Source organism: Pavona decussata, unplaced genomic scaffold (assembly GCF_977016875.1).
Source record: "Pavona decussata unplaced genomic scaffold, jaPavDecu1.1 SCAFFOLD_602, whole genome shotgun sequence".
In the NCBI taxonomy this organism is placed as follows: Eukaryota; Metazoa; Cnidaria; class Anthozoa; order Scleractinia; family Agariciidae; genus Pavona; species Pavona decussata.
Genome location: NW_028145860.1, coordinates 3,476,064 through 3,615,036, shown reverse-complemented (window position 1 = coordinate 3,615,036; position 138,973 = coordinate 3,476,064). Strand labels below are relative to the sequence as shown.

Below are 138,973 nucleotides of genomic sequence, written 5' to 3'. Positions count from 1 at the left end.
GACTGGCATGAAACTAAACTGAGGAGATATATATGAGAACTATTGATTATTTCATGATTTTGTGTAGTTATCCTTTTCTGTACGTAAGACATACCTTGTCAGTCATAAGTGATTTGTTCATCCACAAAGTAAAAAAAGGTACTGTGGAATTTTCCTGGGAAATTTCTTGGTGTTTGCATTGGATTTTTTTGGCTACTTGAGAGCTATCTTGCGAAAATTCACTTTGAGCCTTTCATAGTTGTTTGTGAGACAGTAAAATTGATCCTTTGCACAGCTCATAGCAAGTGTTAACTAATTCAAGGATGACTGGCAGTACTTGTTATATATGTTTATCATATCTCTCAGTTAGTACGCGTGGTGTGATTGGTTAGTTTTGTGGGCCGTTTTTCACTATACAACCCACTAAGTTTGAAAGTTTAGACATCCTATTACAAATCCTATTTATGCCTTTGTGGTACACTACATGAAAGTAACCAAACGTCTCTATTCTGCTCTGTACTGTGTGATTGGTTTCATTGTTTAAGTGTCACAGAGTACATCAGTAGTGCTATTAAACGACACTGCCATTAAATGTTGTTTTCTTGTTGTTGCTTTGTAGCTTGGTCCCTGGTTAGCTGTGGAAATCCCTGATTTAATAGACAAGGGATTGATTGAATACAAAGAAAAAGCTGCAAGTAAATAGTTGATCAATGAATGTAGTGGGAAAACCCAATAAACACTCAAAAGAGTTTGGAGAAAATTTTGTGATCAGTATCAAATTTCTCCTTGTAATGTGAATGCTTATTCAACCCCTGAGGTCATGAGAATTAAGGATATGATCACCCAAGGTGAATTTTCGGATACTTTAATAACTTCTCCCTAGTAGCTTTGTAAGAAAAATATGGAAGAAGATAGGAGAATTTGTTGATATTAGGGGTTAAAGGGTTTATGCATTTCATAGAAAGTAGGAGCTTAAAAGGTTGGTCAATATGACCATGAGTTTTTGTAGATTTAACCATTATTGCATCACAATTACACAAACAGAAAAAACAGCATTGAAGTCAACATTTAATTTGCGTACAACTGACCATGGGGAAGGGAATATAGTTTCGTTTACTTTTTGTTTTTTCATAACTAGCCTTCATTTCGCTTCCAAAAACTTTGATTTTACCTAAGGCATGTTTTGAGAATTTTAGTTTTTATTTCAGTCTGCAAGCATGCTTTACCACTAAACGAACGAAAAACGTAGAAAAGGAAGGAGAAACTTCCTCTTCTCGCCTCCCTACCCACCCCACCCCCTGCAATCCCTAGAAGAGCTTGCGGGGTATACTTAGGATCAGTAGCAAGGAAAGGCCGCACCGTGGGAGGGAGGGAAGGGGCTTCTTACTTCATACATTAGTTTGAGTTGTCATCTTCTGAAAAGCGAACGTGCTCAATTACAAAGGCTTGCCTTATAATTGATGTTTAGGCGTATTCTTTTTGTGGGGAATATTTCTCTGGAACGTAATGTGCGGTATTATTATGTTTTTAAAATTGTGTGACGTGAATAAGATGCACGTACTCACTGATTTAAATACTTATATTAGGGTACATTTCCGTTTGCCTGAGGAAACAATCTCTACACTTCAGACAATTGACTCTCAGTTTCTGTGACATTGTCATAAAAACTTCATTAAATCGGTTTATACAACGTGCTATTATGCCGGAACAAAATAAACTGAAACGTGACGATAAAGAGACCTCTAGACCAAAAGACGTGCGGAGATGGATTTTTTTATCTCTATTTTTTAGTCTGATTCAAGACCGGATAATGGCGGAAAGCATTTAATCCTTTTCATTCTTAAAAAATTGTATTTTGCAGGACAACCGAAACAAATATCACTTGAAGGAAAGCACCGCTCAGTAGCTTTCATTTGAATGTTCACACTTTAGGATTTCATCCACAGACTCAAAAGTTAGAATCACCTTGTACAGCATGATAAACAGCACCGCAGGAAAGTACTGCTCAGTAGCTTTCATTTGAATGGTCACACTTTAGGATTTAATCCACAGACTCAAAAGTTAGAATCACCTTGTACAGCATGATAAACAGTACCATAGGAAAGTTCTGCTCAGTAGCTTTCATTTGAATTGTCAGACTTTAGGATTGCAACCACAGGCTCAAAAGTTAGAATCACATTGTACAGCATAATGAGCAGTACCACAGGAAAGTTCTGCCTAGTAGCTTTCATTTGAATGGTTACACTTTGCGATCTACATGAAGACTCAAAAGACTAATTTTCATTTGATAAAAATCGCTGAAAATTTTTATTTTTTTATTTTTTATTTTTAGTATTATTATTTCCAAGGATTGATGTTCCTTTTGTCCGCGCGTTTTTTCGATACCTTACATATCTTCGAGGAAAAACATCAGTTTTCATCTTTGCGGAAGAGCTTTTGCGATTTGATTTTAAATTTTTTCTCTGACTTCCTTGAACATCAGCGCAAGCAATTTGCGCAATCTTTGCAAAGAAAAAAAAAACAGAATACAACAAATTAATTTTGAGGTCCCTTGTACTAATCCTGGTTGAATGTTATCGTCAGATTTAATGCAAATATTGAGTTGAAATATGTCATGTCCACTACATTTGCCCGTTTAGCTTATCTTTCCATTTTGCCCGAAATGAAGGACCAAGCGAATACACCTGTTTATCAGCTGATTTGCTTTCATGTAGCTTAGCGTTCAAAATTTCTTAATCCCCACCCGCCGTCTTTTAATGTCTGCTATCTTAAAGTGTTTTTAAGTATGAAATTTTCTCCCTTTGTCAACCCGAGACCCTTCATTTTAAAATTTGGTGTTTGTTTTTTGAAGAGCAGTTCTCAATGTTGGCAGTTAGAGTTCTTTTCCTTTCGAGTGAATACCTAGATTTAAAAAATTATTTTCCCCTTACGAAAAGCAAGTATCATTCTGGAGTACATTGATAATCATTTGAAGGGAATTAAATGATTTTATCCAAAAATGAAAGTTTTTCAAAGTACTCGCATGTTATTAAATAAATTCATTAGTAACATGTCATTATCGAAGTAATTTAAATTTCCAAATCCGCTTTTCTTGTTCAACTAAGACGAAATTTGCTTACAAAAACTAATTTTCACACTTTTCTTTGAGCTTTCATATCCTCTCATTTAAATGATGGAAATGTAAAACCCCGTGATAGGAGGAAAATAATTTTTTCGGGAAATTGCAGTATTAAGTTCCACCTCAAAATCTATATTTGATATCGTTGTTTGAATTTTTTCACGAAAAAAGAAATAATGTGAATGGCTTTGAAAATCAAAATATCTTCAAAAATCCCCTTCATTTAATGAAGTACCTTCATTTTTTTCTAACTAAAATGCAATAGTGATGTTTTCGAGTGCGTCCGACACTTTTCTCAGGAAACTCAGCCCTTGCGTGCAATTATAAAGACGAGAGAGGTGAATATATCAATTTTCCGATAATCTTCCTATTTCCTCCTCAAGCTTGTGAATGCTTTTTGTGTTACTCTGCATTGTACTGGCAGGTGAAAGGCATGAGTTTGACAGTTGACATTTTGCTATATGCCATTTACGATGAAAGATATTCCCTTGAATGAAATCAGACACGTTACTGAAATGGTTGTCAAACGCTTTTTTCTCGCAGAGAAAACAATGTTCGGTTGCGAGATTTTCTTCAGTATATGGAACAGCGTGGAAAAACGGTGATTTGCTAGTTTCACCGGAGGGTTATGTTAGCTTTGATCAAATTTGATGAAAATTGGATTTAAGAAGCATTTAAATTTCAAAGTCACCACTTACGACCGTTCCGCGAGCGTGGAAATCGTTAACGAGAAGGAAGCAAGCGTGTTCACGAGGAGAGTTGATCCGAGATTTGTACGCCTTCTCTGACAAATATAACAGATCTACGGACACCTCGCTACAGCTGAAAGTTCACACGAAACGCTCAACTGCAAGAACAGACTCAGTCAACTCACCTCTTCGCCATTAAACTCCTGGGCGAAGAACAAAGCCGAAAAACAATTACTCGACAGGAATGTAGTTAGTTTACAAAGGAACCGCTGCAGCTTTTATTAATTTATTACTCAGAATTGAAAAGATTTTCCCTGTTCTTGACAAAATTACTTTTGAGTGTTAGAAGGTGTCTGTTTATTTATTTGCGGCAAACAAATAGAAAACTACATATAACCTTGCCAGAGTCATCGTTGTGGCCAACGGCGGTGAGAAAGCTTTCATTTTATCGGTTAAAAATCGGTTCCTTTGCACAAAAGAAACTACAAGATCCTTTGAGAAGTAGCGCGCTTGTCGCTCGTTCTTTGCGGTGTTTGTTTATACAGCTGAAGACTTATAGATAGAATCAACATCAAGCTTTGTTCATCCCAACTTAAACGCTGTAAAGAACATTTTTCGCCGAGATCTTCAAAAGCGACCGGTATAATTAAACTGGTCGTCAAGGAATAGAATATTGCCTTGAAAATTGCTTGAAGATTCCACACAAGCAACGAAACAGGAAACAAAATGCAAGCAGCAAACCATTCAGATCTCTCCTTTGCTCCAACATCGCGGTCGATCGGAACCGAAGCAGACCCGAATCTATCCGAAGATGTCGCGATCTCGGCAATCCCGTTGGCGTTTTTGATCGTGTTTACAATCTTTGGTAACGTGCTGGTTTGTGCTGCGTTTTACCTTTGCCGAGATCTTCGGACTGTAACGAACTACTTCGTGGTCTCACTTGCTGTGGCCGACTTGTTAGTCGGGTTTGTGTGTATGCCCTTTTGGTTTACGTACATCATCAAACAACGGCCAAATCATCAACAAGATTTCGAGTTGTACACTCTGTGGATTTGCCTTGACATTGTGAGCGGAACGTCCTCGATAATGAATCTGGTTGCAATCAGCGTTGATCGCTTCTATGCTATAACGTCTCCTTTTAATTACCACATAAAACTGACCAAGAAGCGTGCGCTTTTGTGCATTGTTTTGGTCTGGTTGTACTCCATCGCGGTGGCGAGCTTGCGGATTTTAAGGCGTGGAAATTGGTACGCATATTTCGTAGCTGGTGCCAGCTTTTTCCTGCCTTTGCCAATTCTTGTTTATTCTTATGCAAGAATTTTTCGCGTTGCTCACAAACAAGGATTAAAAATGGGAGGAGGTAGTCGTGGTCACGTGGTGCACGAGATATCGGAAGTTGAAAATGATCAGAAAAACGGCGAAGCTGGAGAAACGGACGTTTTTGTGAACGCCAAACCAAGAGTCTCTTATAGCGTGGCTTCCCGGAACTCTTACAATTCGGCACCTCGGAATTCCTCAAACGCAAGCCGTGGGTTCATCTTTCATAAAGTGCGCCCGCGATTGAACAGTCAAAGTTCCGTGCGCCAGATGCGTCGTGTACTGCACACTGATTTGAAGGCTGCTAAGACGCTTGCTATTGTGATGGGTGCTTTTATCGCTTGTTGGTCTCCGTATATCATAACTATGATCATTTCAAATTCATGTGGTTTCAGCTGCATAACCCTGCAAGTTGCTACAGCTATGAAGTGGTTGCATTACTCCAATTCAGCGGTAAACCCAATTATTTACACGCTCCTCAATCGGCACTTCCGAGCGGCGTTCCGAAGGATTCTCTGTCGTTACGTGTCGGGCCGAAGATTCTCGTACGTTGGTCGGTTGTTGTCGCTCAGCACTCCTCGAAGTAGCAGCCGTAGCAGCGGAGGAAACACTGTGGGTGACTTGAGCAAAGCTCATTCAAAAACTGAGATGGAAATTCTTGTTTGTACTGAAATCGTTACTGTAGTGTAGCGCGTTAGAGACTCATTGATTATGCGCTTACTCTGATCTTCCTTTTACTAAACTCTGTAATAGAATCAATAATTTCGTGCTTCATGCTCTAACCAATCAGATCAAACATCCTGTTTTTAAGCCAATCAATCGTGATTTGAAGTGCATGCCTTTTCCCGTGCTTGCCACCGGATGATTTGTTTTCCCGCTCTTAGCACCGGTTGATATATTTCCCGCGCTTGGCACCAGTTGCATTTTTTCCCGCCCTTGGCTCCGAGCTCTTTTACTTCGCCTTGAGTTTTGATTGGTCCATTGCATTGCAGGCCAGATATTATTACGACAATATTTCGAAAACCTCTCTAAGTGGAGGAGTGATTAAGATCAAATTTCTTCTTACAAAATGCACATACTATCAAGGACATAATTCATGATAATTTTTAATTGACAGTCATATACTAGGTGATGCTGCCCTGGCCGTCAATGTGGAATTATTTGCTATCCAGAAGATAAAATTTTGTACACTAATTCACTTTGCTAGTTTCAAAGTTATGCATACAACATTGTAAACAAAACGTTTGCTGATGATTCGAGGAGTTATCCACATTTTGGATAGAGTCATCCGCGCCGTTCGAACAACTAGGGCGAGGTGGAGAAGCAAATTCTAAATTCTTTAGATTATTGCTAAAGTAACGCATGGTTAATAAGAAAAATCAAGATTTGAACGCTTAAACAACTTTTATTGTACTGGATAAAGTGTCTTATTTGATTGCACTGCAACGTCATACAAGCTTAGATGTAGTTTAGAGGGTTAGTTTCTAAAGAGACTGTGGTGCTTCGTCTTTGGGGGAGTGAGAACGAATATATGATTTAGGTTGGGTTCGATTGACCGTATTCCGGAATAATAATAAGCGGAATAGCTGTTAAATTTCTCTTTTTAAGAAATCTAGGAGGCCAATTCTGCAAATTATCGCTGACACATGAGAACTTAAGAGCGGTCTCGTACTCCAGTAACTCCTAAAACCTTTTGTGAAGGATTTCTTGTCATCGTTGTATGTATTCCTATTCCCGCGGAATAGGGTCAATCGACCGTACCTTAAATCATCAGAGTTGATGAAGGTAATAGACCCTTTTCCAAAATGGCGGCCGAGAATTCAAATAAGTTAAATTAAAAACGCATACCAGCACTAGAAAGAGCACTTTTACTTTAGTAACCCTGCAAAGTTTCAGCATATTAGTTGTTATGTCAGCTGAGAAAATGTAAGTTGAAAAATGAAAAATTTACAGACGTTTGTTTGACTGGGGGTATGACGTATACCCCCAGTCATACAAACGTCTGTAAATTTGTCAAATTTCATCTTACATTTCCTAAGCTGATATAACACCTAATATGCTGAAACTTTGCAAGGTTACTAAAGTAAAGGTAACACCAATCACGTGTAACACCAATCTCGTCCAGTTGAAGATCATATCTGATGGTTGGTTTTTCCTTTCTTAATTATTTAAGTCCACGTTCTTGAATGTGAACCCCACTCTCTATAACTCTGCTCTTGTACATCCCACCATGTTAAACATAAACCTGCTTTATTACAATAATGCTTTACAATCTTTCACTGTGGTATATCACAAGTTCCCACTATTTTGAGCGTTTTATCATGACCTGGAATGCGGGATTCAACTTCAGTACAGTTAAGTGTTGAGTGCAAAGCTCAAGTGAGCATCAATATGGCAGGTTTCTCACAACGCGGGCAACAATTAGACTGTAGGTTACTGGTGAATGAAGGAAAGATTAGGCCATCTGAATGCTAGCAGATGTGCGTTCACTGATTACATAGAACGTGAGAGCGAATTAGTCTCAGACTAATGCCCCAGTCACACCAAGGCCTAAACACGTTTAAAAGCTGTTTAGTTAAACACAGTTGAAAATTCATAAAAACTGCTTTTCGGATTTTTGTCGACTACAGACTTGGCACAAATGAAAGCGTAAGTTAAAGTTTACTTGAATCCTATGTCAAAGCCAATGGATCAGCTTTCTGTTACCAATTTTCATTTTGTTAAACATGGTTTAATTGAACATGTTTTGTTGGTGTGAATGGAGCTTTAGATTCACACTTTTTAGGTATAGACAGACAGGAGACATCTTTTTTCCCACAAGCTGGACGGCATACCGAACCAAAGCCAGTGAGGAAAAAGAAACATAAACTTGCTTGCAATGTCGCCTCCGACATGATACCGACCTCGAAAATTTCAGTTTTCAAAACGAGCTTTTTAGAGATTTGTTAAGTCGATCGGGTTCACCGAAGTCGAAGGTTGCCTCGTTGTTATGTTATGCGCATGCGTTATTCCCCTATTTACCACTCTCCTAAGCACATCCTTAAACGCGGCCCTAAAGTTTCTGTTCAGACAGCTGTAGATAAGCGGGTTTAGCGCCGAGTTACCGTAGTGTAACCACTTAATCATGGCCAAAACTTTGTTGTGCAACTTGCACGTATTACAGTACACAAACAATAATGTGGTCACAAAGAATGGGCACCAACAAACCACAAACGCACCGATCACAATGCTTAATGTGCGAGCGGCTTTAACGTCGCGTTTAAAGTTCTCGGTGACGCTCCTACGAGATATCGATTGGTGCGACTGTACACGACGAATACTTCGGGCGTGCGCCAAGGCGACATGGAATATCCGAGAGTAGGCGAGCATCATGATCAATAGAGGAACGAAGAACGAAGCCAGGGAGACAAACAGCGCGTAGCTTGGCCATTTGAGCGGGTTTATGGCCGCGATAATTACAGAATAAATCCAGATGAAAGCAATCCCGAACGCGATTCGGTTCCGCGTGACTATGATTGGATAGCGGAGTGGATGATTGACAGCCAGGAAGCGGTCAAGGCTGATGAACGCGAGGTTCATAATTGAAGCTGTGCCACAGATAATATCAAAACAAAGCCATGCCTTGTAAATGGTTGGGAACTGCACCGGGTTAGGTTTACCTGTAAGGTTGACCGACAGCCATATTGGCATTGAGACAAGACCAACTAGAATGTCAGTCACCGCAAGGCTGATTATAAAGGCGCTAGTAAAGTTCTGAAGGCGTTTAGAAATAACACAGGCCAGACATACCAGAGTGTTTCCGAATACTGCGATGATGATTGTAATGACGAGGAAGACGTTTGATGCTATGAAAGAAAGATTGTGTTGGCTACCGGACATTTCGTGGGAGGTGTTTGTGTGGTTCATTTTATGCTCAAGACTTGTTGTTGTTGTTGTTGTTGTTGTGGCTGGGGGTTGTTGTTACTGCTATTCAGTTGACGATTAGCAATGCCTGTCCAACAGAAAAGTTGCTTCAAGCAGTCTAGCGTGTAGAAAGCCTGCCAGTGACCCTGTAATAGGAAAATAAATATCAGAAGAATTAATACTTACACCAGGAGCAGGACTTACGCTTTTCCGGTATTGTTCGGACAAAGACAAGTGACGTAGCTACGAAAAGGAGCCCGAGTGCCGTGAAAGGAGTGGATTACGGACAAGTTTTCGGCCCGCCCCGTTTCCAGGGTCCCTCTTCTTGGGGACGGGAAGTAGAAAGACCCTGGGAATGAGGTGATTTCGGTCCTACCGGCTCGTTTTGACGGGACCGTCACTCAAACGTTTCCCATACACAGATACAAAATCTGGCCGTCGTAGGCCGGGATTGATAAGGGGAATTATGGAGAAGGTGAGGTTTCCACAATAGCGTCATTTAGATTCGCCACAAGCGAACCTCGATCACGCGGTCCAGGAAGCGAGGTTGGTCACAAGTCGACTTTTAGAGGCTGGCCTACCAAAGTTGTTGCAGACGATCCTACAAAGAAACCAACCTGTGAGAAGATGATCAAGGCCGGGTGGGACTCCCTTTTGTAATAAGCTCAATTGCCATTCCGGCGCTTTTACTTTCCAGAGTCTAACCTTAGAATCGCGTTCATCATCTAATGTGGTTCTACCTTTTGTATCTGTGGATAAAATCTTAGAGTGTGACCATTCAAATGAAGGCACTCGGTTTCATTTGAATGGTCACACTTTATGATTCTATCCACAGACTCAAAACAGAGAACCACATCAGACGATGAACGCGATTCAAAGGTTCGACTCTGGAAAGTAAATGCGCCGGAATATGAAGCGCAGACCAAATAAGTCGCAAGATATCACAAATTTGGAAATATACACTTGTGAGACGCAATTTGAGATAAACTCATTTCGATTCCAGCATTGAGCAATGTCGCCAAACAAAAGACAACAATTGTGAGAGGAACTTGTGTCTACTGGTCAGCCAAACGATGCTGGACAAGCGCTAACTTACGCACGATTTTAGCGTGATCACAGCTCAGTAAACGCAAGCCATTGGAAATAAGCGTAGTTCCTTGCGAACCTCAACCGGTCATTTACAACTTGTGACTACGTTTTGGCAAAATCATTGATCGTAAGAAAAAGCTGTGGCTTCTGCATTCTAGGACACAAAAAACACATCTGAAATCTTCCGTTATTACCTGGCAATCGCTGGCATTAACGAAAGAGGCCAAAGAACCTTCCCTTAATACGAAAACGAACTTACGTTTGATTCGCGCAAAGGCTTCCCCGAAGGAATACAAACTGAAACAATCTTTCTGAAGATGGCGATTAGTTGCGCAACGTTTCCAAGGTGCCTTGAAATGTTTCGGTAAATCTCTTGCAGCTATTGCACCGCACCAACCCCGTTCCTTCAAGCCAACGGACTAACTTAACACTTAGTAGCTAATGTTTTTGACACACTGAAGTTAGCTTGTACGTGCGGTGACTGAATTGGCCCAACCCAGCTCTCGTTTAAAACTGATTTTTCTGACCGAAATCCGATCCTGGGAATGCAAATATCCCACACATCTGTTAAAAAACGTTTTAACTACAAAGTGCAGTAAAGTAGTTTAATTTGCCGTTATCGCGGCACCTCCGTGGATTAAATCAAACAATTTGTAGGCGATGCTTTGTGGTTTTTATTTTTGAAGAAGTGATAAGATCCTCCCCTGACCTTGCTCGAGGTTTTAGTGCACTTTTACATATAAAAAAAGCCAAACCTTTCACGTACTCCACTGATCCATTTGTGTTCTAGATTAACTAAATACTCTCTTCGAAAAAATTAATGTTAAACCGATTGGAACTCGTATAAATTCACATCTACCATTCAACCTAACAATAAATTAATTCTCTTTTTTTTTTTTCTGATCCATTCAAGTAACGAATATGCCTTTAAAATGTTTGAAATGTTTAATTTGGATTCATCCACAAACACAGACATAACACTATTTTACTGATGCCGGTTCCAAGGATTGATAACAGAATTATCGGTTCTGAAAGACGTTTTTCCGCACACAATTTTCCTCGTATGATTCAGTGATATGTGTACTTCTATTAAAATGAAAGGGAAAATCCATTTCCGGGCGTTAAAATTTGGGGGCAAAAATAAACATCAAGGTGAAAACTTGATTGAACTTTCAAAGAACCGGATAAGACACGAATGTCAATACGCAGCTTCATTTACAATGACGCTGAGAAATGAAAAAGGTTATGGTAATGTTAAACCGTTGCTTCCTGTCTAAGGCAAAATAATTCACCCCTAAATTTCATTTGAAAAGGCAATTGCAGAAAGTACTTAAAATATTCCCACAGAAAAGTTTGGGGACAGCAGAGCTAAGTGTCGCCCTAAGCATTTTTTTGTGTGTGTGTGAGGCTGGGGCCCGTTTCTCGAAAGACCCGGTAACTTACCAATTATCGGGCCCGGTAAGTTTCCGGGACTTTCATGAAAAGGGGCCCTGGACGGCAAATCTGGAAGCCTCGGGTATATTCAAGGCGAACCAAAATTTTTATCTCCCTACTTCATACCTAAAACATAAAATATATCCTTTACGTTTGTAATCCAAAACGGCAAAAATCCATACTTATTTCAGTTCAGTAACTTGACACAAAATGTATATATGATATTGTCGACCAACACAGTCAAAAATCGATATCCTAGGAGACTCCTTGGATGTTAGTGGACATGACTGTATAGCGTATGAAGGGTCTAAAGGAACTTCCCTTGGTGTCCCCGCCCAATCCTCCTCCCTCCCCCCTCCCCCCCCCCCCTCCCCGTCCCCAGCGCTAGACTCGACTCGGGGATCAATTCAGTGTATTGATGTTGTAAGAAATTGTTGTTTAAATAGAGTTTTTGTTTTCTCAAACATGTTCAAATTGACTTTTTATTGTCAGTTTGCGTCACTGATGACCAATATTTGTTTGTATTTCATTCGATCGTTGTTTTAATTGAGTTACACGAAGGAGAATGAGAGACTTGGAAGTAACATTTGCTCTTCGAAACTAAAGTAATTTTTTGGAAAAGACGGCAAACCTCGAGTTTGCCTGCCATTAAGTTCTCCATCTGGGGTCTAACGTTAGACGTATTTGGGTTTATATATTGCTCGCACCCTCGCGCGAGACTGACCCAATTGGAGAACTTGCTTGTGGCTAACCTCACGTTTGCAGTGTCGGTGTTTCAGACTGAAGTGCTATTCATTTTCATCGTTTGTGTTTCTTTGTTATTCCTATCTTTTTTCGCCCCATTATGGCGCCATCAAAAGATAAAAAGAAAATCATGTTTACAGAATTTCGCAGGTTTCCTATAAATGATCGATCTAAGTAATCATAGAGTTTGACTTCTAGTTGTGGTTACGTACGTAGGTTTTTACTGAAAACCTCGCAATCATCAGGGAAAAGTAAACTCAAAAGGTATTAAATTTTCCGAACCAAGAGCCCATGATGACCCAAACCTGTCATTATTGTTTAATGCACTCGACATAAACATTTCAATCGAGAATTAAAACTCGATCAGTAAACTTTACTTGACAAGTAGCGTGTCAAGGTGATGTCATGATCAAAGCTGACCTAGGAAAACTCTTCCCAGAGGTGATGCTACACCAGACAATTTTTAACGACAGTTTTTAACCCCAACATAGCGCACAGGTAACTTTGAACGAAACATTTTGTTGCGGCAAAGTGTTGAGTGGTTTTGAAGACAGGTTAAAAACTTGCATTGTATTGCCGCAACACAAGTGCTTCGTTAAAAGTTGATCTCGCGCCGTTATACGATAACAACTTTTAAGGCAACATTTGAGTTAAAAATCATCCCATGTAAAGCTTACATCATTTGCCTCTGGATGACTTAAACTCTCTCGACAGGGATTAAATTTCGAGCTTTCAAAATTCTCGCCCCCCTCTTTTCACGATTCTAAGGGACAACATTTTCCTTCAACTCTCAGAGAAACAGTTTTGCGGTACAAGTTGCAAATTTGCAGAAAGAAGAAGCGACCATGCTGCGATTTCTACGTTAGCCTACGAATGGTCCCTTCATGACTTAGTAAGCTAGTAAAACGAAAATTTCCTGCTACAGGACACGCACGTAGGAGACAGTTTCTGCGCATGCTCAGGTAATCTCCTTGCTTTACCATCGCTAGCCCTGAGAAAAATCACGAGAAACCGTCGTAGTCTATTTTTACATGGAAACATAAAATTTGCTGCACACGTAGTTTCGGCCTTTGCAGCACAAAATAATAATTTGCTGGGCGATAAATTGGAGGAAAAGTTGCTTGGAAAATTTTCGTCACTTTTTTTTTCAGTAGTGAAAATCACAAAATGAAAACTACAACAATAATTGTCAATGACCTACCCAGATACCACTCGTAATGGTACTGAAAAGGTGAGCTCGACCATCGCAATTCCGTTATGAGATAAACTTGTATCAGCGAGAAAGGAGCTTGGAGGCGAGTGCAGCACGGTGTGCAAGGTGTCATGGGAAGGAATTTGGGCTGCTGTCTTCCCATCGAACTCTGCCCACCTACTGTATTCTTAGTATTTAGTCTCTCCTCAACTAAGAATGGAGTAACAAACGACACATCGACTTGGGGAACAGTTACCGTCGTCACATTCTCGTCCCCAGTGCCTCCTGTCCCTAAGAGGACGATATCGTCTAATTCCAGTAAACAAGGTTTAACTCTTTCTTACGATGCACTACGCTCAAAAGTTTGTTACGATATTTACAACTTCCTGCAACTGGTTCATTTTTTCTTCACGATATTTGCTAATTCCAACAATATGTTCAGTTCAACTGTTTTCACGATTAACTTTAGCGATAGGTTAACCTGTTTCTCACGATATTTAGTAATTTAAGCAATATCTACTAATTCCAGCAATAAGTTCAACTGTTTCTTACAATTTTTACTAATTATAGCAATAGCCTTAACTCTTTCTTACGATAGTTACCTATTCCAGTAGTAAGTTCAACTCTTTATATTCTTACAATATTTACTAATTCTAGAAAGAGATTTAACTATTTAACTATTTCTTACGATATTTACTAAAAGCAATCGTTTGATTTAAACGTTATTTATTCCAGCAATAGGTCAAATCGTTTCTTAAGATAATTACTAATTCCAGCAATCGATTCAACTGTAACTTTTCACAAAAGATTCTAGCAGTACTCTAATTTAACTTCTAGGAAAAAAGATAAGATAAATCGGCAGCCCTTTTGTAAATCATTCGTCACAAAATCAGCTCATTTAATCGGTAACTTTTTTTAGGATTTCCGTTGTTAAAAGTTAAAGGGTTTGGGGAAAAATTAATAAATAATCAGGTCTTGTTTTGAAGTTTTATTTTTGGAGTTTGGGTATCAGTAATGGTTTGTTGTTGTATGAACAAACACTTTTGATCCATCAACATTACAATGCTACCTCTCACCTAATTTTTTGTTATGATTCATCGTTTTTCATGCTGAAAATAATACCGTAGCAGACAAAAGGGAAACCATGATCCTTGACCATTCAGACTGTCTAATAAATCATATTTTCCATAACATTCAGATTTATTAAGTGGTCAACATCGTATTTGCCTGAATTACAGCTGCTCCTTGTTGACAAACTTTGGCCAATGTTATTTTTCAAAGGAAATTTTGCGGTGCTGCTTCGTCGGGGAAAACAAAAGACAGAATCGTTGTTCTTCTATCTTCTCGAACCACTAATGTTGCAGGTTGGTGCAAATTACCTTTATTCACATTTTAAACGCTTAAAGGCCGGTGCTTTATCTGTCAGATGAATAGAAAATCACAAAGTCAAGGTAAATCGGTACAATTAAAAATTCACCGCGCGCGAGACACAAGAAACCTGCGGGTAAATATTGGAGGAGTTGCGTTCCCTTTTGCAAGGCAGGTGGTACCAGTTTACAAGCTAGCGGTGGGGAATTATTTATTTGATTTCCTTTCAGTTTCAAAAAGCTTTGCTCGTTAAAGAAACTAATTTTTGACACATCGTAATTTTGCAATTTTGATTGCGTCGTGAGCATTTTACAACGTATAAAATATATAAGGTTTTTCGGTTTAGTTTACCACGGATTTTCAAAACATCTCCTTGACAGGAAAATCAGCAAACATCTACACATAATACTACTGAAAAATGTCCAACCTTTTTTTATTTTTGAAGGCAACGTAATCTTGAATTTTTGTTGCAAAAAATTATTCAAGACCAAAGGTCCCTAGCTAAAACTAATAACATGCTTTGCGTCACGGAAATATTTTCATTATGTGGCAAGAATTATTTTACTATCTTTATACCACAATCTCTCCTGTCGTGAATTTTCGTCGAGAATTAATGGAATATTCAAGACAAGGGGAAGAGCGTGGTGCATATTTAAACAAAACTGCAGATATGGACGATTCTTTCGAAATTAAGGAAGTTTCCATCGTCTGAGTAGAGGTAGCAGAAAAATTATATTTGCCGTTTTAAAGGAAACTTAAGACTCGGTCAGCTAAACCTGAGCCTCTGGGATATGCGATCACATATTTTTTTGTAAACAACGTTTTGTTTTCCTAAGGTTTTTTCTACCAATCTGTAAATAATTCATTGATTTTAGCTCTTGATTTTTATGCTTCAGAGGTAGGTAGGCCCCAAGGGACGAAAACCCTTGATTAGGCCGTTGCTGTGGTTACGATGACGTTATCGTGACACGACAATGCATTTGAATGGCGAAAGGCTTGCTTCACAGCCTTCAACGGCTATGAGGGCGACAGGATTTAAAAACGGACGATAAAGCATGGAAAAAAAGAGAAAAACTAACATAACCTAATGCAGACGTGGCTAAAAGGTATTTGCTTCACAGTTGACTGACATTTCTTAACTCGGGTTGCGGCAAGGTGGTGGAAAAACAATCTAGGATTGCTTTTCTCTCCACTTGCAATCTCATAAAATTATATTCAAATGAAGCATTGTCTTCGCTTCACCTTTGACAAATGAAAATTGTACGTTCAAATGTTCATTTATTCAGATCGTCAATTACAATCATAGGGGGGAATTTCAATTAGTTCTGTTGTTGGCTGTTTTTTAGTTTTCCTTGCAGCTTTCACAAGCTCTGGAGCGGTGGCTTGAATGAAATTCCGCGGGGAGGAAAGACACTTTTTACTTCACTTGCGCTGCTCGAAATTTTGCTTGGTAATTTCGCGAAAAAAAACATTGTAGATTGCTTTTCTGTGAGATTAATATCTCTATAGGAAGTTGAAGAACATTGTGTTTCCGTAAACAACTCAAACATATGCAGTTGTTTGGATTTAAATCCTCGTCTTTTGCACGTCAACTGAAACTCTGCCGAATGTAAGACTTTTTTCAATGCTTCTGGACAATTTCGTATGTAGTAATGTGGTCATGTTTATTGAATGCATGGTAATTTTATCCCAGCAGTTTAATTTTTGAGGGAAGGTAAAGATCAAATTCGTTGAAAATGGAAAGAGGAAATAGACGAAATAGAAATAAATTTGCGCTTTAAAACTTACTAAGTTTTTATGATCTTGATCAATTTGGCGCAGTGGAGATACTTAAGCCTTACCTTGAAGTTGTATTTTTGATGTTTTGCTTTCTATGGGCTAAACTACTTTTAAGTATAATTCGTCCTTAATATTTTATGACTTAAAAGGAATCATGTGTAGCTAACACATGTATGTTTGTCTATTCCGCAGTCTTCAGACGCCGAAAATGAACTGGCGTAAAGGACGGAAGACGTTTACAGCGAGCCCTCCGCTACGAAAATGTGTGATATTGTGTCGTCGCATGTTGGTAATATCTTTGTTCGTCGGTTGCGGTTTAATGTTTAAAGCAGCGATAGCCGGTTTGAAATGGAGCGAAGGCGGTAAGAATCTCAGCTCTTTTTACAAAGATCTCACATTAGTCGTATGTTTGTCTATCTGGTTTTTTATCGATCTTATATGGTTTGCATTTATGAATGCCTTGAAAACTACGTAAGCAGTAATAACTTAGGAACAGATCCATAAATTCTAATTCTTCTGATATCTCCAGCCAGTTTTCATAAAATATTAAGCTTTGAGGTAAGCAATGCCTTTTTGGAAAATAAAATTTCGCGCCCTTACAAACTCGATTTTTTTATAAAGTGTGAAGAAACGAATTTGTTTTTCTGTCAAATCTTCAATTTAGTTGGTCGTAAACAGTATTAATGTTTTAAAAATTGTAGACTCAAACCGGAACATAACATAGCCAATTCAAAACCAGTAAGTAAAAATAATCACAACATCAGGTTGATAAATGCATAATTTTATAAAACATTTTATCCAGCCAAAGTAAATTTGCTACAAAAACATTGCCTTAGCACCAGTAAGAAAGGTCTTCAATCTCGATTCTGTTGCGTTTTCGTTAGCAAAAATTACTAAATCGACGAAACAATCGATGGAATAGCGAAAAGCTTTCAAAGCAAATGACAAGTAGTGTGTTTTGAGTGGCAATTAGCAGAATTACAGAGGTAAACTACGTCGCCACACTTGTCAGAACGGTTTCCCTACAAAGTAGCCCATGATTAAAGCGCTGGTCGCTCTCGCATTTAATACGAAAATATTTTCCTTGCGTCGTGTCTAAAGGTAAAAGCAGCAATTTCCATGTCTGGGTCTTTCGTGCCAAATTTATGAAAAAAGTGTATAGTTTATTGAGACTGTAAATTAACCGGAATGACAAGCGCCTTGTGAGTAACATATATTGGAAAAAGTCTTAAGGTTTGCACATGTTAATGAAAGATAAACTCACAGTTTTCTCCTCAAGAAACACAAGATTATATATTGCTTTATTCTTACATATAACAGATTTTCCTTTAAATGTCTATAATTTTTATAAACTTATGCCGCCAACTGTCTTTTTTTAGTTTACAATTAAAATTCGAGGTGCACCCACACTAATTCCCCAAAGGAATTGAAATTTTGGCGTTGAAGTTCGATTTTCAACCAGTAATATACGTACAAAGAACGTGCAGCTTACTAAAAGCTAGAATTAATCTTCATGTACTTTGAAAAATAAACTAGCGACAGGGGCGGTTTTTTTTACCTGCACAAAACATTAAACTCATCGCGCTACAATCTAATCCCATTATTGTTCAAATCTTTTTTTTTTTTTCCAGAGAGACAAATGATCATTTTTTGGTTCAGTTCATGTTTAAAAACAGTTGGTGGCGAGGTGTAAAGTATTGCCTTTCAAACGATTTGAGCTTTTGTTGACAACCTGCAAATTGTGTTTTTGGCAGGATATTGGAGCTCCGAAGTGAGCACGGGAACAAAACGTATTTTGATCGTGAAAACAAAACGTTTCTCGTCTCGTGAGTAATTTTGTCCCCAGAGAAATAAACATATTCAGAATAAGGTTTTAAACGAAAGCAATTAAAGTAACCATACAATGAAACAATGAAGAAAAGAGTCTGACAGATATTGCTTCATTGGTGCACTCTGACAGCACAATAGCACAAACTTTAATTTAGTATTGTAGGCTTTCTAAATTCACCGTCACTTAAAATATAATGAAAGCATTATGTTTGGAGACAGGACGATTAAATTGACGACAAGAAAACAAATTAATTACATATTCCACAAAACAATCAAGCTTAACCCCATGAACATTTGATGGCAAGTAAACAATTTTTATGACACCGTTAACAATGAAGCCCTCTAAGATTAAGTTCCTCTAACGCTTGGTTTATGACTACCTTTATTAAATTTCTCTCCGAGAATTATTGTCACCCCTTGACTTGTTAGAAATGTATTGACAATTATCAGAAGTAGAAATAATTCATATAAAAAAGGAATGAATGACACATTTACTTGTTTGTGGTGCTAAATCGCAAAGTGGTCCTTTATTACCACAAGCACAAGAAAATGAGAGTGAACGAGTGAAACGTAAATTATTCAAGCGAACTATAATTAATTTAAGTTTTAGACTTCCTTCCTTAGAGCAGAAAATGTCTTTGCAAGAAAATGTTTACCCCAATAACTGACGGAAAATGGGCATAGCAGGACTTCAAGATAAGTCATTATTGATGCCGGTTCAAATTGCAAATCATTTCTGATGAGAAACGAAGTTTACAGATTCAATTCAGAATATCAGATTCAAAGATTGGAGTGTAGTTACTGAAGTTACGTGCGGCATCAAAAAGTTTCACAATTTTATCATGAAATCCGCGAATACCTCAGTAATGAGAGCAGGGTATTCTACACAGCGATCCTCTAGGGCTAAAGGGAGAGGGGGTTTAAAAACAACCTCCTTCATCTTCTTGCTAGATTTTGACGTTTTCTAATTTGCGTTAGGGAGAATGAAAATGTCTGAACAAACATGACTCATCTGACCTCATCGCCGTAGTGTGGTAGGTGCTTAAAACTAAAAACAATGTTTTCTGGTAATTCCAACCAGTTTCACAAACTTTTGTAGGAGATAAATCGTGATTGCATTTCACTGTTTTACCGACAGACGAGTTTTTCAATCCCGTTTAGCGTTGGAGGACTAACCTAAAGAACATCAATGATCATCAACTGAAAATCAGTCAGTCTTGAATTGATAGGCAAACAAACTTATTAGTTAAGCTAGCCTCACTCAATTAACCGACTTTCTTATTAAACAACGGCAAACAGTCATATATCTCAACCAAATATTTGTTGGTAACTGTTTAGTTCAAGTGACTCTCAAGTTTGGGCAAGAAACAAAAGTCCGTAAGCAGCTTCAGCTTTTTATATAAACCGCTTTGCACATACAAACTTAACAACTGAATTTTTACGTATTTTTGTCTCATAGAGTCTGCTTTTCATTCAAGACACCTGCTATCTGTGGAGTGGGAACAGTGCAACTTTGAGATTCGCCACGAGAGGAACTATTCAAATCGAGAATCGTGGTCGACCCCGACAGGGGCATATGGCTGGCTGGCGTTGTATATATTTTGCATCCTTGTTATTTTTGTAGGTAAGTATAAATTAGTTAGAAAACAATCGCCTCTTATCGCTCCCGTCGATACTGGCGTTCGCGAGGGAATTAACGCCCGTTGCGTGGAAGTGATGAGAGACGGCTGTATTCACAGGCTTTTGCAAAAGGAGCCCGCAAGGTGTTGATTAAAGATACTGAAGCCTTGTTTGCAGCAACAATTTGGTCGATCAAGCAGTCGAGCCTTTGTTTGCTTTTACCGCACAATAATACCTCATCAAATACTCTCTTATAAAACAGTCTCTCATCTGCACTTCAAAATGCAAAGGACTGCACCTTTTGGCCACTCCATGACAGAACCACTCAGTCCACTGCGAGAACTGTCTTTTGGCCAATATAAAAGGTTGAGAAAATCTCGTGCATTGCGTTTCCCTACCTAAAAAGCGTCGTTAATCCGGCTGCTTCGTCGAAATTTTTAGCCTGTCTATGGTAGTACCGTATGACATGAAATTTTGTGGTTATAATTTCTTTGTTTTTTCTTTTCCATTCTTTTCACAAATCGCAAAAATTAGTTCCGCAAAGATCTACTCCATCGCTACATTTTTCAAAACCACTATTTTATATAAAGCGCGTTTTCGAATGACAATTTAAGTATCTCTCTCCTTTTAACAAGGCCGTTCAGCTCAAAGGAACACACGAACCACAACAGTGCAAAAATAAGGTTGCATGGTTTCTGTGAGTTTACAGTTTACCCGTGGGTCAGGCTTTTGAATAATATAGAATATTAGAATAACAGAAATAAATCATTCTGCTATTTTCGTTTCAAATTTAAATATGATAGTTTTTCCCTTTTTAGTTCCCTGTCGAAGAGGAAAGCCTCTCCAAATCGCAAAATTTTGTAGCTCCAGCAAAATACAAATAAAGCCATCAAATCGCGAAAATATACCAGTAAAAACTTCACACTATTCGTTAACTTTTTAATTTTAATTTTTTCTTTCATTTTTTTTTTTTCTATAGCGCTTGCCATTATTTGCGACGACTTTTTTGTACCATCATTAGAAGCTATTTCTGAGAAACTTGATCTCTCGGAGGATGTTGCCGGCGCAACCTTCATGGCGGCAGGTTCTTCAGCTCCAGAATTATTTACTTCTGTCGCGGGAGTTAGCGTCCAAAGCGATGTTGGAATCGGAACAATAGTAGGGTAAGATGATACGTATAAGCATTCTGTTTGGCTCACTAGCGATGCAAATTTTGCTAAGATGGACCATTTACGAATTAAGTTTTCGAAAATCAATGTGCAACATAAATGGAAAAAGTGGTTATAACACTTTCCTTACCAATGTTGACGGTTACGTAATAATTTTCTTAAGGGTCAATGAAACTTTTATTAAACTTGTCCGTTTTGGAAATTTTGGTTTCAATGACTTATTGCTTGATCTGTGAACCTCATCTTCGGATCCTTTTTGTAAAATTTCGAACAAACTGAAAGAAGAAAAAAGAAATCGAGCAAAATTTCTCCAATACAGTCTGACCAAGCTAGTTCAATAACGTCTACTCATTGATATAGTGGTTTTTTAATGAGGGGCCCCAAAGATCATCGTTGTTTTTTAACTTGTTGCGAAACAAAGCCTAAACTAAGATGTTTTGTAACAACGACCAATCGGTGAACTGGAAACATCATTTGGCATCCTTTGTGCTGGTTAAAAAATGCCAGTTTCTGCGAAACATAGCTTAATTTAGGCTGCTCTTTCACTTCTACAGGAGCGCAGTATTTAACCTTCTTGTAATTATTGCTCTTACTGCGGCTTTGGCTGGAAAGGTATGTTGTGTTTATTGGTTCGCTTCTTCGACGTTGTTCACTGTCAAATGAAAGTAAAAAGAAATGACTCATCGGACTAAAACAAATATTTATATTCCCATGTCAGACAATTGCCATGAAATAGCTTAATGGTCTGTTTATTTGCATCATCTCCTGAAGCATGTTTTGCTAACGAAAAGTTTAGCCGGGGTTAAGACTAAAGTTCAGTGTAAAAATCTTTCACTCTTCCGTAAGCGTAAAACGCCTGCTGTCAGTAGATTTCCCTTTACCTTTTGTATACAACTCGATCGAAAGATTATAAAAATTGGACTCAAGACTATCCAAACTCGGCGTCGTATGTGGTTGAGTTTGTTGTTGGCTCTAAACAAGGAAGACTGTGAGAGGCATAAGTACTGTTGATTGACTTTATAAAGGGGCTTTGGCACTTCTGTTCAACCTTGACAGGGAAAAGATGAATTATGTTTTCAGCACGATTTAGCTATACTACTATGTTGTCCATCAGGACCCAGTTGTTCAAAGCCCGATTAAGCTAATTTTGGATTAATGCAAACTTTGACTCGAATTTAATTGCTAATCAATAAAGATCCTTTCGAAAGAATTTTGGCCCTCAGTTTTTACTTCGACTTTTCTTTACCTTTAGCTCGAAATTAACTAGGTCAACCTTTAAAACCATTTTTAACGAGCGAGATGAAAACCTCGATTAACTTCTAATCGTGGATTAGCGTTAATCGGCTTTCGAAAAACCCGAGTCCGAACTATTGTTTGCAGAGCAAACTTACAGTCTTTATAGAGAATAATTATTGGAGACTGACCAGGTCAACTGATGTGTGGCATCCTTCCTTAGGTGCTTCAGCTAGACTGGAGGCCCCTGATGAGAGATTCTTTTTGCTACGCCCTGTCAATAGGAGTTTTTTCGTGGTTTGCCTGGGATGGCAAGTTCGAGCTTTACGAGTCCTGTATTCTGTTAGCTCTGTACTTTCTTTACATACTTTTGATGAAGTTCAACTCCCAGTTAATGGACCTGCTGGCTGGAGCAAAGTAAGTCGCTTATTTTATTTACAATGCCTCCCGTAAAAAGGCTTCTGATTATAAAGTTTTTCTCGACTAAAACCCGTTAAATTAATAATCGATAAATTCGTTCAAAGACATACTTTTGCGCAATGAAAAATTTATATTGATAATAGCGCAATATAAATTAATAAAATTATTATTTATTATTATTATTAAACTTACGATTTTTGATTATAAAGTTAAACTCGCTTTTCAAAGCAATATAATGATATAAAAGGAGTTCATTTATTGAAGCCTGAACCGTTTTTACAATAAAATGCATTAAAGTGGCAAATCGTTTTTAGCCGTCTCTGTAATACTGAATCACGCTAAAACAATAGGTTTTTTGTCAAACCCTGCCTAAATGTTATTTCAGTAAATAATCGTTTCTTTCCAATTATTTGCTGTAATTTATAAACATCTTTCTAACGTGGACATTTTTCTATCCTGTTGTTCACCGAGCAGAGTCATCTCCAGGGACGAAGAGCTTCCGCTGAATTCTTACACACTGTTAGTACCTAGTTGAAAAAGTTAACTTAAAATGCGAGGCGTAAATCCCTCGTTTCATAACAGGCCGTTTCACTGTAATAAGGAAGAAATGAAGAGACTTGGGTTTCAGTGCTACCCTTAATGTTAATCAGTCCTTCATATGCTCGGTATTTAACTTCATCTAGCTTGCAATGGAGGCCCTTGCAGAGGAATGTATTAAAACTATTTGCATGTGAAAATATTCCCCTGTTTAAGCCTTGTGTATAAGCTAGTTCTACCGGTTCAATAACGGTCCATTAACATCTGGAAAGCATTCTAAAGGGCGATTTACACGGTACGACTTTGTTGCATCCAACAAGCTTACGACAGGCCTACGACATGAATTGTTTCGTGTAAATCAAACCTACAACTCGCTTACGACTGTCGTGTACGTCACAAAAAATGTCGTAGGAAATCCTACGACAATCGTAGGTATATATACAATCTTGAATGACGAGAGTTGTGTGCGATTTTTTGCATGAAGCGAGCAGCGCGCGCTCTAGAAATCGCATGCAGCAGTCGTAAGCAAAAGTTGTACCGTCTAAATTGGCCTTAATGTGACGCAAGTGGTCTTTGCTGATGTTAAAATTTTTAGTACAAAGAAACACGTTAACTACTGTTAAAGTCTTATGGTACTGTTACAGTATTATTGTAGTGCAAGTCATCTTTTGTTAAAAAATAAATTCAACTTAAAAAAAACCCCTTAAAATAAGTGGTATAGAGTTATAATTAATACCCCGATAACCTGCTTAAAAGCTAAAAAAAGCCAAAGTCAACAACTTTTCCTTGATGGCAGTATAAGCTATACCCGAAGGAGCTGCCCTAGATAAGAAGACACTATACTACTAGAACTAAACTGATTAAAAATCTTTTGAGCAAAACCATTTTATAACCACATTCCTTAAACTGTAAGCATGCACACGCTAACTCGTGCACAACTCCTGTTCAGTCATTTTCGGCTTTTTTTGCCAGCGATTTTTTGTCCCTGTTCTTTTCTTCGCCGTAACGTCGGTGAACGTTTTTATCGTTAGGCACAAAGGAGGGCAGGTCAGTCCTGCGCAGCAAACGGAAGTGACACAGTTTACGAGCAGTGATATCGAGATTCAGAAAGACCAGGATGCACTAAGTTCCTCTGCTGCTGTACTTCAAGGCCGCCAAGGCACACCAGCAGGAAAGCTACCTCCTATACAATCTGTGGTAAGAAGCCGCTTTGTTTTGACTGCAGCTTGGAGTCAGTACTTTTTAAATGAAAATCCCTTCACCGCCTTTTTCTTGCGAATATGGACACATGACGTAAAAACATGGTCTCGTTAGGTATCAAATGCAACATGAAACACGACCCAACTTTCAAAGTTTGACGGATTATGCTGAAGAGCAGCTTTCGCGAACAAAATACCAGAGGCTGTTGTGTCCTTGCTTCGAGGTTCAGTAGACGTGATCGTCATCATCCGGGTGAGAGTAATCTGAAAAAGGAGTAAGTAATGTTTCGCAAACCTCAGCGAAATCATCTTCAGAATCGGATAGATGGTGTTTGTTTCTCAATGTTGCCCAGACTGGTCAGTTTACCAGTTATAGGGTCATATAAAACGGAAAATTACTTAAGCTCAAGACTCCTAAATCTTTGTCAAGCAATAAACAATCTAGGTTCTCGGGTGGAGAGGGTTTTAAGGAAGGTGCCTACTAATACCGAAGTATTTTTGTGCCGTTTATGACTATGCGGGAAAAGCAGATCTTAGCAAGGGCTTTTGGAATCCAAAAAAAAAAAAAATGGGGGTAACCATGCATTTTTCAGAGATAACTAAGCAATAATACCTCTAAAAAGCGCCAAAATATAAAGCAATGTATGGGATTTTTCCTAAATTGAAGCTTAATTATCTCTGAAAAATGCATGGTTACCCCCAATTTTCTTTTGTGATACCAAAAGCATTTGCTAAGTTCTGCTTTCTCCGTATAGTTTTAAACCACGCAAAAATATTCCTTTATTAGTTAGAACCACCCATAGGAAACCCGAGTATCTCGAGATGCGCAGAACGTATGCGCAGTAACAATATTAACCACCGTCCTTAAGGTGATTCCGCTGAAAAAGAAGGAGTATTTAAATTTGCCTAAGACTTGGTCCAGTTCATGACTATGTTATGAGCATTACAAAAATGCAATAAAGAATGGGGGTCACCGTGCTCGTTTTTGTGCAACCTGGATGGCTATTATAGTAAATAGATGACCCACGAGGTTTATATTAGGAACGCTAGTAATCAGAAAAGGAAACTATCATTTCTAGAAAAATTAATTTCTTGCATAAAAATATCGAAGCAGTTCGACAAACTTTACTTTAATCTTACACAACAAACTATTTTCATTGAACTGGAATTAAGATTATGAAAGAAATTAAAGATTTTGCTGCATGTGCACGTAAGCAGCACTACCTGAATACGTGCTTTTTAAAGCATTAAAATAAAAATATCTCGAAGTAGAGTATTAAACTTTTCTTTAAATCGCGATATATAGTGGTCAACCGGATGACATTTAAATTGATGCATTAAAAAATGGGGGTCACCGAGCTCGTTTAGAAGAAAAGGACCATTTATTTTCCTGCCGAGTGTGGAAGTGCAAAGATAGTAAATGACCTACGATATTACAGCTTTACTGATTTAACTTGCAGCATAGCCACACAACAGGGGATCAGTCTAACGCGCGCTTAACGACAACAACTAGCCATTGCAAAGGGAAATTTTCTCACACCAAACAAGGACAGCTCTCCAGATCATTTGTAAGTAATCTTTTCCAAACTGTTGCTGTACTTAAAAACACAAAGCTGTTTTAGTGTTTAGTTTTATCCAAGCACCCATTAGTTAGCACTACGTCGGCCACTCAAAGGTCTTTTTCTATCTATCAAACAACCTGTATATACTGATCACATAATACTGATGATATATTGGTTCACTGCTTATTTCACAGAGAAATGCTAAGGGACCTCGAAAGGGCGTCTTTTTTGAAAAAGTCCCGCAGTTGAGAGAGGAAACACTATTGCTTGATCCATATTTTAAATCAAGGAAATTCTCCTTTTTGTGAATACATGTTTGTCTTTGGATTTTAAAGTTACTACAAAAATGACATAAATTTGCATTGAGTTTTGCAGTGAAAAATATAATATAAAACGTTAGCCAGTTGTTAAAGGTAACCCACTTTAATTCACTTAGTTTGTCAGGCAGTTGTTAGCATGCAGCTTTGGCAGACAGGGAGACTGGACGTTGTGTTTCAGGGATAGAACGGATCGCTGGAGACTGAAGGAAGCTTGGATGAAGAGACAGGAAACTTAGATAGATAGGCAGATGACTGAAATACATTCTATTTTAAAGTACTTCTCGGCAGTTTTATCACTCAAGTACCCATCGCGAGTTTTGAGAAACTATTCACTGTTCCTATTATTCCATTAAAAGACAGCTATGAACATTGTAGACAGATAGGCAATAAATTTATCAAGAGAAAAAGGCTATAAAATGATCTAAATTGAACTAGAATCCCTGGGAATCAACTCTTTTAATATCTTCGTCGTCTTTACTTTTTGCGTGAAAAGATATTGGTTCATAAAAATAAGTCGAAGAAAAGTAACTAATTTAGGGCAACCACTGTCTCTACATTCGATTGCTCATGTTTCCAACCACAGATTAATCTCTCCCTGGGACACAGCCAACATCGGTCGGTTCCTTCTGTCAATCCTCGGCTTTCAGTGTCGTATCCTGGTCTAAGAGATATTTATGACGACCTTAAGGCACATCGAGGAAGTTCTGCAGGCAACACTTGGCACATTGAGGGAATCAGGCTCAAATCTGTGGCGCAGCAGCAGGTATTGAAGGAGTACAGGCGCCGATCGGAATTGTTTCACCAGCAGCATCCAACGGTTGCTGTTGTTCACGTGGATGACAATGGTAACACCCATACTGTACCTTTGGATGAAGGAAAGGAGGCTCACGACGCCATGATCGGTGAAGTGGGAGACGACGAAGAACAAAAAATGAAGCCTTGCCCGTGTCTTCCTGCAGTCTCTGCTGAATTTCCGGAATATCCAGAGGAAGGAGGTTGCCTCGCCGGAGTTAAGTTCTTAATAGGTTGGATCCTATTTTTGCTGAGCTTTCCGTTCCTCTGCGCGTTCACCTGGACCATTCCCGACTGCAGCAAGCCGCATAACCGGAAGTACTTCCTTGTTTCGTTCTTTATGTCGATCTTATGGATAGCAATCCTTAGCTTTGGCATGGTGACGTTGGTTGGACGGTCAGGGTGCATTCTGAGCGTGGACAAGTTTACAATGGGTTTGGTCGTCATTGCCATTGGCACCAGTGTTCCAGTAAGTTATTGATTACATCTAGGTGTGAATTAAATTTGACATTCCTCTAAAGCCGTGGCTACACGTTAGATTTTTGCTTCCACGTGTGATGCGGTTCTTCCAAAAATTAGCCAACTAGCAGAGTTTCTTCCGCCTCTTTTGCAAAGGTCGTCAAGGACATCAAATGAAAAAACCTAAAGGCTAAATAAATAGGTCCATGTCCTCGATTTTATACGTAAAGAAGATATGAAAGAGAAGCGAGAACTTCCTTAGAAAAAGTCACATCTACATGATTTGTTACAGGTTTAACCTTGAAACTAAACTGAGTAAGTTTTCTTCGATTAACTTCATTTTTCGTGCAAATGCATGATATAACCTCAAGCTATGATTTATTTCCTTTTTAAAGGATGCTTTGAGTTCCATTATTGTTGCTCGTGACGGATTTGGAGATATGGCCGTTTCAAACGCTATTGGATCAAACGTGTTTGATATCAACCTTGGTATTGGCCTGCCATTTGTTATCAGGGGCTTGATTGACAATTTCGAGCCTATTCAGTTACTCACCAAAGAAGAAGAGGTAGCTTTTGTTCTTCTATTTGGTAGTAAAACATTACATCCGTCTTAATAACTGAAAGCCACGGAAGGCTATATGGGCTCCTGACTGCGAGCTTCTTCTTCACGAATACACACCCTTTCTTAAATGGCAAGGGGTTTAATAAATGAATTGAACCTTCTGGTCTTATCTTGTGTCATCATCATCCATCCGGTTGAGCGTAATCCCTGAAAAGGGCTGTTGTAAGTGAAAATAAACTGATGTTTAGACAACCTTAGCGGACGTCATCTTCAAAGTCAAGAAGATGGTACAACCTCTTGAGGGCGATTTACACGGTTGACTATGTGGCATGCGACAAGCTTGCGACAGGCCTACGACACGAATTGTCTCGTGTAAATCAAACCTACAGCTCGCTTACTACTGTCGTATACGTCACAAAAAAAATGTCGTAGGATTTTAAAACACGTTTAAAATCCTAAGAAAATCGTAAGTATAGGCAATGTTGAATGAAGAGAGTTGTGTGCGATTTTTTGCATGACGCGAGCAGCGCGCGCTCTAGAAATCGCATGCGACAGTCGTAAGCAAAAGTTGTACCGTCCACTAAATCGGCCTTTGGAAAACTAAAAATTTTATAAGCTTAGGACGCCAATGTGGCCATTTCCGCCAAGCAACGAATATTTAAGTGAGCTTTACATAAGTGACAACTGGCTGACCAGAACGGTCAATTTGTAAATGGAGTGCGCCATTTTTAATCCGGCACCTACAGATTCATGAAATTGTATAATCAGAGAAATGTAACTGCCATTTTGAGGAAATTTGAAGAAGTGGCGTATAACCAAGCCTTCAAAGTGGAGAATTCCGTCCGATAAATGATCGGTCTGGCCAGCCAGATTTGACAAATGGAAAACACCCTCAGACACTCCAGTGGAAAGGGGTTTTGGAATCCAGCAGCAAAGCTTTCTTCTCACTGGGTAGTATGGGCCCAAGGAGCAAGCGTTTTTTGCGTTTTTCAGACGAGTACGCGAGTGGAGGCAAGCCCGAAGCGAGCGCGGAGCGCAAATTTTCTGCAGGCTACGGGTTAAAAATTAAAAAAAAAACAAAAAAACAATTGTCTCCTCCCCTTGACACACCACGGTGAAGTAACACGTATGGTCGCTCATACACTGAGTGCAAACCGTGTTCTTCGGACTGACAGGCACTGAGCCCAACATAGACTTTTGTTGTCATTTCTATTTACTTCTACTGTTCTTATTTGCAGGAAATGTTCTCATCAGGAAGTCTTGTTATGGTACCGCATGTGAAATTTGGTTTCATTCTCCTTCTAATTCTCATCATCGCTCTTGGGATTTTTGCCGCCTCGCGTTTCAAACTCAACAGACAAATCGGCGTGTCTTTTGTCGTCATGTACATTGCGTTTGTAGTCTACGCTTATCTCCAAGACATGGTGTGCAGCTACGACTGTTAACCAGAAAGCTTCTCAAAGATGCGTTAAATTTTAGTACCTTTCATTCGTAATTCTTGTATTTATGAAACTTTTCAAATTCTTTTTTCATAAAAAATTTGCTACTTTTCTTCAAGATTAACTCTATTGCAACCTTTTCTTTCACCTTGAAAGGTAGCTTTTAGTCGTAATCTCAACAATCACATTATAATTATCAAGTCAATTTTTACTGAGATTTTATTTGAAATATTATTTTTCTACAAAGGCCGGTTTTTAGAACCAGAGAGAAAACATCTTATTAGAATTTTTAAACTTTTGGTGGTTCCCCTTGATGTTGTAATGGTTGCAATGCAAGTTACTTTTAAAGCAAACATTGACTATGAAAGGCCGGGAACAAATGTTATGAGATGTGTATAATAGATATATTGTAAGGAATATGTTGAAGAGACTGTTGCAACTTTGGTACTTGAACATCATTATCTTATTTGGTATTGAGCAGGATTTGAACAACAAGTAACGAAATCATATTTTCGTCTTAACACTTTAAAACTATTTTTTGTCACTGAAATCCGTTCTAGTCTAAATATTGCCAAATATGAACAACCCAAAGTATTGTGTAATCCTTCAGAATTTTCACAGAAATTCGTTCATGTTGCTTGATTTTAAATAATATGATTCGAGTTAAGTACTTTACGCAGTCGTTTTTGTAAGCTATAAAGTGTTGGATATTTATTTAAAGAAAGATCAAGAGAACTCTTTTGTAAATCATAAGTTGTCAAGAAAGTTTAAAGGAGTTTTGAAAACAATCTTACAAAAGTTTGTATCAGCCGAATGAAAATTTTGTGTTGAACACAATGAAACTGGCTTATTGAAAATTTAAAACCTGTTTCAGAAATGAGAGTAAAACCGAAACAAATTGCTCTTATTTTCAATAAAAACAACACACCAAATGCTTTGAATGTGTTTTTACAATGTAGATAAATGATTTTAATTTACTTTAGGGGCGGTGCCTTCTTTTGTTGGTCGTCTTCTTTTAAACACTGTACCTCTTATCAGTTTGTGTGGTTTATGACTTTGTGAAAAAAAGCTGATCTCAGAAACGGCAGTTGGAATCCAAATAAGGGGTAACCATGCATTTTTCAGTGACAATTAAACTTCATCAGGGTAAAGCTATTACTTTTGTGAATTTTAAAGCTTTTAAGAATTATCGTTGCTTAATTATCTATGAAAAATCCGTGGTCGTTTTGGATTCCTAAAGCCCTTGCTAAGGCCTGCTTTCACCGCATAGTCTCAAACTACACAAAATTACCTTTGTATTAGAAGACAACCTCCTTAATTAAAAATCCTAGTTTTCTAGGATAATCCAGCGAACAAAAGGAGGTACCGTCCATAAGTTCAACAAAACAGCTTAAGAAACGTGCCAGTAATGAAGTTTACAAAACGATCTTAACAGTTCTATAGAACTACCCATATCTGGTAGATTAGTCCCCAATTTGTTTTCCGCAGTTTTAGTCTCGCTACTCTATCGTCAGTCTTTGGATTGTTTCACTCAAAAATGGTGGTAATTTGTTCGTAACCGCCATCTTAGACCGGAGTCGCAGCTACCAATCATTATGGATTTTTTTTTTTGGTTGCTTCTCAGAAGTTGCTTTCCGTTGAAACGTTCCAACAACGACTTAAAAAATGTTTGCATTTCCTCAAAATCCATTTTTACATGGCAAAACTATGTATTTACTGACCTCCACGACCCCAATCCTTTAATAATAACTGTAAAATAGAGATCCCTTCGAACGAGTTCAGCCATTTTTCCATCCTCGAGCTCGGAGACCCAGAGGCAGTTAGTTGGGTAGCGGGGATAACTGCCCCTGGGTCCCCGAGGATGGCATTTTGCTTGAAGCAGTTGTGACAGACAAGTCTCACCAAAATGTTGCAACTCTTGACAGGTCCACGCGGGCCTTATTTCGCAGAAACTATTATAGAGTAGAGCAAATAAACAAGGCACGTGAGAGAAAAGGGACCTACATGGACTAGTTGGTTGTTTCACTGTTAGCTGGGAAATCTTGCGAATTTTTGGCTGATAACTCAGTGAGAAGTGGAGTCCATAAAGTTAAAAAAAATGAACGACAGCTGAGAAATTTCGGATATATAACTGACAACTGAGATTCCAGCATAAAATTTCAAAGCCACGCCCAGCTCTGAGAACAATTGATGCGAGAATTGCATTTTATGAGAATCTTGTGTGTATTCACAGTCTACAGGGGATTCAACTGTGCGAATCAGATACCATTTGTACCTACTAGATTTGGCCTTGTGCGAAGTTTCAAGAAAGACAATGAATTGCTTGCAAAGAAAACCTGGGTGCTAGTGTAGTGGTCAGGCTGACTCGCAGTCTCGAGTTCGGCTTAGTTTAGTTTTAGCTGGATTTCTTCGCGGATGAGGCCATCTTGGGCGCGAACGAAGAGAAAAAAACGAGAAGGGACTGGGAAGAGGACAGCCTTCTCTCCCCAGTCTCTTCCGTACTCACAAATAAAAGTTGGGACAAAATAATTATCATATATCGAGTACACATTTCACGTCTCGGAAAGTACCCGAAAGGAAAAAAACTGAGTGATTCGAAATCGAGGCTAAACATTTTGAATTGTAGATTTTCCCAAATTATTCGTCTTTTTCTCACATCTATCACGACCACGAGGACCTACAACGGTAAAACCTAACGCCGTCCTTATAGCTGTTTCCTGGACAAAGTATTTCAAAACAGTGATGTAAATGTTGCGGTTCCAGCGGTTCATGGAGTATCGTCCATACCACCATGACAGACGTACCAGTTAATGGACTTGAACCGATCGGAAACCGACGGCGTGCCAGGACATTCAACATGGATGAATTCAAGATTCGAAAGGTATTTCCTTGCGTAGTACGTTGTTATAAATTTAGTGTTTTATCTTATGAAAATGGAGTGGTTTTCCTGAGGATTGGTGGTTTTAGACAGTGTTTAACCAGTATCAGGTACTGGGCATGAAATGGCTATATTGTTGGAGTTTGCTACTTCCCTGGATTGGAAGCTATTATTTCACCCCAGTTTTCAAACACTCATTTGCAGAAAATCTCAATGGTTGAATTCGGATACCAGCTTTTTCAGTGAAACGTTCTGGTGGGTTAACAAGGTAGTTACAGCCTGTGAACAGGCTCCCAGGTGGTCAAGGGTGAAAAAGAAAGGCAGGGAGCCTGTGGATATTCTTTTGATGCCACCGTTCTGCCCTCTTGTATTTAACCTGTGATCAATATGTCAACAAGGTAATCATATGTCAATCATTCCGCTCGATTGAGTTGGAACATCAATAATATTTGTCAATAATATTATTCATAGGGGAAATGCAGCAAGAATGAGAGCACATTTGGACCCATTTGTTGAGCTCGTCTGAAAGCAAAATAGCGCCGGTACTTTCCGTATCAACTTTTTAAGAAACAAGGCATTGCTTGTTACTCCTTGGCGACAACAGATCCACAACGGTACGATCACTGACTGATGTAGAACTTTTACAGTTTAGTGAAGTCTTCTTTGTCTCCAGTGCCGATGGAAAATGCTTTAAGGCCTAAGTTAGACAGCTCCTCAACTTTGTCCTTCATCATTGACACCAGCAACATGACATCTTGCTTTTTAGCTTCAGATTGTAGGCAAACCTTTTGCTCTTTTTTAACTAGGCCAAGAATGTGAGGAAAATATTTGCTCAAAATTACAAGCTGAATGTACACTGATCAAATGATTTGAGCAATATGTCAATATTCTTGGTAAAGCTGTCAACAATCATCTATCTATTTATTATTTATTTATTTAATTCAATTTTTATCCAGGGGCATCCAATTTAGCAGAGCTTAAGTTTAAATGGAGCCCTGACACAGCACAACACAAAACATTGAAACATAAAAAAAAACTAGACAAATAATTAAGTTATAAATGCAGCATGTAACCAATCAGATCGTAAAATTATACCAGAATCTGGTATCATGGAATATCAGCATCAGATGAATGTCCAAAGGATCCCTCCCTCTTTTTCTTTCTTGGCCTCAGACTGCACTCGGCTCACTCAGTTTAGCGCTCCATTCTCTTAACCCTATGCCCTGCTTTGGGAGCCTGTTCACAGGCTAGGGTAGTTTTAAAAGCATACAGGACCTCTTGTTAGCTTCTCTATGCATGCCATCTTGAAATTTGCAGCAATAGGATATCTGTCCATTTATGTCTCTTTCATTTCAGACTTAACATTTTCAATATCCAAAGCGTATCTTTAATTAATTTTAGTGTACTGATTTAGCATACCAATGGACGATATGTGGCTTACTTAACGAATTACTCCTTATTTCTTGTCATTTAGATGCAGGAGTTTTTGTGATTAGTACGGACACATTCCCAAAGAGACAGAATTCCTCTGATCTCCGGTGAGTAGTTTTCTTTGTTACGGACATAACCATTCCTATTTTCAGAAATATTTTGTGTTTGTGTGTGTAAGAAAGCTGACAGATATTCGTGAATTATGATATTGCTTTTTAATGATAGGTTAATTTACAAACTAAAGAAAGAAATGAATAAATTAACAAAACTTGCTCCACCCCTTCCCTTCCCACACCTCCCCTCCTTCCTCTATCATATTACAGCATCAAAATGAATAAGAGGAAAAATGATTTTCCAGGGGTAAGGGGTTGGGGGAGTAAACATTGTTTTCACGTTGCTATCGTTTCCTTCCATGCAGATTCCATGCTCAGAATGGCTCAATTTGAAAACAGAGATGAAACTTCGGGGTAAAGGTCTATTAAAAAGGTAAGATATTATAATTAGCTTCTCGATTGCAGAGTAATAAGAATCAAATAGATATCCTCAGATATTTTAATATAATCAACTGAAGGGGTGCGTGGAAAAAAGCCTTAAGTGACATCTGATTGACTGCTTAATTCTCCTAACAAATTGCCTTGTTCTTCCTTGTATGAGCAAAGGAGAATTTGAAATAAGATCAGATGTCACTTAGGGCTTTTTTTCTACTCACCCCTTCAACTGTTAGAAGTTTTAGCCAGAGTTTATACATGTAATTTCATTCCTGTACACAATGTAGCGTAAACAAAACTGAATATAAATCCCCTTAGTATTTTGGGATCATTTATAAACCTGTCTTAGGTTTCTCTGTTATGACAAAAGGCCAAGTCTTTTGGTCAGTGCTATTTAAGAAGAATTCTTCCTATTGCCTTTGTTAATAATTAAATCAAAGGTCAAGGATGCTGCCTAAAAGGAGCCGGCGGTAGCCTGGGGCACCCAAGAAAATGCTCTGGGTGCCTAAAGTTTTTGCAGCACCACCTAACACTTCACATGTTGGGCTCCTAACATTTCAGCTTTTGGCCTCGTGCTCTTCTTAAAATTTTTCTTAGGCAACTGCCTTGATGGTCATAAATTTGTTTGTTTTTAGAAAATCTACATTACTTGGTTTTATTTTATTAATAGATTTTTTCTGTCTTGGATTTTAGTTTCAAGTTTTACTTACAAGTCAAGAGACAACAGAAATATCAGTAAAGAGATCAGTGGATTGGACTGCAGACTGTGGACGGAGGACTGCATGAATCAGTTGGCCCCAAGGTTAATTTCTTGAAAACTTAAGCTTACATACTTAAAAGTGATGGTTCAATTGTTCAAAACCCAGATTAAAAGTTAATCCAGACTATATGGCTTTGGTTTCACTTGCCAAATAAGGTCAGAAGAATCAAAAAGATAAGCATTGTGCAATTCCCAATGTATGTTTCAGTTTAACTAAGATAAACCACTGATTCCAAAAATGAAACACAGGAAATGCTAAATCCTGAATTCTAAATTAAGAACTTGTTCTGGATTAGCATGATCGTGCTTTGAACACTTAGGCCATGGTCTCCATAGTTTCTTTTATAAGAAGGTCTGATTGACAGTGTTTGTGCTCAATTATCAGATATCATGCAAAATTCAACTCATTTCTCAGCCTTATTAGTTTACCTCTTCACTCCAGAAGAAAATTAAAAGAAGTACTACTCCACAGATTTCATTCGCAGTCGCAAAATTTGAATCATTCGAATCATTTTCTACCAATTCAGGTAGACTTCTGCCACACTTTAGGATCCCATCCGCATACTTAATGTTTATAACCAACTTGTACAGCAAAACAAACAGCATCAAAGGATGCATAGGTATCGCTCAGTAGCTTTTGTTTGAATGGTCACACTTTAGGATTTCATCAACAGTCTCAAAAGTTTGAACCACCTCATACAGCATAACAAACAGCACCAAAGGAAAATACTGCTCGGTAGCTTTCATTTAAACGGTCACTATAGGATTTTATCCAAAGACTGAAACATAGGAACCACCACGACAAAGTACTGTTCAGTAGCTTTGATTTCAATGGCCACACTTTAGGATTTTATCCACAGACTCAGAAGTTAGAACCACCTTTTACAGCATAATACACATTGCCATGGGAAAGTACCGCTCAGTAGTTTTTATTTGAATGGTCACACTTTAGGATTTCTTCCATAGACTCAACAGTTTGAACTACATGTACCTTGTATGGCATACAATAAACAGCACAGCAGGAAAGTATTGCTTATAAGTAGCATTCATGTCAATGGTCACGCTTGAGGATTTCATCCACTGACTCAAACGTTAGGACCGACTGGTACAGCATAATAAACATCACAGGAAAGTACTACTCAGTAACTTTCATTTGAATGGCCATATTGTACTTTATGATTTCTTCCAGAGACTCAAAGGTTAGAACCACTTTGTACAACATAATAAACATCACCACGGGAAAGTACTGCTCACTAGCTTTCATTTGAATGTTAACTCGTTTTAGAAATTATTTCACAGACTCAAAAGTTAGAATTGCTTTGTACAGCATAATAAACATCACCACAGGAATGTGCTGCTCAGTAGCGTTCATTTGAAATTCTTTCACAGACTTAAAAGTCAGAACCACTTTGTACAGCATTAATAAACAGCACCACAGGAAAGTACTGCTAAGTAACTTTCGTTTGGATGCCCACACTTTAGAAATTCTTCCACAGACTCAAAAAGTTAGAACCACCCAATGTACAGCATAATAAACAGCACCACAGAAAAGTACTGCCCAGTAGCTTTCATTTTTCAGCATTCAGTCACGTGCACATCAAGAGTTCATCCTCAGACTCAAAGGTGCAACTGTATGTCATGACGGATAGGTTCAATCCAGGAGTGAAAGGGTAACACAGCATTCAGGCAAAATTCATGCAACAAGTCCTATCACTGGAACTGGGAAGAAAATTTGTTAGCTATCAGGGAAAAAATGAGTCCTTTCTCATAATTACTTGAGCCCAGTCTGACCTTTTTATAAGAAGATATTTTGCAGTAGATGTAATGTTGTTCTTAGTTAACCTGATGCCTTTTATTTTTGCGCTGGTTTAATTTTTGGGATGAGTAAGAAATTTGTGATAAGCTGAACTGTCAATCATTGATGACAGGACAATCAAGAACAAAACTAGACCAAAATTATGACAGGTGAAAGATGACTGATTAACTACAAAAAAGAGCAAACTGGTACAACAGATTGTGAGAGAAACAACTGATAAACCTTGGAACATAGGAAATAGGACGGGAAAAAGGCAGCAGAAAAAATAATTATAGCAAAATAACAGAGAAACAATACTTGCATATCACAGGCAAAAACAATTAGGAAAAGAAAACTAAAGAGAAACAACAGAAAAACAAAGATAAAAAGACGATTATAGAGACATGAGATAAACATGAAAAAGAACAGTGAACTAAACTACAAAGAAATTAGACAAATAAGACAAGACCTTTAAAATTCCAAGAACAACATCTATGATAAAGTGAAAGGGGCCTAAGAAAATCTGTAAAGAAAAAGAAAACAAAACAAACTCTAGTCTTAGTAGCAAAACTGAAAAACAAGAACAAATATAGAGTGACAGAAGAAACAGCATAAGAAAGAAATGCAAAGGAGAATGCTAAGCAAAGAAGGCCATCAAAAGATTGACAGATAAACAACAAAACAAGACTATAGGGAAAGAAGAGAACTCTAAAATATACTGAGAACAAAACACAGCAAAATAATTAGATAATTAGAACAAAACTTGACAGAAAAAAAAAAACGTTTAGAGAGACAATAGCAGAACATGCCAAAAAGAGTGTGTAAACCTCTAGAGAAACGACAGAAAAACAAAAAGAATGTTTATAGTGAGAGAAAAGATCAAACGGCAACAGAATATATAATACCATGTCAGCTAAGGATGGCAAGGCAAACAGCAGAAGAACTATTGCGACAACAAAAAAATGGAAGAATAATGAGAACAAAACTTTGTAGAAGAAAAAAGATGGTACTTGGAAACAAAAGGAAAGCAACATTTTGAAGTTAAAACATTATTTGCAACATGTTTAGTCTTCTTGAAAAGGTTTACATAAAGGGGGAGAGGGAAAAAGGGTAGTGCCCTGAGAAAAAGTGAGAAAAAAGTCCCCCCCCCCTCCTCCCATTACACCTACCAGGTTACAATAAGTTTGGAGAATAGATAGCAAAACTGACAGAAAAAAAGGAAAACATTATAAAATGATGCAATGAAACAACTGTAGAAACAATGACATAAAAGAAATATTTTCAACATGTTAGAAAAATAGGTTGCAAATCCGACGAACCTGACAGGAAAGATTACAGCAAAATACGAGAGGAAAAGGACACTTCTAAAACAAAACAAGAACAATACAGCAAATTATAGCAAAACTACCAAACATAATCTTGAACAAAACTAAAGAAAAAAGAGCAAAGCATGGCGCAAAAATGAAAACAAAGCTAACAAGAAAGAAGAGCAACTGATGACAGTACAGATAATACCATGCAGCTAAAAATGGCAAGAAAGACAACAGAAAAATCAACAACAATAAGACAGAAATTTGGGAACAAAACTGTAGAGAAGAACAAAAGATGACACTTAGAAGAACAGGAGGAATGCTACAGAGAAATACGGCAAATGTAACAAACGGGGTAGGAAAACTTTCAACATTTCAAGAATAAAAAGTAGCAAAACCAAATTGTGAGAAAGGTATTAAAAAAAGTAAAATAGGAATGAGACTTGAATGTCATAAAAACTGAAAGCTTTGCAGACAAAACCAGAGAAGTGAGACATGAATGAAAGGAATAACATTGATAAAGACCAACTGGGTTAATAACGAGGCCAACATTCATGACAGAGACCATGACTTTTGAGAAGCAAGGTAACTTTAGGACAGAAGGATGATACAAACCTGAAAATTACAAAAAAAATTGACAAATGAAAGCTACAACCGTTTGTGTAAAGAGTTGAGATATGCCTAACTTTTCAATGTTGTGGATGTTTTAATATTTCCTTCAGACCTTTCAGTATAGGGGAAAGGGAGGGTCAGCATTGACGTGAAATGTTTAGTTTTTGCTAAGACAGTGTATTGTCTAGGAAAGCCTCTAATTTTGGTACAGTGTAGGTGTACCGAACATTTTGCAACTAGTTGTAGCAAAACTTTTGCAATGGTAACAGATACATGAACAACACAGACATGCTGGAAAAAATGACAGTGAAACAGAACAAAACATGACAGAATTGAACAAGAAGAGCAAATTTACTGACTGAGAAAAAAAATTGACTCAAAAGCTATAGAGCTTGAAATGTGAAAGTATAGCAGTTTGCTAGTAATACAAATAAAAGTTTTGGATTCATTTTCTTGATTTCATATGCGTAACTCAAACAAATTTTGACCACTGCAAAAAAAAAAAAAGGGCATTAAGGTTATTTAATGATGTCAGATTGAAGTCTTAATAAACTTATGTGACAAGACCCAGCGGTGGCGTGGGTAGTTGTAATCCATTCTACTTTTGTCCAAAGTGCCAAAAAACACCTTTTGATGCTGGTTTTTGTTTACTTTGATTGGGGAGGGGGAAGGGTTTTTTGAGGGAGGATGATTAATCAAGCAATGATGGTATTCATAAGAAACCTATATAATTCACTTCCCAGTCTTGTCATCTGGGTTCAAAGCTTTGATCTGACATCATGAATCAAAAAAGGGTACTTAAGCAATGACAATGGCAATGGAAATGTCAGAAAACAATAGAACCAATGGGCAGGAACAATCACTTTGTATGTACGTAGTACATTTTGGTACATTTCAATACATTTCTTTGATGTCGAATGCAAAACTGACCAAAGTGAAATGAGCAAATTCAAAGATTCTGTGTAAAATGTGAGCACATGACGTTGAATTTTCTGTTCTTTTCCTTTCTCTTGGACACTGTTCTTACTAATTCAGTTCCTTGAAAGAGTTAAAATTATTGTGAATAAGTAACATAAATTTACATTGTTCATTGATGTTTTCTTTGCCATTGCCGTTGTGATCACTTAAGATCCCGAATAATTGTATAAGCATGGGGCCGGTTAATTAAAAGCAGATTAGCATTTATCCAGGATTCAATTTAAACAAATTAGCAAGGTTTTGTTTCTTTCCGATGTTTCAAAACTTTTCACTGTTGAGTTTTTTTTTGGTGACAAATCAAAGTTAAAAAAGTTTTACATTTATTTTATAGATTTAATTTTGACACTGAATTTTAACTTGGCTTTAAGTCCTGGATAAACTTAATCATGCTTCGTTGACTGGGCTCTGAAGGTGGCTGGCACTGGCTTGCAGCACTTTCCAGCACTTATACTTTAATAAATTAATACTCTAACTTTTTATCAGTTGTTACAATGATAATGGTATCAAACAAATGCCTCGTCATTGGTGAATAAGTTATTGTCATTTTCTCAACATAATAGGATAGCATAGCAACAGTATATCCTTTATTTTAGTGTAAGTGGATATAACAAAGAAGCGATCACGATTACCCCCATTTTTTTGTTATGGAACTATGATCAGCATGTTGCAAGATTTTAAAACAAATGTAGGAGGGAGTTAAGAGCCACCTTAAATTTCAAAAATTTCATGTGGCACTATACTCTTTCTTTAAATTATTTTTTAAACTTTTCAAAACATTGTATCTGAATATGCTGATCATAGTTCCATAATAAGAAATGGGGGTCATTGTGCTCGTTTTTGAGCTATAGCCACTTAAAAACTGTTGCTATGGTATCTTATTATGTAAAGAAAACTACTATGACTTATTTAACAATGATTTGGCATTTGTTTGATACCATTATTATTCTACCAATTGATAAAGAGTGGTTGTATTGATCCGTCAAAGTATAAGTACTGGAAAGTGTTGGAAACCGGTACCAGCCACCTTCAATATTTTTATCTTAGCTCCAAGAAAGCGCGTTTCTAAGAGTTTTCTGTTTAAGATATTCAATACTTTTTGGAATCAAAATCGTAAAAAGAGAAGCTTGTAATTTAACCATTTTAAATTGTTTTGGGCTAGAAGCAGCAAAAAGACGAGTCAAAAATATACTAAGTATTTTGGCGAAAAAAGTTTTTGCTTTTATAATTCACGAGTCAAAAAAATTATTACTCTTTTGGCGGGAAAAAAAAGTTCCGTTTTATAATTCACGAGTCAAAAATATTTTAAGTCTTTTGGCGGGAAAATTTTTCCCCTTTAATATGGGTTCAAGTAAAAATGCGCTTTTAAAGGGGGCTTTGATAACTAGTCATTTTGTAGGCTATTTCTTTTACACATTTTTGCCTTTCCTAAGAAAAAAAAGCGCTGTGCTTTTGATGGGGGTGTTCTAGTATGGAGTCAAAAGAAAAAAATTAAGTCTTTTGGCGGGAAAATTCTGTGCAGGTTTTACACGGATTTAGCCCTTCAAAAGCTAAGTTATATTTTGATTTTGTGCTAGACCCCGTGTTAAAAGCGCAGGACTTTTTTTCTTCTCGGCAACCTCTCCAAGGCAAAAAAAAGTAAAAGAGATAGCCTACAAAATGACTAGTTACCAGGCCCCTTTTACAAGCGCGAGTGTTTTTTTTTTTTTTCATTTATTGTTATTAATGAATGCAAGACAAATAAAGTTGAACAACAAAATAGTCAAGTTTTAAATTGTTTATTGACTAATTGATATTAATTACAAGTTGTTGTAACTAATTTACTACTTAAGTGATTGCTACTTAATTCTTTTAATATACAAAGGAGTAAAAAATATAAGCCAGATGATGAAACTAAATAAACTGCTTTGGTTGACAAAAATATTGTGTGAAACAAATTACTGAAGTCAAAAACTAAGTCTTTTTTGCTTTGAAATATTAGCGAAAAACAAGCGTAAATGCTAACTTTTGGTTCACAAAAAGTATTTGAATTTTCTTAATGTCAAATTGCGCAGTTTAGACAAGTTTGCAATTTTTCAGCCGTTTCGAAGTAGATTGAAAACATGACGTGAAATACAGTATTTGTTGTAACGAAATCGAGAGTTCACAAGAATTTTCTGAATTTGCCAATTGCCGACTACCAAATACAAACACTGTTTTTCACGAAATGTTTCAGCCAGTTTCGAAGCGACGGAAAGATTACTAACATGTCTGACTAGAAAACGTCTGAGCAACCAAAACTGTAGCGAAATTGAAAAATATGAGTGCATGATACAAGACTCAATTTTCTTCTGTATATACGTTACATGTCTGGATTAGCTGACAAAAACATGAGTGTAATTTCATTCAAGCATTCATTGGAATTTTAAGATTTGAAATTTTGGTCACATGAAAAGACAATTCTTTGAACTCAAATTCACCGAAAGATAAATCAGGCGGGTCCCAGTTGTTCAAAGAGCGGATAACTTTATCCAGTGGATCCGTCGCTATCCAACCGATAAAACGTTTTGGCTGGAATACATTTTATCAGCTGGATAGGATTTATGCAGTGAATAAAGATACCCGCTCTTTGAACAACCGGGGCCTGTGCCGTGAAATTTTGCATCGTGCACTCATAAGATAACCGTGAATGTTTCAAGTAGCGATCACTTAAAGCAAGAAGTTCCACTATAAAAGGCATATCACATTTTAGAATTCAAAGGCTTGTTCAGTTCCAGTTGTCATGAGATCTAACATTTTTACGATCTAAGTCAGCAAAATTATGTTTAAGATAGAGACTTGTTCAGTTCCAATTGTCATCAGAAATCTAATGTTTCAAGGTTAGCAAAAGTATGTTTAAGATAACTTTTGGTAGACACATGCCGAAAATGTTATATTTTGTTTGAATGTTTGTTAGAATTTCGACCCTTGTTTTTTTGTCAATTCTAGAATTGAAAGACTTGTTCACTTCCAATTGTCATGAAACCTAATGTTCTGAGGTAATTCAAGCAACTCTTATAATGGAACGTTCTTTTTAGTACAAGAGCTCGCTAAAACAGTACATTTTCTACCTTAAAATGTGCCCAAAAAATTTCATCATTGTTCAGTCTTTCTCTTGTCCTGCTTGCTTGTATATACTTTCCGGCTTGCGGAGGCGATTTGTTCTTCACTCTTGTGTTTCAGTCTAACTTGAGATTGACAGCTAAAAGAAAAAGGAACTTGACATTAATTTCATGTAACGCCACAACAGCATATCTTATTGACTTTGGCGGAAAAGCATGTAATAAGGGAACCTTGGTAACTTTTCTTGAATCGTAAAATGAATTGCGTAATTCCTTGCAATTTCTTCAATCAAAAACATTTAAGCCATTTCATAGTGTCAAATAAATTTAGTCGCCTTTGAGAAGAAGTACGGTTTCTATACTGCTATAAATTTACGGATATTTTTTAAATTTGTTTGTGATGAATGAGAACAACTGGACAAGGCTATTTGCGTAGAGAAGCTCATTGATTTTCCGCTTTTATTTAAAACTACTACATTTAGTTTGAGACACTAAGTATTCTTCAGTGTGAAATGAAATGAACCCGAATATTTCGTTGAACGTTTGTTTGTAAAATTATCCGTCGATGAATTTTTTTGCGCGAGTTTTGTTTTTCCACTTGTAAATTTTACATAATTTGCACGCACGCAAGACCTATGTTGTCATTGGTTACGAAAGCAAAGGCGACACGAACTACTAAATAAAACATGAGGCTCACAACCTATTTCTAGTCAATTTTCACCACTCTTTTCCAAGCAACTCCGAGGTGGTCTTGTGGTGAAAGCTCACGCCTTGAATAGAAGAACGACGGCCTTATCTCTGCCGTCGTCAATTTAAGTAGCTTTGGAGGGGCTTGGTTCAAGCCCCGAGGCAGCTGGAAGTTTTCCTTTTTTTTTCCTTTCAGCAAATTTCTGAGTCAAAATTCACGTCTTTCTGTACAATTTATTTATCAAAGACATTTTTTTGCCCAAAGGCTAAGAGTAAATTAAACTGTCACAAACCTAGAAGCCCAGGAAGTTATTTTTATCAGTCAATCTTGGTGCTCCCTAAATGAAACTTTGAAAATTTATTCTGCAATATTTTTAAAGGTTTGCTTTTTTTCTATTTTTTTGGTTCAGTTTTCATTATATTTCATCCGATTTAAACGAGTCTTGTTTAATTGCGATCAATTCTCTTTAATAATTGGTTTCAAAAGAAGAATCAAGATGAAGTTGTTCCAAAGCCGATTACCTCCACAAATCCAATGTTAAACGCTTTGGGAGGATTTCCTTTCACGTATTTTGAAATTTTTTTGCTGTCAGTTCGACTATGCAATCCTTTTTTTTTTGCACTTCATTAATTTTTAGTTTCTCGTCATTTTTACTTCATCGATATTTATCTTGGTAGCTGTGTTTGAGAAAACCCTTCAAATAACAGAACGTCAAAATCTCGATTCTTAAACGTAGTTTTTGTTATAATCAGTGACAAAAACAGTCAAAACAAACTTGTGACAAAGTAATCTAGATTTACTTGGAGACGCTTTCAAAACGTTTTCAAATATGTAGTATTGCCAATGAATATAATTTGAAGCATTGTGGTTACTTTTATCCGAGTTGTAACGACAAAATAGATTTCCTTGAAATTGAGGGTCACGTGATTCCTCTTCCATGGTAAATTATTTTGCTTGGAAAACAAATAAAAGCTATGTGCATGGGTCAAGATTGCAGAGTAACAAAATGAAAGCCTTTTCTTAGTCCAAATTATTATAAAAAATCGAGCTCTAAGACTTCTCAACTGCTACAAGCCTACTGAAGGTTCCTTTCAATCAATGGTTTTGAATGTGATTCTTTCGTCACGATAACAATCTCCTCGGCTTTCCCGAAAAAAATTAATCCTTTCATCCAAATATGTCTTGGCACTCAACTACAAAGATTTCACAGTATAGCGCAATCAAAGCGAATCAAAAAATTGTATCGAGTTCTGGAAGACTATCACTCAGTGGTAGAGTCGAATGATCGAATCATTTTCTAAGTTTTGTTTTAGCCCTAAAGACCTATTCCTCATATTCTAGGTATTCGTATTCTGAGTAAGTACAATATAAAATTGTGTCAAACAGCTTGTAATTTGCACAAATCGAAATATTTAAAAAAATGTTCTTACAGATTTTTCTTAAAAACCGGAAAGCCGTTAGAACAAAAATTCTTTTTGACTTTCGAGAGCAATAAGGCTTGAGAGGAATTTCTGGTGTTAGATAAAAAGGCTCAACCAGGGTACAGTTTTAGTCACTGTGTCGTAGTATATGAAGGAAATAGAAGCTTGCCTTCTACTCGAAATTTTGATTTAAAAAGGATACACTCTCGGGTCAGAAAAACTCTTGCCACCCTTCTTAAGTCATTGAATGATTACTATATTTTGAGTCACAGACAACAGCTACATTCTTAGGTTCAAAACTTAAATTTGTTAAAGGATTTTGTATAATTCTCGTCCAAATGGCCCACCAACTATTCGTAAGCTTGGCAAACAATAAGCTTGTTTTTTGTTTTTGTTGTTGTTGTTGTTTTTTTTTTTGCACTAATATGATAGGTGGAAAAATCCACGTGATTTTGTCAGTCGTTGCCAAGAGACAATAATTTGGGATTTGTAAAGTCAAATGTGATCTCTTCTTGTTTATAAGACCGTGAAATTTTAAACAACAACGTACTGGTTTGTTACAATGTTTTGTCTAAATAGAAAATTAGGCTATAGACTCCAAAGACAAGATCAACACAAACTTTGCCCCATTTGCGGCCAAGGTTAGATTAACGATATGATCAATTTGACACAGACAGTAGATTCTGGTTTCGACGCTTTTCATTATTTTGCTTGAAGTTTAAAATAAAAGAAAACAGTAGCCGAGAGGGAAACTGGCGCGAAATTGTTAAGTAAAACCTTTAAATACGAAATAGCTTCAATTAAAGTCTTGGATAAGGACTTAAAATGATTGAATTTAATTTAAAAACTGTGGGACTGAAAATATAGTGGCTGGCATGATTCGGATCATTTGAATTCCACCTATCTCCGGTATCCGTTGTTTCGCTGCTTGATGTAAACAATTAATCTATAGTCGAGTGTACCAAGTTGTTTTTCGTGGAAATAATATTAAGATATTCAGTCAGCCACATTTTTTGAAGAAATTCATTATCCGATATATCATTCTTAAGTTCTTACCTTTGAAGCATTTCCGTTCTCTTTTCCGGATTTCGGCTTCTCTTGCATTCCGTCCTTTCGTTTTCCCAGTGACTGTCCTGGAATAAATAAAAATAATCAAGTCAGTGATTTGCAACAAATGCTACATTATAGGTTGATTACACGTTACGCCATCGCGGCCATCCATGGATGTTGGTGGTATGGAACAATAAGATTTTTCTACTCTGGGAGTTAACTTCCATTTTTATGCAAACTATGTGAGAAAAATTTCTTTTGTTTTGGCACCAACATGGCGGCAATGCAATCAACCTATTGGAAAAAAATAAACGGGCTAAAATAACAATCTTAACCAAGGGTTAAACGGTGAAGTTGAAATTACGATCACCGGAAATGCAGCGTAAAATCGCGAGAACACAAACACTACAAAATGAAAAACCACTGACGAGCCCCAAAATAGTTATCAGCATCTGATTTCTGCTTATGATGTGACCACTTAAACCAATATGCAGGTCACGAGAATAAATCGAATAATCACCAAAGAAAACATGTCTTGATGTTCAAACAAACTTGTTTGAGGATTGAATTCTCCCAACTACTGACAGAAAAAGATATGGAGAACGACGATGGAGAATGTATATGTTAATACCTGGTCTGAAGTTTAAATCGCCGCGAATTTATTGCATGATGAAAAAATTCAAGTCTTACCTTTGCAGTAATTCCAGCTTGTTCTCTCGGTTTCTGCCTTCACATTTTCACTTGCAATATTCTGAATTAAGGGGTCTGAAAATACAAATTATCATATCAGTCAAAATTCTGCAGAATAACGTAATATTGACGCCATGCTTCTAATGGTAAAAATGTCAATTTTAACTGACGCATAAATTCAGTAAAGGACGATAAAAATGTGTACATAACGAAACAGTTTAACAGTACTACTGAGAACGAGACCAAGTTTTGCTCCATTTGAATACAGTCGAAGAGTTTCAATCGATGTTTTCAACGAGTAGCAAGCCAACTCACGTGTTAAGTCAGCAACTGAATATATCCCTGGTTTGCTTGTGGCGTCCACACAAACTTTAAGCAATATTTCAAAAATAAGACTCACCGTTAGCGTGTACTTCTTTCTATGCTTTAAGCCTTTGCATTTCATCATTTTTCTTCGTTGAAGAGGACCGTCAAACCACCACTCTTCCCAACGGTTTTCTTACAAGTCCGAGAACTACGTGTGAAGTTAGTTATGAATATGGATTAGGAACTAAAATCAATCACTGACAACGGCATTTGCTCACACCCGATAAAAGAAACATACTGCATGCGCTGCCAAAATGCGCATGCAAAATGAAAAGAGTTTTTGGGTAAATAAAGATGACCATCTTTTGCTTTGTGTCAGCGACGTGGGAAAAAATATTCCGTCCACTCGCATCCGTTTCCGATGGAAACGGTAACCAAAGCCTCAAGTTTGTGTAAATCCACATATGATTACAATCTGATCATAGTTTACTCAAAGATTTGCGCGCGTTGAATGGGAGATGATCGCGGATAGCCATGTGAGTACGTAGCGCCATGCCGCGCCGCGCCGCGCTAGCTAATGGAAGCCTTGTAACCACACGCTCGCGTCGTTGGCTATAGTGATCCCGTGTCCAACAGGCACGAGTGCAAAACCTTTTTTTAAATAATAATTCCTTCAAATTGCTATGTTTTGGGAACTGACTGTTTCTTGCTGGCTAGTTATGCCAGGCTGGATAAGAAAAAAATTTATCGCCCTTCGCGTCGCCTGTCATCGCAGGGGGTGATTTCTTGCGCGTACGTGTTTTTTAAAAGGTTGAGTGAATCTCTGATTACAGAAACGGTAGGAGCACTCTCCTTGTAAATTGCAGGGTGTTTCTGAAACGAAGACCCTAAAACGAAAGTAGAAGACTCACTAATCGAAGGTCGACTCGTCAAAACGCAATGTTCTGCGCCCGTTGAGTGCAGAGTCGAAAAAAGGCGGCAATCAACAAAATTCCTCAATAGTTTTCATAAAACGTGTTTGTTATTAATAGTAAACTGTTAGAACTGTTAGAGGTCAGTATAAAGCGCGATGTAGCCAAGTGTCATTCATTTTCTGTTGAAGACACTCCTGGTTTTAGATCAGAGGGTCTTCGGTCTTCGTTTTAGAAACACACCCTCTCAAAGGATGGGCTTTCACCCTCGCGTGTCTCCCTCCCTCGCGCTCCGCGCTTTTTTCCATGCCCTTTATATTTTTCACGAGCCTGCCAAGTAGGCTTAGCTGAAGACAACGGAAGCTTAAGCTGCAGATTCTCGAAACTGAAATAAGACAAAAGCTTCACGTTTGCAACCAGCCAAATGAGCAGGCAATAAAACTTCATCAAATGACTGTTTGACGCCATAAAGTTCAAGCGGAAAGCCTTCCCGCTAACTTTGTTTCTGCGGGGGTGTCGTGGCGCGGCGGGGTGTAGCCTGCGTGGCAGGCGCTATAAAGGGGAAGGGAGAAGGAAAATCGGGCGCGCGCGAAGGAGAGGGCAAAGGAAGCTCCCTCGCTCCCATCGCGCGCGCCCGATTCCCGTTCTCCCTTCCTATAGCGCCTGCCACGCAGGCTAGGCGGGGTCTAGTGGAGGAGGATGGGGGAGGAGTGGGCCAGTGACGAACTTTAGATTTATACTTTCAACTGCTTTTTTATTTTGCCAGGTCCAGAGGTGTCTATTCTTGACGACAGGAGGTACGGCCAGGGAGGGGGTCTAATCAAGACAGCCAGCTTTGAGACCATTTGAAATGAAATAAACTAACCAATAAAGTGCCTATGCTGCACTTTTATTTGACGTTATTGACTATTCTATTGTGTAACTCCAAAGTTAAAGTTTAGATGCTACTATTCCTACTGCGCGCAAACGTATCTAAGGAAATATGATCCCTCTGCGCGCAGGGTATAGGTGCCCAAGCCCCGCTCGGATTTTTTTCTGGACTTATTAGTTTAATCACCGCCGTTTGGATCTAGTGAGGAGAATATTTAAATAGATTGATATTCCACATGTTTAAATCAGTTGTAGCTATTCACAACAAATTTGAAGCAACCTGAGTTAATTGATGCCACATTTTTACTGAATCTGTTGGGCTAAGCTCACCACTAGTTTGGATGTAGCGAGAACAATTATTGATTTCACATGCAAACAAGATGCCTGCTATACTGGCATTACGCGTGATGCTGGGGCTGACGTCTTTTCAGTCTCGCGTCGTGGTCTAAGACTGTCAAACAAAGCACGATTCCTTCGCCAGGAATTTACCAATTTCCACCGTTTTAAATGTCCGGTGCTTCTTAGAAGTTATTCTTTCGATTTGCCGCTTCGAAATGGTGAAATTTCCGTTTGAAAACGGCACACTTGAGTCCAGAACATGTTAACAATATGGCGCCAAATTTAATCTGCTTTTAATAAATAGATCAAATGATGCGTTGACGTCACACAGGTAGGGGTGAGTGGGTCCCCTCCCTCGCGATGTAAGCGACAAAAATGGATTTTGATTGGCCTGCTTCTGCTGAAGACAATCAGAACAATACACCCCCGCGCTGCAAGTGATAAAAGTCGCTCGCGCCAGGTCCATTCAAAGAGAAGCAAGCGAGCGACTTTGAGAAAGTCTACCCGAGTAGGAGAAGGGTTAGTTTAATGAATAAATTAATGTACCGATTTGTAGCTACGAGGAAGAAAAAAAAAAAACAAGATGCCTGCTATACTGGCATTACGCGTGATGCTGGGGCTGATTCATTTATTCCAACTGTATGCTTCGCCGATTGATAAAACTATCCTTGCTGATGGAATAGTTTGAGTCACGACGATCGCGTTACGTTGTTTCCCTTGTGTTACGCTACTCAGGGTTTCAAGGGAAATTGCGGGAATTCCATTGCGATAACGTAAGCTTCTCAATGACCTCTTTTCAGTCTCGTGTCGTGGTCTAAGACTGTCAAACAAAGCACGACTCCTTCGCCAGGAATTTACCAATTTCCACCGTTTTAAATGTCGAATGCTTCTTAGAAGTTATTCTTTCGATTTGTCGCTTCAAAATGGTGAAATTTCCGTTTGAAAACGGCACACTTGAGTCCAGAACATGTTAACAATATGGCGCCAAATTTAATCTGTTTTTAATAAATAGATCAAATGATGCGTTGACGTCACACAGGTAGGGGTGAGTGGGTCCCCTCCCTCGCGATGTAAGCGACAAGAATGGATTTTGATTGGCCTGCTTCTGTTGAAGACAATCAGAACAATACACCCCGAGTAGGAGAGGGGTGAGTTTAATGAATAAATTAATGTACCGATTTGTAGCTACGAGGAAGAAAAACAAGATGCTTGCTTTACTGGCATTACGCGTGATGCTGGGGCTGATTCATTTTTTCCAACTGTATGCTTCGCCGATTGATAAAACTATCCTTGCTAATGGAATAGTTTGAGTCACGACGATCGCGTTACGTTGTTTTCCTTGTGTTACGCGACTCAGACTTTCACCGGAAATGTGTGGAATTCCATTACGATAACGTAAGCTTCTCAATGACCTCTTTTTAGTCTCGCTTCGTGGTCAAGGACTGTCAAACAAAGCACGATTCCTTCGCCATGAACTCACCAATTTCCACCGTTTTAAATGTCGAGTGCTTCTTAGAAGTTATTCTTTCGATTTGCCGCTTCAAAATGGTGAAATTTCCGTTTGAAAACGGCACACTTGAGTCCAGAACATGTTATAAACAATATGGCGCCAAATTTAATCCATTTTTAATAAATAGATCAAATGATGCGTTGACGTCACACAGGTAGGGGTGAGTGGGTCCCCTCCCTCGCGATGTAAGCGACATCAAACCGAGATTTCCTGAAACAGAATTGTTAGTGGTAATGTTCTTAATTTAGAACCATTGCAGAAAAAAGAGAAGACATTGACAGCTGTTTGTAATTTGAGATTTCTTTTATTTGTGCACAACTGCAACTTAGTTACAACAGTTTGATTGAGGGATCGACTCCCCTTGAAACTAAGATTTCCTGAAAACAAATGTTAATATTAATGTATCTGAGTTAGTACTCCTGTACAGGTAAAAAATACATTAGCTATTTTCTGTTTTTAAAGTCTTATCTCAGTTATACAAGTTCGGAAGTCTCTGAAATGGAATCATATGTTAGTAACTAATTGTTTAGTCAATACCACACAATGGTTTATGTAGTTTTAAATAAAGACACTCACAGCATTGCAGTCTTCAGAGTTTTATTAAAAGTGAGTCATAAGTTACAGAGCTTGTACTCTAAATAATTAAGAGTGGATTAATTATTAATCCACATCAGGTCTGCTATGGGGTGCGCTCCTAAGCAAAACATTTAGTGTCCAGTGAAACCAAGAGTGTTTCTGTGTCCAAAAAAACTTGACACCTCAACTGAAACACTCAGGGTCTCCCAGACACAGTCAGGGATAGCTTGCTATCAATTCATTGTTGATACCAAGCATATAGATTGTACGCATTGTCAAATTTGGATTGAAGATGAAGGTAGTGGTCGTCGAAAGCCGAATGAGCCGAACTTCTAGTAGCCGGAAAACAATAACAATCCACATACCTGATACTGGGACGCTGCTTTTCTGTTTATGTCTCCTCACTCCATGGAATCCAGCTGGAATAATCATTACTATAATACGATAGCTGTAGCTGTTTCAACTAGCCAAAAAGTTCTAACAACTTGAGATGAACATTTTGTTGTATCCAGCCACTAATTAATGAGATTTTTGTTGACAAAGACGTGTTTTATGAGCAGCTCAGCTCTCTGATCAGTACAGTGGCAATAGGCAACTCATGACAAAAAAATGTTTATCCACTTTTCAGTGATATCTTTGATTGACAACAGGCAATTTGATATTAAGTGTTTTATCTCTGATAGCTGCATGCTTTCAGATAATTTTTGAAGAACATTTTATTATAAGTGTTAAATCTGGCAGCTGTTCATCGCTGATAAATATTTTGATGACAGCAAGTAATTCTTGGATGAACATTTTACATAAATTGTGTTAAATAAATATTATCAATGACAGTTGAAACAGCTTGTGGCTATATTAACTATGTTGTCTATTCTTCTAATCTAGAGTGTGCCCATTGTTTGTCCCTTTATACCCAGTGTTATGTGCCTAGCTTAATCCTTATCAACTAACTACCTATCTGTCTGTAACCAGAAAGACCATTAAACCTGTAAGGAGTTGCCAAAACAGGTCTCCTTTCAGACATTGAAAGGACTTAAGCTCCAGTTCCTAAACTAACTCTGAATATAATATCTGGTTGAACCTTACGAAATGTAGCTTCACTTAATCCAGTGCTAACAGACTGTCAAGTGAAGTGTAGTAGTAAGAAAACTTATGCGCAACTAAGCGGGAGAAAAACGTCGATGATGAACTGCCACGGAGGAAAGTTCGACGTTAAGCCAGAGAAGAAGTCTTGATCTTGAAAAACGGAAAGGAAAAAAAGCCGAAAGAAAAAGCCGAATAAAAATCCGAATTCCAGTCGATAGCCGAATAACCTGCAAAGGAACCCACATGGGAGCCTAAGGGGAGGACCCATCCCAACCCTTGGGGCCCAACTAACTAATCAAACTACAATTAAGTTAAGCTGAAGAGCCAATCATCTGTGTATCGTGTGCTTTGTAAGGTTCATCCAGAGCTCTTATTTACCCCCCATTCCCACCCAGATTTGACTGACCGGCTTCCATGGCTTGTTAAGGCGGAGCTGATTTGCTGAATGGTGCAATTGTAGTCTGATCTTAGAGGAGAACTGGATGTTGGAGTTACTGTAGCATTGGACTTTAAATATGCTGTGGCCGAGGTATTTGGTACTGGCAGATGTTTCAGAGATGGCACAATGAAGAACTGTTCCCACGAAAATGCAAGGAAACTGAAAATGAAAAAAAAAAACCATTTGAGCAAAGTATACCACAAATTAAGAACTGTAAGAGTACGGAGAAAATTACCATTTTACAATGTACAATGTGAAGCTTAAAAAGCAAAATCATTAAATTCCGGTTAAAGGTGGGGCTTTACCTGAATTTGAGTGAAATTTGAAGAGGTTTTAAGAATGGATAGAAGAAAGAAAATGATTTTTGGAACACTAACAGACAGTCGATAACCACGCAAGAGCACCCCAGGTTGCTAGTGGACTAACTTGGTATCCGTCTATTAATTATTAACTACAAATTCTAATTTTAAAACTTCACTAAATCTTCAACATTTCTTATTTCTTTTAATTTTACCAATCCTTCAAGAAAAATTATTTCCTTCCAAATATACCTAAAAATCACCCAAAAATTCATAAAACACCCCAAATCATTGATTTGTGATATGAATGGAGGGTTTTTGTGTTGCTTGAAATGCAAACAAGATATTTCCATTTGACCGATTTTAAGCGGCGTGAAAACGGCTTTCAGGTGTACCCCCACCTTAAAAAACAGAAGGGGAGATTCAAAACTGAAACAGTCCTCTGAACATGTTTTCTCCTTTCATTTGATATGCTTAAGTCCGACTGATCTTGATAGATTAATGAAGCTGTTACAATTGACACACGAGAACACCACGAATTTTAAATGTTGCAGTCTTTTTTTTTAGCTTTTTAACATTGTAAGTTTAGTGTTAATTGTAATTTTAGCTTTTTAGCCTTTTAAAGTTTACAACACCTCTTCACCCCGTAAAAATGTCAAATACGTAACAAAAATAAACAGTTATTAATAAAATGTAAGCTTCTGTTTTACTTTGTCTACTTAACTCAAATGCATCACAAGATTCCGCAAAGAGTACGGTTTTGCTACGTTTTGCAATGATGCCATCCCGGGATGCCATTGCCTTTTTAGCCTTAATGTTAACAATTTCGAAAGAAAAATTCCAGGTATTAAAAAGAGATGTCCTTTCGAAAATTATCGCGTAAGTCGGCGCGTTTTGCACGAACTTCGGGGAAATTTCGATTCGCGTCCACCCGGCCAAAAGATATAATTTTTTCCTTTCCCCTGTTTCGTTTTTTTTTTCTTCTCTGTTCGAATAACTTCAAAATAAAATTGCTGATATTTTCCATCAATTTATGGTGATTGTTTCGTTCAACAAAAGGCGTTATTTTGCGCTTCTTTGTCATTAATACTTTTTACTGACATTGTAGAAACTTTTCGCGCGTTCGCGAAAACAGTCTTTCAACTTGAAGAAAACACCTCAAAAAGTCTTGCGAGCACAATTAAAACTTTCACGTCGAAGCGTCAAAAACAAGAAACTGCACTTTGCATGTTATTTTTTTTTCTGAAATAAAAGAAGTTGAACAATAATTACCCCGTTCCAGCTTGAAAAAACAACGGAATGTTTCCAGACCTCGAGCTTTCGCCGACATAAGTTTTCTCAATCTTTTCCATAGCTTCATTTGCTTTCAAGGGTAATTTCTGCTGCAAAACAATCATAATGGAATTTCAGTCAAAATAAAGATAAGTTTAAGTGAGAATTTACAAATAAAAACAAGAACAAGTGAAATTAAGGTAGGAATGCACGCGTGTATGAATTGTACAAACTCCGCCGGCCCCGAGTTACAAAGTTTAACAGAGCTGGAAAATGAAACACTGACCTTATTTCCCTTCTTTTGGCATTTTCTCTCTCCTGTGGTACTTGAGCAGCAAATAATAAGTTTGTTTTTAGGAAGATAAACAGGCAAAGAAGGCAAATTCAATCAGAGGAAATTTTTTTCTTTCTTTTCGAACAAAGCTGTCCCTTGTTTATCTTCTCTCATCTGTGAATTTTGTCAGAGACGGCGCCAACTTAACACACAACTCATATCTTCTGATTGGCTCGTTAGATCGCAATACTCCTCTCTGATTGGCTGACTGCATTGCAAGGATTCTCGGCGGAAATATTGGCGGGAAAAGTTGATGGGGAACGCGCTATTTTCGGGCGTAGTTTTCGTAGAGGCACCCGAACCCCCGAAATTGTGTAATCCAATTAAAAAATTGATAGGTACTCGGGAGTACTTCGACGGCATTACCGTTGTGCCGATCATTGACTCTTGCTCTCCGTTAGGCATTTAGTCAAACAAGTATCTCTTTTAAAAATCCCGTACCTTCTGGGTGGATATTATAGCTCAGTGCTTTTTGGGTATCGAGACTTTGTAACGCATTTTTTGCTTAGATTACGATAAAAATTAACTATTTAGTGCGAGCCCATGAACAAGTCCGCTGAGAGACCATTAACAATATTATTTTCGGGGCACCGTAATCCCTTCTGAAAAATTTTAATAGTGTTTTTCGTGTGGCTAAAATCACAACGTTTTGTTATTGTTTTCGCCGTGTCACACATTTAACCTTAAGAAACATACTTTTTTATGCGTTTTCGTCAGTCCTCGATAATATAGGCCAATGAATGACGCCAGCATTTTTGAAAGTATGGTTTTTCACCAGTTCACACACTTAAGTTTACACGATACGTTTTCACTCCTCCGCAATACTATTTTCGAAAGTCTTTTTCATAAGCATTTTTGACCTATTTACCTTTAACGATAGGCGACAACGCAAAGAGTACGTTTCTAAGTGAAATTGCATTAGAGTGGGCGAGGTCCACCGGAGTACCCCTCGGAAGATTTGCGGGGTGATCTCAGGGGTACCCCTCGGACGATTTGAGGAGCAATCCTGGGGATACCACATATCTTCTTTCAGTGAAGGACTGGTATCAATAATTTAAAATGACGAAGACAGAAAGCATAAAAATTGTTAAAGGTGTTTCTTTATTATAAATACTAAAATAATTATTGTTTTACATGAAGAGATCTAGCTGTTCAATTCAGTCATGTTGCTGCGAGGAGTTCCTGTCGCATCTTTTTTAGCTTGGTTATCCAGCGAGCTGTCTTAGTTTCTTCATCTTCATGAAGCTGCAGACAAAAAAAAATCATGTAATGAACATCAGTTATGCAGACAACGTAGAACCTGAGCCACTCAGTTCCATTGGAGGATGCACAGCATAAAATGACAAGGGACAGTAGTACTCCTCCTTGAATAGGACGCTAGTCTATCACAGGATACCCAGCATAAAGTGACTACACAGGTCCATCACAGGATACCCAGCAAGAAGTGACTAGGAGTATTACTGCTCCCTCCCAGATAGGATGTTAGTCCATCACAGGATACCCAGCACGAAACAACAAGAAGTGTTACTCAATCACAGAGTTACCTCAGCATTAATTTTGGTAGGTTTCCACAACATTTCATGGGTATGCATTTAAATATGTTTCTTATGAACACATACAAACAGTGGGGGAGGGACCAGGCTTAGGCCACTAAATGGACTTGGACTTCAAAATGTTTCAGACATTCTACCAAAAACATGTTATCTTCATTGCTATCATTACAATCTAATTTTACAACAGACGCTTACCCATGAAGCAAACAGTCCCTCCTTGTCATTTGACTGTGATATAACTGGTGGTGTTGTCTTCACTTCAGTTACAGTAGAAAGAGTAGTGGTCTCTGGAACTGAGTTGCCAGCACCAAACATGGCTGCCTCATGGCTACCATCTATATTTTTATCAGCAATCTGTCCCACAAAAATGATTTGAAAATACAACAAAACAGTGTTAATCTGGAGTGCTGGATTTATAGAGCCCTTTTCCTGCACTTTATCCATTTTTACTTGCCACTCCACTTTGCCTGGTGGCTTGAAGACTAGCAGTTTTATAACCATTCTAGTAATCTGGCTTGCAGGCTTCATATCAATATACTTGACTCTCTCTGATAGCGACTATCCAAAATGCAAGCAACAGTACATGGTCATGTGTGATAGATGACAGCTTTTAAGAGGTTTCAAACTTAACATAGTGACTTCAATAAACAGAAAAAAAACAGAGGGAAATTCAGTGTCATGACTGCAAAAGTGTTTGCTTTAAAAAGATTTAAATTTTAGCTAGGCTTAATGTACACAGCAGGCAGGTAGCCTCCCTTGTTTAGATTTTGTGCGAATGACTTAGGGGCACAGCCAACAGTTACATCCAAAACCCCTTGCCAGCAAGCAAAGTCCAGTGTATGTTAGTTGGCGAGATAGTGCTTTCAACAAAGACCTTTATGAAGACTTTCCCCTAATCTCAGCTATTCTTAGCAACATTTCTTGGAGGGATTCAAGGCCACATGCAAAAACTCTGGTGAATCTGAGCTAAAACAACAAAAAGTGATCTGAAATGAGACATAGGTTGGTTAAGCACTGAGACCTTCAAATGGTCTCTACAGCAAAAACTGTATGACTACATCAACTGCTTAGTTGTTTTAGAGCTGCCAATTTTGAATACAAACACAGAAGTTCAAATGTGTGACTCAAAAGAAGGTAGCATGTATAATACAAGGTGGAAACATATTGCATGTGACAAGCCCACTCTCAGGCTATTAGCAAACTACTATGTTGTTAAACTTTTTAAAACTACACGGAATCAATACCTGATGGCCTTTGGAGCCTGCTGATGAGCTAAATGACTGAGGTACAAACTCATTGCTTTCAATGCGCAATATTGCTTCTTTGTCAGGGGCTAATTTTCCTGTTGAATTAATCAAAATAAAAATAAAATACAGAGAAAATATTTGGCTTCAGAAAATGCCAGTTGATTAAATTATTATTACAACTAATGTTGCTATAATTCTAAGCATCAAAGAAAAAATATTTTAAGCAACTAGGTAATTCTATGATTCAATCATCATGATTATTTTACAAAAAGAGTCCACAGTACAAATACCTACCGGTAATTATTGAAACATTAACATTCCCATAAAATTTCACTGTCATGGAGATATGTCAAGAAATGCATGGTGCATTTCCGGACATAAGTGCACACTTGATTTGCTCATGTTCAGAAAACAGTGAACAAATTCGCGGATCCTTTTCTTTATGCAATAATTAACAATTATTCCATGAGCGCTCGTTGGATATGAGATGATAGATAGCCAACGAGGCGCATAGCGCCGAGTTGGCTATAATCATCTCATATCCAACAAGCGCAAGTGGAATAATTGTTTTATTAAAAACAATCAAGAAATCTCACTGATTTCTCTGTGCAAGAACAACCAGAAGACAATTTAATGGTCGCCATTTCTCGGCCATGGTATAATGGCTCATATACCATGGCCGCTAAGCCAATCAAATCCCTCGAATTGCATTATACAATGATTCAGTTTTTAATAATTTATGTTTATACTTTAGAAAGCTAGTATTTATGCTGTGAAGGATGCAAGTATTGACAGTAGGAACTAGATCACAGAAAAAAAGGACTTGTGGGAAAAACTTGGAGGACCCTTGAAGAGGCAGCATGTGCCTCAGGGATGACAATGATACATTTGTGTACGACAATAATAATAAATGTTATTATGATTATTACAAGTGACAAGTGATAAGAACTCACTCAATTCCTTTGTTGCTTTATCTCTTTTTAGGACCTCATCTTTGGACTCTGAAACACAAACAACAAATAAAAATATTTATTTAAAATAAAGTTAGGTATAGCCCTTTTAAAAATTAAATCACAAAAAGTCATATTATACCTGCTTTTGCAAGAGCTTTCTTCATTTTCTTTTTTGTCTGTTCTTTTGAGACCTTTGAGAAAGAAAACAGCAAAAAAAAATTTCACTTTTGTTCCAAACAACAGCTTCTGATCCTTTGCCAAAGTTTCAACCACAGAATATTCTGTTTTATGTTACAATCAGTGACATCTTGTTGGGGTACATTATGATGGAATTAGCATGACATTTAACATTGACAACGTGAAGAAGAAATGGTTTGCTGTTATTGAGTAACTGAAAGTAAAAGTAATAAAGGGGAAGCAAGGTAAAAATTAACACAAGGAAAGCAAATTTCAAGTTTGTAAAATTCAACTTACAGCAAGTTGTTAGTATTTGAAAGATGAAAATGTGCTTGAAGGTGAAAAGTAACAGTGTCAAGTTTCAGCTTGGACAAAAGGCAACGGGGAGAGTACAATTAGTGAGGAAAACTCGCTGTTGCAGAAATGTACTTTTTTTAAGGTGAAATTCTGAGAGAGACATTCTAACTTTTCAAACCAAGACCTAAACATGCTTGGGATTATTCCATACAAAAAGTACAATGCCATGTATGACAGGCATAAGCCATAGATGTACAGTCTTAAGAATGCTATGTGTGCCTAAGGACAAAATTTGACTCGCTCACCTGGCTGCTTGATGATGAAACTCTGCAAAAACAGAATGGAAATGTTAAAACTACTCAAAAACAACACAAAATATTAATATGTAGCCCCCTAATGATATTAGTATTACAGTGTGATGTGCCTTACCGCAGTCACCCGACAAACCTTTTTTTATAGCTTTTATAACTATCATCAATTTTTCTTATAGGGCCAATTTGTTGCAGAGTATTTGAACTCTAAATGATACACATAACAATGGTAACGATCGTATCAAATCCACTCAATTTACCAAATATCCATAACAAATAAGTGTGGTTTTCCACTGACTGAGGAAGGAATAAAGCGGAAAACATATTTCTCACACATGCCTGGGAATCTGGGTTTTAGAGTGCAGGGTTTTTCAGGTCATATGATGTGGGGGGTTCAGTTTTGTCTGTTGCATGGTTTGACTTGGCATGGCTCCCAGCTGCATGTGTGAAAATCCCTTCTTAAATAAGATGCCTTCTATTGAATACACTTCTCTTAAACTTAACTATAGGAATATACAATCACAAAATAAAAGTCTCCTATGCAAGCAAGGCTGCCATTTGGTGGAAATCTTTCTGAAATATTACAGCTTGTTTCATAAAATTGCAAAACTGGACAAAGGAGTCTATATTTTAAGATACTTCTTACTTTTTATCTTTCCTACTTCCTCTCCTTTCATCATCATTAGAGTCACTGCTGTAACTTCTACTGCTGCTTGATCGACTGTATCTGCGATCTGGAAAAAAGGTTCACTTTGAGTTGAAGGTTGAAAAAAAGACAAATAAAATGCTCTACATAAACATGTAAGATAAATTTATTTATGTTTAGAAAATAAATGCCGTTGTTCATGGAAGAGTTTATCCATATGTATATTTTTGCCAGTTGGGCCCTATTTAAACAATAGTTTTTCTGTTAAGGTACTATCAGTTGTTACATGTAGTTGCCCTGCTTAAGGAGAATACCATATCACATGATCAATTTCAACCAATCTGACTTAGACAAGTTTAGTGGTGAATAGAGACCTTCCAGTTCCGATTGGAATTTTAAATTTTGATATCGACCAGAGAATGAAAATCCATTGACCCTTATCACTCGGTGGCCACGTTGAGTCTCGGGGGAATAAAAAGCTTTGCTCTCGCATGGCAAGCCTCGGCCAAACACGAATTCAGTGCGAGGCTTGCTGTGTAAAAACAAAGCTTTTTATTCTCCTGAGACTCAACATGGCCGCCGCGTGATAAAGTTCGATTGACACTGCTGGAAGGGATAACATAACACTGTTTTGAGTCTCAATTATTAAAACAGTGAGGATAAAGTTACGAAGTACTCAAAATTTTAAAGTTGTCTGATTTGTTTGTATTTTGCCGTGGGCAACTTTTTGCCTTGCAAGCAAACTACACAGAATTGTAGCCTAACTATTTTAAAAGATGCTACTATTAAACTTGGCCATGTTGTTAACTTCGAGGTGTTTTTTTTTCTGAAGGTGTCTCACTTACTGACTATACAAGTTACTAGGCAAGGTCTATATAATTTTGCACAATATTCTGTCACGTCTTTACCAATGAGAATAGCACCTATTATTATTTTAGTGGTATTTTCTTCATTCTAAAAGTGTCCTGACACAATTAAATGGTGGAATATTCTGCAAGAAAATGTTGGTGACAACATTTTTTTTAAAATTTAAGCTTAATTTTAATATGTGCAGATCAATTCAAACCTTTAACATTCCCTCCCCTGGGGGAATACCTCGGGCATTTGTGCTTTTTAGGCGGGGGAGGCGGAAATTTGAACAACCTAATTTTCAAAAGTTCAAATGCCCAGGGGATGTTGAAGTTTCGAATTGATTGATCCTAGTATAGTGCAAATTATAAGGCTTTAAATACATATGAACAGAACATAATGCTCACCTTTTCTACTTGATCTGTAGTTTGTGGGGAAACAGTAAACAAACAAAACAGTTGTTTTCTTGTTTGACAATGAATAACAACGACGTGTTAAGTAAAACATTCTACCATCTATCACCTGCTCCGTCTGTAATCTTCATAGCTACTGCTTCGTGATCGGGAACGACTACGTCTTCGATCACGAGAACGCGATCTTTTTCGTCGTTCTCGGCTTCTACTCCTTCTGTCACGCTTCCTGGATGATTTGTGCTTCTTTCGTCTATCATCGTCCGAATCTGAGCTGTGTCTACCCATTTTTAAACGTGATAAGGTATGGTAATATTTTGCTATCTGAACGTGCTGGCAGCTGCCATATTGGATTTCATGACCGAAAAGACTAACGGGAAGATTAGTAACCAGTCCTCATCGATTCCCCATTTTAATTTTTCCTGGTAATTTTTGTTTACCAAAACACCCAATTTCCCTTACCCGTTTTCGAACTAAAAACCTAAAATCTTTCCGCGTTTAGTTTTTAGGTCGAAGTGGCATAATCAAACATGATTAGCTAGTGGGATGCAATTATGTTGCAAATTAAAGTACCTTGGGGAAGAGGAGGGTTGCCCCTCCTCTTCCCTGAGAGCCTGTTTGCAGGTTAGGTAGACAACCCTCTTTTAATTAATATATGCCCCATCAAAGGGTACAGTTTTTGAGTCTCAAATAGGAGACACAAATATTAGTCTTCAATTTAACTTAAAATATTGCAATTGTAGATAAAATCGGGACACGTTTTGAAGGAAGAAATGAAACAAGGTATGAAAAGTCATAATATTATGGGTCCGTTCCCCGGGGGAGGGCACTTGACCCATGTTTGGGTGTAGGGGTGCTGCTGGGGGTTTGAAACCCTGACCCTGTTTAGGACGAAAATAACCTTAAATACCTATCCTGTGTAGGACAATGTCCTCTATTTTAAGACCCTATTTAGGGCAGAGGACAACATCTAGCTCTTGTGTTACACAAGTGTTTATTGGCAATAGTAATAACATTTAAAGGCCCACTGTCACTTACCGGACGTGATGTTCCACGCATTGAAACGCGAATACCAATTACAACAGATAAAATAATACACTTCCTAGAAGTGATGGCGAAAAATCCCAAAATTTCGCATTAACAGCGGTGAATCTTAAGTGGAAATTCAATTGACGTGAAGCATTGTTCACTAAAATAAATGCAGACTATTAACGTCTCTGATTTCGGATTGCCAAATACTCGACGACAGTCTTGCAACCATACCCTGTCTAGGACAGGTCCAGGACAAACTCGCTTGAAATTATATACCCTGTTCAGGACAGAGGGGCCAAAAACCATACCCTATCCAGCAGCACGTCCCCTAATAGCCCATATAGGGGAGTACCCCCCCCCCCCCCCCCCCGGGTCCGTTCAATCTTAAATAGTTTGAGTTTGAGTTTTGGCAATGCCCCTCACCCAAAATAATTTCTCAGAAAAAAACCCGAGGTATAAACTGGGTAACCAGATGCTCTTGTACATTTAAGCCAGTTGGGGAAAGGGTGGAAACAAAAAATGGAAAAAGCATCTGATCTCGCAGGGTACCTTAAGAAAGATACCACCATCTTAGGCTTGCTTTTTCATATATACTACAACCAGTAGTCTGTGTCTTAAATTCACAGAGGGAATGAATGGGAAGTTCAACAGTGTACTGCAAAGTCATTACAAATTTTCAAAGATGACCAAAATGATTATGGTCAAGTTTTGTCAGCACCTTAAGCCAGTGATGGACACTCATTGGAAGTTTTTGTAGGACTAAGGAGTTTTCCACCTGGTTCTCCAAACCTTTGTTCAGTGTCTCTACAGTGAAGAAGACTAATATGATAACCCCTATGGTTTCTTTTTAGGCTTCCTCATCACTTTTCTTTTTGTGTTCAGCATTACATTAATTTTAGTATAGATCTTGATATATTATTTGTGTGGAAACTAAAAGATAGGGTGGCCCAAAAGTATCACGACAATTTCAATTTCATCAGGGCAATTTTAACTTCGTTCACGGCAATTTCAGTTCCATTAGGGCAATTTCAACTTCATCATGGGTTATTACCCAGATGGTAATGGGCCTCTAGAATCAAGGCGACTATTTCCGGTTCTTAGACAGGTTGAATAATTGCAGTGATAGAATTGAAATCGCCGTGGTAAAATTGTAATTGCCGTGAATGAAGTTGAAATTTCCGTGATGGAACTGAAATTGCTATGAAGGAAGTTGAATTTCCGTGATGAAATTGAAATTGTCGTGACACTTTTGGGCCACTGTAGAAAGGTGAGTTAAAAAAACAGTAAACCAGCCACTCTCTTTCTGTTCTTTTACTAAACAGATCCTTTGCACTTCACCAATATTTTCAATACCAAGTGAAAAGAAAAACCTAGAAAAACAAAATAAAGAAGACAGTACTAAGACTGTTTGTGAAAAATTCCACAAGTCTTTGACTGATTAGTCCCAAGTGACTCCTGAACCAAAGGAGATCACTGGATTATTTCCTATTGGTTTGTACGATACACTCCACATGCCAGTCGTCACAGTCACTGAAAGACAAAATCAGATTAGGTATTAATCCTTTTGATGATAAAGAGCAAACCTGGGATCAGTTAATTTGGTTCTAATGTTTGAGTCTATGGTTAAAACTCTAAGGTGTCGCTATTCAAATGAAAGCTACTGAGCAGTACTTTGCTGTGGTGCTGTTTACTATGCTGTACAAGGTGGTTCTAACTTTGGAGTTTTCTCAGTGAGTCTGTACTGCAAGTTGCGGATCCTCATTTTTTCCTGTCGATTTATGGCGCGCTCGCTTCATGCTTGGGCCAAAAATCAATGGGAAAGGACTGGATCTGCAACTTACAGTGTGACCATTCAAATGAAAGCTACTGAGCAGTACTTTCCTATAATGCTGTTTATTACGTTGCAGAAGTTGGTTCTAACTTTTTTCTCTGTGGATGCAATCCTAAAGTGTGACAAGTCAAATGGAGGCTACTGAGCAGTACATTCCTGTGTTACTGTTAATCATGCTGTACAAGAAAGCTCTAACTTTTAAGTCTGGATGATATCCTAAGATACTTTTTATTTTGCAAAATTTTACAATATTGTTCTGCAAAAATTATTTCTTCCACGTCTTGAGATTGGGTGCTCTCAGAGAAAGGGTTAATAAATGTCATTTGTGTATTAAAGGTGGTTGTATTAATAATGGTAATTGAACTGAGTGGAGTGCAATTTGGTCTAAAATCATACGCATGATTTCAAAATCGAACGAGCGCGCAGCGCGAGTTTGAGTTGAAATCACAAGTATGATTTCAGACCAAAATTGCACAACACAAAGTTCAATTACCACTTTATTACACCTATTTTGAAATCACAGAGCATCATTGTCAATATCAATATTCTTTTTTTGTTACTTCATTTCCTTTTTGATGGGCTAAAGAAAGGATGCGATTTAGAGCAAAAAATGGTGCAATTTGGGAATAAATCGCACTGTTGAGAGCCAATCAGATTGCAGGGATCACCAGTGATTTCAAAATGGGTGCCATAAACCCTTAGAGAAGCCCTTCCTTTAGACAATGATAACATCTCAAGACCAAAGTGACCCACAATAATTATTACTGGTGCTTCCAGTTTCTGCATTTTCGGTCAAGCAAAGTGTGTGGGAGCTCTTCAATTCTCCTTTGATTACGATGCCAGCCCAATACAAGATAACCCCAATCATTTATTTATTTAGGATCTAACTGACCACAGCACTCACACACTAGAATCCTTTGAGGCTAGTCTTAAGTTGTCACTAATGAACAAAACAGGTGACTGTGTTCAAGCTGGCACTACATTTATTTCCACTAGTATGTGTTTGGTTAGCAGTGGTTCTGTTTTCACCCAATACAAATTAACTCCATCAAATTTTACAAACTTACAAATTTCTCCAGGATCCAGCTTCACTGAAACTTTATGGCAAATATTGCTGCAAATGTCATTTGGTGTCAATGTGAATCTAGCAGAGCCTTTGATCTAAAAACAAACCAACAAATAACAAGGTATTAGATCACACAGCCAGAGCTAAGTGCAGTTTCCATACCATGATGGAAGAAGGTTGTGGTAACACTGCAATGTGAATTCTGATCCATTTAAAGGTGACCCCAGCAGTTTTTGTGGGAAAACAGTTTCTGAAATGGTTTGCAAGTAGCTACCTCAAGGTCTGCCACATCTGGAAAAGCTGGAAGTAATGGCTAGAAGCCATTTGTCCTTCCAAACCTTTTTTATTGTTTGTTCAACATTCACTTTGTGATCTGAAAAAGCATGCACCAGAACACAATAAAAACGGGTGTGGACAAGATGTGGCATGGCCTACCCCACATGAAACAAAGACAGCAGGGAATGTTCATACTAAGTGAATCAGCCATAATTTCACATAGGATCACTGTAATGACCTGTTATATCAAGGAACAAAGTAAGTCAACATGTAAAAGCAAGATATAATGTACTATGTGAAAATATGGTCCACCAGCGAGGATTTGAACCCTGTTCTCCTACGTTCAAGGCAGACGTGAGTGTAGTACCTGTAGTGTAGTGGTTATCACGTCTCAGTGCCTTGAACGCAGAAGACCGGGGTTCAAATCGTCGCTGGTGAACCATAGTTTTGCATAGCACATTATATCTTGCTTTTACACATTGACCTACCCCATGGCCTACCCCACATTTTGCCCACACCCAATAGAAACTAAGAATGGCAACAACAAGAAACACTCCTTTTCAATTTGATTGGACAGTTTGTAAAATTGTCTGTACATCTGGTTTCTGGGATATTTCATGGAACAAATAATCCCAGACATTTTCAACTGTCATTTAACTCCAGCAAGTCAAGTTGAAAGAACATTTTCCTGCATGAGTTCTTATTTTGAAAATTTTTAAATGAAACCATCATCAGTCAGACAAAATCTGACTCACTTTTTCGTGAGGAGATGATGTCTGGGCACATGTCAAAATCAGGAGTATAGTTGGTTGAAATAGTTTGTTCATACCTGAGCAATCCAAGTGGCTGATGAATCCCAAGTAACCTGAGAAAAGATGAATCATTATAACAATTAATGGTTTGTAATAAGCTGACCAACTTGTCTCGAGCCTAGTTGCTGGAAGGTCTTGTTACATGAAGCAATTTTAATGCAACTACGAAGCATTAAAAATCAAAACCATGCACAGGTGATTTTTGAAAAGAGCTTGTTGCAGAAACATGATATAGCAAGACAAATTTGTGTTTTATCTGCAGCATGTTCCCGTAACAAAATGCTGCAGATTAAACTCGAAAATGTAGCATTTTCAGGGGAAATACATGATGATTTCCAAATGATACATGTATAACCACATTGTAAAATTATGAAAGTATTCAGTTGTCAAATGTCTTTGTAAAAGGAACATAGCCTTCACTAGAGAAATTCATGAGCTATATTAAATGCACTTCTAAAATTTGATGTACCAAAATATTTCTATTGCATAATGCTGCTCTCTAGCATAAACCCTGTCATTGTACTTGGGAATAAACCTGGTATAAATTGCACTTGTCTTCCATTATTTCTTTTTACATTGTGTAGTTCCAGAAAACATCCAGACCTTACCCATGAAAGGGATTTTTTCAAGACACTACTCATTCACTCAGACTTCTCCAACCCTCACTATCTTGGTTATGTGCATCTAGGCTGTATGATTTAATTAAAGAATGGTCTCCTGGTGGTCCTTTTGAAAGTCAGCTAAGATATGACATTCTCAAACTCATTAATAATTCATCAAGAGAAAACAAAGAAAATCACTACCGTGACCGTGGTTTGGATATGTGATCCTAATTACCATAAAATTTTGCCAACTTTAGACTTGAATTTCTCCAAGAATTATTGATCATTTGAGAAGCCATGTCAAACACTCAAAAGCGTGTTTCATCAGATATCCAAACACCTCAAAGTTGTTTAAAAAAACTTGGCTGCGCCTCATTTTTTCAACCTACTTCTCAGTGTTTGGATATCTCATGAAACACTCTTCCTCGTGTTTGATATATGACATTCAAACTCACATGAAGTGTCATGGTTTGTGCCCAGGAGACTATGAAAAAGTTCCCTTCTGTTGCCTCCGCCATGGGTGGCAGAAAGTAAGGACGCCTGTAATACTTGCGGAATATTCTGGCTCCCTCCTTCTCACAGTTTTCCCTATTAAATAAGAGGTACAAAAATAAATGGTTCATCATTACTGCTTTAATTTGTTAAGGCAATGAGAACCCTATCTTCAATAGCACTTGTTTGCTCAGATTTGCCTCATTTTTTGCACATGGTCTATAATTTATTTCCAAAATAAATTACCCCATTTGTTTTCCATACCAGACATTCATTTCAACAGTGAAAATTCCACAGATAAGGGCAGCAGCAATATTTTCTTCCAATTTGTGCCAATTCACTGCCCTTCTTGTTTTCCTTAACAAAGGATACAGAGTGCCTTTTCCAAGGAGTTGTTCTTAAAAAATGAAAGCCGAAATGGGTGAAAATACAATCAACTCCCTCATAGTGACCACTTCTCGTAAGCGACCACTTCGTAAACAACCGTTTTGTTTCTCAGTTAAATACTGTTTCAAGAACTCTCTCATAAGCGACCACCGCTCAAATTTCTTAAGGGACCGTGACCACTTTTTAGGCCAGAAATTTGACATATTCTTTTGCTTTCTGTTTCCGCTAAGCAACCACACAACATAATCATGTATGATCGTTATTAAATAATTACTCAGAAATGACAAAAGTTCAATATTTAATGACGCTACCCCGGACTGCTGACAGATAATAACAACGGTCTGTTCCAAAATGTTATACAAAGTTTTATCAGAAGAATGAATAGATTATCCAGGCACTATTCAACTTGAAATATGCCAGTAGTTTCAATCTTTTCCTTAAGCCATGGAATAGAAATGTCATTGTCTCCATAGAAAATGCAACTATTTGCCTAATTTTAGCTGATTAAAGGTAGTATTTTTATGTAATTAATTAATCAATCTAATATTAAAGTGCCCATATCGGAAAATTTTTTATTTTCTTATCTGAATCTAAACATCACCCTAAGAACTTCAGTGAAAAAATTTTTCGATTTGCATAAAAAGCGAATTTTTTATGAATTTTATAAGACGTTCAAATTTGCCGCCATTTTGGCCCAGGATTCGCATTAGTCTCCTCTCGGTTTAGCAAGAGCTGTGACGTAGATTCAGGAACACGTGACTTCAGCCTTTCTCTGGATCTCACTGAAAACAAGTCGCGGTATTTCTGCACGTTTCTCGAAAATGCCGGAAAGATGTGTTGCAGCGAGATGTGGAAACATCAAAGACGAAGCAAATGGAATAAGCATGCACAGGATTCCTTTCTTTGGCACTACATGCCCGCAAAGACTGAGGAGGCGAAAGAAATGGATCGATTTTATGCTGGAGCGGAGGAAGATGTGGACGCGCGCCTGGAAAGACCTCGTCCTTGTGCTCGATGCACTTCAATGACGAAGATTTCACAAGGCTGATGAATTCAGGTTTAAACTTAAAACGTGAACTGAAGTAGGATGACATCGCGTTTGTGTTTATCCTTTAAAACAGCTAAGCGAAAGGAAGACGAAGACCGAGAGACACCTTCGAAGAGGAGCAGGGAAAAGCGAATGGCAAGCTTTCGATGCTGAATATTCACACCCGCTTGTGACATTCTAAGCGTTGTAACCTTCTGAGGTTTATAGTTTGACCTCACTGTTAACTCAGTCGCAAGTTTTATAAAATATAGCGTAATTGTTTTGGTATATATTCTCATAGATCGTGAGATCCGCGAAGTTTCGTCGAGACCAAGCTCTCAAAAAATACTAGCACAAATGCTACCACTGATGTAAATAGATCGATGCGAGAACGGTCGCACTCGGCGGACACAGAAAACATTGTAAACCACGATGTAGATAAGGTAGATAAACTGCAGCAAGAATTCAACGAGCTCAAACAAATATTGTACACACATGTGTTGCAGAATTCTGCAAACAATAAAAATGTTGAAAAGTATAACAGCTTTATCTCTGAAAACCTAACCACCACAACGGGGGTTCAAAATAAAAAAGGGCACAAAACAAATAACAAGCGCAAAGAGCGCAGAAAAAAATTGGCAAAAAAATGGATTGAGATACAAAGAGAAAAACACGAGAAATTCATGAAGAATTTTTCAAACAAACAACTTAGCGACAGCCTGTTAGCGTTATTTCTAAAGGGCTCAAATTTGTCCCGACACCGGTGACAGACACGAATTACATTAGACGCCAACTCTTGTAAGACTTCGAACATTTCGCGAGACGTATGCGCCTAAAAGATACAATGGATTTTGTAAACTGTGGGACAGTGACAAAAAGGAAATTAACCTGTTCATTGGACAAGCTAACAACTTCCATCCTACAATTAAATTTACGGCCGAAATTTCAGAGAACGAGACAAGCTATTATTATCACAGTTCAACACGTGTCCTTCCTGTAGTTCCGCGAGAACAATGTCGCTAGTCAGCGCTTCCCAATTGCCTTCGAGTTCCTTGCAGCAGTAGCACTCGCTGATATTTGCTAGCAGATCATGGCTACAGTTACCACAAGTACATCTACATGGAAAATAATTCGTTCGAATGTTTGTGAGTACTTGGCCATAGTTTTGACAGATGATAATGAAGAGCGCGTATGCAAAATGCAAGGTGAGAACTTTACCATCCACTAACACGCACTCTATTCTCCAAGCGTTTCGTTAAATCTTCCTCGAGTCGTCGCTTCTCCTCTTGTTCCTTGCGATATCTTTTTAGCCATTCTTCGTCTGCTATCGGCTCGTCCGCGTACGGTTCGAGTGTATCATCATCTTCACACGTATTACTTGTCTCGTGGACGCCATCTATCGCCTCGACTTCGACGCTTTCAAATTCGTCCTAGCTGCTTTCTTCAGCGGTTTGCTCACTTTCCGTGTCAGATAAGTTTTCTGCCATGGAATATACTTATTTGGAGCTAAGTTTTTCCCTCCTACCGGTGAATCTGACGATTTTCTTTCTGCCGCGAATGTACTTTACTGAAGGTCAAGTGAGTGCATAGACTCGAGAGTTCCTGAATGTACGTCACAGACCATGTCACGTGGCCCTATTGTGAGCCTGTCGGCATTCTCATCAGCGGGGCGGGTGGACCGCAATAAAATAGGATTTTAAAGATTTGTAAAATTCATAAAAAATTCGCGTTTTATGCAAATCGAAAAATTTTTTCACTGAAGTTCTTAGGGTGATGTTTAGATTCAGATAAGAAAATAAAAAATTTTCCGATATGGGCACTTTAAGCTTATTTTGTTGATCTTTCCCGTAAGCGACAACCTCGTAAGCGACCACTTTGTCGTGCCCCAAGGGTGGTCGCTTACGAGAGAGTTGACCGTATAAGGCAATGCTTTGGGATTAATTTGTAGGCCACATGCAAACCTGAACAAAAATGAAAACTAACATACAATATTATTTGACATAGGACAGCTATGCTAATAGCCCTTCATTTGTAAACTGCTCTTTAGCTGGGGCATGCCACCATAACATGGTGCTAGAACTTCAGTGTCTCAGCTGTGTTTACACTAATGGAGATTCAGCCTGGAGTGGGTTCAATCTTACTGCTTGTTGAGGGAGAAAGGGAAGACAAAGGAATATTGATCAGGGTTTTGGTGTGAGGACATTCTCATTCTTAAAAAAAATTTACTGATTAAAGTTAACGTAAACAAAATCCAAGACTGCTGCCTGATAGGAGCCCAGTAGCCTGGGGCACCCAAGAAAATGCTCTGGGCGCCTAAATTTTTTGCAGCAGCACCAAACACTTCACATGTTGGGGTTCTAACTTCTCAGCTTGTAGCCTTGTGGGCTCCTTGAAAATTTTGTTAGGCAACAGCCTTGAAAATGACTGAAATTAGGTGGTTTTTACGTGTCACATGGTGTGACTTAATATAATGTGAATGTAAGTGAGCAAAGTTACTATAGCTTACCAAAAACCTTGGAAGTGAGTTAGTTCACCACTCTTAGCAGCTGACAGCAAGTCTTGGGGGCTTTCATATTCTGGGAGTGTGCTTTGAAACTGGCATCCACTGGGTCCTGCTAACAGTTCATTGGTCTCGTACATCTGACAAAAATAAAAATATATATATTAAAGACCAAATGGAGGATCTGTTTACCAAAAGCATGAGATACACACCTACATATTCTTGGTTTTCACATGACGTCACCAAATTCTAGAATTCAAAACTGGGAGGCCTACAAAATTTCTACCTTCATTCAAGGAAAGATTACCTAAAAATATGTCTGTTCACAATTTCTTAGCTCGACGTCGTGCTTCCTTTTGAAAATAGAACAGTTTCAACTTCCGAATTTCCATCATGCGTGACATAAGGAGGACGGCTGTGACAGAGCTTTTCTGTATCTTAAAAATGACTCTCCAGGTGATTTTCAGCATTCTAAACAATTTAAGTTTGAGGAGAAATATTAATCTAAACATTGGAAAATTCACAAGGGCAAACAAACCTCCTTTCTGGCAAAAGTGAACTCCAGATGTTTTTTCGTATTTCCGGCCGCCATGTTTGTGCCCCTCAGAGGGACACAAACATGGCGTCTCCATACTAAGCTCTATAAATTTATGTGGAACATTTTGTCAAATACCTCGAGTACGGAATGCTGCACAGACCTGACACTTGGACAGATGCCTTATTTATGTATCCTCTATACCATGTCAATTTCTTGACTTCATTCATGGAATGGTTTCGATTTTTTTTTTCAATGGCGTGACAGTGAAAACCGAGAATACAATCTTAAGCTTTAAATTAAAGTCTGGCTTCAAAGTCTCATAATTTAACACTCAATCTTAAACTTAAAAGTAGATTGTAACAAAGAACAAGTTTTGTCAACTATTTATCAAGAGAAAACAGCAAACACACTTCAAGAGAGTACTTCTCAACAGCACTCATTTAATTATAAATGGTAACCGTTACACTTCAAAACAAAACAAAACAAAAAACAACAACAACAACCCACATAATAAACAGTATCAAGAAACATAAACCCCAATAAGTTTCATTTCAATGGCCATACATTTGCAATTTTCTCTGCAGACTCCAAAGTTAAAACAGATGTATACAGGATAATAAACAGCACCACAGGAAAGTACTGCTCAGTAGCTTTCATTTGAATGGTCACACTTTGGGATTTCATCCACAGACTTAAAAGTTAGAACCACCTTGTATAGTATAATAAACAGCACCACAAGAAAGTTCTGCATAGTAGCTTTCATTTTAAGGGTCACACTTTACGATTTCATCCACATAATCAAAAGTTAGAACCACCTTGTACAGTATATGAACAGTGGTATAAGAATGACTGCTAAGAAGCTTTCATTTCCATGGTTACACTCTCTGGTAGGATTTTGCAGACTAAAAATGTTATTTAACAAATTATATACAGGAGAAGTCAGTAAAATAAATTATTCAAAAAACTACCTCAGCTAAGAAGTTGATATCAAACGTTTTCACTGCACCCCAATCTTCAATAGCATCAGTCACAATAACCGGTACGTCAGTGAAAAGATGGTTTTCAGCAATCTCACTTTGATTTGCATTGGCAATTCGCTTTATACTTTTCAGGATTTTGCAGTTGTTGCAGTCTTCTTCGGTCAATCCATCTCGAACAAAATAAGGATTGTCAATGAAGCAATCCTGGTCATAGATCACTGTCCAGTCCCAGTATGGGAGGGCCTGATGATATGAAACAAGATTTAGACAAAGAATGAGTAAAATCTACATGATTGTGCAAAATAGAATACCTTATTCTCAAACTCATTTATTTATCGTTCATTGGAGATGTTAGGAGATCAAATGGGGAATTCCAAAGCAATTGGAGGGAAAATGCGAATTCTGAGGGGGAGGGAGGAGGGTTTGAAAAAAATGGGATTCTGAGGGCATGGTAGGGGGTGGGCAAGGGGTTGAGAATTTTGAAACTTCTGAAGGCAAGAAGGGGGGTGGGGGGGGGGGGGTTAAAATATTGATACCACTTATTGTAGAGTACAGATATTTTGTGGAATCACCCATTTCTTTTTCTTCTTTTTTTTTTAGGTTACAAGACTTATCGTTAAAATTTAATTTTATCTGTTTAACAAAATATTAATCAACAAGTTTCCTACCTTCATAGCTATGAACTTGCCATAAATACAAATTTGGCGGTAAGTTGGATCACAAACGAACAACAAGGCAATAAATCCCACCACTAATGCGAAAGACAACGACCGCCAGAACCATTTGATGTGCTTTTCTCTGCTTTGTACAGCGAGCAAAGGTTGTGCACATTGCTCTATCTGAGGCTGCGTGTAGCCAGCTTTGGTGCAAAATTCATAGAGCTGGCGAATCTCATTGTCGACCAAGTTAAGCTTCTCCTTCAAAGAAAGGTTCTTTTCTTCCTCGGTTGCTTGCAAAGAGAAATTTGGAAAGGATAAATCTGAACTGTCCGCCATTTTTAATCAGAACGTGTAAAGATTTCTTGTCGAGATTGTGTTAGAATATAAGGTGCATTCTAATTGGCCAATCGTTAGAGCTGGCCAATCAGATCACCTTTTTTATTCTCTCTTGACAACTGACTCCTCAGCTGTGGCAACCGATTGGACAGACAAACATGGCGGAGAATATTGACTTCTACACTTGGACTTAAAGCTGCTCTTTTCACGGGAAAAGTCATTTTGGAACTACGCGATTGCGCCTCAAAAGGAATCGCTCATTTAAGTATGCAATCCAGGAGGTCTCCTAGCCCAATTTCGGTCCATTCTCCCCGCTTTTTAAAGTCGACCTTGAGATCAAAATCTCCATTGAGTGCAAGAGATTTTAGTGCAAAGAAAAAGGCTTTTTCCAAGGGCCTACCGAGCGCTGATCTTCAGGGAATCGAAAGCAATTTAGATGATGAACTTAGAAGAGTGAAGCTTCACCCAGAATATAGCAAGCAAGAGTGTTTTATGATTCACAAACATGCTTTTGACCAACTGATTGAGAGCAAGGCTGTGGTTTATAAGTCCATCTTGTCACAGATAAAAGCAGAGTATGAACAAGTGATTGAGACTCTAGAAAGAGGCCAAAGCCAAACGGTTTATCTTCAGGGAATGCTCAAAGCCCTGCTATCAGAGAAAGCAAATGTGAGGCATTTTGTACAAAGAGGGGATGAACTTGAAGAGAAAATATCAAAGCTTAGAAAACACAATTCACAGCTTAGACAATCACTTCACACCATAAGAACAGAGAGAGCTCGCAGGTTAGCTTCTGCAGAGAGTAAGTCAATGCAATCTGTTGTCAAGGAGACAAGGCTTTTAATTCCTGGCTTGTCACTTCATGATCTTACTGACTTAGCTACACTGAAGAAGACTTTGGTGAGGTTAGAAGCTCAAGTGAAGGAACTAAGTGAAGCTACCTCAACTAAGTTTGCAGAGAAAGGCCAGAAGCAGGTCTTGAAACAACAGCTGGTGAAAAAAGAAAATGCGAGAAGTCATGTGTTAACTTATCACGAGAAGCTACAGGAAAGATGTGAGACCCTCAAGGTTGCTGTTGAGGTGAGAAGCACTCTATGCCCATGTTCCTTTTGGACCAATCATTTCAACACAGTCAAACAATCCAGCTATTGTTTCATCCAAGTTTTGTGCTAACTGAATTCGTTGACCTTATTGGTATACATGACCAGAAGACAGTACAGTGGAACCTTGATTTACCGAACCTCTATATATAACAAAGTCGTCAGTATAACACACAGTATTCTCCAGTCTGGCCTTTTAGAATGTTTGGAAAAGAATGTCTATGACAATGAACCCTTGAAATAACAAACCAATTTCCTAGTCCCTTGGTGCTTTGTTAAATCGAGGTTCCACTATAGATAATTATTTTAATCGAGGTCCCACTATCGATAATTGTTTGTAAGCAATGATTCAGAGTGCACAATTTGGTCAGAGGAGTTACCAAGTACCAGACTGGTCATCCAAAAATGAAGCTACATTCTTATCAGAGGGAGATCATTAAAATTCTTTGTTATTTATAATAAATTCTTTTGTCTAATTTTTACCCACCTGTTGAAGGAAATTATTAAACTAACAGCTGATTTCTTTGCTGATCTCAATCAATAATTACAATCTATGTCAGTGAAACAATGATAGCAAGCAAACAAAAATCTATGTTTTGAAGTAGAACATTAATCCAGTAGTGGATTTGCAGAATGTCATGTAAGGTGGGTCGCTAGGATAGGGTTAAAAAGGTGGGAGCCCAGACTGGGGTAATGTTTCAGAATATAAAAAAACTTTTAGCCCTCTGTGCCAGTGACATTTCCTCGACAAAAAGGTAAAGGCTGACTGACTTAAGTTCTGGCCTCTCCCCTAGCAACATGTACATCCACTACTCGTTAAATATACACACCAAAAACAATCACAAAGGGTAACATACATTATAGTTCTTTATGAACTTCTGGAAAGTATCCTCAGTCCATGAACAGATAAAATTCTATTTCAGAAATCTTATATTTGATATTGGATCATTGTGACCTATTAGTTTCCTGTAATTATTTTATTTGTTTTTCCAACAGGCAGCAAAATCATTTGTTGATAATCCAGACCAGGATGTCCACATTGTTGATGTCATATTCCGTGAACTAGCAAACTACGGCAACAGCAAGTATGGCAAGAAAAGTGATGCACTACAATTCTTTGTTAGTTTTGATGAGGATGATCCCTTGAAGAAGAAAGAAGCAGAGCGTTTGATTGAATATGTTGATCACTTCAATGATTTGTTTGACTTTGGTCAGTTTGAATTGGCTGCAATGCATGCGGCAAACTCACCAATGGGAATTCTCCGAACGTATGAGACACTGATTAAGTTCAAACAAGCCGAGAGAAAAGAAGGCCAGGAGTCTCCTCTGTTGATCTTTTGTGATGCTCTCATGGCTACAGCGTCTGCGTCACAGCCTCTGACTGGAGCCATGTCTTCGGAGTGTATTCGGTGTGCTCTGCAAGAAGGACGTCTTGATCTAGCTACTCACTGGTTGGCACAAGATAAAATCACTTACTCTCTTCCTCTGGGTGACGCATTTCGTGATTACTGCCAATGTAAACAGAACTGTACCTGCACATGCCTGCCTCTAGCCCAAACAGTCTACATGAAAATTAGGGCACATCATCAAGTCATTGCTTGTCTTTGTGGACAGGGGAAATATTCAATCATGTTGAACTATGCACGGAAGCATGCAAAATTTACAACAGAGGAATACAGAGCTACTCTGTTAAGGAATCCCTCCCCTGAACTGGCAAAGCTGATGCTCAGTGCTCCAAGTTCCAACAGGAAGATCGGCATATTGAGCTTTGCATCAGTTGTTGGAGCTTTTCTAGATGATGACCAACCTGAGATGCTTTTGAATGTGCTCCAGCATCTTTCACAAAGTAGATCACATGATTTATCAGCTATTATGACAGACGCTTTGTTCAACGAAACAAAGAGTGATAACATGGATGCAGATCGGTGGCTGCAGGTTGTCGACATGTGTCAGGAAGCTGGTTTACTGGAAATTGGTGTTGAAATACTATCCATGTTGACCATTAGAGATGCCTTAAACAAAGCATCTATTGCTTTCAGCATGGATTATATTTCTTAATTCCAAGATCTTTAGCATGACTGATTAGTTTTCAGACCATAGCTTAATCTGGACTATCAAACAAAGGAACTTCTGATTAAGAATTAGTCTGGATAATTGGAAGCCAATGTAAACAAGAATTTTTAGCAAAACAGTTTTTACTTGAAATTCGCAATCAAACAGCAGTTAGAAAGGAATCACATGTAGTTACTGTCAAAGGAAACAGCCAGTGAACAGTTGTTTCCCAATGCCCCTGGTCCCAGTTGTTGAAAGAGTGGATGATGTAATCCAGTGGATAAATAATTTATTGCTGTTTAGTGGATAAAATGTACTCCAACTAATTCATGTTTTCGGATGGCTTGCAACTCATAACTCATTTGCTGGATAAAGTTATCCACTCTTTGAATAACCAGGACCTGGCATCTGTGAGCAGCATTTGCATCTCACATCCTCTTGTGCAAACACCCATAGCAGCTGTGAGTAACGAGAGGTGGCTTAATTGAAAGGCTAGTAGATCAGAGTGCAGTCTTATAACTTGTTGCATGGTCAGTCATGCAGTAGAATATGCACATTGTAAGTATATCATAGAATATCTTGGATAATATAGATTTGGAGCGATTTTGACCAAAAAGATCGTAAACAGCAAAGAAATAAAACTTTGAAAATTTTTGGTTTTGGTCTTAATTCTATAAAGCATTTAAAAAAATGCAGGCTTTCTAATACACACAACATTAACCTTGGAAATCAAACCCAAACCCAGGTCCTGTCGGTAGGAGCCACCATTCTTGCTCCCCAACCTGCAAATGTTCGATAAGCAACAAAATAAACATGCAGAGGTGGATATGTTTTAGATTGTCTTTGACAATGGCATTAGCACTTTCAAAAGTCTCTACTTTTCACTCTTCCACACATGTATTAAATCGGACAAATGAGCACACACATAAAATACCTGCTCTGTGTTAATACGATGTGTTGGTAATGGAGGGGGTGGGGTGTACTGCAGTAGTAGGAACCCCTCATAATCTTCAAGGGGTTAACGAGAGAAATTTCGTTCACACACACCCTTTAGCCAAGGTTGGGGGTCAACTCTCATAAGGTCTCACATGAGTGGCTTTCAACCCTTCTAGAAAACAAAAGAACAAACGACAGAACAATATCCCCAACCCTAAAAACAACAGCAGCTGCCACACAACTGAAACAAATACAAGCTTACAAGAGCGGCTACATTACTGAGATTGGGGGTGGGGGAGGTACTCCATTACAAAGTGCCCTAGCGGCGGCATCATTGGCCTGTTGGAGTATGGTTTTCAGGTTTCTTATCTTCAAGATGGTAGCTATAGTTTCACTGTTTTACATAAAATGGGTAACACCAACCCTGGGCCAACAGTATGCACCTTGTCAACACATTTTTTGCAAAGACTCTGGTTTTATTTTCACAATGTATATTTTTTGCTCGATTCCACTATTTACAACAAACATGTGTGAATAGGACATTTTCACTATGGCGTCATTTGACTACAACTACCAGAATCCTTCAGTTTTTTGTTTTCTCATGCTAATTAGAGCTATTGTTCTTTGCTCTCCAATGGGATTACAAAATTTGAATTTGAAAAGGAAAACAAAATGAATTCTGGTAGTTGCAGTCAAATGACGCCATCATGAAAATGGCCTATTAAATAATATTTTAAAATGGTATATGTATTTATACAGGAGTACAGTAATATTACTGTCAGAAATTTCAGTAATTCAATGCTTAGTAAATATACAGCTGGATTAAATAAAATAAAAAATTATCTGTGAAAATGCCACAAAAAAATTTCCCAAATTATAAAGAAAATAAATTATACAGGAAGAATTGTATGGAATAGTGTTACAAAACAAAGTTTCTTTTTTATCACTTCACAACCCCTGAGTCATCAAAAAAGTGGATAATGAAGGTCAATGTACAAGTTTAAAGATGAAAAATGCAGGTGGCTCAATAATTTGAAGAGTGAGGCTCTGCCAGTATAATTTCATAGAAAAATGAGTATTCAAGTGTGATGATGTCTCCCCAGTTTGCTGTAATAAAAGTACACATCGCTCAAGGGTAATAGTTCTCCTAATAAATAATTACTCTGTCAGACCATAAACATAAAGTAAAATGAGCTATATATTTAATTTGCCATAAATTCTGAGTACTGAAAGGGAGGGAAATACAATGAACTTTGCACACCAGTTGGTAGACTGTAAAACAGTTGGTATTTTGGTGTTATAAAGTTGTACAAACATGTGGTCTTTGAAAGCAGCATCTTGAAGGACCAAGGAATGAAAAGTGAAAGTGAAAGAGTTAAAAACTGTAATTCAGATTTACAGAGTAGCATAGGCTACTGCTAGGTAGTAGGCTCTCTGTGATTTGTTTCTTCCTCCTTGAATTTCACACAGAAAACACTGACTGTTTTGCAGTCTGACCAGTTGCATGATTCATACGACTGGAAGACTTGTTGGCGCTTGCCTCCCAGCAAGTCGTGGACAGTAAAACTTCTTTAAAATGTTTCCTGTCATGGCTTTGAGTCATTAAAAATGTCGTTTTGATATTAGGACTCACAGTAAGTAAATTTTCCTTTCAAATTTCATATCTCCTAAACTTACTAAGATGTGAACCCCTCTTTGAGCTCCACCCACACCTCCTCATAGGTGTCTTGGCTACATGCAGTATACTATCACTACATGACTCAATGTGGCACTTTGTCTTTTGGTCTTCATCTAGGAATTCATTCAGAGGATCTTCTCTCCCTGAAATTCAAATCAAACATAAATTTAAGGATTGGAGCTTATAGTAAATCAGCTGGAGGATTGCTGTGCTCATTTGGACAACGTAATTTTCTACAGTAGGCGCGGTTACTTAGAACTGACACCTTTGACAGGGTAAAATGACCTGGTCAGCCTCTTACATTTTTGTAAGCATGACCATTCTTTACAAAGGAAAATTTACATAAACCATCATGTATGCATAAAAAGGTCACAAAAAAGATCACAAGCAGCAGCCATGACATTAACTGTCAGTGGTAAAAAAGGTGGGGTGTTTGCAAGTGAATCAATCAAGTTGCTCTTCTTCCCACACCACAATGATTGCACTTGCAGGCCCTACACTGGAAGAGAAATGTGCAGTTCCAGACCCCCATGGAAGGTTTTTTGTTTTGCAACCCCCATCCCCCCAGGAAATTCCAGTTTAGCTTCATACTTTGCTTCTAAAATTTTGACTTTTCAGACTCCCCTCCCCCTTGGAATTTCCAATGACCTTCCATGGGGTGGGTATGGATTTTTTCTGGAACTGCAAAATGTTTAAAATGGCAACATTTTCTTTTTTTACCTTTTTTGCAATCAAGCATGAGTTCTTTCCTTGGTTTGGCTGCCCAGTGTAATGATGTATGCACTGCACTGCTCAGCTCAATCCACTGTTCATACGGTACAGCTATTCCAGATCGGCGCCAGTGGTCATATTTTCTCCTGCTTTCTTCATTACACAGAATATTGCGAGCATTTTTTAATCTGTAAATAATATAATCAATACCAAATAGTCAACTCTGCAGCTTGGTCCTGTATGAGCTCAAAAGATTGCCCCCCTCCTCCCAATAGAATGATAACTAAAAGAGACTAATGTCAACATGCAAATTCTCCCCATTGTTCTTTAGCTGGACTCATTTTTTTAAAACAGTAAGGAATTTAATCTTTGGTGCTCCTTTTATTTATTCACAGGACCAGTATAGCTGATCAAGTAGTTATAATGAAAGGAAAAATTAGATGTTAGTCCCTACTGAGGATTAAAAGTCTAAACCTCACTCACTATTATCTTTAAATCTTTTCTCATTGGCTGATAACTTGCTTCTTAAATTCTTCCATAAATCCAACAGTGTTCTCCTGGCATGGCAGTGGGTACTTACAGATATTGCTTGCCATCAAACCCACTTTGTGGTTTAGGGCGGGGGGGGAGGGGGGTGGGGGGTGTTAAAGATACTCCTTGAAAGTGCTTGTAGCCCAGTGCTTGAAACCCTTCAAGCTGAGACCCAGCTGTTTCAGGCCAACGTAGATAATTTTTCACACTCTATTTCTGACCTATAAACTCCCAAAATCTACCTTGCACCAGGTCATTCCACAACTTTAAAAAACAAATCTCCTGCAGTAATTTGTTTTCAAGGCAATCCCCTATAAATCTCATTTTCAGACATCACTGATCAGGGACCTAAAATATTGACAATGTTTTAAATTCCATTTTGCTGTTGTGGTGTAGAAGGAGTCTAGAGGGTCACATGACCTCCCAGTGGGACTTCTTTTTCCTTGTTCAAAATGAATTTACATTGTTTTCCTATTGCGCTTGCAATTGACACGATAATTCATCCTTACGAGATCTTTCCAATTCTGATATTTTATTTATTGAGAGAATTTCGATAAAATATTACAAAAATGTTAATATTACGCCGCTGTACCCTCCCTCGACAACGCCCCCAAATAAACCAAAACAAAATTTGTTAAATCATCTCATGAGAATATTATTAAATCAAGGGCAATTAATTCGACCGTATAATAACTAATATTGAAAGTAATTACCGCTCAAGTATTTAATATTTACCAATTTTAAGTTCTACTGTCGTGCTTGTTATACGACGAAATAATCGCTGTATGAACAGGCGTTTTTTGTACATTTATATTCATACGAGTACACAATAGAACTACGTAAATAAAAATTTGTTTCGAATATTTGATGAAATATCAAACAAAAAAAATCAAATAGCCATGTCCTATTGATTTTCAAACTAAAATAAATCCTCTAAGTTTACAAATGCGGCTCAAGAATCTGGAAGACAGGAGAAAGAAAACGTTCTTTCTTCCTGCACAGTGTCGCAAGGTGATGCAATGACGCACAAACCTTTCGAATAACTTTTCCGCGGTTTTATCTCCAGGGTTTTTATCTGGATGATGAAGTTTGGCCTTTTGACGAAATTCTGCGTTAATTTGTTCCGTGGTAGCTAACTCATCGCAACCCAAGAGGGCGTAAAAATCATCTTCCTTGACCTTCTTGAGCAACACGTCGTAAAAGTCTTCCATAGCTGTGGCGCAACCAGTCTGCCCCGAAAACAATGTAGTGGTGGTAAACAAATTGTGTCGGGTGTGTAGGGGGAGGGGAGACTAAAAGCCAAAGCGCTGTCCCGGTACTGTCAGACAACCTTTTTTGGTAAACACAATTAAGCTATGAGGCAAAGATGGAACACATCATGAGATAGAAGACTAAATTCATTTTTTAAAAAAGTTAAATACAAGCTTATGAAGGTTTGAAGTTCCTTTGACAATCTTCTTAGGCTACCCGGGTTGTTCATGTTTGACTTATCGCGCGGTCACAAAGCAAAGTACTTTACAGAAGAGACATGTTAGTATTGTAACCTTGTTTTCAAACTTTTCTGGCCTAAATGAATTGATTTAATGCTAGGGGAATGGCGGAATGCCCTGAAGGTGCTAGTGGTACCGTCACAGTGACCGAAGAAGCAACTGAGAGTCCTACGGTAAGTTACAGTCGAACCAGGTCAAGCGTACCCCCCTAGACTCTATTAATGGATCGATTATTTGAAAATTGAACCGATTAGTCGTTTCAAAGAATGCATTCATTTATTCATTGTTAGCGCGGATCGATGTTCAAATTGAAATTCGTATAACATAGATCCGCGCTAACAGTAAAAGCAATAGCCTGTAAAATTCAAACTACAGTACATAATTGAAACAGCTCGTTCGTTAAAACTGTTCCTGCGTGTTGTTGACACATTCATATAATTCGTTATGCAAATTTGGTCATGGCAAGAGTACAAAGTCAAGCGCTTGCAAATGAGTCGGGTTGAAAAATTCCAATTTATCTTTCATGTATAGCTAGCATTACCCACCTTGTAGCATGAAAAAGTTTGGTATGTATTATTATTTCACCAGACTGTCCATTATACCGCGACGAATAGCGCAACACATGTGCTGCCATTGTCGAAGGTCAACTGAAATGACACTGAAATGAACATCTTTCACTGTGAGTTCGCATACTTTTCGCCAAATTAATTTGCATATACCTCAAAAAGAGAACCTTTCATTATGATAAAACGCTTCCAGTCCTTTTTCATTTTTGTTTTTGAATAACTAACGGAAAAAACGCAAGTGTACAAACGTAAAATGTCCATTTAGTGATCATTAGTGAGTTTAAACTTACGCGACAGGACCACCGTGCCCGGTTTAAAATGGCGAATTTTTTTTCTGACAGTACGCGTTGACTGCTGTAAATCAAGAGAAATCTGCTTTTTGGAAAATCCATTGCTATATAAGTCAAGAATTGCCGCTCTGAATATATTAAGAGGGGTTTTTCCCGCGGGCTTTCTGGTTTTCTGGTTTCATGTATTGTTCATATAATCCAATCAGAAATCTAATTTTGATTTGAATACTTGAAACGACTAACGGGTTCAATTTTCAAATAATAGATTCATTAATAGAATCTAGGGGGGTACGCTTGACCTGGTTCGACTGTAAACGTTTGACATTTTTAACTCAATGCGAAGTTGGCCGGGTCGTCGAAAAATCAGTGTCATCATATCAGTATTTGTTTTAATTTAGTCAGTCTCGTGGGTTTTAAAATTATCAGGATCGATTCAGATTAAATTTCAGCTTTTTAACTTTAAAATGGGACTTGATTATGTGCTTTGTTGAAGTGGCTCATCTCGACAGTACAGTGGCAACGTTGTAAGGTTTTAATATTGCTAACTCAATTGACACTTTTTTTTTTTGCAACGATCTGCATTCGAAAACAGATGTCTCCTTAGCATTTTTGAGATCTAATTAGTGCCTGTCTGTTGACATACGTGTAGGAACCAATGAGATGCATAATTCAGATCTATATAGAGCAGTAGTACATCAAATACTTCCTGGCTCACATCTCAGGTAGCAGTTTTGCACATCTGAGTAGAGTGGCATGTCTAGGGGAGGGGTCCAGGGTGCCCCCACTTTATTCTCAAAGAAAATAAGGCCCACAAGGCTGAACAATTTCCGATTCCAGCTGAAATGTTTTCATTCCAGTCACAAGGACAGCCACCTTAGTCAAAGTTCTGGATCTGCCGCTACTGGTAACAAATCAAAACAAGCAAATTAAAAACAACAACCAACAGTCACTTAAGTACGGCTTTGCATATGAACCAGCCCTGTAAGCTCAGTGGTGATAAAAAGTTACCAATGATATATATTCTATATTTGTAATCCTCAGCAACAAAGGCTTTTGCTAAAACTGAAGAAACCCAAGACAAATAAAAAGGTACAGTGGGATGAGAGTGCTGTAGATAACGAGTTTATGGGAAAGAAGACATCAAAATGTAAGCAATTTAAATTGAAATTATTGATAACTATATATATATATTAATTTAATTTATAAAACATTCAAGTCATGTATAGATAATAGTGTACTGGCGTGTATTGTTCTGATTAGGACAAGGAGAAATGGAGATAAATATCATCATGTCATTCAAGTCATGTCAATAACAATAGATCTCTTAAAGGTCTCTTGCTATGAAAACCTTCAACAAAGATTTTCTCAAACTCAGTGTGATCCTAAAATGGCTGTGACATGACTGACTGGATGTGTCCTCCAAAGGGAGGCTGTCACTATCACCAGAGTGGCTTTCAGATAGATTTTTTCTCCTCTGGGTTGTCGTAAGTCTGCCTGGAGGATGGTAATTAGTCAGAAACAAAACGCTTGAAGCTGAACTGCACTGTGTTAAGGACCACAACCATGGGAGAATTTTTGTTGCCATCCTAAAGAAATGTACTATTGGGAAAGAACACCCCAGAAGAAGTACTCACTCAGGTATATAACTGAGTGATAGGGAGATATGAGATATGAAAACCTTTTTTGGGGTTTGAAATTAACCATTAGGGACTTATTTGAGGTTAGAAATTTCTAATTTCTACAGGCCAGATTCTCAAATTGACAACTTATTTCAATGTTATTGTTTGTATAGTATTTTTTTTCTTTGTAGCTTAATAGTTTGAATTCTTTAAATGAGATTCGTTGTAAGCTTTGTTACATGTAGTTAACAGTGTAGTATAATGCCTTGTTTTCTCGCAACACTTATATTGGATGTCATATTTTATACCTCAGCTCAGTAATGTGTGTTTGACTGTTAAATAAAGCACTTAAAAAAAAAAAAATAAACAAGAGTCTAGCGGGGGCCTTTTTAGGGTTTTATGTGGAGAACGGATTTTTGGGATTACATTTCTAGGATGTTGGACTTTTTTGAGTCCAGTGTTAGCCTAATGACACTTTTTTGGGTCTAACAACTGACATATACCATAGATCATTAACTCTACCATTCTGATGTTTTTGCAGGCTGCTGTATTTATTCCAAGCCCAAGATATTTGGGGAATCATCATCAGAAAGTGACAGTGATGATGATGGATGCAACCACAATGCTTATTGCACAGGTCACAAAAAGAAAAGTCACAGAGATCATCATCACCATGACGACAGTGAAAAAGGAGAAGGGTCCTCTGGGGGGAATTCTGAACCAGGGGCATCTTTCAGCACTTAGTTTGTACATACTGCCAAGAGGAACATTACATTTTAAATTATTTGATGTGGATACTTTTTTTAATTTTACTCACAACTTGAATACTCCTAAGCCTTGTAGTAATCAATGTTAAACCCAACTAAGGGAGTTAGGGTTCTGAGAACCCAGGGAGATTTGGGACATTTGATCTTGGGTCCAGTGTATACTTGAAAGGGAGATTTGGGATAAGGCATGATTTGTCTCATTCTCAAGTCTCATGTAGGGGATTTTGATAGGGTTAAATGTAATTTAACTTAGTTAACGACTTGGAGCAAGTTTGCTCCGTGGTGGCGTGGCGTAGCGAGGCGTTAGCGTTTATTGGCGTATAGTTTGAGCACGGGTAGCACATTAGCGTTTGGGCATTTGTTGTTACATTATTGTTTGGGGCCTGGTTCAGGTCTGCAGGCAGTTGCGTGGCCAGCGGTATTCTCTTGCAGTTTAGGCGTGCTCCTTTGCACATGCTCGGAAATTTACTCTACTCAGCGTTTTTCGTGGCGTGGCTAGTTTATCGCGTTTTGTTGGGCTTTTCTTTCCCTCCCTTCCCTCCCAGTAGTGTTACCTTGTTATTGTTGGGGATTGGTGTTGGGGGTTAGTTAGGGTTAGGGTTAGTTCGTTGTCTTATGTACTTATTATTTTTCCACTGAGCTTTTTGTCTCAGTGTGACGGGTGCTAGGGTTGGGGCTGGGTTGCGGGCGGGGCTCGTGGCTGGGTTGTGGGTAGGGCAGGCTTATGGGGTGTTCTACCTACCTGGGTTTGGGTTGGCGGTACCAGCCCCTGGCTCCTGGGCACCCAACCTCCATTTGCGACATAGGCGTTAACTTCAAAAAAAGTCAAATGCTTCCCCTGCTTTGCCTTTGATTGGTACTCAAAGGGGAAGTATCACGCAAATGTGCTGTCATTTCAAAACCCAAAAATCTTTGTCAGCAGAAACAAACAAGTAATTTTCGGCCTTTTACTTTTTTCTTTTGTACTTTTCGTGCCGTTTACCCTTTATTATAGTCCAAATGCTACCTTTTAAGCGAAAGTTGTTTTGGGGTCTAGAGTATCCCTTTAAATTATCACCCCAGTGCAATAAAACAGTTGATTAGTGCCTCTGGCCAGAGACAGAGTAGGCCGGTATGGATTGAAACTTGAAAAATGTTAGGCCGATGTTTTTCAAGTTCTTGCATTTTTGTTTCCAAAATGCGCTAGAACCGATCACGAGTTGTTCGTTTCAAGAATTGAGTTGATTTCTTTCCTCTCGTCATTCTAGAATTATTTGGCAGCTGATTGAGGGTCTTATTTCATTATTTTTAACAATAGATACCAAAAACCCCATGATACTTCCCCTTTAATATTGAGTTGTTTCACTTTATTTCTGTATCAATTTCTCTTACTCTCCACCTTAAATTTAAACTCTCTTCCAGTGTGTAGGTTGTGGGTTTGACTACCAACTGCGACCCAGGTTTTGTTCCAAGTTTGTGACTTGTGCAATACTACATATTTGAATGGTCAAGGTTACATAACCTGTTGCTATGCCAAGGTTTATTGTTATATATTTATTTTCAATTAAGGGAAGTGGTCAAAACTACTATACTGAAACAGGACCCACCAAACCACAAAATAGATGGTGGCCTCTGCCTACACCCCCCTTCCTCAACCTCAAAAGATGGTGTCTTTATTGCATAGCCACCCCTCTATCCAGCAGTAAAAAATGACAGTGAGATTCAAACCTCACTTTTCTTGTTTAGCTAGCCATAGTGACTCTTGCTAGCTGAATATTTGTGTGCCAGTAAAAGTTTGTCAGTGATGTTCAAGAGATAGGTGGTATCTTTGATAACCCCCTTACCTCAGACAAGGTGTGACCTCTTCGAACAAACTTGTTATCACCAGTTCCCTAAAAGTAAGTGATGTGGGTGATGTAAAATGAAAGGAAATGTGGAAATCTGAAATCTCCTTTTTTCCCTGAAGGCAAACTTGTAACAATATTAGGTCTTTTTTGATTGTTCATTGCAACTTGACCTAATTTCTTGCTCATGATAATTTTATAAATAGTTGTAATTATAACAAGAAATGTTAATTTGTCTTGGCAGTTTTAGGTGTCAAGAATTTTTCAATATTTAATAAGTTATTCAGACTTTTTTTTTTACCATGGTTACTCAATGTATAAATTTTGTTAATAACTTGATGATCTCCACCATTTTTCAATCCAATGCAATATCTCAAGATATATCCATATAACATATAATTTATCAACCTCCAAGATATAGGTAATAGCTGGTTGCTGAATAAAAACCATGACTGCAACATTTTGTTACCGAAAATCTTGTTTGGTTATTTGTCTTTACCTTTGCATTTAACCATGAATGACACTGAACATTCCTTTTGTGTAGATTGGTCAAGACTGTGTAGTACCATTAATAAATTTAGTTTTGAAGAACTACAGTAGTAGTTTCCAGTGGGTGCTGAGAATGTTGTAAAAGTTCAGATGTTTTGGGACTACTGTCCCTTCGTCAGAGATATCCTTTTGTGTGGTGACTTTGTAAGACTTTGCCTTTTTAAGAAGGGACTTGATAATAGATCTCTCCTTCCCTTGGATTCCCTTGTTAGGCCTTCCCAGAAAACTAGACACATGCATAGTGAACACTATGTTCCGCCCTATACCCATAGTAACATCTATAAATTCGGTTTCCTTCCCCACACAATTGTCTATTGGAATTCTTTTCCACAACGAGCCGTGGACATTGCCAGGGAAAGCCAGGTCCGTGAATTTTTAATATCAATGTAGACCACTGGCTGTGGTGGTGCATGTGAAGTGAAGGGGAAGAGATGATACTGATGCTAAACAAAACAAAATGCTGCTGAGTCTTACTATTGAATTCAAGGCAAACACGAATGGTGCAGTGGCTCATGTTTGATTCCCAGACTTAGCATCATATGTGGTGGGCGATGTAGCAGCTCTCATAAGGTCTCACGTGATTGGCTTGCAACCCTTCCAGAAAACAATAGAACAACAGAACAATACCCCCAACCCTCAAATCAATAGCAGCTGCCACACAACTGAAATAATTCAGGCTTACGAGAGCTGCTACATGACTGTACGCTGTTTGAGTTTGGTGTTGGTTCTTGTCGTTTCTCTGGTTTCCCCTCTCCTCATAAACCAACATTTCCAAATTCCAATTCAATCTGGAAACCAAGGGCCACAGGTTTGTTAGTTGTTAGACTATAAAGTGCCACCCTTGCTAAACTGATCAAAGTCGATTCAAGGTCCCAGCCCTTCATTTTTCACTAGCACCCTTATTGTACCGCAGTTGTATTCCCCAGCAGGGGAGAAGGATCTAAGGTACCCTTCTTGGAACAAGCCTTTCAGTTTTACTGGGCCGAATATCTTACACTGATGCTTGAAGAAAAGGAAATAAACAGTAAAATGTTAAATTCAAGTATAGCCAAAACCTTTCTACGAAAACAACAAGTTTATTTTTTACATTAAATGTGCAGTCAATCTGAGTTGTATTATTTTACAATACTACTGTTGGAAAGCTGATAGTCTCAATACATACGAAAACACTGGAAGAATTACTACCAGCTTGGGCAACCTTACCATCTGCATCTGGTATAGCTTTGAGAAACCTGTTTGCATATAGGGGTTATCATTAATTTTTTGCCAGCAGTATACTTTGTGAATAAACTCTTCAGGTGGTTGATATATCAGAGGATAATTCCCAAGGTTGGAAGATTGTCCAATAAATGAACAATTCACTTTGAGGTTAACTGAGAAATTTTGAGTACAATCTTTCAGCCGAGTGCATTATCATCCAACATACCAGCAAGCTGGATTATTTATTTTATAGACCTCCAATTAATTTCTGTAACATGCACGCTTTATAGTGGAAAAGACAAATTAATGGCCAGCGATGACCATGGCATGATTACTGGTAAATAACTGCAAGCTGACTAGTAAATTTATTAAAATAAAACAGAAAGACCTGAAGTGATATTCTTTCTTGTTTTTCTGCTGTTAACAAATTCAGACAATGGATATCAAATCAATATGAATATATTAAACATATATTTTGAACTGCAGAAGAAAGATTAAATAGAAGAAAGATCCTCGCAGTTAGTACGTAAATTAAGCAGTTGTGAAAAGAAAGCCTGAAAAAAATCAGGCTTTCTTTTCGCAACTGCTTTAGTTGTGTACTAACTGTGAGGATCTTTCTTCTCTTTAAGGATATCAAATCATTAGCCTGTTATCAATAACTGTCCCAATTTGTGATGTCTTTTGTCCAGTTAGAACAACCAGAAATTAATAGTTGGGTTATAAAATTCTACATTTTTTACAAAAAATGTTACTTGATACTCTTGTAAGGTTATTCATTGAAAGCTGCTGAACGTAATGTAGCCCAGTAATTACAATTTTGTGGAATTTCTTAATAATAATTATTGATAGCATACAGAACAAAGCCCAAACTGCCAAAACTTGATTTGCACCTAGTTACTGTTCGATTAAGTAATTTTTAATTCTCACTTCACGCTTTGTACTCCCATAGTTTCTCAAATTGCATGCATTTCTGGGCATAAATGATGTATGTACTCCAATGGTATGTGAAAAGTCTGTCTTTGAGTGACTGCTCACATCCAGACAATATTTTACTATCTTAAAATAACTCTCAAAACTGCATAGCTTTTTTGAACAAACAGCTCCAAAAAGAGCTGTTATTCAGTCAATAATTACTTTGAACTTCACATTCTTTAGATACTGTATTAATTTGCACTGAAAGACATCTCCTTTAATGACTGATTCAATTATGAAGTTTAATACCAGCTGTACATTAAAATTTACGACTTACGACTACCTAATATGAACAGCAATTGACCACAAACTGTTTTCTTAAAAAAATTTACCTTAACTTTTCAATAATTTTAAACATGTGACCAAACGTTTCAGTTCATTTATTTTCCTGAGAGAGGAGTCCGGTAGCACGTTTCAATTGTCTGCATCACTATGCTGTCCAAGATGGGTGCGGCCTCAGTACCTGTTCGTCCAGAGGATTGCGCGCTTATTTCTGTCACAGGTTATGATACTGGAGCCATCAGGATGCCATGCACACACAACTACTGAAGAACTGTTTATAAAAATGTCATACTATCAGGCCCCAGTTGTTCAAACAGCAGATAACTTTATCCACTGGATAGGTTGCTATGCGGCAGATACAATGTGTGCAAGAATTTCCCTATAGCCCTATAATTTGTGTATAAAGTAGAAGTGTTTGTCTAATTAAAGTATGAGATTGTGTGAAAAACTTGCCAAAAGCTTTGGTTGCTGATGTCCGATCTCACCCCATAGAAATGTAAACCGCCATGAGACTTGGTGATATGTGCGGTATATAAGAATTCATTCAGTACCTTTTATCCACTGGATAGCAACTTATCCACTGGATAAAATTAATGTATCAGCTCTTTGAACAACTGGAGCCAGATCTGTAAACCTGAATAGTTTCCAAAAACACGCGGAGATTGGTGTCCCAAATGGGTTCCCTAGCGGATGGGTACAGTTCCCTTGTGTGACAATGAAATGACTCCTCAAATGGTGAGTCTCATGGTGAAACTGTGCCAAATGGCAGGTCTGCACTTTATATGAAACCTTTCAATTTAATGTGCACAATATTTTTACCCAATCTCAGGACCAGGGGCCTGTTTCTCGAAAGTCCTGGTAACTTACCAGGCCCGATAAGTGTCTGGTGATAAATGTTTCTTGACAGAAGTCAATTTTTGTTAGCTTTGAATACTAAAATCTTAAAATCTTATAATTCTATGAAAACATTGGCCAAGTACCATGTCTGTAATCACTGTGTAATCAGCAAAAAAACATTTAAAAATATACTTATCTGGTCCAGTAAGTTACCGGACTTTTGAGAAACGGGCCCCAGGTGTAGCAGTAGGAGGTATTGCATCCTCCCAGGAACCCATGACTGGGACCCTCTGTCTGTATTAATTCTAACGTCAACCCTCTCCCAAGTAGATTTGGTTTTAGAACTGCTACTTATGCACAAAGGTATACTCTTCTTTGATTGGGTATTTGCTTTATACTTTGCTTTTAAAATTATGGCTTCTAAGACCCCCCACCACCTAGGAATTTCCCATGACCTTGCATGAGGTGGGTATGGATTTTTTAAGGAACTGCACAATCACTTACTGGTGCTCTTTAAGAATTTTTTCTAATCTTGCTGTTGAAGCATCCCACACAAAGATACTGCCATCTTGAGAGCCGCATATCACATACTGACCATCAGGACTGAAAGGGAAAAATGAAGTTCAAAAACTCATTAATAATTCATAAGCCCATTACGACCTATCAAAATTAATGGTTGATAAAACATCATGTGCAGTGGTTTTAAAACCCGATAAAACCTCCTTCTCATTAGTATGCAGTGTTTAACATTTTTCTTGTATGCTGATTTCCAGCGTTCACAAAAGCATCATTGTTATGAACTCTCTTGACACACGCTTTTCCAGGAACTTGCAGCACATGTTTTATCGTGCCTAAAACCACTCGGCTACGCCTCATGGTTTTAAATCCCAATAAAACACTGCTGCTCGTGTTTTAAACTTTACTTAAATTGTCAAAAGAGAAATCAGTATTTTTAATAAGTAAGGACTGATTAAATATGGTCACCTGAAGGACGCTCTTGTGTGATCCATCGCAACCTTGAAACCATCAGCACTAAAAACAAAATATCAAAGTAACCAATTAACAATAAGGCAGAATGCACGATGTACTTTGACAAAAAAATAAATGCAGTTTTACAAGTGATTGATTTTGAAAACATTACAAGTTTTTTTGTACAAAATTAGGGGGAAGTGTGCATCATGGAATATCATTGCTTCCAAAACTTCATCATTAAATAAATCTCCATATCCCCCACCTGCATGTCGACATGACCTGATTCATTCTCAAGTCAAGCAACTTAACTGTGTCGTCCCTTGCACTTGCTAACATGTAGTTCATATCTGTTCAGCAAAATCATAAAAAAAGTTTACAGTTAATAAACTGAATCTCTCTGAGAAATCACTCTAACTTAAAATATTCCATCCGAATCAGAGGTGTTTTCCATGCATAATTCTAGCCAAAATAATTGTTTTGAAATCCTGCCAACTTTCCAATGCAAAGGTAAAGGCTCTCTTCCATTCAAGTGATGAGCCTCAGTCTCCGGTCAAAACCTGTAATTCCAGTGGTAGATCAAAACCCTTACAGACTTTATCCAAAAATGGCTGACATTTGAATATTCTTCTGTTTGCATTCAAATTAGCCTTACTAACCTCATTCTTGAGTTCAAAAATCAAAAGAATATTTTACCTTGAACGAGGCTAGTGGGGCTAGTTTGAATGAAACAAAAGTATATTAAAATGTCAGCCATTTTTGGATAAGGTCTATCGGATGGCCCATGAAGCCAACAAAATGAAAGTGCAAATTTTGCGCAAATGGAACAGTTATTTCCATTCCAACCAAAGTGGAGTATCTCCAAAGGGCATCTTTCCAGAATATATCCATTTATTGTATCTGAGCAGTTAGTATGTGCAGTGTGATTGGTCAATTTTGTGGGCCGTATTTAACTGTACAGCCCACTAAACTTCAACTAGTTTCCTTTCCTGCGCGACCAATTAACCTCAGAGATATAATAAATATCTTACTAACCTCGTATTGTCAGTCTACACTATAAGTTATGGATCCTCGCTTTTCCCTGTTGATTTATTGCCTGTGTGCTTCTCACTTGGGCCATAAATCAACAGGAAAAAACTTGGTCCATAACTTACAGTACAGACCTTGAACTCAGTGAACAAACATGGTCACTTACCTGGAGATAAATCTAGAGATGTTATTTTTCCCTGAAGTGTTATTTCTCCAACGCTTGACTGGTTCTCAGTTCTGAAAAAGTGGTAAAATAATTTATTATAATAAGCCCAGTCATCTTGAAAAATTAGCTAGGTAAAACAAATAAGAATGTACAGATCCAGAAAAAATCCATACCCACCCCATGGAAGGTCATTGGAAATTCCTACAGGGAGGTGGGTCTTAAAAGCCAAAATGTTAGAAACAAAGTATGAAGCTAAACTGGAATTTCTTGGGGGAAGGCGGCTGCAAAACAAAACCCTTCCGCGGGGGGAGTATGGATATTTTCTGGAACTGTACATTCTTATTTGTTTTACCAAGCTAATATAGGAGAAAGTGAGACTGTGAGACAGAAGAATGAAATTACTCTGCAATCATAAAAAAAACTGGCGAAAATTAAGAATTGGAGCTAAAAAAAAGCTAAGTTAGAGAAAGGAGGTTAGAAACAGAAGGGATATAAAATTAACTACCATACAACAGGACATGTCCTCACCTTACATCCCAAAATCTTACAGTCTTGTCTAAATGTCCACTGGCTACCTGTGAGCTGAATAAGGAAAGTAAAATTTTTTAACATTATTTTGACCTGGAAATGTCAAAAAAACATGGGGCTTGGGATTCATGAGTATAACAATATTACATCTTTATAAACCTTATTCCAAAATGGCTGCCATTTTAATATTCTTTTGTTTGCATTCAAATTAGCCCTTCTTGCCTCGTTCAAGATAAACTATTCTTTTGATTTTTGAGCTTAAGAGCGAGGTAAGAAGGGCTAATTTGAATGCCAACAATAGAGTATTAAAATGGTAGCCATTTTGGAATAAGGTGTATAGTGTTTGTAAATATGTAAGAAAATAATCTTTCTAATACATTATCAAGCCAAGATAATACTTACCATTTTGACTGGCTTATCTTACAAGCTGTTATTAGACAGTAATGCATAATATATAGGGTAAAGGGTTTATAGAGGAAAAAAGACATGACTGTGAAAATCAATCCTTACCCAATTCCCTCATTGATTACAATATCGTTACAGCTTGAACCAGCAAATATTGTTCTTGTGCCTGCAAAAGTAATGTTGTGTTTATTTAACAACAAAACAAAGAAACTACTACATGACTTGAGGTAGCTTGGACACCATCAGATCTCATTAGATTTTTTTTATGTAATTCTTTGTAGGTGAAGTTCGTGATTAGGAACAAAACCAGAAATTGTGCGGTTCCAAACAACAACAACAACAAAAAATAAATCCATACCCACCCCATGGAGGGTCATCAGAAATTCCTAGGGGGAGGGGGGTCTTAAAAATTGCAATTTTAGAAGCAAATTATGAAGCTAAACTGGAATTTCCTGGGTGGAGGGGGGAGGGGGGTGCAAAACAAAAACCTTTCGTGGGGGAAGTACATGTATGGATATTTTCTGAAGGACCTAGCTGAGTCACTGGCAAGAGGTTGTACATCAAAGACATTTTGCTGTGTTTTGATCAAAAGTATATAAAATCTGAGAAGAAAACACAGAGTGATTTCTTGAGAGAAAAACAAACCATTTTTTTGTTAGCAATTTTTCCAATACACTTGGGAAGAACTTGAAAAAATTGGTTGCAACCATTTCCATCCTCGCAATCAAGAACTCAAATATTTAATATTTTTGCACACTAGTAGACTAATAAATTATCATTGTCAACAAAATTAGACCATTATGTGTTCATTTCCTTTCTTGGTACCAATACGTTTTTAGCTAATCATAGTGACACCAAATATTGGTGATGCTGAGACTTTACAGTACTTCTAGAGAAGCAACTGTTGTTTGTTTGGATTGGTTATCCTTAAGGGTGATTTACATGGCACGACTTTGTCCCATGCGACAAGCTTACGACAGGCCTACAACACGAATTGTTTCGTGTCAATATTCTTTTGTTTGCATTCAAATTAGCCCTTATTGCCTCATTCAAAGTAAAATATCCCTTTGATTTTTGAGTGTAAGAATGAGGCAAGAAGGGCTAATTTGAATACCAATAAAAGAATATTAATATGGTAGCCATTTTGGAATAAGGTGTATATACACAGCAAAGAGTTCCAGACTTGCACGTCCGGCAGTTGCATAATGGACCCCACCATACTACTTACACTGTTTGCTTCTAAGGTCCCAGATTTTTAAGGTTCTGTCATGAGCTCCTGACACTACTTTTGTTGCTCCCCCATAGAACTTTGCAGACATTACTTTTTGTGAGTGTCCTGTGAGAGTGTGCTGTGAAAACACAAAGCCAGATTAAATGTCAAGATGCCAAAACCAGATTAAATGTCAAGATGTATGCCAAGATGTTGGTGGCATAACGGTTGCATTTTGTACAAATGTCAAGGTATTCAAGCAGCAATGTATATTATGAATGTCCAGATGTCTCACCCTTACCCGAAGTCTCTGATCTGAAAGTGTCCACACTCTACAGGCACCTTCATGAGAGCTTGCTAAAATAAGTTTTTCCTGAAATGAAAATAAAAAGCAAGACATTTAAGAGCTAAGAATGGTAATCTTGGGAAGGGTCTTAAAGGATTTACAGATTCATTTGATGTCATAATAAATGTTTCGAGTAAGTGGGAATATAGAAGGCTTTTTATTTCAATGAAATAAGAACAAGTAATACCCTTAAATTGGAGAACAGTTAGGTTTTTGCAACTCAAAACGTTTTTAGTCTAAAACAGGCTAACCACATTTTGCCACCCTTTAAACAAAAATCTGTGCACAGTAGAATTTTGCCTCAAATGGACAGAACTTATCACAGCTTCAGTGTGTCAGGACTATGTTCAAAAACTACCTTGTAAGAAGTTTTAATTCAAAAGTTCTAACTTCAAACCATTTTTATTAAAATTTTTATTCAGTGACACTATTTTTTGCCACAGTGAAGTGAGCCCAGGATCAGTGGACTACACTTTGGTGAGAAAATGGCAGTCTCCCGTACTTCTCTTTGCAGGTTCAATACCTGGAGCATGATGTACTTCAATACAGCATGCCATTCAGAGCTACCATGCTTCATGACACCTGTGCTGTGGTTTAAACAGCCCCAAATATAGACATTATATTAAGTCTCCCTGACCTTTCTCATGTATAGATTTATTTTGTTTTATTGATACTTCAAAAACTCATTAATAATTCATAAGCCCATTGACCTATCTAATGGTCGATAAAACATCACATGCAGTGGTTTTAAAACCCGATAAAACCTCCTCCGTATTAGTATGTGGTGGTTAATGTTTTTCTTGTATGCTAATTTCCAATGTTCACAAAAGCATCACTGTTATGAACTCTCTTGACACATGCTTTTTAAGGAATGTTTTTGAAGCCGTTCAAAAAACTCGCAGCATGTGTGTTATTGGGTCTAAAACCACTTGGCTGCACCTCACCGCTTTAAATCCCGATAAAACACTGCTGCTTGTGTTTTAAACATTACCTAATTTTGTACCTAGTATAATATTATGTAAATATGTAATTACTTTCAATCTCTTATATTGCACTGCTTCATTTCGTCTAGTGTGTTTATTTTGAGCTTCAATATATTGTTTATGTCTTTTTCTCTTTCACTGCCTGCCTCAATTAGCTTTTGCTACCTGCGGTCCAGAGTAATAAGCTAAAAAATTGGAAAAAATAAAATAAAGATTGTTGTTGTTGTTGTTGCTCTTCTTACCTGAGGGTCAAATTGGACTGACATGATTCCTGTATTAGAACCATGCAGTACACCTTTAACTATATAGTTGCCTGAAATTACAAACAAAAAATATAAATGGTAAAGTGAAATAACTGTATTTAGAACTCCTTAAATTAATTCCGTAATCAGTGTAGGCCAATTCCCTCAAATCAATTTAAATTAGTATTTAAAAATGTTGTGCTGAACAAGAATTGTGATTTTGTTTCAAAATCGTCAAGTCTTTGGCACATACCAATTATTGTTTACTAGATAGCTTTCCATCCAGGAATTAAAAAAAAAAGAAAAGAAAAATAGTTTTGTCTTACTAGAATTTTAGCAAACTACTACCAGTCCACATCGAGGTTTTCTTTGAAAGTTTTAATTTCTCATTTTCTCAGTTACCCTTACCTACTGAACTATGTACCTAACTACCCAGCCTTCTGCATACATGTAGTTGTTTTTAAGGGGAGTCATAGTATCCTTCATCCCTATATAATAAATGACTGCATGGGAGGCTACCTAGCTTTCTACAGTCCTAGTCAAGTTACCGGTAAGTTGGGACACTTCACAACCAAGCTAATAGTCTGCCCTTCCTGTGCTCCCCTCGCCCCTCTTGATGTTGTTTCTTGCAATTCTGGCAGCTGGCCAATCTTGTGAACCACCATTGAGAGGGCAGAGTGACAAGATCCATCCCAACAAATGTGACTATTCCCCCATAATTTGATATCAAGACTTAAATAGGTTTAAAAGCTGTCTTGTTAAACACAGGTTAAAATTGTTTCCTTCATAAAAGCTTTTTTCGGCTTTTTGGCGACTACAGATTTGGCACAAATGAAAGCATAAGTTGAAGTTTACTTGAATCCCATGTAAAAGCCAGTGGTTCAGCTTTTTGTCACCAGAAAACCTGATTTAATTAAATGTTTTTTTGGTGTGAATGGGGCCTAAGACTGTAGCTTTAAATATTTTAGTACACCTACCATTTACTTGCTCCCATATCTTGACTTTTTTGTCCGCTCCACCAGTGGCAAACAGTCTCCCTGATAAGCTAAATTTTGCTGCATTTACTTCGCCATCATGAGCATCCTGCAAAGGGATGCATTAACAAAATGGACCGTGGGTCTTTTTTCAATGTTTTTTCACTAACTAGTGCTCTCTAATTTCAAATTATAACACATGTTGAAGTTCAATAATCCACCCAATGTTAGATGTTTCTCTGCAATGCTGTCAATCTCCTAATGGAAGCATTTAGTCAGTAAGTCAAAGGTTACATTTGCCTGCTGTGATTGGTAGATTGTCAACCATTTCCATTTTTTATCCACTACTTTCAGTTAATAGTCTTTTGGTGACAAATTAACGCAAGTTTTCTACGGTCTTTACTCTTATAGACAATAAAATGACATCATAAAATGTTCAGAATTCAAGTGGAGCCATGAACTGCAGGTGAGCGGTTTCACTCAAGGCTGTTTCCTAAAAGAATTTCAAGGAACCCACAAGGCAAAAAACTGTAAAGTGTTAGGTACAGCTGCAAAACATTTAGGCACCCAGAACATTTTCTTGGGTGCCCCAGGCTACCGGGCTCCTGTTAGGCCACAGTCTTGTCATTTTGAACATTTTATGGCGTCATTTTATGATCTATAAAAGTATAGACCATAGAAAAATGTCGTCTATAAACTTGGTTTTTTACAATATGAATAACACGGAAAGCGTGTGAGTGGTATTGGCTTATGTTTATTTTCTATTGAGAAAGCATGTGACGCATTACATCTGACATCATTTTTATTGTCGGTACTCTTATAGACAATTGCTACGAGCCAATCAGTGCGTGGCAATTTTGACAGTTATTGTAAAATTGTGTTTTTAAGTTTATGGGTTTTAGGGGGCAGTTGTCATCTGGGGCCCTGTCCTGTTACTCTCCCCTGCCACATATCATCCTTCTCCTTCCTTTGTAATCGTCTTGCACCTGTTGTCTTTTTGTGTATTTAGTTACTTTCTGTGGCAATTCAATAAAATAAAATAAATAAATGTTATTAAAAGGCATCAAAAATTACCAATTATACTTACAAACTTTTTGTCTGGATAGGATGGGACTGATATTATAGCACAGAACGGAACCATTGGCCCTCCATGATCGAAGCTAAAAGTGAAACAAAGAAGTAGCAATGAAATTAGATTAAAATTCTTTGAAGGGCTTGGTCATACACTATGCATCATAAGTCATACCCCCAGTCATACAAACATCTGTAAATTTTTCATTTTTCAACTAACATTTCTCAGCTAATACTACACCTAATATGCTGGAACTTTGCAGGGTTACTAATAGAAGTAAAAGTGCTCTTTCTAGTGCTGGTAAAAATTTTTAATTTTAACGTATTTGAATTTTCGGCCACCATTTTGGAGAAGGGTCTAAAAGAACCACTCACTTTACGATGTTAGAATTGCTGCTTGTCATCACCCTCAGTGCCAACATATGGTTGGCTAAACACAATTTCTCTGAAAGGCTTCTGAGGTAATAAGACTACAAACTCTTTTCAACAGCCAGAAGTCAATCGGAATTTGCTAATGCCAGAAAAAACACTTCAACTTAGAGAAATGTAAGAGGCAACTTACTTGAGAGCAAAAATACAGAGTGAGAGAACTCTGCCTCGCTCATCCTTTGTAATGTTCAGTTCCAGAAAAAATCCATACCCACCCCATGGAAGATCATTGGAAATTCTTAGGGGGAGGGGGTCTTGAAAGTCAAAATTTTAGAAGCAAAGTATGAAGCTAAACTGGAATTTCCTGGGGGGAGGGGGGTGCAAAACAAAAAACCTTCTGTGGGGGGAGTGTGTTATTTTCTGGAACTGATCAATATGGTTAATACAATTATTTAATAAATTTACATAATTTATGTTTATATGCAAGCATACTTTGGTATATTAACAGGTTCTTTGGCTGCTTCTGAAAGATCCTTTTGAAGCTTTTGCTGTCGTATTCTAAGGTAAGAAATAAAACAGGATGGAGTAAACATTTTATGGATTGTTTACTAATTTTGATGTACAAGTAAACTATTTACAAACATGGATAAGGGGGTTAGTTTCTAACAAAACTGTGGTGCTGCGTCGGTAGGGAGTAGAAACGAATGTTTGGTTTATCAACAGAGTTGATAACTAAAGGTAAATTGGCCACCGTAAAGAGATTCGACTGTTGACGTTTTGAGCGTTAGCCCTTTGTCAGAGCGAGAAGTTTTCTCCAAGTTACCTTTAGTTATCAACTCTGTTGATTAATCAAACATTCGTATTTACAGACATGTTTTGCATGATAAATGTGAGAAATATATGTGGTGTTGGAATGGATGAAATAATGTGACAAAAAAAGCATCAAAAGAATATAAAATATTAAATAATTTATAAATAAGTTATTTAAAAAAAACTGTTTAAAATAGCAGAAAAAGCATATTTTTTTTATTTAGAACCCATCAGTGTTATGCTCACTTTGATGCATATGCACCTAACTCATGGTTTTCAACAAGCACCCCCTGACCCCTCTCTATTGACCCACACTCCCTATTCTCGCTTATAAGCCCCCACCTTCCCCCCTTTCTGGAATTTAATAAGCCACCTAGGAGCTAAACAGGTCTTTGACAGTATATTATTGTTTCATTCATAAATGGTTTCTGCTAAACCAAACATCTACTGAGTCAATTAAAATAAATATTTACCTTAACACGGTTTCATTATGTGCATTTATTTCATCCGCAGCTTTTGCTCTTTGTGCCATCCATCTTGCAATCTGTGAAGGCAACTTCCTCATTACCACTACTGAAGGAAATAGCTACCATAAAAACTTGTGTATAAGCCGCACTCATAGATAAGCCGCACCCCACCTTTGGCACTCGTTTTGAGAAAAAAATAAAAACTTAAAATAAAAAGACAATGAAGTTTGATGCCTCATACTTTGTGGCAAACATTAAGTTAAACAAACTTAATATTTAATTAGTGAATTTGAATGCTTTTTACCATCAAGTCTTACTCTTCATACCTTTTCTGGATGCAAAATTTTGATATCCAGAATTAAGAAGCACTTTTAATAAGATTTCATCCGTATTTAAAAGGCAGTTATCGATAACTCTGAAATTTGTTTTTACGTTACTCATATTCCCATATCACAAAATATGCATCTCAACCAAAATGTTTCCCTAGGATAAAGGGGCTTAAACCTGGACAGTGGTGCACACTGGTGACAAAATGACATAACGGCATAAAGAAAAGATCAGTTTTTTCTTTATGTCGTTATCCTTATGTCATTGTGTTTCAGCTATGCATGATGTTATGTTGTTCAAATTTGTGACATAAAACATCAACATAAATTTTTATTTGTATTTGCGTGATTTTGCCGTTATGTCATTATGTTGCCAGTGTGAGTCAGGCTTTAGTTTCTAAAGAAACTTTGAGCTGGAAATTGGTAAAGAAACAAAAAAGGTGATGTTTTGAGTCCTAGTCCTTTGTCAGGGCAAAGGGCCACCACTTGAAATATCAGTTTTTTAATCTCTTTATGGTGGTTAATTTACATCATCAACCCAGTTGATAAAATCAAATATTTGATTCCCTCTTGAATCCTGCTGATACTAAAGTCGCCATGAATTCAAATTACTTTGTGTATTGTTGCCATTGACTACTCACCAGTTCTTGATTTTCTTCATTTACTTTTCTGTGTTTTTCTTCTAATGCTGTGTAAGCTAGTTGCAATGCCTGTAGTTCGTCTTTTACCAGCTAGAAAAGAATGTACAATTTCTTCCCTAAGAAAGTTTATCATTATTGTTGTGCAATTTTTTAAACTCTCTTTCTCCTGAGATTACTGGCTCTTCATCTCTTGCATCCTTTAGTAAAAAAAACTTAAAACTTCTATTATCATCAACTACTTATTATGTTAAGGGTGTACAAATATGACTTGTCAGTACTTCACTTACCATATTGTCTCGGTTTAGTCATCATTTATTTCTCTGGGAGGGAACCTAAGTTTTACAAGCCCCATGGTTTTTATTAGGTTCCCTCGCCACTTCTTTTCTATCTCTTGTACTTTAATCACTGTAACTTTGCAATCATTTGTAACCATTGTAATCATTGTAATTTATGTAACTTATTGTGTGTGACAAATAAACTAAATAAATAAAGTTTGACAGGAGTAGTGTTAGTGCCAGAAATTTTAGTCCCAGGATCAGTGGACAACAAGCAACCTGACAGACTTCAAGGACTTTTGGATTTGTGGGAGAGGCAAAAAATTGAGCCTATCTGATCCCAGCAGAACTGGTTTTTGAAGTGCTGCCATCTCTATCCTATTATTATTATTATTGAAGATTTCATTTTTGTTTTCATGAATTATTTACATAACTTGGGGGCACGGTTCTGGGCCAGTTTTGTTACACTCAATCATTTTCATTACATTCAAACAGTTTATATGTATTCATGGAACTTCTTAACTATATTTGTTTTCTGGCAGATAATCCATGTCTGACAGCATTCAATAAGGAAGGACAGCTCTTTGTCAGTTTGTTCAGTGTTTATCATTATTATTATTATTATTATTATTATTATTATTATTATTATTATTATGGTGACGAACCATTACTATTGAAGTGAGTGAAGGTACAGAGTAAGTCTCAGTCCGAAAGTGATGTTGGTGACACGTTTAATTAAATTAATTTGATTAAATAAATTAGGTTATCATTTAAATGAAAAATATCTAATAAAATCAGTTGACTTTACCTGACAAGCTGCATCTAATTCACTCATTTTTTGCTGAAGGTTTTTACTTTCCTTGTCTGCAGACTCTTTATCAATGGCCAAATCTTGCAACCTAAAGAGAATCGCAAAAAAAAAAAAGAATAACAGTATAATTTCACTGACTGACTACCTAATAATTATTAAGGGTGGTTTAACGGGATTTTTCAGTGTTGATACCTTCCAAGTCTGAACATGAATCACAGCACATTCAGGATATTGACAACCACAGGTTTCCTAGAAATGTATATGTAATGTCTGTATACACGTATTATTTAATATTATGCTTTAATTGGTACATTTGCATGTAAGTTTTGTTCGATTTCCTTATATCAGGGCTCCATTTAAACTAGCTATATGCTGAACTGGATGCTCCTGTATAAATATTGATTTATTTAATCAAGTTTCAGATTTTACAATCAAATCAAATCAACCATTCAATCTGACGTAGGCTTAAAGCAGAGTACCAGACCCCTTTAGAAAATAAATAAATTCTGATGAGGTGAGTTTGATAAAATCGGAGTTACCATGGCGACACAATGGCGCCATTGCTTTACTTACTTTTTCTAAGGTATTCAGAGCTCAGATACTTTTCTTTATGTTAACATCCATTTCAACTTACTGTCCTTCCTTGCTGCTTAATTCAAGCTCCTTTTCTCGTAATACATTGTTGAGCTCCATTAACTTCTGTGCATTCTGACAACAGATAAATCAAAAAACCGATTTTAATCATTTAATTGCTTCCTCTGCAGTCAAGACAATTTTGTTATCTGATTGGTTGCTGAAACAAAATTTTCCAAGACATTGGCTCAGGTTTTATGATAACTTACAAATGTGTGATCATTTAGCTATCAAAGACTAGAACAGGATGTTACCAGAAATAACATCTATTCAATACTTAATAATTATTAACTCACTGAATGATATACTGCATTCATTAAATGAGTGGGAGGGACAGGTGGGAAAACATTTAGCTCAACATCACGGCAGGTAAGGGGGTTAGTTTCTAAAGAAACTGTGGTGCTGCGTCCGTGGAGAGGAGAAACGAATGTTTGGTTTATCAACAGAGTTGATAGGGTAATTTGGCCACCGTAAAGAGATTCAAGTGCTGATGTTTCGAGTGTTAGCCCTCTTGTTCACTCTGATGAAGGATTTGATCTAATGAAAGGCTAATGCTTAAGATGTTAGCACTTGAATCTCTTTACCATGATAAAACCAGACACATTCATAATGAAGTGTAGTTATACCGAGTGCAGCAGGGTCCATGTACTATGACCAAGAGTCAAATATTTTCTTGTCTAGCTTAACCAAATTCAGTCAATAGGTGGTCTAAGATACCATGATTATTTTCAGTTGCTATAACTGTCGCTTTCAATAACATCTGGACTTGGCAGTTCAAGATTCAACCAACCTTTATGATTTTGACAGCCGTCAATCAGTGCTGCGGACCTCTTAGTAACCAAAGACATTTGGCTCAACAGGGTTAAAAGGTCACCTTCATATGCTGTGATTAGTGGATTTCAATCTGCTTTGTTGGTTTCTATGATCAGTCCAGTTTCACCATAACTATGATTTACCACAGTAAAACGCACAAATCCTTACTTGCGTTTGGAAGTTTTGAGTCTGCATGTTACTGAAAGGTCCAGTTATAATGTTAATTAAAACGTTTCCTCAAGGCATGTTTTAAAAGTTTCTTATCTCTGTGTACAAGTATGGATTCACATTCAAAATCTCACCTCTCCCTTTTGTCGGTGAAGTTCAGTCAGCTCTTCTTGTAGCTTGAAGAGTTTCTGTTCCAATGCAGCAATTTTTTCTGAGCCACCCCCACTCCCTCCTCCTGTTAAACTGAAGAGAGGAAAAAGAAACCAGAAGGTTGTCGACTAACAACAAAAGTACATTTTATGCTTTGCTGACAAGAATATTATTGTACATGTATATAGTGCTATATTTTAATTGATTTTTGGGATCAACCTTTAAATGGTACCTCAAGCACTTTTTGGTTGTGTCCTTCTCCATCTCATATCTGTTTCTTTATTTTTAAACTTGTATGGGGGTGAACTTAATAAATAAATAAATAAATAAATAAATAAATAGAAAGCAAAGGGCATACAAAGTTACTCAGGCAAATTCTTCAATATTTATAGGGTTTGAAAGTTCCATAACAAAATGAACAAAGTGTGTCTGTATATATAATAAAAATGATGCAATTTTAAGTTAAAAATAAACAATAGAAAACTGCTCATTTACCACAGTCTAAGAAATTATTGCATCCTAATTATGCCAATCTTGTCAAAAAAGAACAACTCAACACAAGAAATGATTGGACGATACCTTAATTCTTGAACACGTCCCTGAAGTTCACGTTTTTCCTAAAAATGAACAAAACCAATTAGCGTGGCTAAGGGTACAATGAATTTCACATGCATGTTGCCACAGTTACCACCATAATCACCCCTGACTTGCTCCCATCTGGCCTGTTAGCTCAGTCTGTAGAGCAACAGTAATCAAATTTGGAGGTTGTGAGTTGCAGAGATCTGATTTACTGCCCTTGTGTTCATTTAATTTTGGGAGCTCAACGGAGGGTACTTCTTGGAGAAACGGCATTTACAGGGTTGTCAAAATAATGGAAATCTGAGACTTGCTGAGATGCTGAGACTGAGGTTTTACAATCCGAGACTGACAGGATATTGTGCTGAGAATGGTGTGTTGATGCCACATATGGAGGGAGCAAGATCCTAGCACTAGGAAGATCAGAGAAGGCGGAAAAACTTTTTTTTGTTTGCTTTACATGCAGAAATTTCTGCCGAAGTGGTTACCAAGTGGATAAGGAAAAGAAGAATAACTGACGGCCTTGAGCAGCTGAACGCCCGGCTGGCACCATGTTTGTTCTTTTTGTCCCTAGTACTAGGATCTTCTGAGCAAAAGTAGTTTAAATGGTGCTAGGATCTTCCTATCTCTAGGAAGTTCCTAGTGCTAGGGACAAGTACAACTTTTTGCATGTAAACTGAATGTAGAAAACATATGGCACTAGGATGATCTGCCCTCTAGGATCTTCCTAGTGCTAGGATCTTCCTCTCTCCATGTAAACAGCCCCTAAGAGAAATTCTGCTAGTGCTAGGCTAACATTGCAAAATTCAGAAAAGAAGCATGAACATGTTGTGTTTTTAATTTGGTTTTGGTTTTCGAATTTTCAAACAAGTTTGATTTTTATTTCTCTTTGTCCCAGATTATCAAAAGACAACACTATCACCTGATGAAGACCAGCAGTATGGCATGATACAAACAATGAAGGGATGTGTGAAATAGGGTCCCAAGTTACTTTTGGTGTAAGGCCAAATTCTCCTTTTGTTTCACAAACAAATACAAGGCAATTTAGAAGGAGAATCTAGCAATTTATCAGAAGTCCCTTAGAGCTTTTTTTCTGGCACCCCTTCAATTTTGAGCATCATATCAACCCACAATTACAAGCACCTTTCATGACAATTAATAAACTGTTTTGAAAACCCTCAAACCAAAACAAATTTAAACTGTAATATATACATTCCTTGAAAAGGTCTTAAGAAATAACATTCTGTTCCAACCTGTTGAAGTTGAGCAACTTGTATTTCCAGCTGAACAACTCTTGATCTAGCTGTATCAGCATTTTCAAATAACTTGTTGTCTGTTTGAGAACAAGCAAAAATTAAAACTAATTATTTGTTTGCGGAATATACAAAAATTAACTTAGAGATAACTAAAATAATGTAAGGTAGAGTCACACTTAAGCCTAAGTGGCCTTAACACAGCTGGAGCTTAACCTAGTTTCTGTAGCATAAAGCAACTAGGAGTATTGCTACTCCCCCCTGGATGGGATACTAGTCCATCGCAAGGTTATGCCCAGCAGTATGTCGCCGGTACCCATTCATACACCTGGGCCCAGTTGCTCAAAGCCTGATTAAGCTAATCCACGATTAAGAGTTAACCGAGGTTTTCAACTCGCTCATTAAAGATTATTTTAAAGGCTCATTTTAATCTAATGGTAAAGAAAAGTCTTAGGCAAAACTGAGGGACAAAAATCTTTTGGACTAATCCTTATGGGATTAGTAAATATACTCGAATCAAAGTTCATGTTAACCCAGGATTAGCTTCAGTCGGGTTTTGAATGACTCAGCCCAGGGTAAAGAGACAATGTGGAGCAAAGTTTCTTGTCTAAGGAAACAACACAGCAATAAAAAGACCAGCCTAGCCTCAAACCAGTGACCCTCTGATATTCCAATTGAGACTCCAACATGCTACAGCGTAACCACTAGATAGGTCCTACCATACCTCCATTCAAAATATAAAGCAATGTAATAACTTTTTTCTGGAACTGGTTTTCATGGTACAGTCAACTCTCACACAGCAACCACTTCTCGTAAGCGACCACTTCGTAAACAACCGCTTTGTTTCTCAGTTGAATACTGTTTCAAGAGCTCTCTCGTAAGCGACCACCATTCAAATTTCTTAAGGGACCGCGACCACTTTTTAGGCCAGAAATTACACAATCATATTCTTTTGTTTTCTGTTTCAGTTAAGCAACCACCAAGAATAATCACGTATGATCGTTAGTAAATCATTACTCAGAAGTGACAAAAGTTCAATTTTTAATGACGCTATCCCGGACTGCTGACAGATAATAACAGTTTACAGACAGAGAAGATGACTATAATATTATTAGATCTGTAGGTAAGCCAGAATTGTTACAGTGATCTCTTCCCAAATGTTATACAAAGTTTCATGAGAAGAATCAATAGATGTGAAATATTCAAATAAATTAGTTCTTATTTGCCTAATTTTAGCTGCTATTAGGTAACATTTTTATGTTATTAACTAACCAATCCAGCATAAGGCTTATTTTGCTGATCTTTCCTGTAAGTGACCACCTCCCTTAAGCAATCACTTTGTCGTGCGCCAAGGGTGGTCGCTTACGAGAGAGTTGACTGTATATAAATAATGATAGTCCAGAGCCAAGTATACACTTTCAAGAGTACTGTGTAAATACCTTTCTGCCAACACCTGCTATTTTGTGTGACACAATATACAAATAACTTCTAACCCATGTTCATACCCAAATATCATTCCCACTAATATGAAACATGAAAGTAAAAGTTTGAAGGCAGGTCTTTCATAAAAGGGGCAATGTCACCTCACCTATTTTTGGTGTTAACCCAAAAATAAATTTCTGTCAATTATGGAAATGTTAAAATAATAGTGTAGTTTTGCTATTGAATCTCACGAGATAAATGGATGCCTACCATAGTTTTCTTAAAATTACTCTAGTAGTGCCGACGAACATAATATTAATTTTGTTTGGCTTCAAATGGACAGGATAGAAATGGATTGCAACTTGAAAAAAATGGCCAAGTTTTTCAAGTTCTTTCCATTACAACTGGAAAAATTGCTAATACTATAGAAGTAAATTTGTATGGTTTGTGTCTACAGTTAAATTCACCAAAACAAGGCAAAATCCCTGTGATAATGTTTTGAGTAAAATGTTACATTGATGCCCATGACCCCAACACCAGCCAGGTTTTGACTAATCAAATAAAACTGTGGTAATGGTATCAGTTATAAGCAAAGGTTTGGTAATACATAAGAAAGTAAAAATCAGAGATAAAATCGAACGATGTTTCAGAGTCAAAAATGGAGTCATGATGACCCCGAAATGCAGTTTGATTTTATCTCTAATTTTTACTTGAGGTATCATTTATCCCAGTAAAGCAGTGTGTGAAGCTTTAATGACAGGTCTGCAATTAATTTTCCTGTGATGTAAATACATCTTACATGCTAAGAATAATGAAGTCAACAAAATATTGATCAGAGTTTTCATCCAGAGCACTAATTTTCTGCCAGATTTAAACAAACAAAAGTAAAGGCCTTCAGAATTCCAATTTTTTAATTAATAAAACAAACCAGGAAGTTTAAAATCCTTGAAAATAAATTCTGTTGCTTTCTATGAGTCACTGTATAAAATTTAAAATAGCATTCAAGCTTCTTATTTTCCAATCAAAACTTTTCACTTTTAATTTTCATTCAAGTTCCGACCTATCGTGAGCTGGGACGTCTTTTGCATTTTCCAACATTATTTCTCTTAAAACCTTCATTTCCCTTTGGCAAGACTTCCAAAACAACAGATAAAAATACATTTTGTGTGCACGTTCGAAGCTGATTTTATTAATAGCTAGACGTGAGATTGACAACGAAGCACTTTTATTTTCAATGTACAAATGCGCATGATGCCATCTTGAATATCAGACTGAAACTTCACTCCAAAGAAATTGAAAAATGTATATTTACTTCTTTGATCCCCATTAATCTAATCTCCAGTCTCTGGTGCAAAGTTTCACGAATCCGCGAAAAATCAAATCTGTATGATTAAGCATAATATTTTTAGCTCAAGTTCTGCAAAATGGTGCCTTGACCTTTAGTGAAATTTTCCTGGTTTTTAATATGACTGTCAGTTGAAAGAAAAATTAACAACAAGACTTTCAAACTCTACTTACGTTCTCTAACAATATCTTTAAAGCAGTGCCACTCAACACGATCTCTGCCTTCCAGTTTCCTCAATATTATTTTCCTCCAACTTTGCCGTTCCCCTCGCGCCATCTTGTTTGACTGGGATTGAACATCCAGTTTCAACCGAGCTACGTAGCTCGCTACAATGACCTGGCACGATTAGGGGCTGCAAGCAATCAGCGGTAATTTATTGCAATCAAAATGGCGGACAAATCTTGTCTACTTCTTCAAGGAAAAGAAGCGAACGATTTCATTGCTTCTATGGATACATTTATTTTCGACTGCGATGGTAAGTGAATAAATTAGTCATGGGGATACTTCGGTGTGAGATTTTAAGAAATAAGACTTACTATTGCGTCTAACCTAGGGGTGCTTTGGAACGAGATTGGCCCCTTTGACGGTGCGGTAGAAGTTTTGCAAGAACTACGAAAATTGGTAAGAGAATTTTCCCACTGTATAGTTATAAATCCTCTTCTAGAGTATGAATCAATTTCATTCCTTTAGAAACGAAGCTTGAGAAAAGAGAGGATCTCTTGCTCTGCCCCCTCCCCTCTCCCCTAAGGAAGGCCTGATACTCAGATTACTGCCCTCCCCTCCCCCGTCTTGGGAAGGTTTGTATTGTTACAGCTGGGAACTTGTCAAGAGCTCTTCTTTAATCCTTAATTTTAAAAAAAATTGCTCATGCAAGTAGGAATGGCCAGCAGTTGCTTAGTGGTATCAGTGATGACCTTTAAATAAATGCAAAAATTAACAAATAAAAAATTGCAATGACAATAATAGTAACAGAGAAGGGAAAACAGTTGCGGATATAACAGAGTGTTATAATTAGATGCAGCAAAGGAGGATTTCACTGTGGGGCTAAAATTAATAATTTACTACTGCAAATATTTTGAGTCTAATCAATCAAATATACCCATTATTATAAAAACTACCTTCTTTTATGAAAGGCTGGATACGTCACTGAAAATTATGGCTATTTATTTTAACTTGGGGATTTTGTCACACTGTTCAGTGCTGTGACATTAACCTTTTATTATTTATATGTTTGTGTTGTATTTTTTTTTTTTTTCAGGGTAAAAGGATTTTCTTTATGACTAACAACAGCTCCAAGTCAAGAGCACAATATATGAAAAAGTTTGAAAAGTTTGGAATTGAAGCTTGCAAAGTGAGTTCAATATTTAATGAATTTTTTTCAGAATTTCATTTCTTACAGCCCAGTTCAAGAAAATCCCAAACTTTTTGTTAGCCGGCTAAAAACATGCATTTCTGAATGAATTTTCTTGAGTCTTTTGTTGTTGTCCAAACTTCCCCTTCAACCTCATCCCCAGGGTCTCTCCTTGTCATGTCCCAGGGAGCTCCCTGGTGAAGAGGAGAGACGTTGGAAACGAGGTTGACTTCCCCTTGTGTAACCACGACTTTATGGTAAACTGGAATTTTTTTTCTTTTTCCTGTTTAATTAATGATCTTTCATACACAGGAAGAAATCTATGGCACAGCATATGCTGTTGGGTATTATTTAAAGGAGATTCTCAAGTTTGATAAGAAAGTCTTCATCATTGGTACAACAGGGATGGTAGAGGAACTTGATGATTTGGGAATTCCACATACTGGCTCTGGAGTAAGTTGGATTCAGGCTGCAAAATGGAGCTTGTTTCCATGACTACCATGTATTAAAATTCTAGTTTGCATGTAACTTCTTTTAATGTACCTTGTTGGAGTGCTGGAGACGTACCCAGTCAGGTCAGAATTTGTGGGTGATCTTTGGGGATAGTCATTAGTGAACCAGGGATTGGGGGAGGGACCTTAAAAGTTTCTTGTTGGAACTTGAATTCACACCTGTCCACTGCCTCTCCCTCCCCCTCCCCCCATACACACACACCCTGCAGCGAGACACCTTGTGACAGTTTTACATGGTGTAGTGTATGATTCATGCTTGCAACTGATTCAAACTAGTCATCAGATCACATGTTTTCCCCTATTATTCAGTGATAAATAGCTATGTTGTTAATACCTTTTACTTCCACTGTGCTGTGTACATCGACCAAGACCTATTACGATCCACCCACTTCTTTAATTGAGAGTACCAGTTTTTTAGATCCTCGTACTGGAAATTGTTCTCTGCTGTCCTTAATCCTGTATATGACTTGAAACATTGTGGAGATGAATCACTGAATCACTCAAAATTAAGTTCCCAACACTGCCACCACTGTAAGAAAATCTGTGTTTCTGGTGTTAAGTTTTGAATCAACCTTGTTTTAAGCCTGTGTGGTCAGCCATTCCTGGACTGGGGCAACTGAAATTATCATGAGAGCAAAACCCCACTCCTCTCACAGGCTTCATTTTTGCCGGCAGCTTGGCTTTTCAGTCAATGTGGCTCCATTAAATTGCTTGCCTATGCAGTCTATGTCATTCTTTGAAAGCTAATCTGATAATACCTTAAAAACATTTTGCAGCCAGATCGGTCAACTGGTGGATACAATAATATGGGAGAGTGGAAGTCGCTTACTCTGGATCCAGAGGTACAAATTAAATAAAGACAGCACCTACATTAGCCCGAGAAAATGGGACTTAAATGTTTTTTTGCATATAATCAGTCTGCATGTATTCCTAAGTTTGTGAAAGGAAATGCGAACACAAAGAACACTGAAGTTCATGAAAATCAAATTAAAAGCAATTTAGAAATGTAAAAGAAACTTTTAAACTTTGTTTTTTTATTAAATGTCATTACCAAAAAAGTTAGCATTCAGAACAAAGAATGTAAATTATGCCACAGGGAAATTGGCTTTACAATCTTTGAACTTGAAAGTATTTTAACAGATTTTGTTTGACTGGCAATAGGCATCCACCAACACTCAACTTAAAGTGAATGAAATTAAGTCCATTGTGGTGTTTTCATTATCAATCAATCAATCAATCAATCAATCAATCAATCAATCAATCAATCAATCAATCAATCAATCAATCAAGCAATCAAGCAATCCATCCATCCATCAATTAATCAATCAGTCAATCCTCATTTGCCCCACTGATTCTAAATGTCTGCAAACGTCTTGAGATTTTTAAAGGTGGCATGCTTTTGGAGCAAAGTGTTTTGTCCAAGGACAGAGCATAAGAGTTGCTGAATGGATTCAAACTACTGTTTAATACCTTCTAACCAATTCATTTATTTTACTTCTTTAGGTTGGAGCAGTGGTTTGTGGATTTGATGAACACTTTAGTTACCAGAAACTTATCAAAGCTGCTAGTTATCTTGCTAAAGATTCCTGCTTATTTATTGCAACAAATACTGATGACAGGTTTCCATTTAGCAACAGTGACATTGTTATTCCAGGTAGTTGCTTTAAATTGTAATTATTCTGTTAAATGTGGTTCTTGAGTCCTAAAGTGTGACCATTCCAATGAAAGCTACTGAGCAGTACTTTCCTGTGGTGCTGTTTATTATTAGTACAAGGTGGTTCTAACTTTTTAGTTTGTGGAGGAAATCCTTAACTGTAACCATTCAAATGAAAGCTACTGAGCAGTACTTTTTGCATGGTGCTGTTTATTACTGACAGTACACTGTACAAGGTGGTTCTTAGTTTTGAGTCTGTGGATGAAATCCTTAATAAAGTGTGACCTTCCAAATGAAATTGCCATAAAGAGCTTTCTGCCAGTGCTGTACGAGGTGATTCAAACGTTTGAGTCTGTCGATGAAATCCTACATGCAATCTTTGAAAGTATATATGAACCATTCACTAATAAATGAAAGCTACTGAACAGTATGGTGTACGGTAATTTGTTTATTTTTTTCATGTACTTGTTCCAAATGATTTTTAATGGATTCGAATAAGAAACTTATTACTGTAAGTATTACAATTGATTTAGTATTATCGTGAGATAATGGAGATGATATTTATTTTCATGAATGTTTCAGGTACAGGTTGCTTTGTCATTTCCGTGGAAACAGCAGCCAGAAGAAAAGCAAAAATTATAGGAAAACCAGAAAGAATTATGTTTGACTGCATAAATTCACAGTAAGAACGGTTTGATGACACATTCTTTGTTCACTGTGTTCACTGCCTGTGGAAAACAGCACATTCAAATATTTTACAACAGTCAGTCACTGTGGTTTCTTACAGTCAGACTTGAAAAAACATAATCATTTTTATTTAATGCACACTTTATTCTTTTTTTAGTCACAACATTGACCCATCAAAGACCTGCATGATAGGAGATAGGTGAGTCATGTATAAAATAGACCTGTCTTGTAAACATGGCATTTAATTATATACAAAATTGTGGTTCACATTGTGAACACAAAATATTAATCAACTTTGTATACTTTTAAGTATGTACATCAGCATCAAATTTCTCTTTCTAATATTAATGCTTATTCAAACCCCTGAGGTCATGAGATTTAAGGCTATGATCACCTAAGGTGCATTTTCTTGATATTTCAACAACCTCTTCCTAGTATGTTTATAAGAAAAGTACGGGAACAAGATAGGAGAATTTGTTCTTTGACATTAGGGGTTAAAGGGTTGACTTGTTACCCCCCTCCCCCCCCCCCCCCCAACTTGCTTTTCCTTGTCAGAAGGATCAGTTTACCATGGAAGTCTGACCATGCCACAATGGTTTGTCACTGTCAGCGGCTTTAGTTCATACACTTTGGATTTTGAGTCCTGGTTGGTACACACTTAACAAAAAGGAGAGGGGTGGTGTTTTAATGTGATGTTGAAAGGGGGGGGGGGAGGTAGGGGGGAACACCTAATAATTTGGTGGTCTGTTCTTTCACTTGGCAAAAGATGAGTGTTCAGCAGTCAGTCCGTGGCTATGTTACAAGGTCGGTGGCATCTATTGTGAAGGCAGAGAAGTGTAGCCTTTCGTTGAGCATGTCTTACCTGTAGTTCCACAACTCTGGTTTCCTCAATGTGCATACTGTTAGGTAAATATGGCTAGATAGAGTTCCAGGACTGTGATAGGGTGCCAAGTTTGGCTTTTTGGTCCAAGAAGGGGGGCATTTTTCCAGAAAATCTAACTTTTTGAGTCTGTGATGAGATTACTACTAACAACACAAACTTTTCAAGTTTCCCCCAGTGTGAAAGCTGAGACTTAACATGTTTATTGAATGTATCCATTTAGACTTGGCACAGACATCTTGTTTGGCAATAACTGTGGCTTGAAGACTGTTCTTATGCTGACTGGAATCTCGACACTTGAAGATGTGAAAAGCTATCAGAGTTCCTGTGATCCCAGTGACAGGAAGTCCATTCCAGATTTTTATATGCCCAGTATAAAGGAGCTTAAATTACCATTGAGATCTGTAAGTAGTGCAGCTAGTTAGGTATTAATAATCTTTTGCTGAAAGAGGAGATGTTTGCAATGAAAGGAAACGGGACAGGTTAGGGCAGATCAGGAGTTTTTGATCAGGTAGAATCTATAACTGGCCTGCTAAATTACAACACAATACTTTAATTATTAATTCCTCCTGTCAGGCTTAAGAGTTAATTAAGAGTTAATTAAGAATTAATTTACAGATGTGGTCCCGGTTGTTGAGTTGTTGAATAAGCGTATAACTTTATCCAGTAGGTAAATCGCTATACAGCGGATAAAAATGTACTCCAACCCATACATTTTATCCGCTCTTTGAACAACTGGGGCTGGATAAATTTGTAAAATTTCATGCAATGTTAAAAATGAGAAAAAACATTTATTTATATGTACTAAAATAATACTTTGATGACAACAATATGCATATAATAGGTAATTCTACTATATCACTGTAATTGAAGCACTTTGTTAGCCAAAAAATCAGAAACTTGCTCCAGACTTGCCCAGTTTTAGGATGAACTACAGATTTTGTGTGTTTAATGTGGATCCCCTGGGGGGAGGGGGGCTTTTTTATGTTCACACCTCAAGAAGTGGGTTGTGTAATTACAAAATTAATATTAATAATGTTATTCTTACCATGGCACAGTAACAATTAGGACATTTAAGGTCAAGTTTTTCCATGCAGAAATGGATGATTGGTACACTCAGGTTTTGTCAGTGGTATTTATCTTGTGTTTGTAACATGGGAAATTGTGGCAGGGGTGGGGGGTTAATAAAAAGGGGAGCTTATTAAGAAAACCTGACCTCTAAACAGGGGACATATTACAGAGGAGGATTTAATCTAGGGGATGGGGGAGCTCCTCGATTGATGGTTTTCTTAGCAAAATTTAGTGTGCTAAAGTTATGTAAGGGTTTCATATTAATTATAATTTGGGGAATATTTCAGTTAAACGGAAAGTTGTAAAATGTAGTTGCAGGTATAAACAGAGGAAACACGCAGGATGAATCTGTAATCTATTTTTATTACAAAATGCTTGTTACAAAAGGCAATTGAAATAAAAAATGTTTCTGTTCAATATCCCTTGCAATATACTTTACATGCATGTTACAAAGTTACGGTGTAGATGCTTTTAAATTGGTCATGCCTGTACTGTACGTGAATTATTAGCATTGAAATGTGTCAATGATCTTGTTAGTTTAAAAGACTGCATAATGAGAATTTCCAAATGTTTCTTTATTTTACTAAGCCAAACATTTATCAAGTATTTAAGGAAAAACGATTACAAACCGTTACGGTAGTGTTTTCTGTTGCACGGAAAGAAAACAAATAAATGTAGCTCCATCTAATAACGTGATAACTAAAAAATAACATTCTACACAAATCTTCTTAATTTGTAGTAATTCTGATATTCAATGTAATTATCCCTATTAAAAAATATCCTTTTGTTACACATTACTATTTATAATAACATATTTCTCTAATTAACCATGAGACAAGTTAACTTGATTTCATATTTGAGTTTTAAGGCTTGGCCATCGTTAATTATTTTAAATCAGTTTTCACATAAGGTTTGGAACACTGGACCAAAGAACAGTTTCACATTGAGGGTATAAAAGTACAGTGGAACCCCGTTAATACGACCACCTTCGGGCCGCGAAAATGCGGTTGTAATAACGGAGTGATCAGATTAACAAGGTTGTAAAACTAAGGAAATGACTGGACTTTCAATTCATTTGGGGCACAAAAAAGTGGTCGTAATAACAAGGTGGTCCTATTAACGAGGTGGTCGTAAGGCAGGGTTCCACTGTAATACCATTTCTCAACTAATTAAAGTAAATCTAATCACAACAAAAAGGATAAAAGTCAACTTGAGTAGTTGCATGGTGCATCTATTATACAGTCAGACAATACAGTGTTACCACAGTGTCACAGTGCTTGAAACTTAACTCAACTAAACCATTGATAACTCAAACCTGAAAACCACACTTAATGATTCCTTCATCTCAATGGTTAATGCAAAATATTGCACCTAACAATCAACTTACTGTTAATGGGTACTATCCTATAAATGGATAACAATTATTACATAGTAAAATATTTCAATGAACTAAATAGAGCTATTAAGTTTATAGCAGATCAATGAATATCATACCAAAGTAAATATTAGTTGCAATAATTGAGTTACAGGGTGCGAGGTAATGTATAAGGAAACTGATGCATTAGAGTCAATTGAATAATAATAATAACAAAAGCTTTTGCTTTCTAGGATTAATCTCATGTCATGTAATATGATTCTAGCTTCAAGCCTGTTAATGAAATCCTAATTAATTTCATTCAAATGAAAACTACTGAGCAGTACTTTCCTGTGGTGCTGTTTATTATGCTGTACAAGGTGGTTCTAACTTTTGAGTCTGTGGATGAAATCCTAAATTGTGACCATTCAAATAAAAACTACTGAGCAGTACTTTCCTGTGGTGCTGTTTATTATGCTGTAAAAGGTGGTTCTAACTGTTGAGTCTGAGGATGAAATCCTAAAGCGAGGCCATTCAAATCAAAGCTACTGAGCAGTACTTCCTGGGGTGAATGTTACTGTACTATACAAGGTATTCCGACTGTTTGCATCTGTGGATGAAATCTGCAAGCTTGAACAATTTAAATGAAAGCTGCTACATAAGTGCTATTTTCCAGTGGCGCAGTTCATTCATCAGTTTTTTTTTAGCTAAACTTGAAAAGGGTTAGTGACTAAAAAAGTCGCTTCTAAGAGATGTTTTATCAGTTGCTGGAGTTTCAGGTGCAGTTAGCTGCTGTCTCTGTCTATGTCTCTTACAACTGGCTTGCGCCAAGAGAACAAAAATTGGCAAAAGGCACAGTCCGCACACGCCAGCCATGACATATGCTACAGTGAGGAGTGCTGTGTCAGAGCTTTCAGTTTCTATGTATTCGCAGTCCACTGGATCTGAAAGAAAAGACAAGAAATTACACTCACTGAGTACTGCTTCACTTCTCATTACTGTAAATTATTTATTAATTATTTATTTTTATTGAAGATAATACAAGAAAAAAACAACAACTAATGTTTTCATTTTTAAAGCTACTTGTAACAGTAATGCTGAAAAGTGCTAAATAGCCTGCCAGCAAGCTCACAGGGGTGGGGAGAGGGAAGACGCTCCTTCTCCCCTCCCCCAAGAGCTTGCTCGCAGGCTAAGTGCTCAACAGTGGAATTTGACAAAGTGGATCAAAGAACAACTATCACAACTCAAGAACACAACCTTTTGAACCCAATGGAACTAATTAAACAAGACTAGTTCTTGAATTCCTTTCTTAGATTTCCACTGCTATGAGTAAGTGCTGTGAAAAATATAACTTTATTGACCTTTATTCACGGTGGCCATGTTGAGTCTCAGGAGAATAAAAAGCTTTGTTTTACACGGTAAGCCTTGCACTGAGTTTGCGTCTGGCCGAGGCTTGCCGTGCGAAAACAAAGCTTTTTATTCCCCCAAGACTCAACATGCCCGCTGAGTGATAAGGGTCTATAATGCGACTAGGTGCTGGAAACTAAAACTGTTGGTAAAGGAATGTTGTGTTTGGATTACTGCAGCTTTCAATAACACAAATTCTGAAGTTCAAAAGTTAAACTTGATTGATGGTTTATTTTTCATCACTGTCCTGTCAATCATCATAGTTCACACCTTAGAAAACAATGAAGTTTAGATTAATGAAGAAAAAAAAGTTGATGTTTACAGTGCACTGTGATTGGTGGAATTTAATCCTCTTTGTTGGTCGTTAGTTTCGCAGATTCAATTATAACTGACCGCAATAAAAAACGCAACTTTTACTTGCATTTTGAGGTTCAGAGTTTTCATGCATGTTTTCAAAAGGTACTGCACAGTAACTGGGTCACTTTCACAAGCATCCAAAATCTTCCAAAAGTTAGAACCACATCATTTGACTGACTATGGGAGTGAAAGGGTTAATTGAAGAAATAGGTGCTGTTTTGTGAAGAGATGATTTATAAATTATAAATATTTGGAGCTAGCCTCAATATGGATAAGAATTAATTCCTTACCTCTGCTAAATGGTCCCCTGACTTCTGAACTGGGGTTGAGTCGCCCCTCAGCTGTTTTGAAAAACAAAAGATAATTTTAACAGTTAATAAAAACAAAATAGGAAGTAGGGCTTGCAATAATATGTCCAATGTATCACTCATAGTTTACGTCATGATTTACAAGATTTCAACTTTTAATTAACTATTTTTCTCAAAGTAAAATTTAATTGGTTATTTTCTGTATTTTTTAGCCCATGTTACACATTTGTACCCCTGGATTGTGCTACTGATCCTAACAAAAGTCAAACTAATTTTAATTACCTCCACATGTTGTTGCTGCAAACCCTACTTGGACATTTTCTCTGTCAAAAACCACATAAAAGCCTTCCATGATTACGGCACCTATCACCGTACCTGAAACAGAAAATATATCATGCATCAATAATATTACTTGTTATTATCAGGATGTACACCACAGTCTGGCTGCAACTTTGTCACGGACTGGCTATTTTGATGCCTGAACCTGTTAATTTCTAAATACAGGTTACTGTTAATAAACCAGAAAGTGGCTTTCAATTGAGTGTTGTAAAACCAAAACCAAAACCAAAGTTAGTTGTCAGTAAATATTATTACTACTGGCCTATCGCAACAAGTGTAAAAAAACAACCGAAAAATCAGAATTTGAAGCAAATACAAGTCACCAACACCAGACTAGGGAAAATGCGTGCGAGAATTCATCCTTGCTGATTTTTTGCTGGATCTTCTGCAAAAATTATTGAAACCCCTACTGCTGTGTAGTTTTTTAACAATTGCATACCTTTATCAGCTTTTGTGATAGCAAACTTATAACAGTGCTGTCCAGGGAGAGGGCCATGCTCAATTGTTTCTCTCAAGTAAAGCTGCAAAGAAACAACTTCTATTAAATCTAACCAATTTTGTTAGTATAATGTGGCAAATTTTCGAATTAAGCAACTAACCTCTCATTATATAGCAACCCCTTTACCAAGCAAAAGAACCAACAAAACAACCCAAATGACTTGGCAAGTTTTGAGGAAACACTACCATTATTTTGAGCCCAACCTGGTTTCTGTAGCATGAATCATGCAACTAAGAGTACTCATTACTACCCTCCCCCCCCCCCCCCCGACCACACCCTGGGTTGCCCTTGGCATTCTGTTAGGCCTCCATAACAGTTTCTTGGTGTCAATTATACACCTCACCCTGGGTGGACAGCAGTGATGCCAACTCTCCTGCTTTTGGCGGGAGACTTACGCTTTTTTGCCTCGTCTCCCACTCTCCCGCTTTGGTACATAAATCTCCCACTTTTTACGTCCGCTATAAATATTGAATACTTAGTAAGAGTAATAACTGCTCAAAAAAAAAACAGACTTCCTCCTTGTCTTTTTGTGTCACACTCCGAATAGATAAGATTGAACGCATATTGTGCCTTACTTTTTTCCATTGAACGTAATGTAATGTCGATTTTTGTACTCCGGGGGTTGGCAGGTATGGGACAGAGACAATGTGGAGTAAGGGTTGATTACCGCAAGTGCAATAAGGCATTGGCTCCTGAAGTCACTCATCTTACCTGTGGAGGTATTTTCAACCTAAACTCCTTGGAATTGCTAACAGAAGAGAGCAGCGATATGGACATGTCTGGGAATTCCTCCCAAGGTGTCCTGTCATAGTTCCAACACATCATTTGTCTACCTATCCAAAAATCGTCTGGCACACCCAGCTAGAACAGCAAACGAAATTAAAATCATGTTACATTATAAGAGATAACATTAACTTCCAGTTCCATCAAATTGTTTTGACATTCCTGACAAAATAGCGGAGGAGAAACATACCAAACCAAAAAATAAAACAAATAAATAAACATTATTGCCCAGTTCCTTACCTTGTCAAATTTCTTGAGTCGTTCAAGAATTCCATCAAATACTTCTTCTGACACTCTGAGGTTTGTAGTTCCACTGTCCACTATTGTCTTGTCATAATTATACTGAGGAAAACAGATTTATTATAATATATTTTATTAACTAGTTCTGACTAATTGCCACATTATGGGTAAAGATTCCCCTAATGGTTTACCAGACCAATAGTATACCCCCACTGGCAAGCATGCCATTCACCAAAAATTATTTGACTAATATGATGTGAAATCTGATTGGCTGCACAAGCAGTCAGGATTTTTCTCCTGCTTCACTTTCTTTTTATTTGGACTGTTCATAGGCGTTAACCCTTCCAAATGCCACCTTTCTGTCTTGGAAACATAATAAAACTTTCTTTCTAACCCAGACTGTCTAGTCCACATCAGGACCTAACAATAATTGTCGAGTCCAGATGAGATCCACTCATTTTATTTTTATGCTAGTAATCAGACAGCATGAATACATGAATGGTGTATCAAATATTGTCTTTGTTATAAATTATTAACAATGTCTAATTACCTTTTTGCAATCTAGATTTAAGCTTTCTCCGCCCACTGCAATATCAGTTATGACAACTTCATAATACCATTTCTTCACTACTGGAGTGTAAAGAAGGTCACCTTCATATAGCTCATCATCAACTTCACCAAAAACCTACAAAAAAAGAGGGTTACATTGCATTGTGAGCAAACACAAGGCCAGCAACACACCGGGGATTTTATAAACTGTTCGCCATGAAATTGGAAGCCATTATTGGTGTACTAGGCAAGATTCACAGGATCACCAGCAAATTTAATTGCCAATATCAGACATGCCAGATTTTTCAGTTGCTCATCACGGTGCATGATCAAAATTGGTAGCAAAAATCACATATAGAGCATACTTGGTGAAAAGAAAAAAAAGAGAAAAAAGAGAATGTGGTGTGACACTGCAATCTCAATAATCAGACACCTCAAACATTCTTTTTCTTAACCCTTAAACCCCTTATATCAGGAACAAATTCTTGTATCTATCTTATTTCTCCTTTTAATAAAGATTTCTACTTGCTCAAACATACAGTTCATGAGAAAAAAGGGATAGATCATCAAATTCTCCCAACTAGTATCAAAAGAAATATATTAACAACAGTGAGGAGAAAACGCATTTTGATACTAAGGCTTTAGGGGTTAAACATCATGTTGCTGTTTAATTAAACTTACCATAGTTCCAGCTACGGTTGGTTCAGAGGAGAAATCAATTTCACTACTTCCACACAACTGCATAGAAAATGAGTCCTTAACGACACCATTATCAACAAACTGGTCAAAGACTGGAAGAACACTTGAATCAGGCTGGCGGAAATACAAAAAAATATCATTGAATACAATAGACAAGTGGTCACTAATTAAGAGAGGTGTTTGCTTACAGCAGGTGGTTAGTAGCAATAAATGAAGTTTGTTTTTGGTTTTCAAAGCAGGTTTACTTTTTTGTTGTTTCAGAGTTTTTAACTAACAAACATGTTTGTCCCATGAACCTAGTTTAATGGCCTTTAGAGCATCCGTACTAGTAATTATTGGAAGGTCTTAGGTTCGACTCCTGATACTGATGCTCAGAATTTCTTATTCCAAGTTTGCCTGTGTCATTACTGAATAATACATCATTCTCATTTGTTCACCAGGCTTAAAATATTACATCACATTTCCTTTCACTGCGCATATGCCACTCATTGACATTCCAATCCTAGCAGTATGCAGGATGTTTGTCCCATGAACCTAGGTTAATCGCCAATGCTCCCACGAGTCTCCTGTAGCTCAGTGGTAGAGCATCCAAACTAGCAATCGGAAGGTCTTAGGTTCGACTCCTAATAGGAGCACTCAGAATTTCTTTTTCTGAGTTTGCCTGTGTCAGTACTGAATAATACATCATTCTCATTTGTTCATCAGGCTGAAAATATAACATCACATTTCCTTTCATCCACTACTTTCTACATGGAAAAGATGTTTTTCAGAGCTATTTCAATTTTCCTTCATTTGTCACTTACTTTTGATAATCGAGTATATCCAAGACCAAGGATCCCCTCCCACATGGAACCATTGATGTAAAAATTATCTGAAGACAAAATGGCTGCCACGTTAACACGCACTGTGGCATTAGGTCCTTCCACAAAACGCAACAGGTCAGACCCTAGCTCTCCTTCCCAGTTTCCTTGTGTGTACGGCACAGCAACAGGTCTGTTAAGATCTACATATGTAGTCGACCTTCAACAAAAATGAAGAAAATGCAAAATCAATTAGCACCAACTTGAAGCAACAAGTATTATTTTATGTATTTTTCTGGATGTTGATCAGATCTACAACTGACTGTTTTTCCTTACTGCATCTTGATAGCCCCCAAATTATCCCAGTAAATACTCTCACGTTGCACTCAATACATCCTTTTTATTATAAAGCTGAACTGGTCTGCAGTGAAAAGGATAATAAACAGTTCCCTGAGTGTTCCATGTACACCATGCACTAAGAAGGACTGCTCAGAAAATGTGTATCCTATTAATAACATGTGAAAGTGTTGGTTTTATAACAAAGTCACTGTTCAGTAACAATATTTATTTGGCAACTGTAAAATTGTAAAAAGAAGTTCCCCCCACCCCACCCACAAAAGTCTCCTAAAGCCATCCTTCTGATGATAATACCCCCCTCCACCCCCCCACGCACCCCAACAAGCCTGTCAATGGCCAAGATATTGACAGGCTACTACGTTCAGCAGAATTAAGTACACAAAATCATAATACAGCTAATACTGTAAAATTTCAAATAAAAGCCCAGGGCTTATCATGTAAAATGCCATTTGCAAGGCCTCTTTTGTTTCCCCTCAGCATTTGACATAACCATATTCATCCACTGTATAACAACAGGATGCTTTTGCCATTACCATTCCCCATAATTTTAGGAAATACGTCAATGAACCTACTTAAATGACCTTACTCACCACGCAACTACCTTAAGCTCATGAATATGAATGTGTGGGCTCAATTCTTGGCAGGGATTCAAGATTTTTTTTCCATCCCTCCCTTGTGAAAGACTACATTCCATACTTTATACTTCTTTAATGTATACATGCACCGGTATTCAGTATAATTTCCAGTTAAGTGAGGGCCGGCCCGGGATCAGATCAAAAAGACAATGAAAGCTTGCTTCTCGACCTGACAAATTGAATGCCAAATTTAAGAAGATTTGGAGAGAACCAGATCTATTGACCCCTCAGTTTTCTTCATTGACACCCTGGATTTCAAAGTTATCTGCAACACTGTGTATTTGTATTTGATAATTTCAGCTTCACCCAATTTAAGTTCTACTTACCTGTCTGTGTGATAGTAGAAAGGAAGGTATGGATGAGGTGAAGCTGCCACTGCAAAGTTACTGCTTCCTGTATCAACAAGGACATTTATCTGTACAGATTAAAGGTTGACATAAGTATTATTACACGCCCATGCTATTGAGTTAAGACATCCTTAAAAACTGGATTGAAACTTGTCATATTTCTTGTACTGTTGTAATGTCATGCAAGAAAGCCTTTATTTCCTCACTGCCAATATGTTACCAAGAGTACTAGTAGGGTCTTTTTTATACTAATTTACTTAATCAGCTTTTGAGGTCAGCCCCTCATGAAATATCTGCGTATTTGAAAAGTTCTTAGTTAATGCTGAGAAATTCTGCAAAGAAATTGTTTTGATTTTTTTTAAGTCTGGCTACACTAATGACAAGACTATAGGAAACACCTTCTTTCTAAATGTTCACTCTTTGACTAATGGCTAAAATTATATTTTGTGGCTTTAATTTGTTATCGGTGTGTATTTGATTTTCATAATTTGGAAAAAAGGAAATATATAAAAATGAAGTGGATTGAAAAAATACAACCACAAAAAAAATATGAGACCACAACAGATACACGTACCAGAAAGTCACAATTTGCATAAAGAAGAAACAAGAATGTTATTATCTTGATTCTAATGATTATAAAATATTCCCTTGTTTCTGAAAAGCACGATTGGCTTCTAAAATGTTTCTTGGAGGTTCAGTGGCGAAACATTGCTTTCCCAATTTTTTTTTCTAGTTTAACTAGGCTTTTAACGCGATAACATGAACAAAGAAATGAAATGTATACATATCTTTTTGTCTAGTCTAGCTCACTAAATTTTTAGTTGAGCCTGTTTACCGAATTGAGCTTTTCACCTGCTTCTGCAAGGAAGTCGAAGTGTCAAACATTAAAATGGCTTTCAACTTACAATTTGGCAAGCGACATGGACTTTCTTGTTGTCTTCTTGATCAGAAATTTACCCCGAAAAAAGTAAATATTACTTTCGTGCTGGTCATGTACGCAGGTGTGTTTCAAAGTATGACTGTCAACGTACGATAACTATTTCCTCCAGAAAATACAATCCAATAAACGGCGTTTCGATTGTTTTTAAATTACATAAAACGAAAATTTACTTTGATCTTGTAGGTAGATTACTGCGCGGACATTAAGTTGGTTTACAAATGCATGCAATTGACAACAATGTTTACATGTACGTAAACGATTCCTTATATTTTTATACCGCCAAAGCGAAATCATGTTTGGAAGCTCTCAATGTGTACCGAATTGACTAAAACAGAAATTAAACATTATAGTTTTTATCTTTTTATAACTATATTACGACCATATGTATAATCTGTCTTTACGAGTATCGAATAAAACGCTTGTCGGAAAATGCGAAAAGGCAATACGTGTACACAACTTCCGCGATAGCATTGCCTCTTCGAAAGTAGGGCATATATTACTTCGGTATAAAATTAGAAAGTAGAATCATTGATACGTGTTTTCAAGTGGTTAAACAAACGCATAATAGAAACGATATCGAAAAAAAAGCGACGAAGGGGGAATGAGAGACGACAAAGGAGCTGCATAAGGCCAAGAAAGATTAATGTGGGCGAAAGAAGACAATGGTAAACACATGGATACTTTGAAAAATACGCATCACTCACTCGTTGTGCTGGTGTTCCAAGATCTGTAGCGATGTAGTAGCCCTGTCCAGGGCGACCTTTTAAGTTTTCAGTAGGATTTCCACGGCTATCTTTCAGATCTCGTTTCGTGCGAAGAAGAGGAACACTATAACTGCCTTTCTTGCCAGCCAAATTCACATCGAAGCACAAAATGAGCACAAGAAATACACGGCATGATTGCGGGTAAAATTTACGCATCGCGAACCTGAAATCCTTTGAAGTTCACCTCCAACCAGAACAATTCCAAATGTGCAAATCTTGCGTTAGACATTCATGGAAGATCCAAGGTTATCGTTTTGCATTTTTTCCGCGTAGATGATTAGCATCTTCACGCCATATTGGAAGTTTTACGGCAAGGCGCGGTTTCCATGCAATCAACTTATCGGCCTGCATCTCTGCTTACTTCCGGTTCCAGACATCACGGCCAAATTTAGGATATGAAACATCACCGCTAAATGAACATCATGTCTCTACAAAGTTCAAGGGTTTTCTTCTGAAGTTTGTAGCTTCATTGTCTACTGTTTGTTTCAAGTTGTTTATTTAATATTAAATCTGATATCCTTAAAAGTGAAAAAGCCAAAGGGAAACCGGAAATTGCTGCTGGTTCCCGCCCAGCCATCACGTTCTATAATTTTTGTTCTTGTTTAATTTTCGTATTTAACTTCCCGTCAGTTTTGGTATTTAAGACATGTTCGATCTGGATATGATATTCTTGTAGTTGTATTCATTGTTATAACTGAAATTAAAGTTTAAGCCCAAGAAAAACATGCCCCACTCTTCCACAACGATAAGCCGGAATTACTTCGGGCGCTTCCTCGCTTTTCGGTTAGTACCCGACCGATGACCCGAGGTTTGATTTGGTTTGACACGAGCGGTGCGAAGAATTTCGTTCCTCTCCCCAGCCCCTTGTTGTTTACTTTCCCACACGCCCCACTTAGCACTTGCAGGTTTTCCGCGCGGAGGTTCGCAAGAATGGGTACAAATTTGGGCTAAAAAATGGGCACAGTTCAGTTCAGTTCAGTTTATTGTTTTGCCATAAGTTGTACAAAAGCAAGGAAAAAACACTAATGGCGAGGAAGTCCAAGGGAATCTTAAAATATATTACACAGTCATATTAATCATAGTTAGGTTGAAAAAAGCAAAAATCAAAGTGAAAAGCAGAGGTAAATAAATAAATAAATAAACAAATAAATAAATATATAAATGAATATTTATGATAAGAGGAATGCTTTCAGCTTACTACAAAAGGAAGCGGTACTTGTTGTATTTCGAATTTCAAGACTAAGAGGGTTAAAAAAATTAGGACCTCGGAAACTGCGTTGTGGTAAATAAAAAAAGCTCCGAACTTCTAGTGCTATAGAACTCCATAGGAATGCACTTGGCGTGTCACCAAAAACATGTTATTGAAGCTATAAGGAAGTAAGCCAGATTTATTTGTAAAACCAAACAACTGAGTCACGATTCATGTTGCACGCAAATAATGCATGGCCAACAAGCTGACGTATGACTAATACAACTGGGACACTTGGACAAACGACAGCGAAGTGAAGCCGGATCCAAATGATGCGTTCCTATGGGGTGATGACCGTGATCCGGATCAGGATTTCTGATAGAACAGGATCAGAAGTATTTAATAAAACGTAAAACCAAATGCAAGGCTGAACTGACAGCTAAAAAGGGTAATTATATGGCCCAATATTAGACAAAACTAACCTTCTTCAGGGGCTGCAAAAAGCTAAGTAAAAAAATGGAAATAAACGGTATAGAAAGAGGTTACCCTAGCACTCACAGGCTTCTTTTTTATCCATTTTTTTATCGCCAGTAATTAACGCAATTAGCGACATATTAGGGCCATTTATACGGGGAAAATAAGACGCGTCTTAGGTAAGACGCGTCTTATTTTCTCTCGTATAAATCAGTGACCCTATTATGGCGGGAGATTCTGAAATTCGACGGACACCTATCGTTGGCTGTCAGTTTAAAGGAAAATAGTTTGTTTCTCATCGCCCAATCGACCCAATTTATTTCAGAAAATATAATAAAATAATCTGATTCCATTTCCCACTATCTTTTCTCTACTGTTTCGGCCAAGCTTACAATGTTTGTATAAAGTGATTCTAACACGTCAATCAGCCCTTATACGCGACATATTTTAATATATTTAAGAGTCATGGCTACTTGTTACAAGACGGCAGTTTCGGCGAAGATGTAGTCAAGGCGCACTTGAAATTATTTATTTATTTGTCAATGTTTCTTTCTCGGCCTTTCTTTGACTTCTTTTCCTTCCTTTCCGACTGAACAATTCACTTTCACGAGAGGGATTGGGTGACAGTCAATGGTCGGACTAGTAGTGTTGCTCTCAACGAAGTACTACCGAGTGCTTATCAATTTTTTGATTGGTGGTGATAAAATTTCGGGAGTTCGGTTTCCTCTACGAAAATATGGCGCAAAAGTAGCGCGCTTCCCGTCAACTTTTCCCGCCGAAAACCCTTGCAATGCAGTCAGCCAATGAGAGAGCAGTATTTTAACCCAATGAGCCAATCAGAAAATAGTATTTTAAACCACGTGCTAAAAAGTCACGTGGGTTGTGTCTTAAGTTGCCGCTGTTTATGACAGAATTCGCACATGAGAGAAGACAAACAAGTGACGGCTTTGTGCGGAAAGAAAGAAAAAAAATTCCTCTGATTAATTTGCCTTCTCTGCCTGTTTTTCTTCCTAAAAACAAACTTATTGTTTGCTGCTCAAGGACCACTGGAGAGAGAAAATGCCAATAGAAGAAAAATAAGGTCAGTGTTACATTTTCCAGCTCTCTCAAACTTTGTAACTCGCGGCGGAGTTTAACCGGTTCATACATGCGTACATTCACACTTAGAATTCACTTGTTCTTGTAAAGTCTTGTTTTTCTTTGCAAATTCTCAGTCAAAGCTAGCTTAATTTTTTTTTACTGACATTTCTTTATCATTGTTTTGCAGCGGAAATTTCCCGTGAAAGCAAAAGACAACTTTGGGAAAACTTAGTCACCTTATGTCTGCGAATGCTCGTGGTCTGGAAACATCGCGTTGTCAGTTTTTTCCAGCTGAAACGAGGTAATTATTGTTCAACTACTTTCACTTATTGCAGAAAAAATGAATTACACAAGAAAAATTGTTTAAGACTTTTCGAGTTGTTTTTCTCAAGTTCAAGGAATGTTTTGGCGAACGCGCGAAAGTTTCTACAATGTCAGTAAACAGTATTAGTGACAAAGAAGCGCAAATAACTTTGAATAAATGAAACAACCATAATAAAGGAAAAAAATCAGGAATTTTGCCAATGAAGTCATCCAAATTGAAGAGAAAAAAAGAATAAGGAAACAAGGGCAAGAAAACATTTATTTTTAGTTTTTTGTTTGAAAGGTCGTGTGAAAAGTTTTGGCTTACCTTTTTGTCATCTTTTGCATTTAAACCGGCGAAATATCTAGATTTTCTCTTTAAAATTGTTCAAATGAACAATGACATTTTCACCAAATGCTTGTAAACTTGGCAGTTTTCTTTGGGAATAATTTTTATGACTGAAAACATGCGAACAAAATAAAAGATAAACATTCCTTTTGCAAACGCTTTTGTTGTAAATTTTTCACTTCTTCATTTATTGATTTTTCCCAGCAAAATTGGTTAAAATTCGAACCGAATCGAAATTTCTGCGAAGGTCTTGCAAAACGCGCCAAATTTCGCGAGAAATGTTTCATAACAAAAATTATATTTTGGCGTTTTTTTATTGTTGTTTCAAAAGATTGTGTTACGAGTTTTTGCCTTCTTCTTACGTCATCTTTTATTAATACTTGGAATTTTTCTCTAGAAATCGTTAAAATTCAGGGCGAAAAGGACACCCGCAAAACGTAGCAAAAGCATACCCTTTGAGGAATCTTGTGTCCAATGTTGAGTTAAGTCGGACAGAGTACAAATAGGAACTTACATTTTATCGTTTACTTTTGTTTCTTATTTGACTAATTTTAGGGAGTGAACAGGGCCGGGTTGTAGACTTTCGCGCGCACACGAAAGAAAATTCAGCCTCCACCGCAAAATAAGGAGGGCCTGTGTAACATCAATTCGTTGTGTTTTCACGTGTTACACTATAACTGCAATAGATTTGGTAATCTTATGTTAAGATCAATTGGATTTTAACATGTATATATAAGAAGAAAGGAGAAACAGAGGGCTGTTTCACAATTTGACTCGCACCATCTTTTCCCACGTTTCACATTGTACATTGTAAAATGATAAATGCTTTTTACAAAACGAATGAAATTGCTTAGATTTTCTCCTTATTCTTACAGATATACAGTTCTCAATCTGTGGCGAATTTGTTAAAACGATTCTCTTTTTAATTTTCAGTTTTCCTGCACTTCCCTGAGCAAAGTTCTTCATTGTGTCATCTCTGAAAGATCTGTCAGTTCCAAATGCCTCAGCCACAGTACCCCCAATGTCCAATGCCACAGTTCCTGCAACGTCGAAGCTACAGCATTCCAACCTGTATTCACATCTGAGTACGCTGGCACCATTTTGTGAATCAGCTCCGCCTTCTCAAGCCATGGAAGTTGGTCAGTCAAAATGGGGTTGGAATGGGGGGTAAATAAGAGCTCTGGATGAACCTTACAACGCACACGATACACAGATGATTGGATCTTCGGCTTAATTTAATTGTAGTTAGATTAGTTAGTTGGGCCCCAAGGGTTGGGATGGCTCCTCCCTTTAGGCTCCCTTGTGGGTTCCTTTGCAGGTTATTCGGCTATCGACTGGAATTAGATTTTTATTCGGCTTTTTCTTTCCGATTTTTTTCTCGGCCTTCCTGCAAGATCAAGATGTCTTCACTCTGTGGCTTCACTTCGAAATTTCTTCAGTGGCACTTCATCTTCAACGTTTTTCTCCCGCTTAGCTGCGCCTAAGTTTTCTGAGTACTACACTTCACTTGACAGTCTATTAGCACTGGATTAAGTGAAGCTATTTTTCGTAAGGTTCAACCAGATATTAAAAGCAGAGTTAATTTAGGAACTGGAGCTTAAGTCCATTCAACTTCTGGAAGGAGACCAGTTTTGGCAACTCCTTACAAGTTCAATGGTCTTTCTGGTTACAGGCAGATAGGTAGCTAGTTGATAAGGATTAAGCTAGGCACATAATATTGGGCATAAAGGGACAAACAATGCACACACCCTAGATCAGAAGAGTAGAGGAATAATTGTCTGATGTCATCAAAGTTGTCAACTATGAACAGCTGCCACATTAAACAATTATGTAATTCTTTGATGGCCATCAAAATTATCATAAAGCAGCTAAAAATTGTCCAATTACTGTCTGTTGTCAAACAAATTATGAGGAATCAGCTGCAGGATACGTATAACACAAAATGAACTGAACTTGTTCAAGGTTTTTTGGCAAATATTAGTTGGAAAAGCCATTATTATGATAATGCTACGATAATGCTTGAGAAGGAAATATGAAGAACAATGACAGCTATCTGGCATGAGGTGAGTGTTTTTTTTTTTATTGTTTTCCGGCTAGTCAAAGTTCGGCTCATTCGGCTTTCGAACACCATCAGCTTCGTCCTCACTCCAAATTTGACAATGCATACAATTAAGATGCTTGATATCAACAATGAATTGATAGCAAGGCATTAATAATCCCTGATTGTGTCTGGGGGACCCTGAGTGTTTCAGTTGAGGTGTCAAGTTTTATGGACACAGAAACACTCTTGGTTTTACTGGACACTAAGTTTTTGGTATAGGAGCGCAACCCCTGGCAGACCTAACCAGGTCATGTGGATTAATTAAGACTACTTAGCTTGTGTAACTTATGAATATATTTGAATAAACTCTGAAAACTGCAATGCTGTCAGTGTGTCTTTATTTCAAAACATAATAACCTATGGTGGTATGGAGTAAACAATTCATTACTAACAAATTATTCTGTTTCAGGGGCTTTCAAATTTGCAAAATATTTGTGCTCATTTGGCAAAATGCTTAACAGTGCATTCCCATAGCAGTACTTTGTGCGACTTTATTTAACTAAAATAGACCAATACTAACAATTCTGTTTCAGGAAATCTTGGTTTTCAAGATTACATGATAAACCACTCTAGTTAAGCAAACTATTGTAACTAAGTTGCATTTGCTCGCAATAAAAACAAAACAAAACAGTTGTCTGTGTCTTCTTTTGCTTCTAAAAGGTTACAAAACTAAAATACATTAAATTACATTACTGACAAAATTATATTCTGTTTCAGGAGATCTTGTTTTTTCTGCATTAAAACAACTTTCACGAGCAGTGTGCTCAAAGAAACTTTTGTAACTTAAGCAGTATTTTCAGGCTCAATAAAAGAAACGAAAACATAGTTGTCAATGTCTTTTCTAAAGAGTACTAACCTAAAACTTATTTTTAGCAACACATATTTCTTGTAAAATGGTAATAGATTGTTAGCCTCAAGCAGCCTACACTCATCTACAGTTAATGCTGGCAAGCTTTAGACTACAAAATGGCACTAATGATCATCAATGAAATATGGCTTGGATAGTTGTTTTCTCATCATGAAGGTAAGCAATACAGTTTCCTTATTTCAAATTCTTTTCTAACTTGGTTTGTGCTTTTAGTTCACAGTTCAACTAGTCCTGACTGCCATGACCCAGAGGAACTTGAAGGGTGACTATAAGTAGCTCCAAATTCAAAGTGATTTGCAGTTACTCAAAATGTGAAATCAGTTAACTTGACACGCTGAAAACTTTTGGTGCAAATCAACAATTAATCGTTTTCACAGATACTGATAATTATTGGCGATTGGTGGTCAGTCAACAACTAAAAGTTGAATTAAGTAAAAGAAATGAATGCCAGTCACAATGTTGGCCATTTTTTTACTTGCTCATCAAATTCAATTGTGGTCTGTCAAGATGCCAGTTCAAATGGCAGAGATGGGTGTCAATCAGGATGTTCATCTAATTTGTCAGTAAATGACTCTAAATAAGTATCATGGCCTGTCAATCAAGATGCCAGTTCAAATGGCAGAGATGGATGTCAATAAGGATGTCCATCTACTTTGTTACTTAATGACTCCAAATTAGTATCACGGTGTGTCAATCAAGATGCCAGTTCAAATGGCAGAGATGGATGCCAATCAGGATGTCCATCTAATTTGTTACTTATGATCGACTCCAAATTAGTGTCATGATCAGTCTATCCAGACGCCAGTTCAAATGGCAGGATGTCCATCTAATTTGTTACTTATGACTCCAAATTAGTGTCATGATCAGTCTATCAAGATGCCAGTTCAAATGGCAGAGATGGATGTCAATCAGGATGTTCATCTAATTCATTACTTAATGACTCCAAATTAGTATTATGGTCTGTCAATCAAGATGCCAGTTCAAATGGCAGAGATGGATGTCAATCAAGATGTTCATCTGATTTGTTACTTAATGACTCGGCCATATTAGTATCATGGTCTGTCTATCAAGATGCCAGTTCAAATGGCAGAGATGGATGTCAATCAAGATGTTCATCTGATTTGTTACTTAATGACTCGGCCATATTAGTATCATGGTCTGTCTATCAAGATACCAGTTCAAATGGCAGAGATGGATGTCAATCAGGATGTTCATCTAATTCGTTACTTAATGACTCCAAATTAGTATTATGGTCTGTCAATCAAGATGCCAGTTCAAATGGCAGAGACGGATGTCAATCAGGATGTCCATCTAATTTGTCACTTAATGACTTCAAATTAGTATCATGGTCTGTAAATCAAGATGCCAGTTCAAATGGCAGAGACGGATGTCAATCAGGATGTCCATATAATTTGTTACTTATGACTCCAAATTAGTATCATGGCCTGTCAATCAACTGATGCCAGTTCAAATGGCAGAGATGGATGCCAATCAGGATGTCCATCTAATTTGTCACTTAATGACTCCAAATTAGTGTCATGTTCTGTCAATGATCAATCAAGATGCCAGTTCAAATGGCAGAGATGGATGTCAATCAGGATGTCCATCTACTTTGTTACTTATGACTCCAAATTAGTATCATGGCCTGTCAATCAAGATGCCAGTTCAAATGGCAGAGATGGATGCCAATCAGGATGTCCATCTAATTTGTCACTTAATGACTCCAAATTAGTATCATGGCCTGTCAATCAAGATGCCAGTTCAAATGGCAGAGATGGATGTCAGTCAGGATGTCCATCTAAATTGTTACTAAATGACTCTAAATTAGTATCATGGTCTGTCAATCAAGATGCCAGTTCAAATGGCAGAGATGGATGTCAATCAGGATGTCCATCTAAATTGTTACTTAATGACTCCAAATTAGAATCATGGCCTGTCAATCAAGATGCCAGTTCAAATGGCAGAGATGGATGTCAATCTGGAGGTCCATCTAATTTGTTACTTAATGACTCAAAATTAGTGTCATGATCAGTCAATCAAGATGCCAGTTCAAATGGCAGAGATGGATGTCAATCAGGGTGTTCATCTAATTTGTTACTTATGACTTCAACTTAGTGTCATGATCTGTCAATCAAGATGCCAGTTCAAATGGCAGAGATGGATGTCAATCAAGATGTTCATCTGATTTGTTACTTAATGACTCCAAATTAGTGTCATGATCAGTCAATCAAGATGCCAGCTCAAATGGCAGAGATGGATGTCAATCAGGATGTCCATCTAATTTGTTACTTATGACTCCAAATTAGTGTCATGATCAGTCTATCAACATGCCAGTTCAAATGGCAGAGATGGATGTCAATCAGGATGTCCATGTAATTTGTCACTCAATGACTCCAAATTAGTATCATGGTCTGTCAATCAAGATGCCAGTTCAAATGGCAGAGATGGATGTCAATCAAGATGTTCATCTGATTTGTTACTTAATGACTACAAAACATGATTTGTCAATCAGGATGCCAGTTTAAATGGCAGAGATGGATGTCAATCAAGATGTTCATCTGATTTGTTACTTAATGACTACAAAACATGATCTGTCAATCAAGGTACCAGTTCAAATGGCAGAGATGGATGTCAATCTTGATGTCCATCTAATTTGTTACTTATGACTCCAAACTCCAAATTAGTGTCATGATCATTCTACCAAGATACCAGTTCAAATGGCAGAGATGGATGTCAATCAGGATGTCCATCTAATTTGTCACTTAATGACTCCAAATTAGTATTAATCAAGGTCTGTCAATCAAGGTGCCAGTTCAAAAGACAGAGATGGATGTCAATCAAGATGGTATGTTAAAGTGTATATGACACAAAATCTTTTATTAGCTTATTAGGAAGAGCTTTCAAAATGATGAAGAATGCCATTTATGTGACGTCACAAGTTGTCTAATTTGCATAAGCCTAAATCTTGAATAACTCGGCAACCAAGAATGCTATCGCAATAAAATAAATGGCATTCTTCATCATTTTGAAAGCTCTTCCTAATAAGCTAATAAAAGATTTTGTGTATATACACTTTAAGATTGCAATCCAAATTACCATGATGTACTGTTAGTCGAAATGCTGATCTTATTTTCTAACTTCATTCCAAATTTGTATATTGGATCGAAAATAGTCCATCAAATGCATTAATCCAATTATCTAATGTGATGTATGCCAGTCAACACGCTGATTTAATTGACGGTTTAAACTACATCATCCGTTAGAAATGGACATTCAAAATGTTAATCTACAATTTGTCTGTTGATGATCCAAATCCAAATTGAAACCATCCAAGTATCAGTTGGCTTGATAATTCAACATTACACAACGTTAAATATAGAAAAGGTAAGTGCTAGTAAAGTGTTCAAAAGTTTCACGATATCAGTAATAACCACTGGCTTGACATGTATATAGCTAAGCCAACTGTCTGCACTTATTCTAATTTACTGGTGGTGATCTGTCCTTTAATGTAGTCTTTATCATGGGCAATTGGTGATGAATTATGGATACTGGAATGACTAAAGTAATTTGTTAAAAGTTAGTGTGCTGGACTGCCAGTAAAACTGCTGATCTCAATTCTGAAATGGAGATTGCTGTTTCAGAAATATCAATTGCCTGTCACCACTCTAAAGACAAAAAGCCACAGACTGTAATAATGTCTTCTCTAACTCCAAATTGGCAAAATGTAATAAGTTTAAAAATAAGTAGAGCCATTTTTCTGTTTCACTTGAAATTATTATTGTCATAGAGTCTAGAATGACACTGAAGAACAAGTGTTGATACCACTGTGTGCTCTTACTCAAAATTATTACTGACAAGCTATGTGGCTACGTCACTAAAAAATAATGATAAAAGTAGAAAAATTAATATATCATTATTATGGAATGATATAACTTTACCGAAGATAAATCACATGGAGGACATGCATGAATCCTGATCTTCCTGGAAATATAACTTAATTCTTGCACTCTTGAGATTTATCGTGTTTTTAGGAAATAAGGCAAGTCCAGATATACCGGCTGTCATGCTGTTGAAAAGAGTTCCACTTCCTGATGTTCAAGTCAAACAGTGTTCCACCTACTGATCAGTCTCCTTGCCAGAGGTGCCTAATACAGCTGAAGAATGCACGAGTGTGATCCAGGATCACCTGAAAGGTATTTTTAGCCTGGCTTAAATCACCTATGTATACTGTTAATAACTGATGTCTGCAAGAGGAGCAGAGGTGAAAACGTTTGTTGGCATTATCCACACATCTTTTATCCTAGAATCCTGAATTTCTTGAACCATACTAAACCTTCTGCTGATGCTGTGTAATCCCATGGATAGCCAATGAGCTGCATAGCACTGAGTTGGCTGCAATCATCTCATATCCAAGTGCAAGTGGAATATTATTATTATATTAAAAACAATCAAGAAATACTGCTAGATCTTGCTGATTTTGCTTTGCAAGAACAACCAGTAGACAATTTAATGGTGTCCATTTTTTGGGCAAGATATGATGGCTAAAAAAATATAGGATAATGGCTTATATACCATGGCCACTATAACCCAATCAAATCCCTGAAATTTCATGAAACAATGATCCAGTTTTTATTAATGAATATTACATACTTATAATATCTGTAAGTAATAAATTTTAACTTACAGTTTCTGTTCTGTTTCAGCAACAGATGGATATCCTGCTTGACACAAAGTCTGTTTCCTGTCTTGTTACTGGTCACTGAGCATCATGACACTCCACACAGAATCTGCCGAGAAGAACAAACCAAGCATAAAATAATAGGAAGGTATGGAGAATTCTTCTACCAAACATTGAAGTTTTTTTTAAATCTAAACTTTCTAGGGTATGGATGCAGTAGCACTAAAACAACATATGGATTTTATGCAGCCAAGCTGTCACAAGATCATTTTTTCTTGATTTGCGAGTTAAGACCTTTCTAAAAAAAATGGCAATGATTGCAATCTCATTAGATTCTTGGGTTTTGCTTCTCTTTTTAATTGCTTGTTTTTGTCAGGGTATAAATGACTATTTCAAAGGCCAACGCAGCATCAGGATAGGGACTTAAGTAAAAGTTCCTCTGAAGACAACCAAGATGGAGGACAAAGCAATCTTCAAATTGGCATTACCTTCAAGACTACTTTAGATAAACGTTATTTTTACACTGTAATTATATCAGCAGATGTGTTAGTTTAGTGATCAGCAAGCCACACTTTTGATCAGGAGGTTTTTGCTTCACGCCTTGGTCTTTGCCCTTGTAGTTTGTGATCAGACAAAACACATTTTCTCCACATTACCTCTTTCCACTCTGGAGTATACAAGGGGATATACTGGTGAAATGTTAGAGAGAACCTGACAAAATATCAAGGATATTCTTGCAATGGCCTAACACCCCATCAAGAGGGAGTAGTAAAGCTCACAGTTGCTTTTTACAATGGAAGTTAGAGATAGTTGCCAGCCTGGTGACCTGCAAGGCTTACTGAAGCACAAGAATGAAAGAGACTTCATACCACCTTTTAAATTGGCTTCCAATAATTACTTTCAGCTATAATTTACAGAACATTGCACAAGATTCATCTGAAAATTGATTCAAATTCATGGAAAACATACTCGATTGTTGCTCAAGGAAATGTGGGATCTTCAACAACTTAGAAACATGAGGCCATGTAGCTTAATTTAAACGCCCCCTTAGAAATCCTCTGGTATTCATTAATAAGGTCATATAAAAATAAGTTAATAGTATTAATTCATGATACCCCTTAGAACAAAATTAAGAATTCTGGCATTTTCTTGAGCTCAGGTTCTAAGTATGTTTTTGAGTTGATGTGGAAAAAATTTCAATCCATCAAATTTAATACGGTTATGTTTTAAATAAAAACATCTGTTCATGAAAGTCTATATCAATATTGTAGATAATGAGCCTTTTAGTCAACCAGGCTTGTGTTTATTTCTGTTTTTTCCAGCATAAAGTGACTAGGGGCATTGCTTTACTCCCCCAAAGAGGATGCTAGTCAATTACAAGGTTACCCCTGACATTTTTTTTTAGGTTTCTCCAGCAGTTTCCTGGAACCCATTTGTATACCTGGGTTGAGAGAGAGAATGTGGAGTAAATTGTCTTGTCTGAAACACAACACAATGGCTGAGACCAGGACTTGATCCATTGACCTTCAGCTCAAAAGCCCAGGGCACTGACCACTCATCTACAGCACCATCACGTCTTATAAGTTTAAAAAGTGTAATAAAAGTGAACATAAAGTGCAAATCATAGCCTGAGCAATCAGTTTTCTTCATGCTTTTATCCCAGAGCTTGGGTTGAAGGCATAAGAAAAACTGATATATCTGGGTATGAAGTCAACTCACTACAAATAGAAGAACAGTAGGTGACAAAGGACTTTTGTCTCCCATTGTAGCATCTGCTTAATGTATAAATTATGCTTTTTTGAAGATGGTTTAAAACAGCTTGACTTGGAACATCTGAATTCTTCTTGATAATATTAATGCTAAATTAACCCTAACAGTAAGCAATAACCTACCAATGCATGAAGGATAACAGAAGTTCCAAGGGGGTTGTAAATCTACCTTTTTCATAGGACAGAATTTGACAGATGTATAAGAAAAGTATTGCATGCAACCTTAAGAATGAAAAATTAAATATTTAAATAAACGTAACATTGGCAGAACTCTGATGTTCTGATTGCTGATATTTGTCTTTGAATTTATCTGCCAAAGTCTTCATTACTAGGGTCTCTCTTCCTCTTTGTCCCACACAATTGGGCAGGAGAAAGAGTGTCTTAGTTAA

The 138,973-nt window shown here is 37.4% G+C and overlaps 13 protein-coding genes and 5 long non-coding RNA genes across 26 annotated transcripts in view; 9 read left to right on the top strand and 9 right to left on the bottom strand.

The window, feature by feature from the left end:
• Positions 1–1,031, top strand: part of LOC146449447 (ubiquitin-fold modifier-conjugating enzyme 1) — a 5,676-nt gene extending 4,645 nt beyond the window's left edge. The window contains exon 6 of the mRNA XM_085101262.1: positions 599–1,031. Coding sequence (XP_084957388.1) covers positions 599–682 — 84 coding nt within the window. The 3' untranslated portion in view covers positions 683–1,031. The remainder of the gene's footprint in view (positions 1–598) is intronic.
• Positions 1,032–4,381: 3,350 nt separating this feature from the next.
• On the top strand, positions 4,382–5,929 carry LOC146449446 (5-hydroxytryptamine receptor 1F-like). The gene has a single exon (XM_085101259.1). The coding sequence runs from the start codon at positions 4,513–4,515 to the stop codon at positions 5,791–5,793; it is 1,281 nt and encodes a 426-aa protein (XP_084957385.1). The 5' UTR covers positions 4,382–4,512; the 3' UTR covers positions 5,794–5,929.
• Positions 5,930–7,888: 1,959 nt separating this feature from the next.
• LOC146449445 (histamine H2 receptor-like) lies at positions 7,889–9,146 on the bottom strand. The gene has a single exon (XM_085101260.1). The coding sequence runs from the start codon at positions 9,007–9,009 to the stop codon at positions 8,038–8,040; it is 972 nt and encodes a 323-aa protein (XP_084957386.1). The 5' UTR covers positions 9,010–9,146; the 3' UTR covers positions 7,889–8,037.
• A 6,628-nt stretch (positions 9,147–15,774) lies between these two features.
• LOC146449444 (sodium/potassium/calcium exchanger 4-like) lies at positions 15,775–30,695 on the top strand. 4 transcript variants are annotated; one of them, XM_085101927.1, is made up of 12 exons: positions 15,775–15,939; positions 16,805–16,974; positions 19,902–20,066; positions 21,042–21,225; positions 21,786–21,843; positions 22,688–22,881; positions 23,359–23,403; positions 24,453–24,618; positions 26,081–26,188; positions 27,086–27,763; positions 28,149–28,319; positions 29,554–30,695. In XM_085101927.1, exons 2-12 carry the CDS (start codon positions 16,821–16,823, stop codon positions 29,758–29,760), a joined length of 2,130 nt encoding a protein of 709 aa, XP_084958053.1. In that variant the 5' UTR covers positions 15,775–15,939; positions 16,805–16,820; the 3' UTR covers positions 29,761–30,695. The 4 variants fall into 4 exon arrangements, with proteins under 4 accessions (XP_084958053.1, XP_084958055.1, XP_084958056.1 ...); XM_085101929.1 differs by having other exon boundaries at positions 15,784–15,939; positions 27,191–27,763; XM_085101930.1 differs by lacking the exon at positions 23,359–23,403 and having other exon boundaries at positions 15,784–15,939; positions 27,191–27,763.
• A 1,610-nt stretch (positions 30,696–32,305) lies between these two features.
• LOC146449443 (uncharacterized) lies at positions 32,306–38,056 on the top strand. The gene is made up of 3 exons (XR_014860706.1): positions 32,306–32,635; positions 34,482–34,549; positions 35,245–38,056. It is a non-coding gene; the product is annotated as an uncharacterized LOC146449443 (long non-coding RNA).
• A 4,764-nt stretch (positions 38,057–42,820) lies between these two features.
• LOC146449442 (uncharacterized) lies at positions 42,821–47,612 on the bottom strand. The gene is made up of 4 exons (XR_014860704.1): positions 47,333–47,612; positions 46,933–47,007; positions 46,249–46,325; positions 42,821–43,223 (listed from the first exon to the last, which is right to left on the bottom strand). It is a non-coding gene; the product is annotated as an uncharacterized LOC146449442 (long non-coding RNA).
• A 3,459-nt stretch (positions 47,613–51,071) lies between these two features.
• Positions 51,072–55,197, bottom strand: LOC146449441 (uncharacterized). 2 transcript variants are annotated; one of them, XR_014860647.1, is made up of 3 exons: positions 54,827–55,197; positions 54,541–54,647; positions 51,072–53,128 (listed from the first exon to the last, which is right to left on the bottom strand). XR_014860647.1 is itself a non-coding variant. In XM_085101629.1 (2 exons), exons 1-2 carry the CDS (start codon positions 54,663–54,665, stop codon positions 52,888–52,890), a joined length of 366 nt encoding a protein of 121 aa, XP_084957755.1. In that variant the 5' UTR covers positions 54,666–55,197; the 3' UTR covers positions 51,072–52,887. The 2 variants fall into 2 exon arrangements, 1 of the variants encoding a protein (XP_084957755.1); XM_085101629.1 differs by having other exon boundaries at positions 54,541–55,197.
• Positions 55,198–55,958: 761 nt separating this feature from the next.
• LOC146449440 (uncharacterized) lies at positions 55,959–61,696 on the bottom strand. The gene is made up of 9 exons (XM_085101271.1): positions 61,430–61,696; positions 61,315–61,328; positions 60,059–60,146; positions 59,407–59,428; positions 58,767–58,818; positions 58,628–58,675; positions 57,672–57,769; positions 56,623–56,781; positions 55,959–56,119 (listed from the first exon to the last, which is right to left on the bottom strand). Exons 1-9 carry the CDS (start codon positions 61,603–61,605, stop codon positions 56,036–56,038), a joined length of 741 nt encoding a protein of 246 aa, XP_084957397.1. The 5' UTR covers positions 61,606–61,696; the 3' UTR covers positions 55,959–56,035.
• Positions 61,697–63,644: 1,948 nt separating this feature from the next.
• On the bottom strand, positions 63,645–73,888 carry LOC146449439 (uncharacterized). Its single transcript, XM_085101586.1, has 7 exons — positions 73,529–73,888; positions 72,849–73,103; positions 71,349–71,482; positions 67,392–67,524; positions 66,352–66,387; positions 65,248–65,341; positions 63,645–63,879 (listed from the first exon to the last, which is right to left on the bottom strand). The coding sequence occupies exons 1-7, from the start codon at positions 73,853–73,855 to the stop codon at positions 63,788–63,790; spliced, it is 1,071 nt and encodes a 356-aa protein (XP_084957712.1). The 5' UTR covers positions 73,856–73,888; the 3' UTR covers positions 63,645–63,787.
• A 105-nt stretch (positions 73,889–73,993) lies between these two features.
• LOC146449438 (clathrin heavy chain linker domain-containing protein 1-like) lies at positions 73,994–77,661 on the top strand. Its single transcript, XM_085101582.1, has 2 exons — positions 73,994–74,935; positions 75,952–77,661. The coding sequence occupies exons 1-2, from the start codon at positions 74,123–74,125 to the stop codon at positions 77,011–77,013; spliced, it is 1,875 nt and encodes a 624-aa protein (XP_084957708.1). The 5' UTR covers positions 73,994–74,122; the 3' UTR covers positions 77,014–77,661.
• Positions 77,662–78,669: 1,008 nt separating this feature from the next.
• LOC146449437 (dnaJ homolog subfamily C member 12-like) lies at positions 78,670–82,251 on the bottom strand. The gene is made up of 3 exons (XM_085101439.1): positions 81,896–82,251; positions 80,342–80,520; positions 78,670–79,764 (listed from the first exon to the last, which is right to left on the bottom strand). Exons 1-3 carry the CDS (start codon positions 82,072–82,074, stop codon positions 79,595–79,597), a joined length of 528 nt encoding a protein of 175 aa, XP_084957565.1. The 5' UTR covers positions 82,075–82,251; the 3' UTR covers positions 78,670–79,594.
• A 115-nt stretch (positions 82,252–82,366) lies between these two features.
• On the top strand, positions 82,367–87,879 carry LOC146449436 (E3 ubiquitin-protein ligase PPP1R11-like). 2 transcript variants are annotated; one of them, XM_085101442.1, is made up of 5 exons: positions 82,367–82,526; positions 84,251–84,356; positions 85,370–85,834; positions 86,421–87,150; positions 87,478–87,879. In XM_085101442.1, the coding sequence occupies exons 1-3, from the start codon at positions 82,458–82,460 to the stop codon at positions 85,570–85,572; spliced, it is 378 nt and encodes a 125-aa protein (XP_084957568.1). In that variant the 5' UTR covers positions 82,367–82,457; the 3' UTR covers positions 85,573–85,834; positions 86,421–87,150; positions 87,478–87,879. The 2 variants fall into 2 exon arrangements, with proteins under 2 accessions (XP_084957568.1, XP_084957566.1); XM_085101440.1 differs by having other exon boundaries at positions 86,421–87,879.
• On the bottom strand, positions 87,586–87,988 carry LOC146449435 (uncharacterized). The gene is made up of 2 exons (XR_014860615.1): positions 87,708–87,988; positions 87,586–87,654 (listed from the first exon to the last, which is right to left on the bottom strand). It is a non-coding gene; the product is annotated as an uncharacterized LOC146449435 (long non-coding RNA).
• Positions 87,989–89,731: 1,743 nt separating this feature from the next.
• LOC146449434 (autophagy-related protein 16-1-like) lies at positions 89,732–109,561 on the bottom strand. The gene is made up of 21 exons (XM_085101583.1): positions 109,414–109,561; positions 106,474–106,553; positions 105,224–105,261; positions 104,629–104,737; positions 103,515–103,588; positions 102,878–102,968; positions 101,795–101,884; positions 100,834–100,904; positions 100,043–100,108; positions 99,198–99,270; positions 98,114–98,219; positions 97,137–97,207; positions 95,867–95,938; positions 95,584–95,704; positions 94,461–94,521; positions 93,951–94,004; positions 93,423–93,493; positions 92,493–92,577; positions 92,243–92,290; positions 91,763–91,861; positions 89,732–90,692 (listed from the first exon to the last, which is right to left on the bottom strand). The coding sequence occupies exons 1-21, from the start codon at positions 109,514–109,516 to the stop codon at positions 90,596–90,598; spliced, it is 1,680 nt and encodes a 559-aa protein (XP_084957709.1). The 5' UTR covers positions 109,517–109,561; the 3' UTR covers positions 89,732–90,595.
• A 51-nt stretch (positions 109,562–109,612) lies between these two features.
• On the top strand, positions 109,613–115,814 carry LOC146449433 (glycerol-3-phosphate phosphatase-like). Its single transcript, XM_085101588.1, has 9 exons — positions 109,613–109,715; positions 109,794–109,861; positions 110,499–110,591; positions 110,904–111,044; positions 111,880–111,945; positions 112,607–112,757; positions 113,340–113,439; positions 113,602–113,643; positions 114,548–115,814. The coding sequence occupies exons 1-9, from the start codon at positions 109,628–109,630 to the stop codon at positions 114,747–114,749; spliced, it is 951 nt and encodes a 316-aa protein (XP_084957714.1). The 5' UTR covers positions 109,613–109,627; the 3' UTR covers positions 114,750–115,814.
• On the bottom strand, positions 115,739–126,245 carry LOC146449432 (beta-secretase 1-like). The gene is made up of 11 exons (XM_085101584.1): positions 125,714–126,245; positions 124,049–124,137; positions 122,734–122,950; positions 121,913–122,044; positions 121,233–121,367; positions 120,683–120,784; positions 120,371–120,520; positions 119,600–119,681; positions 119,104–119,196; positions 118,804–118,854; positions 115,739–117,693 (listed from the first exon to the last, which is right to left on the bottom strand). Exons 1-11 carry the CDS (start codon positions 125,927–125,929, stop codon positions 117,473–117,475), a joined length of 1,488 nt encoding a protein of 495 aa, XP_084957710.1. The 5' UTR covers positions 125,930–126,245; the 3' UTR covers positions 115,739–117,472.
• Positions 126,246–128,191: 1,946 nt separating this feature from the next.
• On the top strand, positions 128,192–133,170 carry LOC146449431 (uncharacterized). Of its 2 annotated transcripts, XR_014860596.1 has the most exons (4): positions 128,214–128,517; positions 128,704–128,817; positions 130,102–132,875; positions 133,050–133,170. It is a non-coding gene; the product is annotated as an uncharacterized LOC146449431 (long non-coding RNA). The 2 variants fall into 2 exon arrangements; XR_014860595.1 differs by lacking the exon at positions 133,050–133,170 and having other exon boundaries at positions 128,192–128,517; positions 130,102–132,890.
• Positions 133,171–133,218: 48 nt separating this feature from the next.
• LOC146449430 (uncharacterized) lies at positions 133,219–138,548 on the top strand. Of its 3 annotated transcripts, none has more exons than XR_014860641.1 (5): positions 133,219–133,247; positions 133,440–134,992; positions 135,217–136,330; positions 136,841–136,963; positions 137,192–138,548. It is a non-coding gene; the product is annotated as an uncharacterized LOC146449430 (long non-coding RNA). The 3 variants fall into 3 exon arrangements; XR_014860642.1 differs by lacking the exon at positions 133,219–133,247 and adding an exon at positions 133,274–133,389 and having other exon boundaries at positions 133,966–134,992; XR_014860640.1 differs by lacking the exon at positions 133,219–133,247 and having other exon boundaries at positions 133,276–134,992.
• The last annotated feature ends 425 nt before the right edge of the window (positions 138,549–138,973 follow it).

What these genes read in the sequence shown, in the direction of transcription:
- LOC146449446 (XM_085101259.1), top strand. Translation starts at nt 4,513, where the DNA reads ATGCAAGCAGCAAACCATTCAGATCTCTCCTTTGCTCCAACATCGCGG.
- LOC146449445 (XM_085101260.1), bottom strand. Translation starts at nt 9,009, where the DNA reads ATGAACCACACAAACACCTCCCACGAAATGTCCGGTAGCCAACACAAT.
- LOC146449444 (XM_085101927.1), top strand. Translation starts at nt 16,821, where the DNA reads ATGAACTGGCGTAAAGGACGGAAGACGTTTACAGCGAGCCCTCCGCTA. An exon ending in GACCTGCTGGCTGGAGCAAA is followed by an intron (nt 22,882 to 23,358) that starts GTAAGTCGCTTA and finishes TTCACCGAGCAG; the next exon opens with AGTCATCTCCAGGGACGAAG. An exon ending in TACTCACCAAAGAAGAAGAG is followed by an intron (nt 28,320 to 29,553) that starts GTAGCTTTTGTT and finishes TCTTATTTGCAG; the next exon opens with GAAATGTTCTCATCAGGAAG.
- LOC146449441 (XM_085101629.1), bottom strand. Translation starts at nt 54,665, where the DNA reads ATGATTGTTTTGCAGCAGAAATTACCCTTGAAAGCAAATGAAGCTATG. An exon ending in TTTTTTCAAGCTGGAACGGG is followed by an intron (nt 53,129 to 54,540) that starts GTAATTATTGTT and finishes TTTCATTTTCAG; the next exon opens with TTTCCTTGCATTTTCGTGGG.
- LOC146449440 (XM_085101271.1), bottom strand. Translation starts at nt 61,605, where the DNA reads ATGGGTAGACACAGCTCAGATTCGGACGATGATAGACGAAAGAAGCAC. An exon ending in GAAAGCTCTTGCAAAAGCAG is followed by an intron (nt 58,676 to 58,766) that starts GTATAATATGAC and finishes TTTGTGTTTCAG; the next exon opens with AGTCCAAAGATGAGGTCCTA. An exon ending in CAGGCTCCAAAGGCCATCAG is followed by an intron (nt 56,782 to 57,671) that starts GTATTGATTCCG and finishes TTTGTGGGACAG; the next exon opens with ATTGCTGATAAAAATATAGA.
- LOC146449439 (XM_085101586.1), bottom strand. Translation starts at nt 73,855, where the DNA reads ATGGCGGACAGTTCAGATTTATCCTTTCCAAATTTCTCTTTGCAAGCA. An exon ending in ACTCACTTCCAAGGTTTTTG is followed by an intron (nt 67,525 to 71,348) that starts GTAAGCTATAGT and finishes CTTATTTAATAG; the next exon opens with GGAAAACTGTGAGAAGGAGG. An exon ending in CAGCCACTTGGATTGCTCAG is followed by an intron (nt 65,342 to 66,351) that starts GTATGAACAAAC and finishes GTTTGTTTTTAG; the next exon opens with ATCAAAGGCTCTGCTAGATT.
- LOC146449438 (XM_085101582.1), top strand. Translation starts at nt 74,123, where the DNA reads ATGCAATCCAGGAGGTCTCCTAGCCCAATTTCGGTCCATTCTCCCCGC. An exon ending in CCCTCAAGGTTGCTGTTGAG is followed by an intron (nt 74,936 to 75,951) that starts GTGAGAAGCACT and finishes TTTTTCCAACAG; the next exon opens with GCAGCAAAATCATTTGTTGA.
- LOC146449437 (XM_085101439.1), bottom strand. Translation starts at nt 82,074, where the DNA reads ATGGAAGACTTTTACGACGTGTTGCTCAAGAAGGTCAAGGAAGATGAT. An exon ending in GCGGAAAAGTTATTCGAAAG is followed by an intron (nt 80,521 to 81,895) that starts GTTTGTGCGTCA and finishes TATTATTTACAG; the next exon opens with ATTAAAAAATGCTCGCAATA. An exon ending in CATGCTTGATTGCAAAAAAG is followed by an intron (nt 79,765 to 80,341) that starts GTAAAAAAAGAA and finishes TTTGAATTTCAG; the next exon opens with GGAGAGAAGATCCTCTGAAT.
- LOC146449436 (XM_085101442.1), top strand. Translation starts at nt 82,458, where the DNA reads ATGGCGGAATGCCCTGAAGGTGCTAGTGGTACCGTCACAGTGACCGAA. An exon ending in AAGCAACTGAGAGTCCTACG is followed by an intron (nt 82,527 to 84,250) that starts GTAAGTTACAGT and finishes TGTAATCCTCAG; the next exon opens with CAACAAAGGCTTTTGCTAAA. An exon ending in GGGAAAGAAGACATCAAAAT is followed by an intron (nt 84,357 to 85,369) that starts GTAAGCAATTTA and finishes ATGTTTTTGCAG; the next exon opens with GCTGCTGTATTTATTCCAAG.
- LOC146449434 (XM_085101583.1), bottom strand. Translation starts at nt 109,516, where the DNA reads ATGGCGCGAGGGGAACGGCAAAGTTGGAGGAAAATAATATTGAGGAAA. An exon ending in GGACGTGTTCAAGAATTAAG is followed by an intron (nt 104,738 to 105,223) that starts GTATCGTCCAAT and finishes TCCTCTCTTCAG; the next exon opens with TTTAACAGGAGGAGGGAGTG. An exon ending in CCTATCCAGACAAAAAGTTT is followed by an intron (nt 98,220 to 99,197) that starts GTAAGTATAATT and finishes ATCCCTTTGCAG; the next exon opens with GATGCTCATGATGGCGAAGT.
- LOC146449433 (XM_085101588.1), top strand. Translation starts at nt 109,628, where the DNA reads ATGGCGGACAAATCTTGTCTACTTCTTCAAGGAAAAGAAGCGAACGAT. An exon ending in TTGGAATTGAAGCTTGCAAA is followed by an intron (nt 110,592 to 110,903) that starts GTGAGTTCAATA and finishes TTTCATACACAG; the next exon opens with GAAGAAATCTATGGCACAGC. An exon ending in TTCCACATACTGGCTCTGGA is followed by an intron (nt 111,045 to 111,879) that starts GTAAGTTGGATT and finishes AACATTTTGCAG; the next exon opens with CCAGATCGGTCAACTGGTGG.
- LOC146449432 (XM_085101584.1), bottom strand. Translation starts at nt 125,929, where the DNA reads ATGCGTAAATTTTACCCGCAATCATGCCGTGTATTTCTTGTGCTCATT. An exon ending in TAAATCTAGATTGCAAAAAG is followed by an intron (nt 120,785 to 121,232) that starts GTAATTAGACAT and finishes TGTTTTCCTCAG; the next exon opens with TATAATTATGACAAGACAAT. An exon ending in TGCAGCAACAACATGTGGAG is followed by an intron (nt 118,855 to 119,103) that starts GTAATTAAAATT and finishes TTTTCAAAACAG; the next exon opens with CTGAGGGGCGACTCAACCCC.